The sequence below is a fragment of the Schistocerca nitens genome, chromosome 5 (genome assembly GCF_023898315.1).
Source record: "Schistocerca nitens isolate TAMUIC-IGC-003100 chromosome 5, iqSchNite1.1, whole genome shotgun sequence".
NCBI lineage: Eukaryota > Metazoa > Arthropoda > Insecta > Orthoptera > Acrididae > Schistocerca > Schistocerca nitens.
The window spans coordinates 28,456,930-28,601,108 of NC_064618.1; the positions used below are offsets into that span (position 1 = coordinate 28,456,930).

At 44.0% G+C, this 144,179-nt stretch overlaps 1 protein-coding gene across 1 annotated transcript; it reads right to left on the bottom strand.

Annotated features, from left to right (window-relative positions):
* Positions 1-318: 318 nt before the first annotated feature.
* LOC126260215 (uncharacterized) lies at positions 319-106,876 on the bottom strand. Its single transcript, XM_049957511.1, has 5 exons — positions 106,841-106,876; positions 80,095-80,250; positions 40,229-40,497; positions 35,050-35,232; positions 319-849 (listed from the first exon to the last, which is right to left on the bottom strand). The coding sequence occupies exons 1-5, from the start codon at positions 106,874-106,876 to the stop codon at positions 342-344; spliced, it is 1,152 nt and encodes a 383-aa protein (XP_049813468.1). The 3' UTR covers positions 319-341.
* Positions 106,877-144,179: the final 37,303 nt, after the last annotated feature.

Genomic DNA, 144,179 nt, shown 5'->3' on the forward strand with positions numbered 1-144,179 from the left:
AAAGCATGGTTCGACAGTCGGCATTGCTCTGTACTACGTATTTGTCGGTACAGGAAAGTTAGATGTCATATATTTTTCAGATAGCAATTTCAGTTGTGTTAGCTGCAGTTGAATTGCTATTGGCATACACATTGGTGAAGCAATTTATATTCATTGGCTGAAATGGGAATTGTGTAGAGCAAGATAAAATATACAAACAGTACAAACAGGTGCACTAAAGAGATGTGCTCGCTTCTGTTTTGGTCAAAAGAAATCGTAAAACATTTCTGATATCATTTGAAATGCCTAGGGGCAAAAATATCAAAGTTGAAACTCACATTGAGATTATAAAGTAAAAATTATTATTGCATCCAAAAAGAATAGCTGTATGGACAGTTACCATACTTACACTCCAAGTCCTCTCTGTTGAAGTAAAAACCATTATTGCATTGGACGTAAGTCCACACAAACATAACACTGCACTCATAGTAACTGTCGCACTTTTCAGGATCAGGAACTTTTTCCAGTGGTGTGGAACATGGACTTCCATCAGATGGAGGAGTTGTTGTTGAAGGTGTATTTGAGGGTGTTGGTGTTGCACTGGAAGGCAACGTTGGGTCAGTCGAGGGTTGTGGGGTTGCACTGGAAGGTGATGTTGGATCACTTGATGGTGCTGGTGTTGCGCTGGAAGGTGATATTGGATCACTTGATGGTGCTGGTGTTGCGCTGGAAGGCGATGTTGAGTCACTCGAGGGTTCTGGTGTTGGGTCAGCTGAGGAAGGTGGTGCTGTACTTGAAGGCGATTCTGTTGCACTTGGTGAAGTTGTAGTTGAATCGACACAGCCGCAAGTTTTCGTTGAATCGATGCAGCTGCAAAATAAAATAGAAACATAGAAATCTAACAGCGATTTAAGGCAGCAGTCTGAATTACATTGACTGATGCTGCTTAGGTAATATGTTATGTATGACTGTGTGCATAAACAGCTCGTTTTCTCACTTTAGTAGACACTCACAAGTGCGGAAATAACAGGTAAGATTGTACATATGTAAATTCTGATTGCAAGGACATGTATTGGTGCTGTTGTGTCGTTCTCTGTGTGTACTGTGTGTTGTACTGCTCTCTGATCCTGTAACTGCAAGTCCTGTGATGATGTGGGTATCTGGTTACAGTAGTCGTGCCTCCAGTGCCAGCCACATAACGTCATATATAATCTCTAACACATAGAGAAGATGCACCACGAAGGAATTATCTGAATGGGACGAAAATCAATAGATGTGATGTACATATACAGACAAACAAATGATCATAATTTCAGAAAAATTGGATGATTTATTCAAGAGAAAGAGCATCACAAATTATGGAAGTCAGTAACGTGTTGGTCCACTTCTGATACCTATCCAACCAGTTATTTGGCTTGGCATTGATTAATAGAGTCGTTGGATGTGGGATATCTTGCTAAATTCTGACCAGTTGATGCGTTAGATACTCAGAATCCCTAGATGATTGGAAGGCCCTGCCCATAATACTCCCAAATGTTCTCAGTCGTGCAGAGATCCGCCGACCTTACTGGGTAAGGACGAGTTTTGCAACCACGAAGACAAGCAGTAGAAGCTCTCGCCATTGCCGGATGGCATTATCTCGCTGAAATGCAAGCCCAGGATGGCTTGGCAGGAAGGGCAACAAAATAAAGAGCAGAATACCGTCGACATCCCAGTGTGCTGTAAGGGTGTCGCGGATGGTAACCAAAGGCGTCTTGCTATGAAGTGAAATGGCACCCCAGACCGTTGGACGTATGTCGAGCACCATCCACGCTCGTATCCCACCAATTTCTAGGGCGTCACCAGACACGTCTTCGACGATCATCAGGGCTCAGATCGAAGTGGGACTTATGAATGAGGACAATTTTACTCCAGTGATTGATTTTCCAAGTCAAATACGTGTCTGCAGAGGCCCTGGACAGTGGTTGGATGCCAACCTGACTGTAGGATCCTGGAGCACCCATTCTTGAGTACTGCTAGAGTGTTTGTGATTCGCAGCAAGTCTGACTGAACGAAGACAAGGAATAAATGCAGAGGCTAGCTGCTGCATTTGTTGTCAGTAGGTTCGAACAATACGCAAGTATTACGGAGATTCTTCAGAAACTCAAATGGGGATCCCTGGAGGGGAGGCGAGGCTCTTTTCGAGGAACACCACTGAAGAAATTTAGGGAACTGGAATTTGAAGCTGGCTGCAGAACGATTCTGCTGCCGCCAAATTACATTTTGCGTAAGGACCACGAAGAGACAGTAGGGCTTGTACAGAGGCATATAGATAATCATTTTTCCCTCACTATGTAAGTGGAACACGAAGGGAAATGACTAGTAGTGGTACAGGGTACCGTTCAACAGGCACTGCACGGTGGCTTTCGGATGTACATGTATATGTAGACTTCACATCAGTCAGTGCTTTTATTGGAGCCTGAGGCAGTTCTCTTTCCAAACATTGAACTTTATAAATTTTCTTGATGGACCTTGCGTTAGTCGGCATGCGCAACATTCGGTGAAGTAACGAAACCTAGTTTGTTATTATCAAGCGTCGGTTCTCACTTCCTTAACTTGGTGCAGCAACTCTTTCCTGATAGTGACCCTTACGAAGTACGATGTACAAAAGTAAAGGAGAAATTAATTAAACTACACTCCTGGAAATGGAAAAAAGAACACATTGACACCGGTGTGTCAGACCCACCATACTTGCTCCGGACACTGCGAGAGGGCTGTACAAGCAATGATCACACGCACGGCACAGCGGACACACCAGGAACCGCGGTGTTGGCCGTCGAATGGCGCTAGCTGCGCAGCATTTGTGCACCGCCGCCGTCAGTGTCAGCCAGTTTGCCGTGGCATACGGAGCTCCATCGCAGTCTTTAACACTGGTAGCATGCCGCGACAGCGTGGACGTGAACCGTATGTGCAGTTGACGGACTTTGTGCGAGGGCGTATAGTGGGCATGCGGGAGGCCGGGTGGACGTACCGCCGAATTGCTCAACACGTGGGGCGTGAGGTCTCCACAGTACATCGATGTTGTCGCCAGTGGTCGGCGGAAGGTGCACGTGCCCGTCGACCTGGGACCGGACCGCAGCGACGCACGGATGCACGCCAAGACCGTAGGATCCTACGCAGTGCCGTAGGGGACCCCACCGCCACTTCCCAGCAAATTAGGGATACTGTTGCCCCTGGGGTATCGGCGAGGACCATTCGCAACCGTCTCCATGAAGCTGGGCTACGGTCCCGCACACCGTTAGGCCGTCTTCCGCTCACGCCCCAACATCGTGCAGCCCGCCTCCAGTGGTGTCGCGACAGGCGTGAATGGAGGGACGAATGGAGACGTGTCGTCTTCAGCGATGAGAGTCGCTTCTGCCTTGGTGCCAATGATGGTCGTATGCGTGTTTGGCGCCGTGCAGGTGAGCGCCACAATCAGGACTGCATACGACCGAGGCACACAGGGCCAACACCCGGCATCATGGTGTGGGGAGCGATCTCCTACACTGGCCGTACACCACTGGTGATCGTCGAGGGGACACTGAATAGTGCACGGTACATCCAAACCGTCATCGAACCCATCGTTCTACCATTCCTAGACCGGCAAGGGAACTTGCTGTTCCAACAGGACAATGCACGTCCGCATGTATCCTGTGCCACCCAACGTGCTCTAGAAGGTGTAAGTCAACTACCCTGGCCAGCAAGATCTCCGGATCTGTCCCCCATTGAGCATGTTTGGGATTGGATGAAGCGTCGTCTCACGCGGTCTGCACGTCCAGCACGAACGCTGGTCCAACTGAGGCGCCAGGTGGAAATGGCATGGCAAGCCGTTCCACAGGACTACATCCAGCATCTCTGCGATCGTCTCCATGGGAGAATAGCAGCCTGCATTGCTGCGAAAGGTGGATATACACTGTACTAGTGCCGACATTGTGCATGCTCTGTTGCCTGTGTCTATGTGCCTGTGGTTCTGTCAGTGTGATCATGTGATGTATCTGATCCCAGGAATGTGTCAATAAAGTTTCCCCTTCCTGGGACAATGAATTCACGGTGTTCTTATTTCAATTTCCAGGAGTGTATTTTGAGATTAATACCCTAATGGTTGTGAACTCCATACATTTTGTATGACATATAACAACCCCAATCTTTATTTAAGAAAAGAGTTTCCGTGTTGAAAAGCATCACTCGGAAGTGTAAATTCAAGTGTGGAAGCCAGGACTGTAATCTTTCTAATGCTGATACAGTGATTAGGGATATGCTTATCATTCATGCTCCAGACGCAGACTGCGAAATTATATTCGCTTGAATAATCCCCTGTTTCAAAGTGTTTACGAATTATTCGAGCCTTTTAACTGGCAAATCAAATGGAGCAAGCTGCCGAACGCGGAGGAACCGAAGTTTTCCAGTCACAGTTTCATAGTGGCGACACATCTTTCAGTCGGAAAGGTTAACGGGACGGAAAATCCTACCGTAGGTTCAAAAAATGGCTCTGAGCACTATGGGACTCAACTGCTGAGGTCATTAGTCCCCTAGAACTTAGAACTAGTTAAACCTAACTAACCCAAGGACATCACAAACATCCATGCCCGAGGCAGGATTCGAACCTGCGACCGTAGCGGTCTTGCGGTTCCAGGCTGCAGCGCCTTTAACCGCACGGTCACTTCGGCCGGCCTACCGTAGGTCTAAGGACAATACTGTCTCTCAAAAACAGGAGCAAACAGCCATTGGACATCTGTCTCCTAAAGTTAAATCTTGTGCTCTAATAATAGACAGACAGGTTTTTACAAAAACATAAAGTGCGTATTGTAGCGAAAAAGACGAGGTCACAAAGCAAGTGTTTGCTTACAGCGGGCAACGCCGCACCATCAGGTGCTCCGCTTGTACCGGTGTCACCTTATGTGTGTTGCTTTAGTTTCAATGTGATAGTCACGATTTTGAAAATAATGTGTGCGATATTCTTTCTGAAGGTGATAAAGTAATATTATTAGATGTTGAACTAAATGGATTCAACGTCCGATTTCAAGTTGACGCTGGTTCTCGAAAGCTGTCATAAACAGTGCTATATATGTTGTCATTGCTGGTCAACAATTATCCAGTTTTCACGACAAGCAAACGAGTTACAGCAGTAAGACAATTCAAATCGATGGTCGGTGTAATGTGGGTGTAATGTGGGTGCTGGGTACACTCCGCATAATTACAAACAGCTGTGTATTAATGAGACTGGATCTTTTTCAACTGGTTGGCTTCACAGTCCACGGTTTGGCAAAGAACCTCCGGATAACAGGTGGGGAGGATGCGTGTGCACAACTCTGTGGCAAGTACAAAATGCTTCTTCCAGGTTCCCACGGGAGCGTCCAGGGCTAAAACGTACACCTATCTTGCACCTTGACATGATCCCCAAAAGTTGTAAACGTCTTCCCATTCCGTTTGTCTTGTGGCACAAAGTTAAAGAGGCGCTAGACAGGCAGGCGGTGGATGGCATCATCAAACCTGTCTATAAGAACTCGTGGGCCGCCCCACTGGTCGTTGTCGAATCTTCGTCGGTGTAGGTATTTCAAGAAAACTTTTGTGGTAGACACATACCCCATTTCTAAGGCAGAAAAAGTCATAACGACTTTGAATCACAGACGGTTCTTCTCCTGCATCGATGTAACTGGTGCTTGCTCTCTATCACACCTCGATGTGAAAGGCAGCAGCTGACGGTGGTCCACCTGCCCATTCGGCCCTACAGCTGCAAGAAACTCTTTTTTTGCCATCAGTTCTGCCCTGGTATTGTTTCAGAGGTATCTGGAGTTTCTGATTCGGAAGGTTCTGGGCTCTGAGAACCACCTCGACGATAGCCTTCGCCAGGACCGCCACCCACCATCACAGCTACAGCTTCGGCCGGTTGCTCTATACTATGGTCTGGTCAAGGCTCTCCATTAATTTGGATACATATTCCTATATCCAAAATGAGAGCAGGTACTAGGGACACGTTCTCTATCCCACAACCAAACAGCAGTCTTACTGATGTCCAGGTTTCCATATGATCCAAAGAAACCCTTGATCCTGGCTGCAGATGCATTAGACATGCGCGTCGGGGCAGTATTGGTACAGGAGGCAAGCATACTGCGTTTGTATCGAATACCATGAACACGGTACTGCATGGCTATCCTGAAATTGAACAGGCAACCCTGACCCTAGTTTTCTCATAAAGAAGTTTCACAGTAACGTGTATGGGTTTGAATTTCTGCCTCTGCCAAAAATTGCTGTTAACTCTATTTAATCCTGAGGCTTATATTCCCATTAGGACACAGCAACATGTACAACATAGGTGTCTCTTTCTGTTAGCATACAACTAGGAGATTTGGTTTTGGACATCCGCCACTCACAGTAACGTCGGCGATCTGTCACACAGCGGGCAGCAATACAATTTTTTAAGCTTCTTGAGAAGCATGTGTCAGAGTTGACGCCATCTCCAACAAGGCCTCTCGCTCGACGCCAGGGCCACTGCTGCTGCTGCCATGGGTAAAACGATCAAACACTTCACGCAATCGGAGTTGCCTTCAACAAAAAGTCGTTGATTCATCCTGAACCTGTACTTTATTGGCCTCGAAAAACTACCAGGGGTCATCCTCTTCCACACTGTGGAGTGCAAGGCGCAGATGGTCATCTGAATGGCGCTATGTTCAGACGTCTCGTAGCTTTTAACGTAGATGTCACTGGGCTCTACTACTCGCCGACATGTACGCTGTAAAGGGATGGAAACGGGTACTGAGTGCATGCATTGTACTTGTTTGCTTAGTTGAAGGTACCAAGCAGCACCTCCAAAATCCTATTTTTCTTGGCCTCTGGCAATGGAGCTCCATCTGCATTATGCCAACATTTTCTCGATATGAATCAGCTAATTCTTGTACACTCCTACACAAGTTACTCTTATCTAGTCAGGATGAGCACACAGCGACACTTCAAATCGTTCCTCTTCTGAAACAAATTTTCGCTGGAGAGGATCTCGCTGCAGCAATTATCACATATAATGGCGCCCTGTCCACTGGATTACAATTCGAAGTTTTCTGCATAACCCGTGGGATCCAGAAGCTGTGCAGCACACCATTTCATCTGGATGCTTCATTCAGACATTCAAGGCACAGAAGAATAAACTCACTCCTGACTATGCGTTAGAGAACTGTTTACTAATGCCTCTTCTCTCCATGTGGGCGCTTCTGCTGCAGAGATGTTGCACGGTTGAAAGATGAGAACCCTCTCACACCGCTCCACTAATGATGCAGCACTGTCCCCAGAGAATTCGCCAACAGCATATGGGATTTTGAGGGCTATAATGGTCCCATATGGTGTAGGATGATCTGTCATCACAGCAACACAGTGCACATGCATACTGATGGCAGACAGATGGACTTGACAGAAACATGTCAACTAGCTACCACCACATGTCAATACACTGGAGCTGACGAACATAGAGCCCATCAGAGTCTGTATGCAGCCTCAGATAGAGTTGCAACTCGTTCACCAAGCGACAGTAGCAGCCAAAGCCGCAGAAGAGGAAGAGGCCTCACCTCGCCCCCTGTGGGGGGGGGGGGGGGGAAGGATGTTAGATCCCACCACGTCACTGCCCAGCCAAGAGAAGTAGGGTAGTAGTTTGTGCTGCTTCAAAACTGTTGGATCAGTGAATTGGCAGCCATTCATTGCCATAGTTCATCAGGAGACCAATGGAGTTCATCATCGGTGGAACCAAAATTTCAGAGTCCTCAACGACCAGCAGTTTATCACTGACTGACAGAAGTCTGTCTTCGACAGTTCTCCATCAGAAGACATCAGCTACACATGTCAAAGATCATGGTGGTGACAGTTTGAAGATAGTAGCCACCAGTCAGGAATCTGCCACCAACCATCAAACAGCCTTCAATGATAAGGACCACTGAATCCTCGGTATCAACGAGATAAATAGCTTCGTCTCTGGACAGGTGTTCACTTCTGGAAGTGACTGTTATTTATGATACTTGGTTTTCAGTCCTGAACATGTTCGTATTAGTTAAGTCCAAACTGCAAGTACATTGTTTTAGTATTGCAATGAACAAATTTCCATTTACTTGCGGTAATTTTTTTGTGCAATGGTGTTGCACAACACTTACAACAAAAAGTCTGGTTTGATCATTGTACCACAGATATTGTGAGGCAAGTGGAGGATCAAACTGAATTTTTACATACCTAAATTGTCTATATTATGATTCTGCGAAACATATATTAACTAAAACAATATGCTTTTCAGGTGTAATAATATTATTACCATGTGTAAAACATATGTAAAAAATACAAAATGATATATAGAATACTGTTACAGCTTGAAGTACTTCCATATCTAAACTGTTTGTTCTATTTCTCAAAAATGCGTTAACACAAACGCACACACACACACACACACACACACACACACACACACACACACACAGTGATTATCTCAATGTTATCGACACGTTCAAGTTATTTGTACTATCGTGCTACACTGAAGATGCTGCCTAATATCGTGTAGGGCGTCCCCACACACGCAAAGGTGCCTCAGCACGACGTGGCATGGACTCGACTAATGTCTGAAGTAGTGCTGGAGGGAATTGACATCATGAATCCTGCAGGGCTGTCCATAAATCCGTAAGAGTACGAGGTGGTGAAGACCTCTCCTGAAGAGCACGTTGCAAGGCATCTCAGACATGCTCAATAATGATCATGTCTGGGGAGTTTGGTGGCCAGCGGAAGTGTTTAAACTCAGAAGAGTGTTCCTAGAGCGACTCTGTACCAATTCTGGACGTGTGGGTTGTCCCATTCTCCTGCTGAAACAGTTCAAACCCGTCGGAATGCACAGTGGACACGAATGGATGCAGGTGATCAGACAGGATGCTTAGTACGTGTCACCTGTCAGAGACGTATCTAGACGTACCAGGGGTCCCATATCACTCCAACTGCACACGCCCCACTCCATCACAGAGCCTCCGCCAGCTTGAACTGTCCCCTGATGACATGCAGGACCCATAGATTCGTGAGGTTGTCTCCAGACTAGTATACGTCCATCTGCTCGAGACAATTGGAAACGAGACTCGTCCGACCAGGTAACATGTTGGCCGTCATCAACAGTCCAATGCCGGTGTTGACGGGCCCAGGCGAGGCGTAAAGCTTTGTGTCGCGCAGCCATAAAGCCCATATCGATGATGTTTCGTTGAATGCTTCCCACGCTGACACTTGTTGTGGTACAGCATTGAAATCTGCAGCAATCTGCGGAGGAGTTGCACTTCTGTCACGTTGAACGATTCCGTACAGTCGTCGTTGATGCCGTTCTTGCAGAATCTTTTCCGGTCGCAGAGATGTCGGAGATTTGATGTTTTACCGGATCCCTAATATTCACGGTACACTTTTGAAACGGTCGTATGGGATGTTGGAGGATAAACACGCTAGTGGAACAGGTGGGTTCAAGATCTAAATACAGACTGGACAGTCAAATACGTTAATTGTATTTATCTTGATCAATTATTACCTTTTATCTCTAAACGGTGCTTGGTCAGTTCGTTTTGAAACATGTCCTCATTCAAGCCTGTCACTTCGACTCAATCCAAAAGAACATCATACTTGGCTGAGTTGACATAAATGCATGTATGCTTCTTCAGGTGTGTTGGAGATAGCTGATGTCTGCACATACTGTATATAGTCAAGGCATTATAATTTTGTTGGGGCTCGATTTTGGTAAATAAAACATATGTTTTTGGTTTCTTTACATTAGGTTTCTTCAAATCAGCTTTTAAATATCTAATTAGATTTTCAGCATCTGGTGTTGTTTTGCAGTTATGACATTCATTAGGTGACACTAATTGTCAGGTTTTGGCACATACACTGTCAGGATATCAGGAAATTTGTTACAATTTCGTGTAACATTTCGACATCTGAGGCGCTTTGTTACAATTTTGTGTAGAAGCGTAATCTATTGGGTAGTTTCTTACAGTGTTGTGTAACATAGCAACCAACGTATGATGCGATTCGTTATAATCTTGCGGTAACGTGTCGATGTATGAGGCACTTCGTTACAGTTCTGCTGTAACATAGCGAGGTATGGAGCATTTTATTACAATTTTACTGTAACACAGCGATGTATAGGGCATTTGTTATGATTTCACTGTAATATGATTATGTACAGGGCAGTTTACTACAATTTCGCTGTAACATTCCTTTGCTTGGGACAAATATTTACAATTTTAATGTCATATGGCGATGTTTGGGGCAGTATATTACAATTTTGCAGTAACATGGTGATGTATAGGGCAATTAGTTACAATTTCATTTCATTTTTGTCCGTAACCGAATATAAAATAAGGCAATTTTTTACGGTTTTGCTTTATAATGATGATGCATGGTGTGAAGTGTCATGTAGTCCCAATGGCGTCACAGCATTTGGTTAGCATCATCAGCAGATTATGACAAACGTTTTGTATGGCAAGAAAAGTTAATAGTCTACTACGGAATCACTATAATGTTTGGGTGACTCTGGAAAGTACGTGGAAGTTGTGGGCTGAAAGAATAGCAATCATTTCTTACACATGTGTGTCAGTATTACCGCCATTCAAAGTGCTATTTCAAATGTCATGTTTTTTCCATTGTGCGACTGCATATATCAGCTGTTGCGAAGTGCACGTTAACCTGTAAGATACATTACAAGTGCCAAGTATGTTTTCAAATGTTATAGAAAAAGTTTTTCCATATTTTTATAAATAATACAGACAGTTTTTGTTTCTTCTAATGTGTAGTACAAAGATAAAATAATTCTCATCGGCAACTTCAGCTTAATCTGTAAGTAATATTGGTTATATCAATATGCCAGCCTCGTATATTTCTTTACTGCTGTTATAGAACAATACAGCTACAAGAACAGCGCTATATACATTTTGTACTCAAAGTCTTTATGTATTTTAATAAATAATATTATTTTGTTTCAAAGACTGAATTTTTGAGTGAACTAACATTTCACTCTGGTTCACCATCGGCAGTGGAGGGTGACGCTTTGCAATGCCAGCCACTCGTGTTGGCGAAACGCCTGTAAAATCGTCGGCCGAAGAACCCGAGACAGAAGCCAATAGGCAGTTTGTCAGCAAGTGGACACGAAAGCCTTAACAATTTTATTGGTCTCTGGCTGTTCATTCTCATTATGTGCCCATACCACGGAAGCCCTTTTTTCTTTATGAGACTGGTGACAGGAACCTCAATACCAGGCACTTTTCTATTCACCTCATTCCTCATTTTGTCCTTTGTAGTTGTTTGGTTCATAGTTCTAATGAATCTCACTCGCCTGAATTCTGCTGAGGTTTTTGTTTAGTAGGGTACATGTTTCCAAACAGAATTGGTTCGAAATAGGTGTGGCACATGGTCGCTTTTGAATTTCATGGCATTTTATCATCCCAGAGAAGTTTTGATTTGACTGTAAAAACTGGTGCTTTCTGTTTCCTGTTCAGCATTTCCTGCTTAATGGTGTTGTCTTTCGAGATCATGCGTCCTAGGTACTTGAAATTGGAAACAGATTCTACTTTAACCCCTTCTAGAAATATATTTGAGGTTGTTCATTGTCTGTTGATTGTCATTTCTACTACCTTCGTTTTACTTATTTTTAGTCTGTCATTTCCGTATGTGTTGTTTTAAAGATTAAGTTCTTTAGCTTCTGTCGCTCCCCATACTATCAAATCACCAGCAAAACCAAGGCATTTGGTTTGCTGTCTATTTTCTTGGCAGATTTTATTTCGTACTACCATTGCATTATTATTATTATTACAAACAGAAGTGGTGATAGGTCACTTCCTTGTTGGACACCTCTCTTTGTTTCAACCATTCCGATCGTCCGTTGCCTATCTGGACACAGCTGAAACACTTTTGGTATAGCATCTTGACTTCATCAGTTAGGTACTTTGGCACCTTTAGGTCTTCCTTACATTCCCATAATTTCTTTCGAGGAACACTGTCAGTCACAAGATTTCTTCCATATTCTCAGTACTTTTCTGTCAGCATTCTTACTGCAAAAATAAGGTCCATAGTACCTCGGTCTTTCCTGAAGCCAAGCTGTTCTATCCCAAGCAAAGGTTCTACTATCTTTGTAAGTCTCACTTCTATGGTCTCTCCTGCCAGCCTCAGGCTGTGTGACAGCAGCGTGGCGCCCTTTATTGAACAGAGGGGTGATGACTCCTTTACCCCAATCTTCTGAGATTTTGTTTTGTTCCCAAACCACTGATAACGCACTACATAGCCACTTTAGCCGCTGAGTAACATTAATTACATTTCTCTTGACGCATTATCCTCTCCGCCGCTAAAATGTCGCTTGTTCATTTAGTTTTAGTTACACAGCCTGAATTAGGCCTATGATGAACTGTCAACTATTACTGCAGGTGTTACTTTCTCTGCAACTGTTTTGTACAGTAATACAAACAACTCAACATTGGAATAGCATTTTGCTTAATTTGAGAGTCAACAATCACGTTTTAGGCATCATTTGTATGTTAAATATTAACTACATTAATTGCAGTAGCTAACACATTGTTTCAACTGTGTTTCATAGATCAATAATGCAGACATTTTAGACATGGTAATAACATTGTGACACTTGAAAAACATATTTTCTCAGCTAACATAGATTTTAAGAACAGTAACGCCGACAATTTAGATGTGGAAACATTTAATTTGGAACTCCCTTCTGGTACCAGCGTGGTACAATGGTATAACGATGCTCATAGTCAAGTGGGAGGTATACAGAACAAAATGGAAATTAGCGGTTTCGTTTCAATGGCTGGTAAAATAATGGGAAGGAAATGACTGCTTACTTTTGAACATGGCACCATTTTACACAAAATTCATCTGTGTGGATAGTTTCAGCATAGCCAATATGTTGGCTCTGGAGCTTTCATACTGACTAGCTGTTGTTTCACTCTAACGCTGGTAAAATACTGGCCTGTGACTGTAGGGGTGGAGAGGGGAGAGTACGGAAGGAAGGTAGAGTGGACTGGAGGAGGAATGGTGTGATTACGTAACAAATTCAAGGTCACTGACGACATTTAGTGCTCACGCTTACGGTCATAGAAGGCCTCATGTACTTGCCCTTGCTCCTGATTTTTCGATGTGAGAATTAAAATTTTTTGACTAGGCTGTCCTGAATGCCCAATGCGTTCCTACAACCTTTCTTTCTTAATTAAATATTATTTCTCATGGAAATCATATAATATTCATTTTGTAGAATAGTAAAATTTTTGTATATCATCCTGCATGCAGTGAAAATGATGCTCTGGCCTGATCAAAGATGATCAGGATCATGTCTGACACTTAAGTTCACGGTCAGGATCAGGCTTTTGGCTTTTAATTTTCTGGATTCACATTATGAAAGATATTCGAAATAATTTGAAATTTAGTCCGGAGAAAAGTCCAGTACTGCATACACCTCCTGTGACACATAGCACACTTCCTTAAACAGGTACATGTGTACAGTAACTGTGATGATATACACACTATGATATACCAAATTATTACTATAGTCCCTGTTTATAAGAAACATCTGTACTTCCATCAAAATATCAGTAACACATAAAATTTTGTAGCTACTTTCTCCCCACCCCAACTAAATCGAAAACAATGTCAAGAAGCTATACAAAGTTTTTCAAAAAGTCAGGAAAGCAGAAGCTATACCAGAGGATTCGAAAGCATTATGAATTAACTCAGTTCACAGAAAAAGAAATAAAGCTGACCCGAAGAACTATAGAGGTGACTTACAAAATTATTTGAAAAAACAGGCTAGAAAGCTAACGATATCAGCAACTAGCAAACTAGCGAGAAATGTTTAGAAATGGGCGATCCTGCGTGGAACAAATTGTAAATCTGAAATCTGTGATTAGGTATAGAAGAATACGATCCAAAAACATTTATATAAGACTTGTAGACATCAAAAAATCAAGTGCTTCGCTTGAGGGAAACATTATTCAACAGTTTGTAGCTGACAACAAATCAATGGCACTCATAAAATGTGCACTAGCAAATACAAAATGCGAAACTGACTTTCTGGTGAAACCTTCAAGGTTGTTGTTGTTGTAGTCTTCAGTCCTGAGACTGGTTTGATGCAGCTCTCCATGCTACTCTATCCTGTGCAAGCTTCTTCATCTCCCAGTACCTACTGCAACCTACATCCTTCTGAATCTGCTTAGTGTATTGATCTCTTGGTCTCCCTCTACGATTTTTACCCTCCACGCTGCCCTCCAATGCTAAATTTGTGATCCCTTGATGCCTCAAAACATGTCCTACCAACCGATCCCTTCTTCTAGTCAAGTTGTGCCACAAACTTCTCTTCTCCCCAATCCTATTCAATACCTCCTCATTAGTTACGTGATCTACCCACCTTATCTTCAGCATTCTTCTGTGGCACCACATTTCAAAAGCTTCTATTCTCTTCTTGTCCAAACTGGTTATCGTCCATGTTTCACTTCCATACATGGCTACACTCCATACAAATACTTTCAGAAACGACTTCCTGACACTTAAATCTATACTCGATGTTAACAAATTTCTCTTCTTCAGAAACGCTTTCCTTGCCATTGCCAGTCTACATTTTATATCCTCTCTACTTCGACCATCATCAGTTATTTTACTCCCTAAATAGCAAAACTCCTTTACTACTTTAAGTGTCTCACTTCCTAATCTAATCCCCTCAGCGTCACCCGATTTAATTAGACTACATTCCATTATCCTCGTTTTGCTTTTGTTGATGTTCATCTTATATCCTCCTTTCAAGACACTGTCCATTCCGTTCAACTGCTCTTCCAAGTCCTTTGCTGTCTCTGACAGAATTACAATGTCATCGGCGAACCTCAAAGTTTTTACTTCTTCTCCATGAATTTTAATACCTACTCCGAATTTTTCTTTTGTTTCCTTTACTGCTTGCTCAATATACAGATTGAATAACATCGGGGAGAGGCTACAACCCTGTCTCACTCCTTTCCCAACCACAGCTTCCCTTTCATGCCCCTCGACTCTTATAACTGCCATCTGGTTTCTGTACAAATTGTAAATAGCCTTTCGCTCCCTGTATTTTACCCCTACCATCTTCAGAATTTGAAAGAGAGTATTCCAGTTAACGTTGTCAAAAGCTTTCTCTAAGTCTACAAATGCTAGAAACGTAGGTTTGCCTTTTCTTAATCTTTCTTCTAAGATAAGTCGTAAGGTTAGTATTGCCTCACGTGTTCCAACATTTCTACGGAATCCAAACTGATCTTCCCCGAGGTCCGCTTCTACCAGTTTTTCAATTCGTCTGTAAAGAATTCGCGTTAGTATTTTGCAGCTGTGACTTATTAAACTGATAGTTCGGTAATTTTCACATCTGTCAACACCTGCTTTCTTTGGTATTGGAATTATTATATTCTTCTTGAAGTCTGTGGGTATTTCCCCTGTCTCATACATCTTGCTCACCAGATGGTAGAGTTTTGTCATGACTGGCTCTCCCACGGCCATCAGTAGTTCTAATGGAATGTTGTCTATTCCCGGGGCCTTGTTTCGACTCAGGTCTTTCAGTGCTCTGTCAAACTCTTCACGCAGTATCTTATCTCCCATTTCATCTTCATCTACATCCTCTTCCATTTCCATAATATTGTCCTCAAGTATATCGCCCTTGTATAAACCCTCTATATACTCCTTCCACCTTTCTGCCTTCCCTTCTTTGCTTAGAACTGGGTTGCCATCTGAGCTCTTGATATTCATACAAGTGGTTCTCTTCTCTCCAAAGGTCTCTTTAATTTTCCTGTAGGCAGTATCTATCTTACCCCTAGTGAGACAAGCCTCTACATCCTTACATTTGTCCTCTAGCCATCCCTGCTTAGCCATTTTGCACTTTCTGTCGATCTCATTTTTGAGACGTTTGTATTCCTTTTTGCCTGCTTCATTTACTGCATTTTTATATTTTCTCCTTTCATCAATTAAATTCAATATTTCTTCTGTTACCCAAGGATTTCTATTAGGCCTCGTCTTTTTACCTACTTGATCGTCTGCTGCCTTCACTACTTCATCCCTCAGAGCTACCCATTCTTCTTCTACTGTATTTCTTTCCCCCATTCCTGTCAATTGTTCCCTTATGCTCTCCCTGAAACTCTCTACAACCTCTGGTTCTTTCAGTTTATCCAGGTCCCATCTCCTTAAATTCCCACCTTTTTGCAGTTTCTTTAGTTTCAATCTGCAGTTCATAACCAATAGATTGTGGTCAGAATCCACATCTGCCCCTGGAAATGTCTTACAATTTAAAACCTGGTTCCTAAATCTCTGTCTTACCATTATATAATCTATCTGATACCTATTAGTATCTCCAGGATTCTTCCAGGTATACAACCTTCTTTTATGATTCTTGAACCAAGTGTTAGCTATGATTAAGTTATGCTCTGTGCAAAATTCTACAAGGCGGCTTCCTCTTTCATTTCTTCCCCCCAATCCATATTCACCTACTATGTTTCCTTCTCTCCCTTTTCCTACTGACGCATTCCAGTCACCCATGACTATTAAATTTTCGTCTCCCTTCACTACCTGAATAATTTCTTTTATCTCGTCATACATTTCATCAATTTCTTCATCATCTGCAGAGCTAGTTGGCATATAAACTTGTACTACTGTAGTAGGCATGGGCTTTGTGTCTATCTTGGCCACAATAATGCGTTCACTATGCTGTTTGTAGTAGCTAACCCGCACTCCTATTTTTTTATTCATTATTAAACCTACTCCTGCATTACCCCTATTTGATTTTGTATTTATAACCCTGTAATCACCTGACCAAAAGTCTTGTTCCTCCTGCCACCGAACTTCACTAATTCCCACTATATCTAACTTTAACCTATCCATTTCCCTTTTTAAATTTTCTAACCTACCTGCCCGATTAAGGGATCTGACATTCCACGCTCCGATCCGTAGAATGCCAGTTTTCTTTCTCCTGATAACGACGTCCTCTTGAGTAGTCCCCGCCCGGAGATCCGAATGGGGGACTATTTTACCTCCGGAATATTTTACCCAAGAGGACGCCATCATCATTTAATCATACAGTAAAGCTGCATGTCCTCGGGAAATACCTTCAAGGTATCTCAAATCAAAACGAGTGTTCAGTTTTGTACTATAAAAGATAGAGAATGAAGGGAAAGAAGAGAAGAAAAAGGAATTTTAATAATCGTATCTGCGAGAAAATTGGATATACAGAGAACTAATTGCTTAGCTTTTGCAGATGATGTTGCCATCTAGAGATTCCACAAAGCAGGTAATTGTCTACATGAGACAGCTTGTGTACATACGAATATCTCTTTTAAAAAAAGCATAGTATACGACGCTTGCGAAGCAGGCACCAAAATGCAAGAAAACTGATTAAGGACGAATAAATAAGGTTATAAAATTTAATATCTAGGTGAAATAATACGGACAAATTCTTTGGCCACAGAAGCTATCTATGCAAGGGCAACAAAAATGAAAGTGACTTTCCAGTTAACAAAAAAAAAAAAAAAAAAAAAAAACTGTATAACAGGAAATCTTTATCCATAAATACGAGGCTCTGGCAGTTCAACAGTGGCATTAGACCAGAATGACTTTACGCTTCAGAATACCTTTCTTTATATACAGGCAAATAGTTAGGTGAAATAGGAGAGAAGGGAAGGAAAATAATCAGGAAAATACAGAGATCAATATATGGTCATGTCAAATGGAGATTAAGAACTAATAAAGAAGATATATGAAACAATAGAATGAATGTTAGACACAATCATGAAGGTGTGAGATTTATTCTATGGACTCCTAAAAGGGATGGATGAAAAAAGAATAATAGAACTTTTAACTTTTTTGAAACAATCCCGAAAGCATCAATAACATGGATCGAAGTTGTTAAAGCAGACCTGAACGAAATGGAAACAAAGGAGTAATGAATAAGAGAAAAGAGAATTTTTCAGAGTAAGAATAAAAAGTTTCAAGAGCTCCTATGAGAAAAAAATTAAAAAGCGGGATAATATGGACAGAAAAAGAAGAGAAAACCATGGAGAAATAACGAAAACCTAATGAAGGAAACAAAGGCTAAAAGAAAGAATACATGTCATTTCGTGTGGTTCTAAGAAGGCCAAATCAATAATAATAAAAAATGTCGCATGTGCCACCTGACTTCCTTTGACATTTTCATTGCCGTTGCTTACACACTGGGGCAGGCGCAGTGACGAAATTCAGGGACGTCATTTCTCACATCAGTGACGCCATCGTATCAGCGACATCAACATCCTTTTCAACGAAAAGTAACGCCTCTTTTCCCTCCCCCTTCCCCCCTCCCCTTTCTGCAACACCGAGTGCAGTACTCCTTATCTGCAGCCAATCAGTGTGCAATATCAAAAATGACAAATCCAAGACTGTAGAACTGACACAATTGTGCTAATGCGAAATTGAAAGTCCCTCTCCCCGTTCTGCCCTCCTCATCTCTAGCCATTCATACCGCAGTATTAAAAGTCCAAGATGATGGAACAGTTTAATGTTCTTTCTACCCCACGTCCCCTCCTCTCTGTTTCCAACCAATCATAGTATAGTATTAAAAATATGTGTAAAGAAAAGATGTCAATTCACACTATTTCTGATGTACACATTGAATTCGTTAACTCTCTTTTACAGAGAATTTCCAAGAACCTTGCACCATTTTACATCGTCGAACTCTTTTTCCAGGCCGACAAATCCACATCTCTTGACTTTTCTTCAGTTGCTTCCTTTATCAACCGCAACGTCAGAGTTGCCTCTCTTTCCTAAAGCCACACTGAGTGTCATCTAATAGGTCCTCAGTTTTCTTTTCCATCCTTCTGTGTATTGAACTTGTCAGCAACTTGAATGCATGGGCTGTTATGTTGATTGTATGATAATTTTCACACTTGTCAGCTCCTGCAGTTTTCGGCGTAGCGTGAATGATGTTTTTCCGGAGGTGTGATGGTATGCCAGACTCATACATTCTACACACCAACGTGAATAGTCATTTTATTGCTACTTCCTCCAATGATTTTAGTAACTCTGATGGAATGTTATCTATCCCTTATGCCTTATTTGATCTTAAGTCCTCCAAAGTTCTCTTAAATTCTGATTCTAATACTGGATCCCCTATCTCTTCTATATCGACTCCCGTTCTTCTTCTGTTACGTCATCAGACAATTCCTTCCCTCAGTGAACTCTTTCCGCCTATTTGCTCTCTCCTCTGCATTTAACAGTCGAGAATTCCACTTGCTCTTTTGATATTACTGCCTTTGCTTTTAATTTTACCAAAGGTTGTTTTGACTTTTTTGTATACTGAGTCAGCCCTAACGATAATCAATTCTTGTTTGATTTCTTCACGTTTTTTATGCAGACATTTCACCTTAGCCTGCCTACACTTCCTATTTCTTGCATTCCTACGTGACTTGTATTTCTGTATTCCTGATTTCACTCAATATGTTTATGCTTCTTTCTTTCGTCGATGCCACGCGTGATTAGCCGAACGGTCTAGGACGCTGCACTCATGGACTGTGCGGCTGTTACCGGCGAGGGTTCGAGTCCTCCCTCGGGCATAGTTTTGTGTGTTTGTCCTTGGGATAATTTAGGTTAAGTAGTGTGTAAGCTTAGGGACTGATGAGCTTAGCAGTTAAGTCCCATTAGATTTCACGCACGTTTGAACATTTTCTTTCGTCGATCAACTGAACTTGATGCCTCAGAACATGTCCTACCAACCGATCCTTTCTTCTAGTCAAGTTGTGCCACAAATTCCTCTTCTCCCCAATTCTATTCAATACCTCCTCATTAGATATGTGATCTACCCATCTAATCTTCAGCATTCTTCTGTAGCACCACACTTCGAAAGCTTCTATTCTCTTCTTGTACAAACTATTTATCGTCCATGTTTTCACATCCATATATGGCTACACTTCATACAAATATTTCAGAAAAGACTTCCTGACACTTAAATCTACACTACTGACCATTAAAATTGCTACACCACGAAGATGACGTGCTACAGACGCCAAAATTTAACCGACAGGAAGAAGATGCTGTGATATGCAAATGATTAGCTTTTCAGAGCATTCACACAAGGTTGGTGCCGGTGGCGACACCTACAACGTGCTGACATGAGAAAGTTTCCAGCCGATTTCTCATACACAATCTGCAGTTGACCGGAGTTGCCGGGTGAAACGTTGTTGGGATGCCTCGTGTAAGGAGGAGAAAAGTGTACCACCATGTTTCCGACTTTGATTAAGGTCGAATTGTAGCCTATCCCGATTACGGTTTATCGTATCGCGACATTGCTGCTCGCGTTGGTCGAGATCCAATGACTGTTAGCAGAATATGGAATCGGTGAGTTCAGGAGGGTAATACGGAACGTCGTGCTGGATCTCAACGGCCTCGTATCACTAGCAGTCGAGATGATAGGCATCTTATCCGCATGGCTGTAATGGATCGTGCAGCCACGTCTCGATCCCTGAGTCAACAGATGGGGACGTATGCAAGACAACAACCATCTGCACAAACAGTTCGACGACGTTTGCAGCAGCATGGACTATCAGCTCGGAGACCATGGCAGCGGTTACCCTTGATGCTGCATCACAGACAGGAGCGCCTGCGATGGTGTACTCAACGACGAACCTGGGTGCACGAATGGCAAAACGTCATTTTGTCGGATGAATCCATGTTCTGTTTATAGCATCACGGCGGTCGCATCCTTGTTTGGCGACATTGCGGTGAACGCACATTGGAAGCGGGTATTCGTCATCGCCATATTGTCGTATCACCCAGCGTGATGGTATGGGGTGCCATTGGTTACACGTCTCGGTCACCTCTTGTTCGCATTGACGGCACTTTGAACGGTGGACGTTACATTTCAGGTGTGTTCGACCCTTGGCTCTACCCTTCATTCGATCCCTGGGAAACCCTACGTTTCAACAGGATAACCCACGACCGCATGTTGCAGGTCCTGTACGGGCTTTTCTCGATACAGAAAATGTTCGACTACTGCCTGGCCAGCACATTCTCCAGATCTCTCACCAATTGAAAACGTCTGGTCAATGGTGGCTGAGGAACTGTCTCGCCACAATATGCCAGTCATTACTCTTGATGAACTGTGGTATCGTGTTGAAGCTGCATGTTGAGCTGTACCTGTACACGCCATCCAAGCTCTGTTTGACTCAATGCCCAGGCGTATCAAGGCCGTTATTACGGCCAGAGGTGGTTGTTCTGGGTGCTGATTTCTCAGGATCTATGAACCCAAATTGCGTGAAAATGTAATCACATGTCAGTTCTAGTATAATATATTTGTCCAATGAATACCCGTTTATCATCTGTATTTCTTCTTGGTGTAGCAATTTTAATGGCCAGTAGTGTATACTCCATGTTAACAAATTTCTCTTCTTCAGAAGCGCTTTCCTTGCCATTGCCAGGCAACATTTTATGTCCTCTCTACTTCGACCATCATCAGTTATTTTGCTCCCTATATAGTAAACCTCATTTACAACTTTCAGTGTCTCATTTCCTTATCTAATTCTCTCAGCATCACGCGATTTAATTCGGCTACATTCCATTTCCCTCGTTTTGCTTTTGTTGATGTTCATCTTATATCCTCCTTTTAAGACACTGTCCATTCCGTTCAACTGCTCTTCCAAGTCCTTTGTTGCCTCTGACAGAATTACAATGTCATCGGCGAACCTTAAAGCTTTTATTTCTTCTCCATGGATTTTAATACCTACACCGAATTTTATTTTATTTTATTTTATTTTATTTTATTTTTTTTTTGCCTTTTCTGCTCGCTCAATATACAGATTGAATAACGTCGGGGAGAGGCTACAAACCTGTCTCACTCCCTTCCCAACCACTGCTTCCCTTTCAAGTCCCTCAACTATTATAACTGCCATCTGGTTTCTGTACAAATTATAAATAGCCTTTCGCTCCCTGTATTTTACCCCTCCAGATTCAAAATTTTGAAGAGACTATTACAGTCAACATTGTCTAAAGCTTTCTCTAAGTCTACAAATGCTAGAAACGTAGTTTTGCCTTTCCTTAACCTATCTTATAAGATAAGTCTTAGGGTCAGTATTGCCTCACGCGTTCCAATATTTCTACGGAATCCAAACTGATCTTCCCCGAGGTCGGGTTCTACCAGTTTTTCCAATTGTCTGTAAAGAATTCGTGTTAGTATTTTGCAGCCGTGACTTATTAAACTGATAGTTCGGTAATTTTCACATCTGTCAACACCTGCTTTCTTTGGGATTGGAATTATTATATTCTTCTTGAAGTCTGAGGGTATTTCGTCTGTCTCATACATTTTGCTCACCAGATGGTAGAGTTTTGTCAGGACTGGCTCCCCCACGGCTGTCAGTAGTTCTAATGGAATGTTGTCTACTCCCGGGGCCTTGTTTCGACTTACGTCTTTTAGTGCCCTGTCAAACACTCTGTTATCCATGGTTTCTTCGCAGTTACCTTCCTTTTACTCAGATTTTTATTCAAAATGGTTCAAATGGCTCTAAGCACTATGGGACATAACATCTGAGATCATCAGTCCCCTAGACTTAGAACTACTTAAACCTAACTAACCTAAGGACATCACACACATCCATGCCAGAGGCAGGATTCAAACCTGCGACCGCAGCAGCCGAGTAGTTCCGGAGTGAAGCGCCTAGAACCGCTAGCTTTTCATTTCCAGACCCTGTTATTGCCTATTATGTGATTGTATGTCACACCTCAAGCTGACGGGTAAAGATTGATGCATAGTGCCTAGCGCCTAACGCCTAAGAGCTACGCGCTAATATGCAAAGTTACGTAGGAAGCGTACCTCTGTCGTAATGTTAAAAACGAATGCATGGTCAAAGACATTCATTATTGCTTTCCAATTGGATATACATTATTCGCCTCAAGTTAAAGAAATATTCTTGATATAAAACCCATCGTCCTCCATAGTTTGTGCTGATACGTTCAGTTGCAACAGAGACCACCGACTGCTGCGTTATTCTCTGCTAACGACGTAGGCGGGCGCCCGCCCTTTGCAGAGAATGAGTGGGAGGAAGGCCGTTTCGAAGCGGATTCCGGTCCTGTCCCGTGGAGCTGACTGCCTGTATATGAGCTACAATTTCTGTCTCTGTCTTATCGTGGTGATGCTAGAACGACTGTAAAATACGTGTAAAAAACTTATACCCAGTCGTCCTTCAAAACATCTAGAGGAAATCCCACCTTGACTGGTGTCAGATCGCAATCTTCTCAACAAAATAGTCCGACTTTAAGAAATTTAGGAGGACGGAGTCTAGTAATTTGGCAAGATATCGTACACGAAAAACGCGATCTGTGGTGGAATTATCATGTGCTGCTACACCAGGAGAATGTGTCGCAAGTACTGGAGAGCGTACATGCCTCAAATTCACCTCAGAGAGAATTATCGCAGGATTAGTATTATCCGTCGCATTATAGATTCTCTCAAGCTGGAAATCAAGGTAATAAAAACCTCCCAATACAAGAAACCAAATAGGGCCTGGGTCTTCGAGTAGTATCCGATCTAACGTGAGCTGACAATTATCAGTGTCCTCTCCTGCTGCGTGAAGAAACGGTAATACATTACAATTTTGTTCACACCACGGTGTTTCATTCACATCATGATGTTATTACCTGATTACGGTAAGCACTCCAGAGAGACAGGGTGTTATTCTGATTGGTCAGCGTCGCTGGCTTCGCTAAGGAAGGACTGCGGCTCGATTCTCGGTACCTCCTCAGATTTTTCAGAGGTAGAGAGCTCTAGAACGTGTAGTCGAAAAAGAGGAGTGGCTTGGAAATATCCAAAATTGCCATTCCCATGGTCGTCTGCTGATGCTTCGCTTTTGGTTTGTCTGCCAGGCTAGATTTCTGAGGAACTGCCATGGCTGGTGAAGGGCTGGCCTGTACACCGGGGTCTACCTGTTGAGGTGCTGGGAACGCCACAATGTCAGCAATTGCACTATATACCGACGTTCTGGATAGAGCTATAGGCTTTGGAATACCACCAATTGCACGTACAAATACAGGTATTAGTGTGAGCACTATTAATCTCTGTCTGTGTAGAGGCATCGGCTTTCTGAAAAGGGTTTTTGAGAGCTGAAGTAAACGAAGCAGTGAAATTGGGAGGCTTCATTCTTTTATAGACCTTCTTCGCCTGACGCTTCGTATTTTTTAGACCCTGTACCTTCTTTTCTACCAAGTAGACACTGCAGTCTCTACTCGAGACAGGGTGATCGCCAGAGCAATTAAGTCACATCGGAGGAGAGGAGAAAATGACTCTTTCGTGGGCGGCCTTACCACATCTGCCCCCCAGTGGCTTCTCCCTTAACCGCTAGAGTGGTGCGTCCAAAGCGATGACATTTAACACAGCAGATTGGGTTGGATATACAGAGTATACAATAATAAAGTCGAAAACCTGCAAGGACGCATTCCTGTTTGGAAATGGAGGAAAAAAAGGTCCTATGAAGATGTGTTTGGAAACCCATCGTTCCCACGGTAGACGGCGCTGACGAATGGAAGTTCCTCTGACCACGCGCTGTGTGATCCATGTGTGTTGCAGGCTGTGTGACTCACGGAGCGTACTGTGACCAGCACGGAAAAAAATTGTTGACTACTACGGGTTTCGAACCACCGCCCACCAGCCAGCGATTAACAAATAACAACGCTACGTACTACGTCACGATTACAATTAAAATTGCATCTTTTATGTTTAGTATATCGTGTTTTTCAACAAACGTCAAAGCTCATATTTTTTGTAACGTTGTCAAAAGCGTTAAGAACAACTTGTTTCTCGCCATTAATGTTGTTCCGCGTGCGTGCTTCACTACGAAAAGGAAGCAGTGTCATCCATTTTCGCCATACATATGAACAGCGAGACAATCAGAGCAAACACTGTGACTGTACACTATTCTTGAAATAAAAACGTGTAACGAAGGTACGATTAAGAAAAACGTTGATGGCTGTTAATACATCAGAATGTCTTAAAGTTTCATTTACAGTGGCATAGTAATAAAATGTCTTATATATAAGCTGGACCTACTTCCAAGAGAGGAGCAGCACCAGTATACGAGAGCTACGGCTGCTGACCAATCATCGCGTTTGTGCTTGTTTACTTCAGATTTATTCTTGTGATGAACAGAGTATAGAGTCGTGAATGAACTACCAGTACTGAATTGTCGGGAGCGAGGTACGTTCTTCTCTACGACTGCTACTGACGTATGATTTATTCCATTACTGGCATCATACCCAAGTTCCTTGCTCGTAGGTCGATGTATAAGAACAAAATATAGAGTGAGATTTTACCCGAGGTTAGCTCAACTTTTTCGCGCTTAAACATCACAGCACCGTACACATGTATTAATGGATAAATCAGTGTTTGCAGAAAGAACATTGCCTATTACAATGGCAGATTTAGGAAGAAATTATCTGCTGCTGTGAACAACACAAGCCGAAACTTTCCTCGATGCACTCGAAGTTTCGCCGGCTCACATGCCCGCTATATAAAAAATGGCTCTGAGCACTATGGGACTCAACATCTAGGTCATAAGTCCCCTAGAACTTAGAACTATTTAAACCTAACTAACCTAAGGACATCACACACACCCATGCCCGAAGCACGATTCGAACCTGCGACCGTAGCAGTCCCGCGGTTCCGGATTGCAGCGCCAGAACCGCTAGACCACCGCGGCCGGCGCCCGCTATATACCCTAGAAGTAATAACCTCAGCTTCCGAACACAGCATCTGTCACCACCTAAGTTGCGCAATATGTGTTCACCGCAGCGAAGTTCGGCACGCGCCTGCACTATCGAAATCTTTGATTTTGTCTTATCAGTGAATTTGGAGCAAGTAGACGAACTTCTACATCTGTGGTTTTCCTTGTTAGCGTGTTAAGTCAGTATAACATTTAGACAGGGCCTTAGTAAAAGAAGCAGCCTTTTCAAGTTCATTGGTGGGATAGACGCTAAATCATCATCAACTACTTTCCAAGCCTAGCAGTTTATAAGAGGTACAGTGTTTCTGTAGTGTGTTTCCTTAATTTGCAGTTTACATAGACATTTAATAACTCTAGCTATGTCCAAGAATTCTTTGATTACAGTTACACGCAACTCACGTAAGAATGCCACGTGAAATTGGAAAGAGCGTACTGGTAACTGAAGAGCCGAGCCCAAGATTGAGATCCTGACAGCTACAAATTGCGCTGATTTTTAATTATTTTTTAATATTTTTTACCAGTAAACGAGGTTTAAAACTGAGAATGCAACGCTCAGTATGGGAGTGTGCTGTATGTAGAGGATAGTGGACTAGGATCACATTAAGTTTTTTGGCCGGGACGTCAGTATAGAAACTGATTTTCGAAACATATGCAGGGATGCGCCCTTGAGATCCTTTTCTGCAGTGTTTGTTGTTGATAGAGACAAGGCTGTATTTTGTGTAGCATTTGTAAAGATTTCGCATTCTACACATTTGTTGCTGTTGTTGTGGTCTTCAGTCCAGAGACTGTTTTGATGCAGTTCTCCCTGCTGTTCTATTCTGTGCAAGCGTCTTCATCTACGAGTAACAACTTCAACCTACATCCTTTTGAATCTACTTACTGTATTCATTTCTTGGTCTCCCTCTACGATTTTTACCCTCCACACTTCCCTCTAATACTAAATTGCTGATCCTTCAATGCGTCAGAACGTGTCCTACCAACCGATCACTTCTTCTAGTCAAGTTGTACCACAAATTGAAACTTCCTGGAAGTTTAAAACTGTGTGCCCGACCGAGACTCGAACTCGGGACCTTTGCCTTTCGCGGGCAAGTGCTCTACCATCTGAACTACCGAAACACGACTCACGCCCTGTACTCACAGCTTTTACTTCTGCCAGTATCTCATCTCCTACCTTCCAAACTTTCATATCAGGGCACACTCCGCTGCAGAGTGAAAATCTCATTCTGGAAACATCCCCCAGGCTGTGGTTAAGCCATGTCTCCACAGTATCCTTTCTTTCAGGAGTGCTAGTTCTGCAAGGTTCGCAGGAGAGCTTCTGTAAAGTTTGGAAGGTAGGAGATGAGATACTGGCAGAAGTAAAGCTGTGAGTACAGGGCGTGAGTCGTGCTTCGGTAGCTCAGATCGTAGAGCACTTGCCAGCGAAAGGCAAAGGTCCCGAGTTCGAGTCTCAGTCGGGCACACAGTTTTAATCTGCCAGGAAGTTTCATATCAGCGCACACTCCACTGCAGAGTGAAAATCTCATTCTGTAGCACAAATTCCTCGTCTCCCGAGTTCCATTCAGTACCTCCTCGTTAGTTATATGATCTACCCATCTAATATTCAGCATTCTTCTGCAACCCCACATTTCGAAAGATTCTATTCTCTTCTTGTCTAAATTGTTTATCGTCCATGTTTCACTTCCATTCATGGCTACACTCCAAACAAATCCCTTCAGAACGGACTTCCTGTACGCACGGCTTCCCCCGTCGGAGGTTCGAGCCCTCCCTCGGGCATGGGCGTGTGTGTGTTGTTCTTAGCGCAAGTTAAAGTTCAAAAAAATGGTTCAAATGGCTCTGAGCACTATGGGACTTAACATCTGTGGTCATCAGTCCCCTAGAAATTAGAACTACTTAAACCTAACTAACTTAAGGACATCACACACATCCATGCCCGAGGCAGGATTTGAACTTGCGACAGTAGCGGTCACACGGTTCCACACTGAAGCGCCTAGAACCGCACGGCCACACCGGCCGTCAGTTAAAGTTAGATTAAGTAATGTGTAAGCCTATGGATCGATGACCTCAGCAGTTTGGTCCCATAGGTGAAAAAGAAAGGACTTCCTCATAGTGAAACTCATTTACTACTTTGAATGTCTCACTTCCTAATATAATTCACTCAGCATCACCTGCTTTAAGTCGGCTGCATTCCATAATCCTCGTTTGCTTTTGTTGATGTTCATCTTATATCCTCCTTTCAAGAAGCTGTCCATTGCGCTGAACTGCTCTTCCAGGTCGTTTGCTGTCTCTGACAGAATTACAATGTCGTCAGCAAATGTCAAAATTTTTATTTCTTCTCCATGGATTTTAATTCCTACTCCAAATTGTTCTTTTGTTTCCTTTACTGCTTGTTCAATATACAGATTGAATAACATCGGGGATGAGCTACAACCCTGTCTCACTCCTTTTCCAATCACTGCTTGTCTTTCGTGCCCCTCGACTCTTATAACTACCATCTGGTTTCTGTACAAATTGAAAATAGCCTTTCGCTCCCTGCATTTTACCCCTGCCACCTTAAGACTTTGAAGGAGAGTGTTCCAGTCAACATTGTCAAAAGCTTTCTCTAAGTCTACACATGCTAGAAACGTAGGTTTGCCTTTCCTCAATCTACAGTCCTTAAAATTGAAATAAGAACACCGTGAATTCATTGTCCCAGGAAGGGGAAACTTTATTGACACATTCCTGGGGTCAGATACATCACATGATCACACTGACAGAACCACAGGCACATAGACACAGGCAACAGAGCATGCACAATGTCGGCACTAGTACAGTGTATATCCACCTTTCGCAGCAATGCAGGCTGCTATTCTCCCATGGAGACGATCGTAGAGATGCTGCATGTAGTCCTGTGGAACGGCTTGCCATGCCATTTCCACCTGGCGCCTCAGTTGGACCAGCGTTCGTGCTGGACGTGCAGACCGCGTGAGACGACACTTCATCCAGTCCCAAACATGCTCAATGGGGGACAGATCCGGAGATCTTGCTGGCCAGGGTAGTTGACTTACACCTTCTAGAGCACGTTGGGTGGCACGGGATACTTGCGGACGTGCATTGTCCTGTTGGAAAAGCAAGTTCCCTTGCCGGTCTAGGAATGGTAGAACGATGGGTTCGATGACGGTTTGGATGTACCGTGCACTATTCAGTGTCCCCTCGACGATCACCAGTGGTGTACGGCCAGTGTAGGAGATCGCTCCCCACACCATGATGCCGGGTGTTGGCCCTGTGTGCCTCGGTCGTATGCAGTCCTGATTGTGGCGCTCACCTGCACGGCGCCAAACACGCATACGACCATCATTGGCACCAAGGCAGAAGCGACTCTCATCGCTGAAGACGACACGTCTCCATTCGTCCCTCCATTCACACCTGTCGCGACACCACTGGAGGCGGGCTGCACGATGTTGGGGCGTGAGCGGAAGACGGCCTAACGGTGTGCGGGACCGTAGCCCAGCTTCATGGAGACGGTTGCGAATGGTCCTCGCCGATACCCCAGGAGCAACAGTGTCCCTAATTTGCTGGGAAGTGGCGGTGCGGTCCCCTACTGCACTGCGTAGGATCCTACGGTCTTGGCGTGCATCCGTGCGTCGCTGCGGTCCGGTCCCAGGTCGACGGGCACGTGCACCTTCCGCCGACCACTGGCGACAACATCGATGTACTGTGGAGACCTCACGCCCCACGTGTTGAGCAATTCGGCGGTACGTCCACCCGGCCTCCCGCATGCCCACTATACGCCCTCGCTCAAAGTCCGTCAACTGCACATACGGTTCACGTCCACGCTGTCGCGGCATGCTACCAGTGTTAAAGACTGCGATGGAGCTCCGTATGCCACGGCAAACTGGCTGACACTGACGGCGGCGGTGCACAAATGCTGCGCAGCTAGCGCCATTCGACGGCCAACACCGCGGTTCCTGGTGTGTCCGCTGTGCCGTGCGTGTGATCATTGCTTGTACAGCCCTCTCGCAGTGTCCGGAGCAAGTATGGTGGGTCTGACACACCGGTGTCAATGTGTTCTTTTTTCCATTTCCAGGAGTGTATCTTCTAAGATAAGTCGTAGGTTACAACATTTCTACGGAACCCAAACTGATCTTCACCGAGGTCAGCTTCTACCAGTTTTTCCATTCGTCTGTAAAGAATTCATGTTAGTATTTTGCAGCCGTGACTTATTAAACTGATAGTTCGGTAATTTTCACATCTGTCAACATCTGATTTCTTTGGGTTTAGAATTATTATAATCTTCTTGATGTTTGAGGGTATTTCGCCTGTATTGCTGTACGATGTATTAAAGCTATTTGGAATACATTGTTACTTTTTCAGTTCTACATTTTGTGATGAACTAAATGCTATATACAATGCACAACAGTATTCGAGGATCACATTTTAGAAACACCGTGATTCGCAACCAGTGCGACACAATAATTGGGCGTTTGGTTCAAAGGTGCCTACAGCCTTCCCCTGTGAGGGCGTCGGCCTGCCGGGTAACCCTCGCGCTGGACGACGCTCCAAACAGCGCAGTCTCGACACGTGCGGAAGAGGCCGCAGCTCACAAGTCCGCGTGACGTGTAGCGTGGCTTGACGGAGTCGCGCTGGCACCAGACTTCACCACAGTTCTGTTCGACGGCGTCATGGACGCGTCACAGCCCGTCTCAGCCACATTTCGGCCCTTCTCTTGGCGCCACTGCGATGAAGCTCAGAACCGCGAAGGCCAGCACTGAAACAACGTGGTTTCCTTATGAGTGGCCGAAGGAGGCAGACAACTGCCGCTCAAAGTTGACGTGAAAAGGCGTCAGAGGGCGGTGTAGAGAGCCTCAGTGAAACGACTCCTTTCCTTGGGGCGTCGATTCCCACACATGCCGAAAGTGACATTTCGATGTGCCACCAGCGCTTTCTTGACAAACCGTGACACTGCAGAGCCCCAACCTTTCACCCTCCTCTAACGACACTGAGGGGCTGCATCCCCCTAAACGTGATCCCACCTCTTTGGAGTGCTGTGCGACTGTAATTTTTCCTCTCGTGCACAGGCAGGAACTATTAGGACCATTTTAAACCAGTCGACAAAATTTGAACGTGAACCAAAGTACTAAATGTTGCTTATACTTTTTCAGGTCACCTGTTTCGCATCCTCCTGTGGCGTGAATCCCAGTGGGGCGGGTGATATACGTGAGTGCAGATGGCCTCCCTAAACCCCAGTTCAACAACACTCTCAGTACCACCTGCCCATGTCTGTTGAGCACTTTACAAATTTAACTGTACAGAGGAATCGTATGACGAGATTCCTAGGCGCCCGTTGGCAGGCAACCCCATGACAGCCCTCCGAGTCCAGCTGCCTGCTTGCAGCCACCTAGGGCCACTCCACGGGTTGTCTCTGTACTAGATTATTTTTAAAATTCTCAATGAACAGGGGTGGGTGTCGCCGAGGGTTTTGTCGAACTATGGTCGGGGGTGGGGGGAGAGGGTCTGAGAGGGACCACTCGCTATTTTATTCACACAAATGTCAACATCGCATGCCACCATGATCACACCACATTGCCGGCCGAAGTGGCCGAGCGGTTCTAGGCGCTACAGTCTGAAACCGCGCGATCGCTACGGTCGCAGGTTCGAATCCTGCCTCACGCATGGATGTGTGTGATGTCTTAGGTTAGTTAGGTTTAAGTAGTTCTAAGTTCTAGGGGACTGATGACCTCAGAAGTTAAGTCCCGTAGTGCTCAGAGCCATTTGAACCATTTTCACACCGCAGGCTGAAGATGCGTAAGCTGAAAAATCGTAAACTGATGTTGTTCACATTCAAGTTTCGTCGAATGATTTGGAATGGTCCCTCGTCGTTTCAAACCTGTGCACAATAGGAAGAATCACAGTGTCGCTGCACTCTAAAGGGGTGAGGTCACGTACAGTGGGGATGTGGCCGCGCTGTGTCCTTAGGAATGGGTTCAGAAAACTGGGGATGTCAGCAGTGTCAGAGGCTATCAAGAATGTCGCCCTGTTGCTCACCACCCTGTGAACTGTCGTTTTCGACTGCAAAATGCTTGCGAATCAACGCCTCAAGGAAAAGGATGCTTTCACTGAGCCCTTTGCATCAAACCCTGAGGTCTTTTTGTGTCTCTTCTTAGCGACAGCTTGTCTGAAATGTTTTCCTCGGCCAGCCACAGGAAAAGGACGTTATTTCAACTGTAGGCGCTGCGATTTTGACCTTCACCACAGAGATGTCAGTCGCCCACCCCCCACCCCCGCTCTGGATCGGTTGCCGACCCGCCTGACTGTGTGTGGGCACTCTGTGGCTGTGTGGCGGACCCTACCTGCTCCCACTTCCGTGGCAGTTTTCGCCATGCCGAAACAGAAGGGAAAGGACAGAGTGTGGGGTGGCGGGTAGAGGTCGGGGCTAGCAGGGAGCCGAGCACGGGTGGGGCCGACACACCCAGAGGCCTGACCCTGGCACCGTAAAGTCTTAGTCTTACACCGCAAAGGGGAAGGTGTCGGGGGGCGGGGGAGAGGGGGGGTACGTCCTCCACATCTTGTGACACAATGTCCCACATTTGCGTGGGGAAGAACTGTGCTGAAGTTTTGTGCCAATGTGGCATCGTCAATCCACGTTACACGTAACATAAACTTCTCACCTCTGGCCTTTTTTTCGCAACTCAAGACACCTTACTGTTTCAATTGTCGCCAAACGCAAGTGTTACGTCACAAGGCGCTACGTTTTTGTGGTGTTATACAGAAAGGTTGTAGGCACATTCAGCCAAAGTACGAAATTCTGCAACTTTTTTCGAAAAAGTGATCCTTTATTTCTGCTGCACAGTGTATTTTAGAACTGTTTGTATACAGATAAAATGTGAATAGTTATAACTTGTCGCTCATGCACCACGGCACCTCGTATCTTGAAACATAAGGAGACCTGTTACCATGTCACATGCAGTACTTGTTAATTAGCTGAGTTTCTTTGATGTCTTAAGAACTTTACTTCTCTTGAAAATTTTTTGTGTCCCCCCTCCTACTATCAATATTATTTAATAGCTGTCTCTGCAGTCTATAAAATTTATCATTGAGTAATGACGTTGTTATCCATTAAAAATGAAGAGTGCTTCTTTTGTAATAAATCAAAATGACTGTGTTTTAACATTCTTATTTTCGTAATTAAGAAAATTCTTTTTGATCCTCCTCCTCCTATCATTACTAAATAATGGTTGCTGCTGAATACTATCACTTCTTCGTGTGTCATGATGGGCAATAATTTACTCTATCAATTTGGCTATGGAGTTATTTTGGTAAATTGGTAAAATAACGTTTAAATGGCGCAAACGTAATTCCACCAGTACATTGCCAGGTTCTTCTAAGTAATGTCAGATTGCATGAGAAAAGTATTTAAAAATTATTTTGTTCTGCAAAGAAGTGCCAAACTAAAAGTGATAAAGTGCAGTCACGTCGCTATTATTATGCACTGCACCAACAAAGTCAGCCACAAAATTAACAGTTTCTCAGAATTTTCCGCTAAAAAATTTCCTGTAATTTCCATAAAAGTACTCGCACTCATCACAAGTCATCCAGATGACAGATGGGAACTTAGACCGTGATAAATAATTCCAAATTGAAAGTCATGAAACACACTCTGCACCATTATATGATGCCAGTGCTGGCCTGTATAATTTGTGACGTTCTTATTGGCTGAAGTCTGCTGTGACATTTAGCTAACTTCTGCTTAAGCAGTTTCTGCTTACATTTTTAAGTGAGCTGTTTGCGTTTGACAAGTTAGTGTTTTTTGTAAGTTAAGGACACTGTACTTTTGAATCGCACAGAAAAATGGAATTTTTTATAATTTCATTAAATTCTATAGCTTGTCCTGATTTCAGTTACATAAACATTATTAGGTTTAAACTGAAAAACGACTACTCCATACTAAATTTCAGAGTTACGATCGTGCACGCTGTCACACTCCTTTATTTCAGTTGTAGGACCATTAGTATTTCGAAAAATAAACTATTAAATTTTTCTTCCAAGTGATTCTGTTTGGGCTATATTGTATGTGTTGGTATTTCCAGCATGTGTAAACTGACTGTTCGCTCCTGTTTAGTTTTTCTGAAGTGGTTTGTTTACAGTCTACTAAAAGTTTGTTGCCTAAGTGCTGCATATATTTGTGGACGTAGGTATTCCTTAGTGTGCAGTGACGTTTCTCAGTGATGGAGTGAAAGCTAGATTCGTAATGTTGTAACATTTGAGCATAAAATGTGACTCTTGATATGAAAGAGCAATATTGCTTGGCTTTGGCACACAACAGGTCTAGCAAGCTGAAATAATTTCTCTTGAAGTCACCTAAGAAGCAAGAAATATTAAAAGGAATGCCAAGAGTAAGCCTTGAGATGAAGAAATGTAGCGTAATGAAGATTATGTTTCAGAAATGTTCTGAGGCACAATTTACTATGTCTCATATCCTCATTTGCAGTTTCCCGCAAGTTAAGTGCACATATCTTCTTGCATATATAAAGCGTAGCACAAATTTTTTCTGTAACTTGCAATTTTCTATACCTCTTTGGCAGATATCTACCATATTACAGCTGCAACAAAATTACAGAGAACTAAAAATTTTAATTAGGAAAATATTTTAAAAATTAAAATTTATAATATAGTAATATTTTTTCTCATCAAGTCGCACATACCAGGAAAAATTTGGTCTTCTTCAGATGTCGATTATGGGATTAAACGAAACCTAAGTTTGAGGAAGCGTTTTACAAAATTACAAAGTTCTGTGTTATTATCTTTTATAAATTTCAGTATGTCCAAAATTGTTAAAATACATGTTAATAGTTTAAAAAGTATTCTGCATTAACTCTGATGAACAACAAAACTGTAAAAGATATGCAAAATTAATAATTCATGAAAGAAACAAGTGCTGATTTTCACATTATCTATCACTTCTTGCGATATGTGTCTGAGGATAACCTAATTCATTCACATCAAATAATTACATAATATTTTGGCTCCATGTTATCCTATGTGACGAAATGTTTTTTGTTCTTTTTGAGTAGGAGTGTAGGCTGGTATATATGCAAAGTAGTATGGGTTTTGAGTGAGATAGTTAAGTTTCATTTTTTGTAACATGCGGGATTACATCAATTCTAACATATTCAGTTTGCTCACTGCCACTTGTATTCATAGTCAATTCTATTATTAAAATTGGGCGACCATCCCCCTTATATATATATATATATATATATATATATATATATATATATATATATATATATATATATATATATATATAGGCGCCACAGCGTTTCAGCAGCAGCGGTTAGCTCTACCTTACCTGAAAGTGGCCGGATCGTAATTTTCCCCATGCTCGCATTTGTACAAATTTGGAACGAGCTTTCCATTCTTGTCCTGAACACAGATGTAGTATATGCTGGGGTTCGCTGGAACTACGTTACTCTCTCTGAGTTCAGTACACTTGAGTGGGAGGTCAGTGCACACGCTATCCGTCGGCTTTAGCCTGGAACAGAATGAATGCACCAGTCAAATAAGGCATTGCTGAGTTGTGAAAGTCATATTTCGGTAAACGTAGTCCAAAACATAAAAATTACCATTAAGCTGGTATACAGCCTCGTCTCCTAATGTCAAGAAGAAATTTAGTTTCACAGTGGTAAAGATGATGTGTTCCTATTTCTAAGAAATCCTCTAAATGTATGGATCAGTAATAGTACTAATGAAAAACGATGTCGGAGATCGTTATTTGGTATCTCTGAGTTCAACTGACGTTACCGTGTACGTTTCATGAACTGCGGTCGTTGTTTGTGGGAAAGGGCAAAATCTGCGACATCGTGTACAACAAAGAACAAACTGTGACTGTTTGATGAGGAATTACGAATACAGAATGGACATATCACTGGTTAAATTTCACGTGTGCTACCAGACAATTCTTCAGATTTGCGATGCTGACACGAAACGGAATGGGAAACAAAGTTACTTAACGCGAAAGTTGTAAATGACACTGTGCTTAAATACATGAAGAAAATTTTGTGTGTGAAAAGTGGAGTAGCATTTTCATTTGTTTAACGACTTACAAAGCCGAACTGTATATTTGATAGCAAATTATGTGTTATAAAATGATGAATTATCCTTACATACACAGCCTTTTCAATAACCTCATCAAACACTGATGGCAGAGAAATAGCCAACATTAATACGGCGGTGTGTCGATCCCTCACCTTTACGATCGCTTGCTCTGTTCTGGAGATACTTTGAGTGGGGCGTGTGAATGTCTGTGGAAAAATGGCAGCCCATTCTTCCTCGGGACCCAAAACCAGAATAAGAGGTAGGTGTTAGACGCTCGGGTCTGGACCGATCGACCATCGAATCCATCCGAGATCCGAGACGAGTCCCACCTGATTCGGGTCGGTCCTCTGGACAGGCCAGTCCATTTAAAGAATGTTTCTGGCTACAGACCATTGGCTTACAGACTCTGCTTTATGGCAGGGAGCAGTCACATACTGATAAAAATGATCATCGTGTGGAAACTGCTCTTCCACAGCTCGCAGTACGCAATGCTTTAAAATTTGATTAATCTTTCCACATTCAGAATTTGCTTACGCGCAATAAAGGGACCACACCGTAACCAGCGAACGCACCCCCACACTGCGACACCACCCCCTCTTGACCTCGCTGTTGGCGCTAGACACGTTGCCAGCTAAAGTTCTGCAGGCGTTCGCCAAAACCAAATGCTTCCATCGAATTGCTATAGGGTATAGCGAGATTCAAGATTCCAAATTCATTTGTGTATACAATCGACCATGCTCCAATGGCGTCGCTTTATACACGACCTCAGGCGCCACTTTGCACTGACAAGACGTGTGAGGAGGAGTCAGCAGCTGTCGTGTCTCACTGCGTCTGACTGCCCCGGCACAGGCGCCGGACTGCCGGCGCTGCTGCCGGCGCTGCGGAACTCACGAGGGATTCCTCCCGGTGTCCTCATGCGGTACGTAACAATAACTTTACAGAATTCTCGACAGTCGCTACTCCTCTATACGTGGGGTCTGCCTGGCCTTCCTTTGCATTTCCACTCCAACATCAAATCACAAACGGCACACCTGGACCATTTTAGAAGGGTCGGAATGTGTCTGATGGGGCTGTCACTCGCGTGACGCCCACGTTCCAAGCCACTGGCCGCTCCACCCCACCCCGCTGTCACAGCTTCCTCCACTTCGGCGACTTGCGCGTCGATGGGGATGAAATGATGATTATTAGGACAACACAACACCCAGTCCCTGAGCGGAGAAAAATCTCCGACCCAACCGGGAATCGAACCAGGTCCCTTAGGATTGACAGTCTGTCGCGCTGACCACTCAGCTGCCGGGGGCGGACACTGACGCCACCATACGCCCCACCTCCCTTTGTACAGGCTGGTCCGCCAACCGAGACATCTAGTGGTCAGTTGCACAATACGTTAGGCTGTCCGGACACTTTTCATCAAATGTATGCCTAAACTTAACTCGACCAACAGGGTACAAAACGTAGGTGTACTAAGAAGAATAAGTTTAGATAGAACTCTTACCAGAAACAGGATTAGGTTATTGGGACACATGCTACGACACCAGTGACTACTTTGGGCTCAACGGAGCAATACTTTGCAGGGGTAGAAAATGGATCAGTTAGTAAAAGAGGTGAAATGATTAACGGTGTTAGACACGTAGCGATGACAGGAAGAGCATATAACCTTTGAAACACTAAAGACAAAGGTATTAATACTACGTATGGTCTCACTAAAAATCTGTTTTCTCTGATGAAGATAGACGTACAGTAAAATACTCAGTTACTTAAATTAACATTTTTGTCTGTTTTTCTTATGTATCTGGTACTACAGTCGTTCATAAGTTAGTAGTTGATTGCAGAAGTTTCAGTATTACACTTAGTATCTAAGTTAGATTACGTATATAACATAACACCTTCACTTGAAAGAAATTTCCGACTTTTGCTGTTCTGGGGCAATGAAGTAATTCAATGGCTTAAGCGCTCTGGGTATCCGAGCACGCCTCCCGTCCGACGCAAACCTCCATATGGCACACAGTATACAGGGTGGTCCATTCATAGTGACCGGGCCAAATGTCTCACGAAATAAGCATCAAACGAAAAAACTAGAAAGAACGAAACTCGTCTAGCTTGAAGGGGGAAACCAGATGGCGCTATGGTTGGCCCGCTAGATGGCGCTGCCATAGGTCAAACGTATATCAACTGCATTTTTTTAAAAATAGGAACCCCCATATTTATTACATATTCGTGTAGTACGTAAAGAAATATGAATGTTTTAGTTGGACCACTTTTTTCGCTTTGTAATAGATGACTCTGAAATAGTCACAAACGTAAAGTACGTGGTACCACATAACATTCCGCCAGTGCGGACGGTATTTGCTTCGTGATACATTACCCGCGTTAAAATGGACCGTTTACCAATTGCGGTAAAGGTCGATATCGTGTCCATGTATGGCTATTGTGATCAAAATGCCCAACGGTATCCTGGACGACATCATCCAAGTGTCCGGACCGTTCGCCGGATAGTTTCGTTATTTAAGGAAACAGGAAGTGTTCAGCCACATGTGAAACGTCAACCACGACCTGCAACAAATGATGATGCCCAAGTAGGTGTTTTATTGCTGTCTCGGCTAATCCGCACATCAGTAGTAGACAAATTGCGCGAGAATCGGGAATCTCAAAAACTTCGGTGTTAGGAATGCTACATCAACATCGATTGCACCCGTACCATATTTCTATGCACCAGGAATTGCATGGCGACGACTTTCAACATCGTGTACAGTTCTGCCACTGGGCACAAGAGAAATTACGAGGCAATGACATTTTTTGCACGAGTTCTATTTAGCGACGAGGCGTCATTCACCAACAGCGGTAACGTAAACTGGAACAATATACACTGTTGGGCAACGGAAAATCCAAGATGGCTGCGACAAGTGGAACATCAGCGGTCTTGGCGGGTTAATGTATGGTGCGGCATTATGGGAGGAAGGATAATTGGTCCCCATTTTATCGATGGCAATCTAAATGGTGCAATGTATGCTGATTTCCTACGTTATATTCTACCGATGTTACTACAAGATATTTCACTGCATTACGGAATGGCGATGTACTTCCAACATGATGGATGTCCGGCACATAGCTCGCGTGCTGTTGAAGCGGTATTGAATAGCATATTTCATGGCAGGTGCATTGGTCGTCGAAGCACCATACCATGGCCCGCACGTTCACCGGATCTGACGTCCCCGGATTTCTTTCTGTGGGGGAAGTTGAAGGATATTTGCTATCGTGATCCACCGACAAGGCCCGACAACATGCGTCAGCGCATTGTCAATGCATGTGCGAACATTAAGAAAGGCGAACTACTCGCCGTTGAGAGGAATGTCGTAACACGTATTGCCAAATTCATTGAGGTTGACGGACATCATTTTGAGCCTTTATTGCATTTATGTGGTATTTACAGGTAATCATGCTGTAACAGCATGCCTTCTCAGAAATGATAAGTTCACAAAGGTACATGTATCACATTGCAACAACCGAAATAAAATGCTGAAACGTACATATGTTCTGTATTTAATGTAAAAAACCTACCTGTTACCAACTGTTCGTCTAAAATTGTGAGCCATATGTTTGTGACTATTACAGCGCCATCCCTCACAAAGCGAAAATGTAATAAAAATTGAGGTTCCTATTTAAAAAAAAATCGCAGTTGATATCCGTTTGACCTATGGCAGCGCCATCTAGCGGGCCAGGCATAGCACCATCTGGTTTCCCCCTTCAAGCTAGACGATTTTCGTTCTTTGTAGTTTTTTCGTTTGACGCTTACTTCGTGAGATATTTGGCCCGGTAACGATCAATGGACCACCCTGTATGGAGTAGGGTCCCAGTCCATTATTCCTCTTCGCTCGCAGCCCTACCGTTTCGCTCGGGAGGCTGGAGATATTCGTGCGTCTACACTGAAAGATCTGGTTGCCGACAGGCGCGTATATTACACAGGTACGGTGTCTGTTCTTTCTGAAATGCATGTCCGAAACAACAGACACCTTACCTATACAATAACTGCTTCAGTTACGCGGCAATGAATCCGTATTCACTGCGTCAAATCGCTAAGCACACGCCCTCGAAAATCCACGGGAAGCTTATCGGAACATATCATAGAGCGGACACCAAATGGGCTGAGGCGTGAATGGAAACTTAGATTCACGGGGGAGGCGTGCTGGAGTCGTCCGTGCAACTCTGCAGAGCCGCTGTGGCGGGGTGGCGTAGTGGGCAGCACGCCTGCCTGACGAGCAGCGGACCCACGTTTGAATCCTGGCCTCGGTACAAACTGTCAGTCATAGCTTCAGTCTGCACATATGTACATTATAGACACTGAAGGAGCTCCCTTGGCAGCTTCAAGTGAAAACTTTCTTGAGACAGATATTCAACCTAGATTTAGTAGCAAGTACCGCATGTAGGCGCCCCACCTGCACGTGGCAGTGAGTGGATCGTAGGCCCAGCCGTTGTCGCACTCCACTCGTGTCGAGTTGTCGCCCGTTTTGATGCACATGTGGTATACGGTACAGTCGTTGGGATCCGGGAAAACGCCCACAGCGTTGCACGTGATGTTCGTGTCGGGCGGGCTGCACGTCGTCGTGTTGGTGGAGCACCGCCTCTCCTCAGCGCTGCACACCGACGGCGGCGCACACGTCTCCAGCACGGTGGGCGCGATGGAGCCGCCCATGCACAGCAGCACCTGACCGACAGAGACCGCTCGCGTAACGCTCTCTGTCCATCACAGACGAGTTTTACGCTGTAATAGTTTCTCTTAGTCAAGATCTTTTAGTCCTCTGCGAAAACAGAGGTCACGTGCCACGCATTTACAAGCCCCTACAAAAAAAGGGCCAAATTATGTCAAGTTTGCAGGACGTCTCTAGCTAACCAACCTAGTTCGACGAAATTTCTACATGCTATTCGTATATTTGTAGATTTATTTACACATGGAAAAATTATATGAGGTACAATACAGCGATTTCTCGTAAATCGTCTCAGTGATACCGATGCTGACGGAAAATATCGTTATTTGCAATACATCTGCTTTTCGGTAGACAAAAAAAGGCTCTTCCTGATTGGAAACAGGCTTTTAGATTTGAGACAGGAAGCCGTTATAATTTAAATTTATTGGATGAGATATCTGTAGAAATTTTCTCAAGAATTTTGTTTAGCTATCAGTGGACAAATTTTAAGGTCGTAGTTTATTTAAATAAAAAATATTTCTAGGCCTGTTTAATTACATAACACCTTTATTACTACAGATTGAAACGTCCCCTTAGAAAAATTTATGAATCACTGTGCTGATAAACCTCTTACATTATTTGATTTTCAAACAGCTGAGCAAAACTGAACGTACTCAGACATTTCTCTCTTTACTTATTCTGATCAACACTAAACTGACAAACATTATTTTTAGCGCAACGCAATGTGACTTTCAATAATCCGTACGAAAGAATGGCCCTGACTACCAATAACCTATACCTCTCATGAATCACTTACCTCACAAAAATCTTCGTTACTCGAACTACTGCAATACAGCGAGCGCCAATACTGCCAGGCAAGTAAAAGACTCTAACTACTGAAGGCACTAACTGCTGATAGGCATACTTAGCAAATGAAAGATTTTGATAGAGAACAAACAAAAGTCATTATATATATATATATATATATATATATATATATATATATATATATATATATATATATATATATATAATCAGTTCATCCAATTGCCCAACACTACCATAGCAAAAATTCCAACAATGCCAACCAGCCACAGACTGCACACAGCACAGTCAGTGATTTCCATACAGAGCGCTACGTGGCGTCACCAACATAAAAACCTAAACAGCCTACTTACAAGATGTCCGGCAGAAAAGAGGTTTTATAAATTACAAATAGCACATGCAAATCAGCAAGATTAAAATTTTAAACTTATTGTTGATTTAACTAAATAAATATCAGTTCTAGGACCTTGGTTCAAAACATCGGTAGAGAAATTACATTTGTTTGCCTCTTTCCTTCAACCATTTGTCTAATTCCATCACAAGAATAGCTTTTAAACTGCTGGTCAACCTTAATTTTGGAGGGCATGAATTTACTGACTGGAGGAAACAATTTCGTTGTGATTCTGACTCTGACATATGTTTCTCCTTGAAATTCTCTTGACACGCGCTCTAAATATCACAAGTTACCAGTACTTTCCACCTCCATAGCAGCCAGCAAGGACGGAAACTAAGACATAGAAACAAGAACACTGCTGATAATATTTAACAAAGCAAAAATTGTTCCGTCATGTTGAAAAGTGGTCATTGGCCCGTTTCATGAAGGCTCCCTGAATACAGCACCTGTGCGTCACGCTTGTGGTGGACTATGGAATCTGCCGCGCTAAATTCGTCTCCTGACAAGACTGCCGCGATTGAATCGTTCATCATGATAACGAAACCAGCAGATAGAAAGGTGACATGTAGAAGAATGCGGAAGGAACGAGTCAGTCCTCACATTAATTTTACTGTTTATACCCTTTTGCCTTGGAAACGAGATCAGGTTAAAAAGGAACAGGTTGCAGGCGACTGTTCTTTAATGTTTTCCTGCCGGGATCCATGTTAGATCAAACAGTTAAGTTTCACTTTGTTGTTTTTGTTGTGTTCTTCAGTCCAGAGACTGGTTTGATGTAACTCTCCATGCTACCCTATCCGGTGCAAGCTTCTTCATCTCCCAGGACCTACATCCTTCTGAATCTGCTTAGTGTATTCATCTCTTGGTCTCCCTCTGCTAATTTTAGAGTACTAAATTGATGATCACTTCATCCCTCAGAACATGTCCTACCAGACGATCCCTTGTGCTAATCAAGTAGTGCCACAAATTCTCTTCTCCCCAAGTCTATTCAGTACCTCGTCATTAGTTACGTTATGTTTCACTTAGCCTATCCTAAGTGAACTGAATTTAAACACACTAGATTATTCATGTGCATGCTTTCAGTTAGCTAACTCAACCGAGAGACATTTTAGATGACTAACAGGCTACTTTCAGTTGACGACATTCCTGTAAGGATTTTACCTTCACGCATTTTAGGCAACGGACCAACACTATACTTTCACTTAGTTCATCCTACCAGGACGCGTATTAAATACGTAACACTGCACTTTCAGTTGGAGACTTCTCTGCTCAGGACAGCAATTTCGCAGGAGGCTTTTGTAAAGGAGAAATATTTTTAAGACGTTCAAAAAATTCTATGACCGGAACAAGAAGTTTGATGATCATGTTAAAACGTTAATTTAGGGACAAGGAGCACTAAGGAAAGAGCAACGTGAGAAACTGGGACGCAGACTCAACAGTTGCAAAAAGCCGAGCTATCCGTCAATCGGCGTCAGGGACGTCGGAAGTCGTGTACTGCGATATACAGTAGGAGCAAGGAATGTGTGGACGAACGCGGCAAGGAATACGCGGAACCTTACAGTCAGTGCGGAAACGTGTCTCGAAATTCATGTTATAACCCCTCTTTTAATTAAGAACAATATTATCAGGCTTATTCTCATATAGGGGAGACGTGATCGATTACATCGGAATAAATTAATAACATTGAACAAGTTTTAATTAAAACTATGGATATTTAACCTCTCATCAGAATAACGCCCCCAACAAAGTAGCGCTTCAGGGAAATCGAAGAGGGTTTAACGTGGCGACTTTTCCTTCTAAATTCTGCTCTGTAAACCATTCGCGGGTATTGTCAAAAAATGGTTCAAATGGCTCTGAGGACTATGTGACTTAACATCTATGGTCATCAGCCCCTAGAACTTATCATCAGTCCCCTAGAACTTAGAACTACTTAAACCTAACTAACCTAAGGACATCACACAACACCCAGTCATCACGGAGCAGAGGGGTATTGTCAGTTGTCGTGTCTTGTTTTCTGCGCTCTGAATAAGTCTACGTAGCTGCGGCGTGCGATATACCGGGGGGCATTTCCTTGCGATATGCTGCGGAAGGGATCAGGGCACTTCTGTTAAACTGCAAGAAAATTAACTATAGTTAGTTTTTACGGGACAGAGTTTTGCACTAAGGTGACGGACTAAGAATATCTGAGGAATTGTATGCGCAAGGAAAAGTAGCGCTCAGTATTAAATTCTATTACATGCCGAATAACTGATAATAGTATTTGTGGACTATACGAAGGGACGTTCAGTTGAATATAAGAACGGAACTGGACACTTAGCTTTGTGAAATTGAAAGCATACGAAATTTGAATGACTGTATCGACGTATAGTTATGGACCATAGTGCTTTGGGTGACGAACTACAAAAATTACGGAGGTTGTAGTCGCCGTAATAGCTGATGGTAACTGGAGGATCAACCCTCCTGCAAAACGCAATCATTCATGATCATTTAATTATTGTTGAATGTTGTTAATAAAAAACTAAAGTGATTTCCGTAACTGCGTGTGTATTAGTAATAACTAACACACAAAGGCGTTACTAACTATCTTGTCTTCGGTAAAGCAGCAACAAATGAAGGCTGATCGACTGAGCAAAAAGTTAACATTAATTATGACGAAAACACAAAATTTAACCGCGCGGGATTAGCCGTGCGGTCTGAGGCGCCTTCCCACGGTTCGCGCGGCTCACCCCGTCGGATGTTCGAGTCCTCCCTAGGGCATGGGTGTGTGTGCGTGTTGTCTTAGCGTAAGTTAGTTTGACTTAGAGTAAGTAGTGTGTAAGCCTAGGGACCGATGACCTCAACAGTTTGGTCCCATAGGAATTTACCACAAATTTCAGAAATTTCAAAAATTTCGGAAATTTAGTCGCCGTTACAACGAACAGTCGGGCATATACGGTACGTAACAACATCGGTATCGTACGTCAGAGAAGTCGACGGCAGCAGATCGCCGGAGGGCGGCTACAGTGTGCACGCTAGCAGAAGGCCGCTGCACCGCAGAACCTCATGAAGGGGGCGGCATAACTGAGAACACTCAACCCACAAGCGTCCAGAGTGTGGAGGAGTCTGGCGTTGCCGAAAGCTGCAGCTCGATAGATATCCATGACGAGAATAACTCAAGCGAAATAGCGATTTGTGCAACAGGCGTAATGATAGTAGAAGATAAAGTGTGAGAAGCACTATCGCAAGGAGATGCATGCATGCCAGCAGCCGTGAACAAAGACGGAGAAGCTGTACCGTGTATGATGAAAGAGAAGATTACTTTGTAGCACTGCAAGAGGCAGAGACTCTTTAAAAGTCAAACGGTTCCACAGACGTTCAGAATGAGGTTAACACAGGCGAGATAGCCGTTCATGTAACAAACAAAACGGGACCTGGAAGATAAAGTGCGGAAAGAACCACTGCGGAAAGATGCATGCATTCTGTTATTAGTGAGGCTGAAAGGCAGAGTTTAGAGTGAATAAACCATCAAAGTTGTCACGACACTGCAGAAACCACAGGCGCTGACAGTTTTATTGAGGGTTTCGGTGTTTTGAGTCCGCCCACAGTCAGCCGCAACAAAATGTGTAACGTGGCACCTTGTCATCGAGCACACCACATAATCGAGAGTGGGCTCCCTGCACGTTTAAAATCGAAAAATTCAACGAGGTCCTTCTTGCAGCTTTTACGCTGATCCGTAATGTGCAGGAAGGGGTGACAGACGAAGGGGCATACAAATGTAAGGCACAGAGCTCGCGAAAGCGACGTGAGAGCTGCTTCCGCAAGGACGGCCGTCGCCGTCAAAACACGGCGTCTGGTCGAAGGTGTCAGTTCTCCGGAGAGACGAGAAGCAAGTTTGACGCCAAGTCAGATGCTGGCTCCGTCACTAAGACTTGTGTGCAGAACTGACTACTTGGGGATAACACTTTAGTGGGAAAAGGGGACTGATATGTAGTTTTGTAAATTTTTTCCTCTTCCTGTAGAGAGGTGCAAAGAGGTATGTATTTAAGAGCCCTGATGTACGTGCATAAAGGTTAGGAATGTATACTGGTAGAGGCATGTTCGTGAATGACAGACAGTAAGTGTAGGTCGCATTGCAGTTAAGGGTTCATTGCCGGTACTATGTTTCCTGTGATAGAGGTAGAGGCATACAATTCCGGGAAGAGTATAAGAAAAAATAGCTCTGAGCACTATGGGACTTAACTTCGGAGGTCATCAGTCCCCTAGAACTTAGAACAACTTAAACCTAACTAACCTAAGGACATCACACACATCCATGCCCGAGGCAGGATTCGAACCTGCGACCGTAGCGAGAGTATAAGAGCCTTACTCGTCACTGATAGCACGCTTGTTGTAAGAGTGTGTTAGGGAAGTTGGCATTGGAAAGAGGGAGAGCGAATATCCGTGTGAAGTTAACGAAATTAAATAATTCGACTCATCAGTTCTGAGAGGGAAAGGAATAATTAAAAATTGGACATAATGTGTACGCTGTCACAAGAATGAATAACTAATTTACAAAATGGTTTCTTCAATATGCTGCAGTGTTGTAAGCTTGTTTGTGGCGAAAGACGAAACTCTGTTTGCGGCTGAATTAAGTAGTATATAATGGGATCTGACGAACTCCCTACAATGCTGAAGAAGCCCTCTGTGATTTGGATTACCTTGAAGGCATAGTAAGAGTTATAATGACGATCAGTGTTTTCCTCACAAATGTGAATTGTTACGGAAAGATGTCGATTCTGGTAATTCTTGATTACAGTGGACATTTGTCTGGAAGATTGTTCTGTACTCTGACTTGTCCTAGAAAGTTGATGTTGAAGTATTTCATTGATACCGACGGCACTATAGAATATGTTCTAGAGATTTTTGAGATGGTTTTGTGGAAGAATTTTGCTACTGCTGGGGGAATTACAGTCTACGTTGTAAAAGCTTTTTAGCGGATTTTCTTTCTTTTTCTGGAAGTATTTGGCTGGTGGTGAATTCATTACAGCCCATTTGAGATGTTGTAGACTTACTCCATCCAGTTGGCAGAGGATGTTTTGATTGATTTTTGATGGGATTCAGGAGAGCACAGTAATTTGTTAAGGGCGAAGCACCTCACTTGTCATTCAGACTATATTATGATTGGAAATTTGAAATAGTGTCAATGTGAATCTGCTTGGAAGGACGGGCCACACTATGTTATTGATGTTTTTGTTAAATGCAACAGAGTTCCCACAGGAATAATTATGAGAACTCTTTGGAAAACAGTTGATGATTCAGGAATGAGATGGATCGAGGAATAAGTTTTTTTGGACTATGGCGAGGTAATGGTAACTGTTGTGAAAGTTTCGGTGTGTACTGCCTAGGCGAAGGATACTTCGGTGCTCATTTCTATTTTCATTTCAGAATGGGGCATTTATTTTTCAGCTTCATTGGTTCACGGGCCTCAAGTCGGATAATATTGTGGAAGTTGCACAATATTTCAAGGAGACAGCTTCATTAAGCTCCGGAAGATGACGAGCATCTATCTCCTCTAAATATTCTGCAACTTCCACAACTTTATCCGATGCGACGCCCGCGAAGCAATGAAGCAGCTACTATGCCGGGAAAGTCTCAAACAGCACATTTATTTTTCTGTTTCAAGACGTTATGTGATGGATGCAGTGGTGAGAGATTTTGAACGTACTGTGTCTTGCTCTTTTCTCAGAGAAGAGCGTTTCTGATGTATACATTGGTTGATGGACCAGTGTTTTCGTGTTTGTGTACGAGGATTCGCTGTTTAGCGGTGTGATGAATGTCTCTGTAGATTTGAGATAATATTCTAGTTTGTGTATTGTTGGTTATACTTGCCTCTCTTTGTTCAGATTTTGATGTTTCATGAGTGGAGTCACTTCGGAGAAAATTGTGTACTTATCTGGGACTGATACGTGTTTGTCTTATATTTGTCATGGCCTTGACTCCACTCTTTATCTTTCTCAAATGTTCCGGAGCCCCTTTCTCTTTTGCTTGATTAAGCGCTAAAACTGTGATTAGGAAGCACTTATCCTGCGTGTATGTGGTAACTGTGGGTACGGAGCCCGTGTCTGTGGACATCAGGCTGATGTCTGTTGCGTCGCTGTTAGGCGATATTCTCGTGCTGCCACCAGCACAAAGGCGGAAGGGTACGCCAGTTTTTGGGTCACATACTTTCTTAGTGAGTATGTTGGGCCTTTTCAGTGTAAAGCGTGGTGTGCACCCAAACGCCACGATCATTGAACCACTACACACCAATCGGTCACAAATTTACGCCCTGAGACGAACCTAAAATTGTTCAAGGTGTAAAAAGACATGTGTGATATTCTCCCACCGTTTAATGTTATGTCATCTTTGTGCTCCTGTTGATATCTTAACGTGTTTTTAAACGTATTTATAAATTAACGTGGTGGCTCGGACAATATTTAATGTTGTTGTTGTTGTGGTCTTCAGGCCTGAGACTGGTTTGATGCAGCTCTCCATGCTACTCTATCCTGTGCAAGCTTCTTCATCTCCCAGTACCTACTGCAACCTACATCCTTCTGAATCTGCTTAGTGTATTCATCTCTTGGCCTCCCTCTACGATTTTTACCCTCCACGCTGCCCTCCAATGCTAAATTTGTGATCCCTTGATGCCTCAAAACATGTCCTACCAACCGATCCCTTCTTCTAGTCAAGTTGTGACACACACTTCTCTTCTCCCTAATCCTATTCAATACCTCCTCATTAGTTACGTGATCTACCCACCTTATCTTCAGCATTCTTCTGTAGCACCACATTTCGAAAGCTTCTATTCTCTTCTTGTCCAAACTATTTATCGTCCATGTTTCACTTCCATACATGGCTACACTCCATACAAATACTTTCAGAAACGACTTCCTGACACTTAAATCTATACTCGGTGTTAACAAATTTCTCTTCTTCAGAAACGATTTCCTTGCCATTGCCAGTCTACATTTTATATCCTCTCTACTTCGACCATCATCAGTTATTTTACTCCGTAAATAGCAAAACTCCTTTACTACTTTGTCTCATTTCCTAATCTAATTCCCTCAGCATCACCCGATTTAATTTGACTACATTCCATTATCCTCGTTTTGCTTTTGTTGATGTTCATCTTATATCCTCCTTTCAAGACACTGTCCATTCCGTTCAACTGCTCTTCCAAGTCATTTGCTGTCTCTGACAGAATTACAATGTCATCGGCGAATCTCAAAGTTTTTACTTTTTCTGCATGGATTTTAATACCTACTCCGAATTTTTCTTTTGTTTCCTTTACTGCTTGCTCAATATACAGATTGAATAACATCGGGAAGAGGCTACAACCCTGTCTCACTCCTTTCCCAACCACTGCTTCCCTTTCATGCCCCTCGACTCTTATAACTGCCATCTGGTTTCTGTACAAATTTTAAATAGCCTTTCGCTCCCTGTATTTTACCCCCGCCACCTTCAGAATTTGAAAGAGAGTATTCCAGTTAACATTGTCAAAAGCTTTCTCTAAGTCTACAAATGCTAGAAACGTAGGTTTGCCTTTTCTTAATCTTTCTTCTAAGATAACTCGTGAGGTTAGTATTGCCTCACGTGTTCCAACATTGCTACGGAATCCAAACTGATCTTCCCCGAGGTCCGCTTCTACCAGTTTTTCCATTCGTCTGTAAAGAATTCGCATTAGTATTTTGCAGCTGCGACTTATTAAACTGATAGTTCGGTAATTTTCACATCCGTCAACACCTGCTTTCTTTGGGATTGGAATTATTATATTCTTCTTGAAGTCTGTGGGTATTTCGCCTGTCTCATACATCTTGCTCACCAGATGGTAGAGTTTTGTCATGAATGGCTCTCCCAAGGCCATCAGTAGTTCTAATGGAATGTTGTCTACTCCCGGGGCCTTGTTTTGACTCAGGTCTTTCAGTGCTCTGTCAAACTCTTCACGCAGTATCTTATCTCCCATTTCGTCTTCATCTACATTCTCTTCCATTTCCATAATATTGTCGTCAAGAACATGGCCCTTGTATAAACCCACTATATACTCCTTCCACCTTTCTGCCTTCCCTTCTTTGCTTAGAACTGGGTTGCCATCTGAGCTCTTGATATTCATACAAGTGGTTCTCTTCTCTCCAAAGGTCTCTTTAATTTTCCTGTAGGCAGTATCTATCTTACCCCTAGTGAGACAAGCCTCTACATCCTTACGTTTGTCCTCTAGCCATCCCTGCTTAGCCGTTTTGCACTTCCTGTCGATCTCATTTTTGAGACGTTTGTATTCCTTTTTGCCTGCTTCATTTACTGCATTTGTATATTTTCTCCTTTCATCAATTAAATTCAATATTTCTTCTGTTACCCAAGGATATCTATTAGCCCTCGTCTTTTTACCTACTTGATCGTCTGCTGCCTTCACTACTTCATCCCTCAGAGCTACCCATTCTTCTTCTACTGTATTTCTTTCCCCCATTCCTGTCAATTCTTCCCTTATGCTCTCTATGAAACTCTCTACAACCTCTGGTTCTTTCAGTTTATCCAGGTCCCATCTCCTTAAATTCCCACCTTTTTGCAGTTTCTTCAGTTTCAATCTGCAGTTCATAACCAATAGATTGTGGTCAGAATCCACATCTGCCCCTGGAAATGTTTTACAATTTAAAACCTGGTTCCTAAATCTCTGTATTACCATTATATAATCTATCTGATACCTTTTAGTATCTCCAGGATTCTTCCAGGTATACAACCTTCTTTTATGATTCTTGAACCAAGTGTTAGCTATGATTAAGTTATGCTCTGTGCAAAATTCTGCAAGGCGGCTTCCTCTTTCATTTCTTCCCCCCAATCCATATTCACCTACTATGTTTCCTTCTCTCCCTTTTCCTACTGACGAATTCCAGTCACCCATGACTATTAAATTTTCGTCTCCCTTCACTACCTGAATAATTTCTTTTATCTCGTCATACATTTCATCAATTTCTTCATCATCTGCAGAGCTAGTTGGCATATAAACTTGTACTACTGTAGTAGGCATGGGCTTTGTGTCTATCTTGGCTACAATAATGCGTTCACTATGCTGTTTGTAGTAGCTAACCCGCACTCCTATTTTTTTATTCATTATTAAACCTACTCCTGCAGTACCCCGATTTGATTTTGTATTTATAACCCTGTAATCACCTGACCAAAAGTCTTGTTCCTCCTGCCACCGAACTTTACTAATTCCCACTATATCTAACTTTAACCTATCCATTTCCCTTTTTAAATTTTCTAACCTACCTTCCCGATTAAGGGATCTGACATTCCACGCTCCGGTCCGTAGAACGCCAGTTTTCTTTCTCATGATAACGACGTCCTCTTGAGTAGTCCCCGCCTGTAGATCCGAATGGGGGACTATTTTACCTGCCGGCCGGAGTGGCCGAGCGGTTAAAGGCGCTACAGTCTGGAACCGCACGACCGCTACGGTCGCAGGTTCGAATCCTGCCTCGGGCATGGATGTGTGTGGTGTCCTTAGGTTAGTTCGATTTAAGTAGTTCTGAGTTCTAGGGGACTTATGACCATAGCAGTTGAGTCCCATAGTGCTCAGAGCCAACCTATTTTACCTCCGGAATATTTTACCCAAGAGGACGCCATCATCATTTAATCATACAGTAAAGCTGTATGTCCTCGGGAAAAATTACGGCTGTAGTTTCCCCTTGCTTTCAGCCGCTCGCAGTACCAGCACAGCAAGGCCGTTTTGGTTAATGTTACAAGGCCAGATCAGTCTATCATCCAGACTGTTGCCCCTGCAACTACTGAAAAGGCTGCTGCCCCTCTTCAGGAACCACATGTTTGTCTGGCCTCTCAACAGATACCCCCCCCCCCCCCCCTCGTTGTGGTTACACCTACGGTACGGCCATCTGTATCGCTGAGGCACGCAAGCCTCCCCACCAACGGCAAGGTCCATGGTTCATGGGGGGGAATATTTAATGTAAGGACAGATATTTTGGTAATACGTGTGGACGTGCAAGATATTCGACAATCGCGAGTCCGCTGATTTATGAACAGGTTTGCAGTGGCTAACCCCACAATAAGTATATTGTGGATTTTCGCAGTTTTCCGTCATTACGGTACCATCCTCAAAGATTTTTACGCTGTGGGAGGGCCGTGGTTTTCCGGATGCAAACGGGCACCGAGAATTTGTAATGTAATGTGCCAGACAACGCTTTCGGCTCGAGTGGTCGATGGGAATTGCGGATTAGGTACCCCAAACGGAGGATTACTGTGTAATTTATGTTTCAAGGAAGCTGAGAATAACCATGCAGAAACGAGTTTTTTGAAAGGGGAAGCCGTCATAGGAAACAGGAACAACTGACGAGTCAACTGGAGCAATGAACTAGCCGACACAGGTAAAAGTTTGACGCGACTCGGTGATTTTGTGTCTTGGGCACAGTATGTTACCGTGGTTCTTTCATAAAACTTTTCAGTGCCATGTGGAGGGTGGACGTTTCCGCTAAACTGTCTGTCCTTACCCAGTTGACCTAGACCGTTATAGTTCGAATGACACTGTGAGTGGAGAATCCTGCTGAGACTGAAGTACCGAAAGGAGACGAATAGCGCTCCGAAACGGCGGGATGTAGGATTACATCGTTCTCATAGATCGTGAGGAAATTCGTATTACCAGACAAAACGTGGTAACAAGACTGTAAGAAGTGCAAGACCTGTATGTGCAGAGTGACGTTGTGAACCAGGGGGACATAGGTGAAGGGTTAGTCTAACGTCATGGACTGTGCGGCTGGTCCCGGAGGAGGTTCGAGGCCTCCCTCGGGCATGGATGTGTGTGTTTGTCCTTAGGATGATTTAGGTTAAGTAGTGTGTAAGCTTAGGGACTGATGACCTTAGCAGTTAAGTCCCATAAGGTTTCACACACATTTGAACATTTTTGTTAGTCTAACAGACTGCCTAGTGTAAACAGTTGCGTTTTTCCTCATGTAGAAAACTGGGTTAGGAATGAGGTGTAATGACTGTCTAGTTCGTAGTACCACTTGAAATGAGTACGTAGTTTGTGGTAATGCATGACGATGAGGATAAGTAAGTAAGAGACTTTTCCTCAGAACACCTTTTTCCACCTCCCACTCTTATCCAGCTGGGAATACGTGAGCATTTGTGATGCAGCAGATTAATTGTATTAAGCAGCAACCTAAAAGCTTCGTAAAAACTGAAACGAGGTTTCTTGCCACTAGTACAGAATCGCCCAAATTGTGTACAGAATAAACGGGAAGATGAAACAGAAGGAAATTGTTGTAATAATCTGATAGGAATGCTTACAAGTAACAGGGGACATGCCAAGACACTCAGTATACATATACGTTCCTCAAGAAGTGAGTGACATCTCAATGTAAATATGTAGTTTTGATAATGTTAGTAATTTTGAACAAACGCTAGTTGTGTAATCACACATTTATTCGAGCATCATTCACTTATTTTTTCTTATGCACTTCATCTCATGTTCTGATATCACATTTTCTGTCTACATCATTTCCTCTATGCAACTCTTCTTTTTTATTGTTGTTTGCAAGTATTTTACATTGTAGTCGTGTCTCCTCAGTTTCAATGATCTTTTCTAGATTCATGTCACGTTACATGTCAATGTAGAAAGGCAGCTTTAGTAAGGTTAGTAACATTTTTAAAAAGTTAATTCTCTGGTCTTAGATTTTTTTGAGAATCACACATTTATTTTTCGTATGCACGAAGTTCGTGTGTTGTTCTTGTCCCACACTTATAGCCAAAAACATAACCATTCAATAAATTTTCTTTCCTTTTATAGTTTTGTAGGTATTTTACAATGTAGTCGCGTCTCCCAAACTTGAGGAATATTTTCTAGTTCAAAATGGTTCAATGGTTCAAATGGCTCTGAGCACTATGGGACAACATCTGAGGTCATCAGTCTCCTAGAACTTAGAGCTACTTAAACCTAACTAACCTAAAGACATCACACACATCCATGCCCGAGGTAGGATTCGAACCTGCGACCATAGCGGTCGCACGGTTCCAGACTGAAGCGTCTAGAACCCCTAGGCCACACCGGCCGGCTTTATAGTTCCATTTCAAATTAGCATTGGTTATCTTATATGTACTTGAGAATATGTTGATGAGCAGTATATAGCTTCCCCTCCTTACTAACTACGAAGGAAATGTCTGATAATGACTTTCTATCAAAAGACAATCGTGATCCATTCTCTTTCCAGAAGAGACATGCAGTGAAACGTGACCATTGGTCCATTTCATATACACCGCCGGAAAAAAATTAGTAGACCTTATAAGAAGACGTCGATTTTGATCCGATGACGGTATATGCAACCTGGGGGATAGTCGATGTACTGATAATGGTTTAGCAGGCAATCGTGCCGCGGAGACGCAATCGTGCTGTCTACAGCCAACTGTGCGAGTCTGGAATGGGTCAAATTGTGGCCTTCCGAGTGTCGGGACGGTCCTTTCGGAGGACTGCCACCCAAGTAGGACGTTCTGCGTCAGTTGTGCAACGATCCTGGTATCTTGAAAGTCTCTTCGGGTTTGCTACCGGATCCTAAAATCAACTTCACTCCATATTTCGGCGATCCAACCGGTCGCCATCTTCAGAAAATGCTGCTTCCGCTGATGAGTCCCGCTGAGAACTGACGCCAGGCTGCAAATCGACGTCCTATATAGGCCACCGTTCAGTACACGGCGGATGCGCCGCCCATCACGGTTGCTGCCCTCCAACACAGGGAAGTGGGGCAGCCCTTAGTAGAACACTGCTGGCAACGACATATCGCACTCAGGGCCGCACCGAAGAACGTTCAGTTTTGATGCGAGATAATACAGGATTCCACGTCTTGCTAAGGGGAAACCCATTGTCTCTGTCGATGAAATTATCAGCGAACCTAATTTCGATCGCATCTTTATAGACACTGTTCCAAAAACCGGAAATGTTGGCAACTACCACAGTTTCATCAAATTTAATACTGTGTCCCTCATTTAAGCAGTGTTCTGCTACTACCGATTTTTCCGGCTGTTGTAGCCCGTGAGGACTTCAGCTTTGCAACCAACGTGCTTTTGGAAGTATGTGGATGATACCTCCTTCGTGTGGCCGCATGGACGTGATGCTCTTAACAGATTTTTGGACCACTTCAGCTGTCTTCATCCCCGTATCAAATTTACTATGGAGGTTGAAAATGATAGGATGCTTCCATTTTTAGACGTTATGGTGTAAAAAAAAAAAAACCAGATGGTACTTTGGGACACAGTGTTCACTGAAAGCCGACACACACAGATTGGTATCTGCATCCTAAGAGTTGTCATCCACCACACCAACGCAGTGGCGTCCTTAGGACTTTGGTACGGAGAGCATATGACATTTCCGAGGCGGACAGCTTAAGCCAAGAACTTGAGCACTTGATGGCTGTTTTTAAGGAAAATGGATACTCCGAGAAGCAGATTCGTCGGGCTATGGAGTTTGGACCATCTCCCGAGGTGTATGAAGAGGAACATAGATCGGTGGCCTTTCTTCCTTATGCTGGAGGCTTATCGTTTAAGATTGGATGAATTTTAAGGAATTTTATCATTAACAGTGTGTTCCGTCCACCTTCTAAGATTAGGGCTCTGCTCGGCTCTGTGAAGGATGATTTGGGGCTTAGGAAACCCGGGGTGCACCAAATTCCGTGTCAATGTGGGAAAGCTTACATTGGCCGTTCGATTCGCACAGTGCATGACAGGTGTGTGGAACATCGCCGTCATACGAGGCTACAACAGCCGGAAAAATCGGCAGTAGGAGAACACTGCTTAAATGAGGGAGACAGTATGAAATTTGATTAAACTGTGGTAGTTGCCGACATTTCCGGTTTTTGGAACAAAGAGGCGATCGAAATTAGGTTGGCTGATATCGAGTGAAGTTGATTTTAGGATCCGGCAGCAAACCCGAAGAGAGACTTTCAAGACTTACTACGCCGGGAAAGCCTGCGTAATCCCACCCTGGTATCAGTGGGCACGCGAACGCTCTCACACCCGTAGGCGACGTTCTGGACGTCCAGGGCGCACAGACGCCTGCCACGACCGTCGTGTTGTAGGGGCAGCAGTGGTAGGCCGTACAACGGCCACAGCACACACAGGAGGGCTTCCGAGCCCAGGCGCTTCGTTACTAGCTGTGGGGCTACGGGCACGCAGACCTCAAGTCAGTCTTCCACGCACGCCACAGCATCGACGCGCACGACTCGACTGGTGCCGTCAGAGGATCACTTGGAATGTCGCGTCGTGGTCTTCGGTGATGAAAGCGTATTCTGCCTGCAATCAAGTGACGCTCGTAAGACGTAGACCTGACGGTCGCCGTTTCGTACAGTGCACTCGTCCGAGGCACACTGGCGCCACCCCAGGCGATGCGATAAACTTCAACTCTGGTTCAGCTTTGGTGTTTCTGGAGGGGGCGCTAACCAGCGCTCTTGCAACAGGAAGGTGACGTGTGTTGTTACACAGGGCGCTGCTCGCCCACACACTGCCCGTGAAAGCCGACGTGCTTTGCGAGACGTGCACCAACTTGTCTGGCCAGTACGATTTTCGGGCTTGTCTCCAGCCAGCTACGTGTGGGGTATAATGATACGGGAACTGACTCGTACGACTCATCAAGCATCAACTCCTACAGAAGTACGTGAGCAGGTGGAGCAAGCGTGGCGTAACGTACTCCAGGACAGTGTTCGCCACCTGTGAAGTCGACGTGGTGCCAGACTCGGCGCCTGTGGAGGCTGCACCACGTACTAGCATGGCTGTTTCAGCACGAGTCGCTACCTGGTACCTCAGAACCGCATGTTCTATTGGTCTGTTAATGTAATCTTTTCATGTACTCCATATGCACAGTTACAACAATAAATCTCGAGTGAATTATAAACCTTTCAAAGGGTGTGCTGATTTCTTTCCGACTACGATATAGCGGCTCCGGTCACGAAAAGTGACAACGGCCGGCAGAGCGGTATGCTGACCACTTGCCCCTCCATATCCGCATCCAGTGACGCCTACAGACTCATGATGACACGGCGGTCGGTCAGTACCGTGAGGATCTTCCGAGACCTGTTCGGACGGAGATTTGTGTTTTAGTGTAGTTTCACTAAATGGGTCACCTTCGTGTCATGCTTGTGGTGCAGCATAGAGTCTTACCCGGACAAGACTCCACTAAATTCTCTCGAAGGGAGATGGGACAAGTTAGATGCTTCTGTTTCATTTAACTCCGTTATTCGTTGTCCCGTGTGTGATTGTACTAGGGTGACTGTATGGATAGAACAGAATTAGTGCACCACGGTGGCAGAGGAAAGGAACCGGCCAGAACGGGAGGCACTATCGGTTTCGTTTTTGCATATTTGAATGAAAACTCCTCCTCACCTCTCCAAAGAGGACACCACTACCGACGTGACAAAGAGGTGCGTTGTGTAAGGGATACGAGAAAACGCCGAACCTTAAACGAGAGAATCAATGGCGTGTTTAAAACTCCTTCTCATCACTCAATAGAGAGATCCCACTTGGACGTGAGACGACTTGGACGACGGAAATGAGACGACAAAATGCGTAGCCTAAAACGGATCGTCTTTGTTTCTTTCAGATCCGACGGATCTTCCCTACTTCTGCCTGAGACCGAGAACCATTATGATGGCAACGAAGATGGCCAGTGGATGAGCAAGACAGAGGAATGGAGAGTCTCATACGAGTGAACGGCTGGCAGCTTTTCAAATCTAACGGGTTTTACCTGTTCCCGCTGGACACACAGTCGCACTCGCCAGAGAGCAGGAGTGAAAACGGTAAAATAAGGGACAGTTTCACAAGAGCCTGGAAAAATTTCTACACAAGGGAGAGAGTGTGAACGGTCATTTCCAAATTTAACGCATTTTGATTTCCCCCGACGCTAAGAACCGCGGAACGACCTCGCTTGCACGAGTGCCTCAGCAGCAGTCCGGCCGTGGCGACTTGGTCGCGCCTGGTTGCCGATGCGACCTCAGGCGAACTTTAGCTGCTCTTGGCAGGTTGGAGTGAACTGATGTTAGGTCGCGATTCTTCTGCCCTCGGTTACGGTTATGTGACACACTTAAGTCAGGGGGCGTCCGGTGTCGTTCTTACGGCTCACCATGACTTTGGATTGAAGTGTCGCATGTTTTCAGTTGAAAACTAAGTCATGCTTCTTCCTCACTCTGTCACTAGTGCTAATTGTAGACAGAAGTTAGCGGAGAAGCATGTTTCGCAGATGTGTCCGCAGGGGAGGGGAGAGAATAACATTTGTTATTCACTAGTAATCATTTCCTTAGTTTTCTCTCCAGTTGAGTACATTCCGACGTCCGATGTCTTTACAGAGTCGTTCTGTTAGGGGAGCTATTCCGCACTGTGTAATTTTTTTGGTAATCATTCGCTGTTGCTGAACTTTGTCCTCTAGATGTCGTTTCTTTTGCGCGACAGTAGATTATCGCTGTATTAGGCCGTGATTTACACATTCATCGTAAATAGCAAACCAGCACGTTATCAAGTAATGGTATAGTCACCAATATCTCCGGAAAATGTTTCGATACTAAACAGTATCAATTTACGAATATTTTGAAAAGAATACATTTACCCACCAGGGTAGCTATGAGCGCTAATGCGCTGCTTCCTGGATTGGGGTAGGCGCGCCGGCCCCAAATCGAATTGGCGACGAGGGCCGGTGTGCCGGCCAGCCTGGATGTGGTTTTTAGGCGGTTGTCCACATCCTGCTAGGTGAATACTAGGGATTGTCGCGGGAATAAGGCCCCAAGGAAAAGATCATAATGAATTAAAAGGATACATTGCTACTCGCCGTAGAGATGACAGGTTCAGCAGCAGACAGGCACAGCGAAAAGACTGTTACATGTTAAAAGCCTCATTCAGCTACGGCCAAAGATAGCTGTCACGTGTGCATGAAGTGTGCCTTCTCGTGTGAATGTGTGTGTATGTTTTCTTTTCTGAAGAAGGCCTTCAGCGTGTAACAGCCTTTGAGAGTGCCTGTTACACAACGTATTGTCTTTACGGCGTGTAACAATCTATCCTTTACATAACGTTGTTTCCATTCCAACCTGGACTTTTCTTTGTTTTAGTGTGCGAATACAGATATTTCCGATATATTGACATATCGCTACCATCTCTGTGGTGTCACCGCCAGACACAACACTTGCTAGGTGGTAGCCTTTAAATCGGCCGCGGTCCGTTAGTATACGTCGGACCCGCGTGTCGCCACTATCAGTGATTGCAGACCAAGCGCCGTCACACGGCAGGTCTAGAGAGACTTCCTAGCACTCGTCCCAGTTGTACAACCGACTTTGCTAGCGATGGTTCACTGACAAAATACGCTCTCATTTGCCGAGACGATAGTTAGCATAGCCTTCAGCTACGTCATTTGCTACGACCTAGCAAGGCGCCATTATCAGTTGCTATTGATATTGTGAAGAATGTACAGACAAGAGCTACGTTCAACATTGATGGATTAAAGTTAAGTATTCCACCAAGTACCACCTTTTTTCCGAAGTCTGAATTCCTTATCCTGTTCCAGACATCCCGCCAGCCTGCGTGAGCTTAAACGCGTGCCTTTCAGCTTCCTCCAAACGCTGCGGGTTGCCTCCTGCCAATCCACAACATTTTGGCGACGAGGTTTTCCACGTTCTTATCGATACTGCCCTGATTTACTTGTGTAATGGCTTCGCCACCATCTCCAGATGTACTGTACGAATTTTATCGCTTACAGAATCAGCAGACGCAGGCCTTACTGGATGCCCTTGGACAGCTCGTCCAGGGTCAACGTGCAATGCAAAACGATGCGGCAGCCTCCGCTCCACCGCTACCACAGCCACAACACGCTGTTGCACCAACTTTCGTCCTTTTGATGCTGCACTGGAAAGCTGGACGGAGTGGTCACGCCAATTTGGATTCCATCTCGCCGCCTACAGAATTCAAGGTAATGAGCGGCAGCCTTTTCTCCTTTCCTCCGTAGGCGTCCAAACGTACCGTGTGATAGTGAAATTATTTCCCTGACGCGACGTAGCAACTCTGTCCTACGACGAAATTTTGTCTGCATTAGATGCATATTTCAAAGAATCAGTCAATGTAGTTGCCAAACGGTATACCTTCTTTCGTACAAAACGTACGGCAGGTCAGACTAATAGGGAGTCGGTTGCAACTTTGCAAGGCCTTACTAGGGATTGTGCTTTTGAGTGTCATTGTGGACTCCCTTATTCAGATACTATGGTACGTGATGCAATTGCACAGAACGTTTCTCATGTTTGTATAACTAGTCAATCCCTCCCTTCAACAAGTGATGGACATATTGGATCGGTAGGACACACTTGACTTTGCTCAGGAATTATTTGAAATTTCACCAGCCGTGTGTCACATTAACCGGCCCGCCGGGCGCGCTGCACAGAACAGTAAACAGCCCTCGCGCCTGTCCGCACATCTGCCGCCAGGCTCTCAGCCACGTATGCCGCGTAGGCATGCAGTGCTAAAATCATGCCCGCGGTGTGCTACTAAACATTCGCGTGAGAATTGCCCGTCACACCAGGCTATTTGCTTTTTCTGTAATAAAAAAGGACATGTTCAGAGTGTTTGCCAGAAAAAGCTCAGAATGGACACTCACAACCATTCCAGGCCCTTTGCTTCGCGCCGGAATCGGAATCGAACCAAGGATACTCCGGCTCGTGAACCTTCGCCCATGGAAATTCATGTAGTTCATTCCACTCCGCCCAGTGCCACTTTCTCTAACAGTGACTGTGTTCGTCCCACAAATAGTGTGCGTCGACATCGCCAGAAATCCCGTCATGTCGCAAGTGATTTTGTACCAGTGTCAGTTCACGTTGCACGAGACAGTCGCTCTTGTCGTCAGCAGGACAATAAACTTTTTGTAGACTTGGACATTAACGGCAAAGTGATACCATTCCAGCTTGATACCGGAGCTCCAGTTTCACTGATCAATCACGACACGTACAAACAGCTGGGCACACCTCCGTTGCGTGCCGCAAATGTTAAGCTCAGTAGCTATTCCGGACTGCACATCCCTGTGCTAGGACAGTGCAGCCTTCTTGCAACATACAAGGGACAAACAAAACTTGTGTCATTGTACATCCTTCGTTCTTCTTCTGCAGTGAACTTGTTTGGTTTCGATTTATTTCAGTTGTTTAACTTGTCTATAGTAAATCAGGTCCTATCAGTGAACCAGACTGTGCCTTCAGACAGTGTTTCTCGTCTGTGTGAAGAATTTGCAGACATTTTTGCACCGGGCCTTGGTTGCGCTAAGAACTATAAAGCACATCTGGAACTGAAAGTAAATGCGCAACCGAAATTTTTCAGATCGCGCAATGTTCCCCACGCATTGCGTGATGAGGTCGCAAAAACATTACACGATTTGGAATCACAAGGTGTAATTGAACGTGTGCAGGCTTCTCTCTGGGCATCACCGTTAGTAATTTTGCCAAAACCCTTCCGGAAAATTGAGACTTTGTGTGGACTTTAAGGCGACAGTGAATCCACAACTAGTGACTGCAACTTTTCCTTTACCCCGCCCGGAAGATCTTTTTGACAAACTGTGCCCGGGTAAATATTTTTCGAAGTTGGACCTAGCAGATGCGTACTTGCAAATACCGCTGGACGAAAAATCCCAGCGCGTTTTGGTGGTTAACACGCATCTTGGTTTGTATCGATTCAAACGACTGCCATTCGGGTGTGCATCCGCCCCTGCATTGTTTCAGCAATATCTGCAAACTGTTTGTGCGTCGGTCCCTACTGCAGCAAACTATCTGGACGATATTGTGATCTCCGGACAGACGGAAGAAGAACATTTAGCCAATCTCAGAACATTATTTCAGGTCTTGCGACAAAATGGTCTTCTCTTGCGGAAGGACAAATGTGTGTTTTTTGCTCGGGACTTGCCCTACCTGGGACATGTACTCAATGCCCAAGGCATGCATCCCAGTCCAGAGCACCTCCGTGCCATACAAGACTTGCCTTCGCCGCAGAATTTGAAGCAGCTACAGAGTGTGCTGGGAAAAATTAATTATTACCACAGATATGTACCGCATGCCTCTTCCATTTCAGCTCCGCTTCATCGCTTACGCCGTAAAGGTGTTCCGTTCGTCTGGACGACGGAATGCGAACGCGCCTTTCGCCAGTTGAAATCGGCGTTGCTTTCCAATACTTGCCATACGCCATTCGATCCCCAGAAACCCCTTTTGTTGATGGTGGATGCATCGGATTTCGGGATCGGTGCTGTGCTTGCGCACAAAGATGGATCGCACGATCGGCCTATTGCCTTTGCGTCCAAATTGCTCTCGTCTGCGCAACGAAATTATTCACAGATCGAGAAAGAAGCATTGGCTCTCGTATTTTGTGTTACTAAGTTTCATGATTTTTCGTATGGTCGTCACTTTACCATAATCACAGACCACAAACCATTGACATCGCTTTTTCATACGAACAATCCTGTACCTCCACGTACAGCGCAGAAATTCATTCGCTGGTCTATTTTCCTCTCGCAGTACCGATAAGATATCTTGTATCGGTCCACTGCTAAGCACGGAAACGCCGATGCGTTGTCCCGTTTGCCTGTTGCTGAGGATAGAGCATTCGATTCTTCCGAACTTGCTTGCATGTTCATTGATGTGGAAACCGATGACGTGGTCGAATCGTTTCCGATTGATTTTCGTCGTGTAGCTACAGCCACAGCTGCTGACCTTGTCCTTGCTACCGTTCTGCGTTTTGTTGCTACGCAATGGCCCTTGTCAAAGTCACAGATCGGGGATCCGTTGGTTCGCCGCTTTTTTGCTCACAAGGAGAGACTTTTTGTTCGACGTGGTGTTTTGCTGTTGCGTTCTGATAATGATCAGTCCAGGGTCGTGGTCCCACGTTCGTTACAGTCCTCTGTCTTAGGGCTTCTCCACCAAGGACATTGGGGTATAGTGCGAACGAAACAACTTGCTCCTCAGCACTGTACTTAGTTCGGAATCGATGCCGCGATTACGAATATGTGCTCTTCTTGCATGGCGTGTGCCGAACATCAATCCGCACCACCGCGGAAGTTCTTTGCATGGCCAAAAACCACTTCCCCTTGGCAACGCTTACACATCGATTTTGCTGGTCCATTCTGGAATGCTCGATGGTTGGTTGTTGTCGATTCCTTCAGTAATTTTCCTTTTGTTGTCTGGATGTCTTCCACGACGTCTTCTGCCACCATCCAAGCGTTATCCGCTATCTTTTGCATTGAAGGTCTTCCACAGACTATTGTTTCTGACAATGGCTCACAATTCATGTCCGCAGAATTTCAGTCATTCTGCAAGGCCAATGGTATTCAACATCTGACGTCCGCGCCGTTTTCGCCACAGTCAAACGGTGCCGCTGAACGATTGGTCCGGACTTTCAAGTCACAGATGTTGAAGTTAAAAGAGTCGCATTCTCGGGAGGACGCGTTATTGCTCTTTTTGTCCTCGTATCGCTCTCAGCCCCGAGATGGTCGCTCGCCGGCTGAGTAGCTCCACGGTCGTCCTCATCGAACCTTGATGTCTTTGCTACATCCGCCGCATCAGGTTCCTGTGCAGCGGCAGACTCCTGCTTTTGCCCCAGGCGACGTTGTCTACTATCGTAACTATCGAGGCTCACGGCGTTGGCTCGAAGGGCGCATTCTTCGCTGCCTCGGCCGCGCTCTGTATCTGGTTTTTGGGGCCTGTGGTGAGGTGCGTCGGCATCTCAATCAACTGCGCCTCTGTCGTCGCACGGGTTCTGACGCTCCCCGTCTGCTTTCAGCGACGGTGCCGTCCGGTCAGCGCCCTGGGGACCCATCTACTGGCTCGCTCCAGCCCCAGGTGTTACCGACGCTGCCTTCCATTTTGCCCCATGGCGACGCGCCGCCGCCGCCGCCTGTTCTCCCGCCGGCGACGCCTGCAGCGGACGCGTCGCTGCAACCGCCGGGCGACTCCCTGGGTCACGCGCCGCCGTTCGCTTCCCGTGACCAGTTGTCCTCCGACATGGACCTCTTGCCCGCTCCGGACCATATGGCGTCATCGCCCGTCGGGTGCCCCGGCCCGATGGAGGTCGACCCTTCGGCCCCTCCTGTCTCTCTGCGGGCGCATACAACGCATGTTGGCGTGCACCCTGGAGCAGGTTTTCAGGCGTTTCCTAGCTCCCCTCGGACCGAATGGCAGGGTGCGGGTGGCACAGCCTCGCCTGTTGTTAGGCTCCCCACCTCGTCGCATACGTCAACATGGGGTCCTCCCCACGGCGGGCGGAAGCCTTATACCACAACCGTACGCCGATTTGCGGGGGAGGAATGTGGCGTCACCGCCAGACACCACACTTGCTAGGTGGTAGCCTTTAAATCGGCCGCGGTCCGTTAGTATACGTCGGACCCGCGTGTCGCCACTATCAGTGATTGCAGACCAAGCGCCGTCACACGGCAGGTCTAGAGAGCCTCCCTAGCACTCGTCCCAGTTGTACAACCGACTTTGCTAGCGATGGTTCACTGACAAAATACGCTCTCATTTGCCAAGACGATAGTTAGCATAGCCTTCAGCTACGTCATTTGCTACGACCTAGCAAGGCGCCATTATCAGTTGCTATTGATATTGTGAAGAATGTACAGACAAGAGCTACGTTCAACATTGATGGATTAAAGTTAAGTATTCCACCAAGTACCACCTTTTTTCTGAAGTCAGAATTCCTTGTCCTGTTCCAGACCTCCCGCCAGCCTGCGTGAGCTTAAACGCGTGCCATTCAGCTTCCTCCAAACTCCGTGGATTGGCTCCTGCCAATCCACAACAATCTCCACGTTAGCAGGGGTAAAAGACAACGACTGAGTGTTTATCTACAAATTGAACAAAAAAATGGCTGTAAGCACTATGGGACTTAACATCTGAGGTCATCAGTCCCCTATAACTTAGAACTACTTAAACCTAACTAACCTAAGGACATCACACACATCCATGCCCTCGGCAGGATTCGAAGCTGCCACCGTAGTGGTCACGCGGTTCCAGACTGTAGCGCCTAGAACCGCTCGGCCTGTCTGGCTTGCGACTACGAGGTCATCGGTCTCATAGCATTAGGGAAGAAATTCGGCCGGGATTTGGCTGGAGCGATTTAGGGAAATCACGGAAAACCTGAATCAGGATGGCCGGATGCGAGATTGAACCGTCGTCCTCCCGAATGCGAGTCCAGTGTGCTAACCACTTCGCCACCTCGCTCGGTGACGCAATATGGAGTATTCAGATTGATTATGGAGAGGATAGTGAGAATAACTGCAGAGCAGACGAAAATTTGAATACAATAGTCAGTTTCAGCTGGCTGCGAGGGACAAGGTGTACCCCCATACAGCTGTATCGAACTATTGTTCAGTCTAAAGGCCCCAACTGTCATCGGCTAGCTGAGAATTAATGATACGATAGTGGGAAATGAGATATAGAAACCTCTAATCACATGAAACTTCCTGGCAGATTAAAACTGCGTGCCAGGTCGTGACTCGCACCTCGAACCTTTACGTTGCTGCATGGGATAACTTTGTTGTTGCTTAAAACGACTAGGCTGTGGGTAGCTCCGACATTCTGGACTATAGTGGACTTCGGTCCGGCACAGTCTTTTCAGTGTGTTGGATAAATTAATTGATCACAAGGTTGCTAATGCGGCCAGCACGAATAGTTCTTCTTCCCCAACGTCTTTATCTCACAGTAGCACTCCCACCCTGCATGGATGTGTTCCAGTCTCTGTCTGCCTCTACAGTTTCTCTCCCTTTGTGGCTCTCATCTGTCCACTCATGTTTCACCACATGTCCTCCCATCCCGTCCCTCCTCGTCAGTGGCTTTCGTATTATGTTCTTTCCTTGCCGATTCTACGCACAACCTCCTAATGCCTGACCTTATAAATCCACGTAATTTTCAGTACTCTTGTACAGCACCACATCTCAAACGCTTAGATTCTCTTCTTTCCGGTTTTCCCAAGTGACTCGCTATCGTACAACGCTGTGCTCCAGCCACGCATCCTCGGAAGCTGCCTCAGCTGGCGCAGTGGGCCGCCCCGCAGGCGTCAGGAAGGAGAGTGGGGGCGGTTTAGGCGTATTATAACACGGATGTTGTGCCGCACCGTCTCTCCCTATCGGCTGCCGACCCTGCACGAGCGCAAAATATTTTTGTCTTACAAGCCTTTGAAGCGCTGGTTTTTCAAACCGACGACAAATGTATTTTCTTCGACACTTTGGAGGCGTTGCGTGAGGAATTTTCTTCTCTCTTTGGAACCGGCATGAGTCACGGCGTTGCCCGGCTTCCAGCGCGCTCACTAAGTCATGTCGCTGTCCGCTCGAGCGGCAATAAATTTTTACGCCAATATCGTCGAGATAATGCCCTACGCTGCTATTCGTAATAAACAAAAACTTAACGGCAAACTCCACTTCGCGGCGATTTCAGATCCTGTACACTCACTCTGTGGTGGATTCGCACGCAATTATTTGTGCATCAGGGCTTCTGACGACCAAACTCGCAACAGATCACTACCTTCCCGGCTGTTGACGCACTATTTGGTTTGTGTCGCTACAGTCGCATTCCTTTGGGCGTTGACAGCGCACCTGCGATTTTCCAGTGCAAACTTTAACAAATTATAAGCGATATCCCCAGTTGTAGCAGCTGTTTAGATGACACAGTTTTATTGAGCTGTACGGAACACTTTGCCACTCTCTGCCTGTTCGTCTCGAAACTTCAGCAGAATCGCCCAAAGTGGAATTTAGATAAATGTGAATTCTTCCAATCTCAAGTGAAATACCTACTTGTGTGCCACATCGTTAGCAAACAGTGGCTTAGAACCGACGCCGAAATACACTACATGCCTAAAGTATCCGGACACTCCCAAAAACGTACTTTTTTCATGTTACGTGCATTGTGCTGCCACCTACTGACAGGTACTCCATATCAGCGACCTCAGTAGTCATCACACATCGTGAGAGAGCAGAATAGGGCGTTCCGCGGAACTCACGAACTTCGAACGTCGTCAGGTGACTGGGTGTCACTTGTGTCATACGTCTGTACGCGAGATTTACACACTCATAAATATCCGTAGGTCCACCGTTTCCGACGCGATAGTGAAGTGGAAACGTGAAGGGACACGGACAGCATAAAAGCGTACAGGCCGACCTCGTCTGTTGACTCACAGAGACCGCCGACAGTTGAAGAGGGTCGTAATGGGCCGGCCTCGTGACCGAGCGGTTCTACGCATTTCAGTCCGGAAACGCGCTGGTGCTACGGTCGCAGGTTCGAATCCTGCCTCGGGCATGGATGTGTGTGATGTCCTTAGGTTAGTTAGGTTTAAGTAGTTCTAAGTTCTAGGGCACCGATGATCTCAGATGTTAAGTCCCATAGTGCTTAGAGCTAAGGAAAGAATCGTAATGTGTAATAGGCAGACATCCATCCAGACCATTACACAGGAATTCCAAACTACACCAGGATCCACTGCAAGTACTATGAGAGTTAGGCGGAAGGAGAGCAAAATTCGATTTTTCGTCGAGCGGCTGCTCATAAGACACACATCACCGTGATAAATGCCAAACGACGCCTCGCTTGGTGTAAGGAGCGTAAACATTGGATAGTTGAACAGTGGAAGAATGTAGTGTGGCGTGACGAGCACTATAGACGATGGGGCGATCGGATGGCAGGGTGTGGGTAAGGTGAATGCCCGGGCGAATGACGTCTGCCAGCGTGTGTAGCGACAACACTAAAATTCGGAGGCCGTGGCGTTATGTCGTGGTCGTGTTTTTCATAGAAGGAGTTTGCCCCTCTTGTTGCTTTGTGTGACACTTTCACAGCACTGACCTACATTGATGTTTTAAGCACCTTCTTGCTTCCCACTGTTGAACAGCAATGCGAGGATGGCGATTGCATCTTTCAACACGATCGAGCACCTGTTCATAATGCACGGCCTGTGGCTGAGTGGTTACACGACAATAACATCCCTGTAATGGACTGACCTGAATCCTGTAGAACACCTTTGGGATGTTTTGGAACGCCAACTTCGTGCTAACCGTCACCGACCGACATCCAAACCTCTCCTCAGTGCAGCACTCCGTGAAGAATGGGCTGCCATTCCCCAAGAAACCTTCAGAACCTGATTGAACGTATGCCTGCGCGAGTGGAAGCTGTCATCAAGGCTAAAGGTGGGCCTACACCATATTGAATTTCAGCATTACCGATGGAGGGCGCCACGAACTTGTAAGTCATTTTCAGCCACGTGTCCGGATACTTTTCATCACATAGTGTATGTGGAAGCCAGTACTCACTGACCTACACCAACAAACCCAGAGAATCTATTAAGTCTTCTTTGGAAAAATAAAGTACCATTCCAACTGCATAACCCAGGTACCTGAGACAGCTAAACATTTAAATAATTTACACAAAAATGAGCATCATTCGCTTCCTTTCGACATCTGCCTGTCAGGCAGCATTAGAAGACTAAAAACAGCGTTTCGAAAGGTTCCACTCCTAGCTAATCTAGATCCCGCCAGACCTTTCATCCTGTCCACTGAAGAATCACAAAAAGACATTGAAGTAGTTCTCTCCTATGAGATTTATCTGTTGTTACGCACAAAACCTCCCACGCCACGCATTCATGCGCACGATGTCTGTCTGATAGGGCAGTGGATTACTTGATGGAAAATGAAAGTTTTGTCTTGACAGGTCGTACAAGCTTTATTGCGAGCCAGCCAATGGCGAAGGTGGATGGCAGAATTCGTTTCGATGATGGGTCGTGCCTGACACACAGGGACAAACCCTGCTGCCTTGATGACTAGCAGTACAGTCCCTTCGTCTTGTGATAGCGAAACGGGCACATCCATCAGACTTCGTCATAGACCGTGGTCAGATTTTTGCTGGCTTTGCATACGTGCACTGTGTTTTCGTGGTTGTTCATTACCTAGCTTCCACTTTATGGAGCACTAAATTTATTTCTGTGACATATTTTGGAGTGGAGTTTAGGAAACGTTAGATCTCTCTTTGCACGTTCAACTTATTTGGAAAACATAGATATCTATACCCAACTTCCAGTAAGTCATCAAAGATTTCGAGAGTTTACCTCATCGCTCTTCCAGTCGTAGAGTGATGTTTCTGGGATTAACTCTAATTTGTGACGATTTTTAAAAAACGACTCATTGCTGACTGAACTGTATGTGCAAAAGAAGAAATTTATCCTGTAACGAAACACTGATCACCACAGGGTTTTTACGGATTATTGTCACTCCCGCTGGTCTTTGTTAACCTCTCACGTGTTCCACACCTCCACATGCTCTCACTGAAGAACCACATTCTTGTGATGTGTCACGTTCATTTTAATTGCATTCAAGGCTGTGAGGAAATATCCTACCTTGATCAGATTTGCAGCTTTATCAAACAAAATTTTCAGACATGCTGGTAAGTTTGTGTTGCCGTTGAAGCTTGAGACACGAGCTTTCAGAGACGGGACATCGAGGCAGTTCCTGCTACCACACGAGCTCAGGGTTTTCAGATTATTACCAGATGATGTAGTGCGCAGATTGCAGAAACGTTTGCACTGCGTGACGTGCAATTCCTTTAGATACATAGTTAGTAACTACATGAAAGCTAGAGTCACGACTGTGAGGTGTGAATAACACATTACTTATGCCTCTAAAGCTCGCCGTTATTTTTGGAATACAAAAACACCACATCTTCTAATATGGAACCAAATTTCACTTCATCGAAGACCAGAATCCACTCCTTGCACGTTTTGGACGTAAATCAAACGAAATTTTCAGACATACTGGTAAGTTTGTGCTGAGACATGTATGTGAGGGAATCGTCTTTCTCGTTTTCTTTTCGACTTGTAATAGTAAACAGTTTCATCATTGGAACTGTAATAATGGAAGAAAATATGACGTCCCTTCTCTTCATCTTCTTTTCGTAACGCATCTGTCAACTGCGAGCAACATAAAGACAAGGAGAAGACCAATATTCATCAGAAAAAACAAACCTTCGTACCCAATGAAGGGTCGGCCTGAGTAGCCGAGCGGTTCTAGGTGCTACAGTCTGGAACCGCGCGACTGCTACGGTCGCAAGTTCGAATCCTGCCTCGGGCATGGATGTGTGTGATGTCCTTAGGTTAGTCAGGTTTAAGTAGTTCTAAGTTTTAGGGGACTGATGACCTCAGAAGTAAAGTCCCATAGTGCTCAGAGCCATTTGAACGATACCAAATGAAGGAAAATAAACTAGGATTGCAGCACCGAATGAAATATATAAGTCTAAAAGTTTAGACACAAATATGAACAAAAGGCATAAACAGAAGTTCTCTGCACACATTGGTTTTAAAGCAAAACCACTAAATCAGTTTAAAAGTGTTTTATCAATAAATATGTGCAGAAATTTGTGTTTTTCCAGCAAGTAGTGTGAAAAAGACAATAAATAACATTACTGAGCTTATGTATTGTTGACGGGAAAAAATTGCATAAAACCGCCCGAACATAAGGCACATTAACGCGGCTGACACAAATAAGCAACATCTCGCGGATTACGTGGCCAACAGTGAGCCTGTTGGTCCCCAAGGGTTGAAACCTTCAGCACCAAACAGATGTGGGACTTTCATATACCTGTGAACTCGGAGATAAATTTATATGCGGTACACGTATGCCCCACCGGTCACGAGAGGGTTAACATTGTTTCCTCTGTACAGGAGTTATTTTGGACCAGGTTAATTTTAGGGCAGCGCCTTGGAAACTATATTTTTTTGTGAAGATTGCGGAGGCCGTCACAGAGGCTTCTATGTTGAAGAAGGACGCCGGGAGCGTACAGACACATTCCTGAAATGTAGTTGGCGCTGTGGGAGCAGACAGGTAACGGCAGCGTGGCCGGTTTGGAGGTATGCGCTCAGAAGTCCCTGAAAAGACACCGCTTCCTTTAACGACGGCCGTTAAGGGTCGCAACGGAACACAGTGCCTCCCTCTCTCTCATCTCCGCTTTATAGGTATTTCATTGTTTGCATTTTTCTAAGCTGCTTCCAAATGATGCTCGATAACCATTAATTTGATACTGAATACTCCTTCTCGATACTAAACACACTTTCCTACCAAGTTCAGGGATTGACATTCTGTTTGTGTTACCTTTTTAAGTCCGGAATGCTGAATAAATCGCAGACATTTAGTCGAATTTGGATTGCGGAACTACCCTTTGTATTCCTCTAAAATCCCACGGTTGTTTTCGAGGAACGAAAATTCAAAGTGGCTGTTTTATTCACGCCTTTAGGTAGGACCGAGTCATGGCACACGGTATCCATTGCCTGTTACCGGAAGCGGCGGGCAGCCGAGCTGTAACAGCACAAAGTCTGTCGCTACTCTCACTTCTGATGGGCCACATTACACTCGCCTTTTTTCGGCTTACTCTCAATCCATATTCTGTGTTCTTTAGACTGTTCATCCCATTCAACAAGTTCTGCAATTCTTCCTCATTTTCACTGACGATAGCAATGTCGTCAGCGAATATCATCACTGACATTCTTTCACTCTGGATTTTAGTCTCCCTTATGAGACTTGCTCTTATGCCCATTACTGCCTCTTCGATATAAAGATTAAACAGTAGAGGAGAAAGATTGTATCTCTGTATTACGCCCTACATGGGTGGTTCTCGATCACAAGGCCACGGGCTCTCTGAGCCGTACAACTCTTTGTTTTCCGCTATTTTGTCGAAAGTCGACATGTTAAGAAACGTGGCTGTTGTACTTAAGGTTTATAGTTTATATAAAAAACAGCTACCAGCCACATGTATGGTTTAAAAAGGTTTATTATCTTCAGACCATGACCGGTTTCGGATTTTTCATTACAAATCCATCTTCAGATGGCAGGTTACAAGCATTCTTAGTTGGACCTAGTTTTACTTATGTTATTCGCTTGCTGCACTGGGAAAGAAAAGAAATATTTTTGTTGTCATATCGGTAATGGTATTTTTACGAAAGATTTACTTCTTTTACAAAATCTAATTGCTCATGAGACCTAGTTTTGTTTATGTTATTCGCTTGCTGCACTGGGAAATAAACCATCTCATGAGCAATTAGATTTTGTAAAAGAAGTAAATCTTTCGTAAAAATACCATTACCGATATGACAACAAAAATATTTCTTTTCTTTCCCAGTGCAGCAAGCGAATAACATAAACAAAACTAGGTCCAACTAAGAAGGCTTGTAACCTGCCATCTGAAGATGGATTTGTAATGAAAAATCCGAAACCGGTCATGGTCTGAAGATAATAAACCCTTTTAAACCATACATGTGGCTGGTAGCTGTTTTTTATATAAATTATAAATCTTTGTTTTCCTTTTTAGGAGTATCCAGAATTTATAAAAAAAAATAGTTGTTTGTGTAACGGGAGCTTAACTCCCACAACAGTGTCGTCTAGACATTGTTATGGGAGTTAAGCTCCCGTTACACAAACAACTATTTTTTTATTTTTTTATAAATTCGCAAAGAAATTTCAGTTGCTTAGTGCCGTCATTAGTGTGTGTGTGTGTGTGTGTGTGTGTGTGTGTGAGTGTGTGTGTGTGTGTGCGCACGCGTGCGCGCGCGCCCGCGTTTGTTTATGTTCGTGTCGACTTTTCTTTAGAGTTTGTTATACAATTTCATAGTCGATGACCGATTACTGAAACGAAGTCGATAGCGACACCAAGCATCGGACCCTCTGACTCCAGCCAATATTGTTGTTGTTGTCTTCAGTCCTGAGACTGGTTTGATGCAGCTCTCCATGCTACTCTATCCCGTGCAAGCTGCTTCATCTTCCAGTACGTACCGCAACCTACATCCTTGTGAATCTGTTAAGCGCATTCATCTCTTGGTCTCCCTCTACGATTTTTACCGTCCACGCTGCCCTACAGTACTAAATTGGTGATCCCTTGATGCCTCAGAACATGTCCTACCAACCGATCCCTTCTTCTAGTCAAGTTGTGCCACAAATTCCTCTTCTCCTCAATTCTATTCAGCACCTCCTCATTAGTTACTTGATCTACCCATCTAATCTTCGACATTCTTCTATAGCACCATATTTCGAAAGCTTCTATTCTCTTCTTGTCTAAACTATTTATCATCCGCGTTTCATATCCATACATGGCTATACTCCATACAAATACTTTAAGAAACGACTTCCTGACACTTAAATCTATACACGATGTTAACAAATTTCTCTTCTTCCAGAACACTTTCCTTGCCATAGCCGGTCTACATTTTGTATCCTCTCTACTTCGACCATCATCAGTTATTTTGCTCCCCAAATAGCAGAACTTATCTACTACTGCAATTGTCTCATTTCCTAACCTAATTCCCTCCGCATCACCTGATTTAATTTGACTACGTTCCATTATCTTCGTTTCGCTTTTATTGATGTTCATCTTATATCCTCCTTTCAAGACACTGTCCATTCCGTTCAACTGCTCTTCCAAGTCCTTTGCTGTCTCTGACAGAATTACAATGTCGTCAGAAAATGTCATAGTTTTTATTTCCTCTCCATGGATTTTAATTCCTACTCCAAATTGTTCTTTTGTTTACTTTACTGCTTGTTCAATATACAGATTGAATAACATCGGGGATAGGCTGCAACCCTGTCTCACTCCCTTTCCAAACACTGCTTGCCTTTCGTGCCCCTCGACTCTTCTAACTGCCATCTGGTTTCTGCACAAATTGTAAATAGCCTTTCGCTCCCTGTATTTTACCCCTGCCACCTTCAGAATTTGAAAGAGAGTATTCCAGTCAACATTGTCAGAAGCTTTCTCTAAGTCTACAAATGCTAGAAACGTAGGTTTGCCTTTCCTTTCCTTAATCTATTCTCTAAGATAAATCGTAGGTTCCAACATTTCTACAGAACCCAGATCTTCATCGAGGTCAGCTTCTACCAGTTTTTCCATTCGTCTGTAAAGAATTCATGTTAGTATTTTGCAGCCGTGACTTATTAAACTGATAGTCCAGTAATTTTCACACCTGTCAACACCTGCTTTGTTTGGGGTTGGAAATATTACATTCTTTTTGAAGTGTGAGGGCATTTCGCCTGTCTCATACATCTAGCTCACCAGATAATAGAGTTTTGTAACGGCGGGATCTCCCAAGGCTATCTGTAGTTCTAATGGAATGTAGCCTACTGCTGGGGCCCCAACCAAAATTAATATTACATAAATTCTTATTAACATTAAAAACGAAAATACTTCCTGCTATTCTACAAAATTATATTTATTTGGACACGAACCGGCTTTCGGCTTTTTGGGCTATCTTCAATTGACAACTGAATGTCGCAAACACAGATGAGCATGATGTGCGACTTAACAGGTTTTGTTTGTGTAGATGATACGAAAATGACAGAGCATTTACATAGCAAAACATCACATACGAATAAGTACACTAATAGAAAAGGGAGATTCAAAGTTTTTATGTCGAGAAATAATTAACAACAGACGCTAAATAAGATGAATTTACAGCCTGAATCTAGTATTTGTAACGAAAACTTAATTGAACGGAGGGGAAAATGGAAGCCGAGTCTCATAATTGAATACTTTGCTGGCATTCTGTGCCATGTGTTTCCTGATTTCGAATATTTCCAGAAGGTTCATCTTTTTGCTTTTCTTAACAGGATGTATAACGTCACATTCTACGTCAGATGTATCGTTTTCTGCTAAGGAATCATCAGCAAAGGTTGAATCATACAATGTAGGCTTTCACTACCGGATGGTACTGTTGTTGATAATTCTTCCGGGTTATATGGCCGTGGTCCATGGAATACTTCTATTCCTAACGTTTCGTCCAATTCTACGGTGGACATCCTCAGAGGTATGGCTGGTCCTGTTGAGTCCTGCCAACAACAAAGGTTGAATCTTTCTCTCTTAATCTCCAGCTTGTTTCAGTTTCACGTAGCCTAATAATTGCCACATCCCTGCCTGACTGACCAATGTACACTTTTTCACGCTGCTTGCCAGTGACTTTATGCACACCACTCTGTCCAGAGGGTTGCAGGTTGTCTTCGCTACTCAATAAAAATTTTGGTATCTTACTGGTATTATAAAGTGCAGGTCTTTAGTTGCGAGACTTTAACTAACTACGAAAAAAGAAAAATCGTAAAATTACACCATTTCTGTACGCTGGCCAACAGTGTTCGTTCAGTAACTGCAAACCCTGTAGCAAAATCCCATGTATTGGCCACATTTCAGATAACCTTGCAAAAAAGTTAGTCCTTCAACTAATATTAGAGGACAAAAGATAATGTTTTACACATGCAACCGCAACTCAAAGGCTTCAGGTGAATTAATACGTTTAACATACTACTCATAGCATTAAATTCTACATAACTTCGGAAGTATGACAGACTCGCAAAATCTAAGACCAGGCTCGGAATCTGCAGCGCGCCGAGGCGCAATAGTCAGCACACTGGCTGGAGTCACATGTGGGAGGACGGCGGTTCGAATCCTCGTCTCGTCATCCAGATTTAGGTTTCCCGTGATTTCCCTAAATTGCTTCGCATAAATGTCGGGATGATTCCCTCGGAACGTCATGGACGATTTCCTGTACCATATCCTATCGTAATCCGAGCTCATGCTCCGTCTCTACTGACCTTGTTGTAGATGGCACGTTAAACACTAATCTTACTTCCTTTTTTGGCAATGAGCATAAAAATTCCTTTAAGATGAGTTATTGTACATTTCACAAACGTTTAAAGTTTCTTAAAAATTACATTTATTTTATTTTTCTAAGATGCCAGATCGAGTTGTGGAAACAGTAGTCGACTTAAATACAATTGTTCCACAGTTATATATATATTACGATCAATTTAATGCGCAGAGGAAAACGTCTTTTGAGGTCAAACTGATACAAATCAAAGTAGTTTTGACCATCAGGCAGCTTAACCCTACTTTTAGGTACATATCATTACTGTAACCTCACATACCTTAAACTGATAGGCTACCAAGAAAGTAGATTACCTTTTTGGTACAATGTATGGGAAAAAATGTTTCATTCATGTGACAGTGACACTTAAAGACTGCTTTTCAACATAGTCTACACACAACTTAAGCATTTGTCATAGCGGCGAACACTTTGAAATGTCATTGTAACAAAATTTTGTAGCACGACTCTTCAACCACTTAGTCACCACCTCCCGCAACTGTTTCGATAGGCTACCTTCCGTGCAACTATTTGAGGCAACAACCTTCCTGGAATTTGTGGAAAACGAAACGAAAACTCCGGTTTTGTGAATGGACGGTTTCCTTGAGTCTGGTCATCGACTTTTGCGACTAGTTCATTTGTCACAATTAGAGCTGCTCTCTACTAAAACTACGGTTCGGTAGTTTTGATACAGTATGTAAATGAGGCAGGAAATGTATGATTACCGGTAGAAATGGTAGCATTGGTAGACAAAGACATATAAATGGATGTGTGTGAGAGTAACCAGGAGCCGACGACTTCTTTTTGTTTTTTTGTTTTTCGCATAATTAGAATCTTACATCGTTCGGTGTTAGACTACTGTGTATTTTTTATCCTTGAAAAGTAAAAACTGCATTTTCAAAGCAATTACTTTTGATCCAAGTACAGTTTACATGCACAAACAGGAAAAACTCTGTATACTTGTTTCGTTGTTTTGTTCTCAACAGAACGTTATTCATCATGATCAAAGGCAAAAGTTGCTTGTTATTATCAATAAGTGCGAAAGTTGTTTAGCAATAACAGAAATATGTTTTACGTAAGCTCGACAAAGTATTGAAGCGATGTTTGAGATGTTTTCGTTTCGAATTTCTTTTTAAGTTTACCTACTTTGAGGACATTGCGTTTTGTAATGCCATTTGATAAGTCTGTATTTTGGTGGGAAGAAGGTCAGTTGTGCTACCTCCAGTAACCTAACCCCCAATCGCCTAGAAAATGGCAGGAAGTTCAAATTCCAACAGGATAACGTGTCACTCCTAAGAAAATAGGCGTCACTCCTAAGAAAATCGCTGGAAGATAAGTCACTTGATGTTTCGCTGCTAATCTAAGAAAATCGTGGGAAGAATGTCAATTGGGCTACCTCCACTAACCTAAGTCACCCGACCTCCACTTCCTCCTACCAACTTGCACCAACTTTTAATTTTTTGGTGCATACTTGTATAGGGGAACGTGTTGTTTTATTAGTTTATGTTGTATGGCAAGTTGTTGATGTATTATTTTTGCTACATTGTCATGTCTTCTGAGGTATTCTGTATTTGCTAGTATTGTACATCCGCTTGTGATGTGATCTACTGTTTCTATTTGTTGTTTGCAAAATCTGCATTTATCTGTTGTGGTATTGGGACCTTTAATAATATGCTTGCTGTAATATCTGGTGTTTATTGTTTTATCCTGTATTGCAATCATGAATCCTTCCATCCCACTGTATATATTGCCTTTTCTTAGCCATGTGTTGGATGCGTCTTGATCTATGTGTGGCTGTGTTAGATGATACGGGTGCTTTCCAGGTAGTGGTTTCTTTTTCCAATTTACTTTCTTCGTATCTGTTGATGTTATGTGATCTAAAGGGTTGTAGAGGTGGTTATGAAATTGTAGTGGTGTAGCCGATGTATTTATATGAGTGATTGCTTTGTGTATTTTGCTAGTTTCGGCTCATCTATAAAGAATTTTCTTAAATTGTCTACCTGTCCAAAATGTAGGTTTTTATGTTTATTATTATTATTATTATTATTATTAATTAAGAGATGTTTGGCTATCTTGATGTAAATGTATTGCATTATTTGGGTGTGGTTCGCATGTCTGTAGGCTGTGCAATGCATTATTTTTGATGGTTTAAAATTAGCAAGCATGTGTGTAGAGCTTTATACATGACTTATGTAGGAGTAGATTGCAGGTCTGTATCCTGTGGGACATGTCAGAGCGTGTGTTCTGTGATGCATATACTCCACCCCTAAATAAAATACTCGAAAATAAATAAAGTACACTCATTCCTCTCTCCATCAGCCTAGTGCAGGCTGAGTCCTTTTACCACCTGCCCCTAGGAAGAGGCGGCAGCCTGGTGACTTAGGTTAGAGCTTCATTTGCAGCAATTTTCTGACATTGGTAGCGAAAGCAGAAGTGACCTTTCTTTACTGCCAGAATTCAAACTTGCCGCCAGTTCCTAGGAGGAGGTGGTGGTCAGGTGGATGAGGCTAGTGCAAGTATCCTTTCTTTGCCACAATTTTCTTTGGTTGGTAGTGAAAGCACAAGTGACGTATCTTCCCGCGATTTTCTTAGGTGTGACAAATTATCATGTTGGAATTGGAACTTCGCGCGATTTTTATTGGAAATGGAGTTAGGTTAGTGGAGATAGGCCAAGTTTACAATCTTACACCATGTGGTGGATACACCGGGTGCAGCCATCTTGAATAACGGTACATGCATCATGTTCTGACATGAAGGTTGTGCTCTCTGGTGTCATCGATGTGAAGTCGACTCTGGATCTCGTGGTGGTGGACACACTGGGTGCATCCATCTTGAATAACGGTACTTGCGTCATGATCTGACGTCATGGTGGCGTCCTCTAGTGCTGGCGCTGTGTACTAAGTCAGTTGGAGTCCAGACCTAGTGGTGAATACACTGGGTGTCGCCATCTTGGATTATATCACAAATGAAAGCGCCCTCGGGTGGTGGCAATGTGTACTAAGTCAGTTGAAGTCCTGGCCCTGTGGTGAACTCACCTGCATGGAATTGTTTAAGTAAAGTGTTATGTCCAAGTCCTTTTCCCACGAATACTTAGGAGGTGGTGGCAGTCTAAGGTTAGTGCAAGCGTGTTTTCTTTCATGTAATTTTGTTAGCTTAGTAGAGATATGGGAAATGAATTTTGTTTACCGCGAAAATTAAAAGTTGGTGCCAGTTGGTAGGAGGAAGTGACGGTCGGGTGACATAGGTTAGTGGAGGTAGCCCAATTGACATTCTTCCACGATTTTCTTAGATTAGCAGCGAAACATCAAGTGACTTATCTTCCAGAGATTTTCTTAGGAGTGATGCGTTATCCTGTTGGAATTTGAACTTCCCGCCATTTTCTATGGGGTTTGGGGTAGGTTAGTGGAGGTAGCCCAATTGACCTATCTTCCCACCAAAATTCAAACTTCCCGCCCAAATCCACCATCTTGAATGTCGTTATGCGCTGTTGCCAAGTCTACACGATGCCATCTTGGATGACGTCATCGCCGCCATGTTGGATACATCTGGCAACAATGGAATGTGGGGTGGCACCCCTGTAGTCCCACTACTTGTGTCTATTTTACTTGGGTGATGGTTGAGGCCTATAAAGTGGTCAGCGAATGATCTGTGTGAGGTATTACTTTTTAGGACTTGCAGTTGAAAAGCTATCAACAATTTTCAGAAGATGATGCCTCATAGTTCATAAATAATGATTTACCGCCAAGAGCCTGTCAGTAAAAATTTCTTTATTGAACAGCCAGTTTCGGTCACAGATCATTCTCGGGTTCATAAAAATATTTGCACCACCACACTAGACGATAAAATCTATGCTGTCAAATAATAAAATCCGTGAATTCGTCACTGGTGTGTAATAGCAAAATATTACGTCAGCAGTCATGAAATGTGACAGAGAGCGCACTCATTCATGTTATATTAACAGTCAGGTTTAAATACGAACGGAGGCATTCTAAATACTCAGAATGCTTCAGAATTTTCGTGCATGGTACAACTATCTATAATGACATACAGTCTGAAAGAAAACTAGAAAAATATTCAGTCTGACCTTGATAAGATTTCAAAGTGGTGCAATGCTTGCTTTAAACTGTAAAATATTGCAGTTCACAAAATGGAAAAATACATAGTATGCTATGACTACGAACAGAGGCATTCCATTGGCAATGTTAATGCCAACTGTAAATACTCGTATAACAGGACTGAGTACACTGCCTCGCATGATATAGTATTTTACTGTCTGACTCCAGTGACAAATTCAGGGATTTTGTTATCTGGCGCTATTGATTTCACGAGTTTATCGCCTAGTATGATGTTATAAATGCTTTTATGGGCGTTATGGTCCGCGCATCGAAACTGGTTGTTCAATTTAAAAAAAATTATCCGAAGATCTGGGCGGTAAATTGTGACGTTTTTCAAAGGCAGGCTGTCGGTATACAATAATGTAAAGAGGGTCCTGCGCAACCCAAGAGCCGCATGAAACTATTCTAGGCCAAATGTCGTTAGAGTAATTAGTAATTAAAATATGTTAGCAGAACTGAATAAAAATACCCATTGACAACGGCATAAGGATATTGAAACATGTTTGGGCAATTGTAAAAAACAGTTGTTTGTGCAATAGGTTGACACGAATGCTGAGAATTTAGTCTGCAAACGCGGTTGCTGCTAGTGCTCCGAAACAAAACGACGATTACATACAGCCACTTGACAGTCAGTGAGCTTAGCGCAGCACGCAGCTGCCCGCACCCCTCACCGTCTGACAGTTGTCGGCGCAAGCCACCTGCCCAGCTGCCACTCCGTCGCACTCTGTGTAGTCGGCCCGCGGCTGCCGCAGCGTGGGGACCGCAGCCACAGCCAGCGGTGACGTCACCGGCTCCCCCAGGGCGCCAGCGGCCGCACACGCCGACACCTGCGGACACAGAGAGATGTGCTGACGTCAGACTATGGCGTGCCTCAGCCTCCGCCCAATTTCCATCTTACGCAGGACGCAACTGATTCATTTCAGTGTGGCCGCTATGTGACTCACTTTATGTGATGTCTACGATGGTTTCCTTTTTATCAGCCTGCTTAACTTTTTTTATGTCATGACAACATCAACATTTTATGTCGTGCCAATGTCTTGAAATGGTTCATATAAATTCGGCTTAAAACTATGTCTGTACAGGGCGGTGCAGCGAAAACAGTCCACCGCCAATTCAATGGGTGGAGGAGCAACGACAGACGTTCAAGTGACTTCGAGAGTACCCTATGGAAGCGCGTCCGGCTAGCCGCGCGGTCTATCGCGCTGCTTCCCGAGCGGGAAGACGCGCCGGCGGATTAGTGTCGAGGTCCTGTGTGCCGGCCAGCCTGTGGGCTGCTTATAAGGTGGTTTTCCATCTGCCTCGGCGAATGCTGGCTGGTTCCCCTTATTCCACCTCAGTTACACTGTGTCGGCGATTGCTGTGCAAACACTGTCTGCACGTACGCGTACACCATAATTACTCTACGACGCAAACATCTGCTTCGTCGTTTCTAGGTCCCCAGTTCAATACACACATACACACACACCCCACGGATATGCTATTGCTATTCTACCTGTATGTTAATGACCTTGCAGACCATGTTAATACTGACGTCAGACTTTTCACAGGCGATACGGCTGTCTCTAATGAAGTACTGTCTGAAAGACACTGCACAAATATTCAGTTGGAACCTGATAAGATTTCAGAATGGTGCAGTGTTCAGAAAAGTAAAATTTTTTACTTCACTGAGTCACAGTTGGAATCGATAAACGTATACAAGTGCGTGGGTCTAGACTTTGTAGGAACATGAAATGGAACCATCACTTAAACTCAGTGGCAGGTAAATCAGGTGACAGACTTCGCTTTATAGGCAGAATCCACCTGAAATTCGATCAGCCTACAAAGTGGACTGCTTAAAAATCACTCGTGCCATCCATTCTACAAAGGGCGTTCAAAACGTTTTCCACAGTCGTCTCTATTTTTTTTATTTTTTGCAGCAGCACTAACAAATTTTTTGTAAACATACTTGGAACATTTAGCTATAAGTTAGTCTATAAAAGTATTTTCTTTTATTTACAGGTGAGCCATAATGGACCGTGAAGTAGATGTCAGGTTGCGACAATGGTCAGTGATGGAGTTCCTCTTCAAGAACGGCAATGACTCTGCCACATCGATTCACAGGAAGTTTCTCCCTATTTATGGGGAGGACACAGTGGTTGAAATGGTTCAAATGGCTCTAAGCACTATGGGACTTAACATCTGTGGTCAACAGTCGCCTAGACTTAGAACTACTTAAACCTAACTAACCTAAAGACATCACACACATCCATGACTGAGGCAGGATTCGATCCTGCGACCGTACCAGCAGCGAGGTTACGGACTGAAGCGCTTAGAACCGCTCGGCCACAGCAGCCGGCGGACACAGTGGATCGCAGCAGTATCTAGCGGTGGTTGTATAGGTTTAAAGAAGGTGATTTCTCTCTACACGACAATCCACGATGCAGTAATCGATGGCAGTGAGTGGTGTGAATAAGGAGACCATTGATCAAATCATCCAAAATAGATCTGTGACGACACGACAGCTTGCTGAAATGACTCGTCTGTCATTGGTTAGTGTGGTATCATTGGTACAGTCACTAGGGTACAGAAAAATCTGTGCACGTTGGTTGCCTGGATTATTGACAAGAGAAATGACAGCGATGAGGAAGTATGTGTCTGGGGGTCTCATGAAGACCTTTACTGAAGAGTGGAAACAGTGTGTTTTGACGGCGTCTTTACTCAAGATGAAACACGGTTGTTTTTAGAATTATATTGATACCTTCAGCTGCTGACAGGCGTTGGGGACAGATGAAATTGTGTGCCCTGGCGGGATTCGAACCCGGGATCTGCTCCTTACATGGCAGACGCTCTATCCATCTGACCATCGAGGGCACAGAAGATTGTGCGACTGCAGGGACTATCTCACGCAAGCTTCCCGCGAGACCCACATTCTCACCTTGTATGTCCACACACTACATACGTAGTGTCCCACCCCAACACTCATTACTCATGGAAGACATTCTTACCAAGTCCCGTAAGAGTTCGGGGAATATATGTGCATCCACACAGAAGAAGAAGGTCATGGCCGGTATTGCCAGAACTATAAATTTATATGGATATGGTTGTTTTTGTCCGAACCTGAGAGCAAAACCCAATCCATGGAGTGGCGTCGTTCAGGTTCCCGTCGGAAGAAGAAGCCAAGACTTCACGAACACCAGGCCGAAAGGTGATGGCTTCCCTCTACTGGGATCAGCGTGGTGTCATTTTCATTGACTTTTTGGAACCTGGCTGCACGATTAACCGGGACCATTACCGGTTGTCATTGCACAAGCTGCGACGTGCCATCAAGACCCCCGGACCACAGCTTCAGGGTCAGCTCATCAGACTACACCATGACAATGCCAAACCCCATACAACCCTTATGAGACAGGAGAAAATCAGGAAAATGGTTTGCAGAATTGTTCCTCATACTCCCTACAGTCCGGACTTGGCTCCATCTGAATTTTTCCTCTTTGGTCGTCTGTCTGGTACCTCGCGCCACGGAATTTGAATCCCTGCCAGACGTCATGGACGTCGAAGACCCATAGAGGTCTCTGTACCATCACGCTGTAAGCTGTGGCGGCGCGCGCCTCCTGGCCTGCATTTAGAGTGAGGGCGCCACAGTGGAACACGTGGTTGCAGTGGCCAATAGTGGCGTCCACGATCGAATACTTAAGCGCCTGCCTGTCGCTCAGCCTGCCAGTCTAACCTCGCATTTGACAGCGTATTGACTTTCGTATTGCTTTAAGAGTGGACGTGGTTGTCTTGTTTGGTTCGTTAGTCTGTTGTCTGTTCTTGTTATGTCGTAAGGTCCTTCGTTGGTCGTGTCCGTCTTCTCTCGTTGTATTGTTGTTCGTGGGCCTCTCCGCGTGTCCCACCGCGTTTTCGTCACTACAACCCCGCGACCGTTTCTGTCGCCGTTACAACGTTTTGGCGACGAGGTAAACGGTGGTCGGCATGGAGGCGAAGTTGGTCCGTCTGCTGAAGCGACAGCAGCAGCTCATATAGCAGCAGCAGCTCTAGTTAGACATCCTACAAAAGTCGCTGCAGCTGCTAACGGACAAAGTCGGTGCTCGGGACGCGTTATCGCAACAGCTTCAGAGTCCTCGGGTGACCGATGCTTTCCCGCGTCCGCCATCGTTTCCACCCTTTAATGACGCTAAAGAGGACTGGGAAATCTACTTACATCGGCTGAAACAACAGTTCACGATTTTTCAGCTCCCGGACGACTCCTTGCAGTTGTCGTTTTTGTCTTGGGCCTCTCCGGACACGTTCTTTCTTCTCCGCAAGTTGGCATCGTTGTCCGATCCTGTGGCTCTCTCTTTCCTGGAGATCTGCCTTTTGCTGACAAACTATAATTCCCAAGGCTACCATGTGGTCGCCTCTCAGCTGGAGTTCCACCAGTACCATAAACAGCCTGGTCAATCGTATCGTTCCTGGGTCACGGACTTGCAGGGTCTCAGCCGTCGATGCGATTTTACGTGCACCAACCAACAGTATAAGGCTTCGTATGCGGACCTCCTGATCTGGGATGTGGTGGTTCAGCTGCCTCCCGATCCTGAGGTCCGTATTTCGGCGTTGAAACTAGACAACCCCTCCTCGGAAGACATTCTCCGCATTGCCCACTCCTTTGAAATTGCTCAAGCGACTAGCGAGCGTCTTATGGCGCGACCGCAGGTGGCGGCGACCGCGGCGACACGACGGGTTCCGCCCTCCCGACGTAGACGTGGCCCGGCCGACAGAGGCCAGCGCCGTCCAGACTCCTCGTCGTCCTACGTCTCTGTGGCGTCGGCGCCTTCGGTCGCCCTTCGTCGCCGGTCGCGCGACCCACTTCCGTCTTGCCCACAGTGCTTTACTGCACATTCGCGGGCTGATTGTCCCCACCGCTGGGAAACGTGCACACTGTGTAGCACGGAGGGCCACATCCGATCGGTTTGTCGTAGTCTCCAGTCCTGCCCCTCCTGGGCCTCAAGATACAGTCAATACTCTGCAATCGGTCGTCCCACAGGACCACCTGTCAGCGCGGAAGCTTTTCCTCATGCTCCGCATTTTCATGGAGGATGTCAGTTTTCAGGTCGACACTGGGGCCACCTTCTTCCTGATTAATATGGTGGCATATACCCGGCTGGGCTCTGCTGCGTTGATGCCTCCCTCTCGATGTTTGGTCGCTTACAGAGACGGTTCCATTCCCCATCGTGGGCAGTTCGTCTTCCAGGAGACGTACAAGCGTGTTCCCCGGTTCCTTACCCTCTTTGTCGTCGACCGTCCGTCAGCTTCGAATTTATTTGGCCTGGATGCATTTCAACTGATTGGCTTTTCAATTTCCGACAAAGTTAAGGTTGTTTCCACGGCTGTTCCCTTTCAGGACTTGGACGATCTCTGCTCCGTTTTTGCGTCGTTGTTTCCACCAGATCTCGGATGTGCTTCCAGCTTTCAGGCGCACATCACCCTACGGCTGGATGCACAGCCTCGCTTTTTCTGGGCCTGGCCACTTCCGGTGGTCTTACGGCCCGCGGTCAAGCAGGAACTCCAGGCCATTGGCATGCTGGAGCCTGTCACTTACAGTGCTTGGGCGACACCACTGGTGGTCATACGGAAACCCAATGGGTCCCTTCGGCTGTGTGGGGACTTCGGCGCTACAGTCAATGCTCAGTCCCTTGTTGACACTTATCCGATTCCCCGACAGGAAGACCTTTTTGCCAAGCTTGCTGGGGGAGACCTAGCTGAGGCATACCACCAGTTGCCCTTGGATGCCGAATCTCAGAACATCATGTTTGTCAACACGCCTTTCGGATTGTATAAGTACAAGCGCCTTTCCTTTGGTGTCTCTTCGGCGCCGGCCATTTTCCAGCGATTTCTGGAGCAGCTTACACAGCCTATCCCTGCCTGTGTGAATTATCTGGATAACATCTTGGTCACCGGGAGCTTCCCCCAGGAACATTTGCAAAACCTCAGCGCCTTATTTCACACTCTGCAGTCTGCTGGTTTACGCTGTCGGCCCTTCCTCGTCCCAAACACTTATCTGAACTTCAGGTGTTTTTGGACAACATCACTTATTACTTAAAGTTCTTGCCCCAGGCTGCCTCCGTTGCTCAACCCCTCCATCACTTGTGTCGCAAAGATGTACCTTTTCAGTGGACCCCTGCCTGTGACCAGGCTTTTCTCTGTTTAAAGGTGATGCTGAAGTCCGCCCCTTTTCTTCGGACTGCCCCTTGGTTGTGGCGGCTGATGGATCGGCGTACGGCATTGGGGCTGTCCTTGCGCACCGGGATGCCAACAGCTCCGAACAGCCCATCGCTTATGCCTCTAAGACGTTGACCCCAACACAACAGAACTACTCACAGACTGAAAAGGAGGCTCTGGCGATCGCGTTCGCTGTCCAGAAATTTCACATCTATCTCTTTGGGGCAAAGTTCACCCTCCTGATGGACCATAAACCCTTGGTTACACTTTTCGGACCCCCATCCTCACCTGCCGGAGCAGACAGCTCAATGTCTCCAACGCTGGGCGTTGTTTTTACGTAATTACGCTTACACCATCCGGTATAAGCCTACCACCCACCATGCTAATGCGGATGCTTTGTCACGTCTCCCAGTGGGCCCCGATACTGCCTTTGACCAACAGGAGATCCTCAGCTTTCTCATTGATTCTGTCTGCCGGAATGCGCTGGACAGTCTGCCTCTTATGGCTGCTCACGTTGCTGCATCTATCCGCAGCGACCCTGTCTTGTGGCAGGTTCTCAACTATGTGGTCCATGGGTGGCCATCCTAACACACTCGTCGGATGCAGTCCGATTTCAGCCCCTGGCGCCACATGTCCCGCAGGCTCTCCATGGTCGATGGTCCTTCTGTTGGCCACGGAGTCAGATGCCCATCGGGTGGTCATCCCTCTGGCATTGCGGCTTCAGATTCTCAGTTTGTTACACCGCGGGCACTGGGGTATGTCCCATATGAAAGTTTTGGCTCGCCGGCATGTGTATTGGCCATTTCTTTGAGTCTACTGACTGGTCTGATGCTGACGTGGCCCACCACGAATTCCTCTCCTGTGCCAACCTCTTCATCTCAGAGTAGCACTTGCAACCTACGTCCTCAACTATTTGCTGCATGTATTCCAATCTCTCTCTTTCCCTACAGTTTTTACCCTCTACAGATCCCCTAGTACCAAAGAAGTTATTCTCTGATGTCTTAACAGGTGTCCTACCATCCTGTCCCTTCTGCTTGTCAGTGTTTTCTGTATATTCCTCGCAGATTCTGTGGAGAACCTCCTCATTCCTTACCTGGTCAACCCATCTAATTTTTAGCATTCTTCTGTAACACACATCTGAAATGCCTCGATACTCTTCTTTTCTGGTTTTCCCACAGTTAATGTTACACTACCATACAATTCTGTGTTCCAAACGCATATTCCCAAAACTTTTTCCTCAAATTATGGCCAGTGTTTGTTACTAGTAGACTTCTCGTGACCAGGAACGCCTCTCTTGCCATTGGTAGCCAGTTTCTTATGTGCTCCTTGCTCCGAACATCATGGGTTATTTTGCTGCCTAGGTAGCAGAATTGTTAAACTTCGTCTACTTCGCCGGCCAAAGTGGCCGTGCGGTTAAAGGTGCTGCAGTCTGGAACCGCAAGACCGCTACGGTCGCAGGTTCGAATCCTGCCTCGGGCATGGATGTTTGTGATGTCCTTAGGTTAGTTAGGTTTAAGTAGTTCTAAGTTCTAGGGGACTAATGACCTCAGCAGTTGAGTCCCATAGTGCTCAGAGCCATTTGAACCAGCCTTCGTCTACTTCCAGATCACCAATCCAGGTATTAATTTTCTTGCTGTTCACGTTTATGATACTTCTCATTACTTTCGTCTTTCTTCTGTTTCCTCTCAATCCATATTCTGTACTCATTAGACTGTTCATCCCATTCAGGAGATCCTGTAATTCATCTTAATTTTCTCTGAGAATAGCAATGTGAACAGCGATTCTTATCATTGATATCCTTGATTTTAGTCCCGCTCTTGAACTTTTATTTCCGTCATTGCTTCTTCGCTGTACAAAGTGAACAGTAGGGCCTAGTGAACAGTAGTAGACTACACCCCTGTCTTACACCCTTTTTAATCCGAGCACTTCGTTCTTCGTGTCTCACTTATTATTCCCTTTTAGCTCTTGTGCATATTTTATATCATCCATCTCTCTCTATAGCTTACCCATATTTTTCTCAAAATTTCGAACATCTTACAGCACCTTACATTGTCGATCGCTCTCTCCAGGTCGACAAATCCTATGAAAGTGTTTTGATTTGTCTTTAGTCTTGCTTCCATTATCAAGCGTAATGTGAGAACTGCCTGTTTGATGCCTTTACCTTCCCTAAAGCTAAACTGATCGTCATCTAACACATCCTCAATTTTCTCTTCCAGTCTTTTGTATATTATTCTTATGGCTTACTTGGATGTATGAGTTGTTAAACTGATTGTGCAGTAATTCTCGCACTTGTCAGCTTTTGCAGTCTTCAAAATTGTGAGGGTGATGTTTTTCCGAAAGTCAGATGGTATATCGCCAGACTCATACATTCCACACAACAACGTGAATAGTCGTTTTGTTGCCACTTCCCCCAATGATTTTAGAAATTCTGATGGAATGTTATCTATCCCTTCTGCATAATTTGATCTTAAGTCCTCCAAAGCTCTCTTAAATTCTGATTCTAATACTGGATCCCTTAGCTCTTCTATATCGACTCCTGTTTCTTGTTCTATTACATCAGACAAATCTTCCCCCTCATAGAGACCTTCACTGTATTCTTCCCGCCTTCCCGCTCTTTCCTCAGCATTTAACAGTGGAGTTTCTGTTGCATCCTTAATGTTAGCGCCCGTGCTTTTAATTTCACCAAAGGTTGTTTTGGCTGTTCTCTATGCAGAATCAGTCCTTCCGACAATCATTTCTTTTTCGATTTCTTCGCATTTTTCATGCAGCCATTTCGTTTTAACTTCCCTACAGTTAATGTTTATTTCATTCCTCAGCGTCTTGTATTCCTTTATTCCTGAATTTCTCAGAACCCTTTGTACTTCCTTCTTTGATAGATCAACTAAAGTATTTCTTCTGTTACTCGTGGTTTCTTCGCAGTTACCTCCTTCGTACCACTGCTTTTCTTTCCAATTTCTGTAATTGCCCTTTTTAGAGATGTCCATTCCTCTTCAACCATACTGACAACTGAGCTATTCCTCATTTCTGCGTCGACAGCATTAGAGAACTTTATCGTATCCCACTTGTTTGTGTGTTAATTTTTTCTGACTTGTCTTTTAAGCTTCAGCCTACTCTCCATCACTACTAGATTCTGACCTGAGTCTATATCTGTTCCTTCTTTACTACAGTCCACTCCCCAACTCGTAGAACGTCGTCCATCCATTGGTTGTTCACTCTTTTTCTCATGGTGACCTCCCACTTGGCAGTCCCCTTCCAGCGATCCGAATAGGAGACTAGTACAGTATATTATTCTAGTGGAGAGTTCATCGTGACACGTTTTGAATTGCAAATCATATGTGTTGTGAATACACATTATGGTTTCTGTTGCCTTCTGCATCCTAATGAAACTGATCGTTGCTGATTCTCTCGCCTTTAGGAGCACTTTCCCACCTCTGTCCGATCCTCTGCCCTCTCTGGTAAGTCCGTTGGCAGAATGAGAGTGACTTCTTATCGCGGAAGTCTTCGGCCGCCATTGCTGACGATTTTTATTTAAAATCTAAACGTTAGCGGGGTTCGAACTTGGGAGCCAGGAAGTTCTGATTACTAATTAAATACGCTAACCACGAACCAGGAGCTTAATTACAGCACCCAATGAGGTATCTAAACAATCATTCTTCCCGTGCCCCATACGTGAATGGAATGGGAAAAAACTGGTATAGTAGGACGTACCCTCTGCAACACACTTCACAGTGGTTTGCAGAATACAGACGTATATGTAGGTGCAGATGTAAATATATCCATAACGAGAAAATACATCTAGCTGCAGCTCTCGCCAAGTTACTGCCAGCCGGCCGGAGTGGCCGTGCGGTTCTAGGCGCTACAGTCTGGAACCGAGCGACCGCTATGGTCGCAGGTTCGAATCCTGCTTCGGGCATGGATGTGTGTGATGTCCTTAGGTTAGTTAGATTTAATTAGTTCTAGGCGAGTGATGACCTCAGATGTTAAGTCCCATAGTGCTCAGAGCCATTTGAACCAAGTTACTGCCAACACTGATACGAAACTGGAGATGTACGCAACCGCGCTTTTTTTAGTTTTTTTCCGTTTAGAGCTACCAAATTATGACTCCAGCTTAGTTTTCGTTTTTTAAAGGAATTATACACTTTTCTTCCTGTGAAACTGTAGATATTCTTTGAAGGAAAGGACTCAACATGTCCAGAACAAAATGACAGCGCCGAAAACTGCTGTCCCGCCATGAACGGAAGAGAAGCGCGAGCCGGCAGAGAGAGGAACTTCAACAAAGGGAAAGCCAAGATGCAGCGAGAATGGACTTCGTGACAGTATAATTACATAAATAAGGACCAGTGTTAATGAATCGGAGTGTTTGCAATCACCAAAATCCACAATGACACACAAAAAGTATGTTCAACACAAACAAATAAATTATATAGCAATACACAACATAAACTCAGTACTTAATATCGGAAAACTCAAGAAGTTTACACGGTGTTGTGGGGTTGGGGGTCGAACCCAAGACTCCAGTTGTCAGAGCTCAAGCCAGGACCCACCGGTCCACATTCCGTCAGGAGGCCGAGCAAGTTCAAGAGAGTCAAGGGGCAGTGCAGAGCGATACAGAGCGATACAGCGGTATTCGGTGGCATTTCTTTGCGGGTGCAGCGTAGTGTCGGCGTGCCTGCTGCAGCGTTGTCCTGCGAGTCCCGCCAGCTCACCAACTCCTGGTATGCCGACGCTGCTGCTGCTGTCATGTGTCATGAAGGCCACTCTGCTGGAAGTCGGCTGCGCTCTCCCAGGTCGCCGCCCGTTGATGCGTCGCGTCATGCGCTGCGTAGCTGTCCGTGATTCAGGAGACTGATACAGTCGCTGGTTCTCGCCGCCCTCCGCCCCATTTGGCCTGCTCTGTCTGACCGTGGGACGAAGGTGGATGTAGTGGTGACCTGTGGCCCTCGGGCCGCCGCTGCTCCCAGGACAGGACCGCTCGAACCCGCGCCCTCCTGGACGCTGTGCCGCAACGTGCTGCTAGTGGTGCTTGCCGGATTGCAACACCCACCACCGTCTCTGGCGCTGTCTGGTGCTGCTGCACCTCCTGCAGCGTATGCCTTGCCCAGACCCCTTTATGCCAGGTGGGAAGCGAACGTGGCCTGTAGACTGGAGGGGAACCGAGCCCCTCCTGGACCCGCTGCAGACCACTGGCACTGCCCTCTTTCGAGCAGACCGTGCGATCTACAAGTTCCAGGCTGCCGTTCCGTCCTGCCCCGGTGTTTTGTCCACTGAGGCGGAATATGGCCCGAACAAGTACATAGAAATAAAGTACATGTTTATGCAGAATACTTATAACATTGCTGCCAGCCTGGCCCCTATATGTGTAGACCAGCACAGGTCTGTCCTGATGCTCGACTGACGTGGCACTCTCTGTCCCAAGCTAAAACTGGCCGTCTATCTATATTGGTTTCTCCCTTGCTTCTGACGAAGTGTCCGAGACAGACAGAAACTATGGCAGGGATAAATTTCCACACGTCAGCCATTTACAAATCGCCACTCCTGGTTCTGTCCTAGCGCCCCGCCTCATACACTGCAATAACTTAAAGCAACGCTGCAACTTCCTGCCTCGTTGTTGCTGCACTCAAAACAAATCGTGCGTGCAATACCGCCGTTGCAGCTCCGTGCCCGCAAGTCCCATGTTTACCTTGCCTGGCCTGCTGGCTGTCGCCTGCTACCACACTCTGCCACCGGCCCCACATTTCATCGCCCAACTGCGCCTTCATTGAACTTTGATAAACTTTGCCTTTCCCTCGACTAGGATTGACACTAGCGCAGCAACAGTTTAATCGAATAAAAAAATTAATAGTGGGACTCCAACAATGGAAAACAAGATACTGGACCTGTTTGAATCACAAGCATACATCATTTATAATGGGAAACCAGGATAGAGGTTTATGAAGCAATGTCCCCAATTTGTAACACGATTTATAGTGAAAGTGGAAGTAGTACATTCAGTAACTCATTTTCAAGCAATATCACCAAGAATAGCAACTCTGACTTTTAAATCAAAGAATAAAACCTACACATTTATAAATGCTCATGGTCACACAAATTAAAAAAATTTCGAACACAAACAAAGAAAGAGGTATCAAATTTTGGGACCTTCTAGAACAAACTGTGAATAGAATAAATAAAAGGAACGTAAAAATCTTATTGAGATTCTTCAACATGCAGCTGGGAAAAGAACGGAAATATAAACATATAACTGGAAAGTTAACCCACATAACTTTAAAAACAAGAATAGTCAAAGACTTGTAGAACTCTGCAGAGAACACAGCCTTATACCTAAATCAACATACTTCAAGAGGAAGTCAACTAAACTTAAAACACGGAAACGACTGGAAGAAGGGATACTGGCAGCTAGACCATATCTGTATAGACAAAAATTTTCATAAGGAAATCTACAGTGTTAAAGTATTGAGAGGGGTAGACACACGCTAAAACTACCACTTAAAATGAAAATCAGTTTCACTCTATTAAAGAAAAATAATGGAAAAACTAATAAATAAGTAGGAGGTATGACCCACACCAGCAAATTAAAAATGACAAATACCAGCAAATCACAGAAACCATTAAGCTAGCAGATTATGTAGAAGAACTGGTAGCAAGTCTCAAGAAACGAGCGGAGAATCTAGTTCCCCTGAACCTACGATGGCCAGCCGAAGTGGCCGTGCGGTTCTAGGCGCTGCAGTCTGGAACCGCAAGACCGCTACGGTCGCAGATTCGAATCCTGCCTCGGGCATGGATGTGTGTGATGTCCTTGGGTTAGGTAGGTTTAACTAGTTGTAAGTTCTAAGGGACTAATGACGTCAGAAGTTGAGTCCCATAGTGCTCAGACCCATTTGAACCATTTTTTGAACCCAAGATGAAAACTTGTATGGTGTACGCCAAGCGTGATTAAACTTTCAACCACATAAAACGAAAGAAAATTTCATCAGCCACAGAAATGAAAGAAAAACGTTACACAAAACATTAGGAGAATTAAGAGAGGATTCCGTAAAGACATAATACACTCTATAGAAGAGAATTACAACAACACCAATTCCAGGAATTACTACAAAATATTTAGGTCACAACTACAACAGTATGAGCCCCCTACGCTAATACTGAAAGATGGAGCTGGAAGAAGACAGTAATGAAATAATTTCTGAAATCATGGCAAAAGCATTTAATAAATCTTTGAACAACCCAAAGAACCATTCGACTTAAACATCCCAATAAAAAGGAACCTAAAAAATCAGTCCCCAACTTTCCAAGAAGTAGCAAGAGTCCTCAACGAAAAAAAAAAAATTTGAGGCATATGGAGAAGATCAGGTTTTTGTCGAAATGTGGAAATATTCAAATGACACTGTCAAGACTCCTGTACTCAATGCTCTAACAAAAATTTGGAAAACAGAATAATTCCCTTAACATTAAACCATTGCCTTCATCCATCCACTACACAGGATGGAAGACAAGAGCAATCTGGACAACTACAGAAGAATTTGTATCCTAGGCTGCACATACAAGATTTCATCCAAGATCCTATGTGGAAGAATCAAGGAACAACTAGAACAGCAGTCAGGGGAATACCAGGAAGGTTTTCTGACCATGAAGCAGCTGTGCAGGGCAGATCATTAGTTGAAAAATGATGATGGCATACTACAGGAAACGGAACGAACCTCTGGCAATAATATTTGTAGATTTTAAGAAGGCATAACAATGTTCAAGAAACCAGACAATAAGTTAAATCAATACAAGAAATAGCACAGAAATTTGACCTCTTTGGTTTGAAACAACAGAGATTATGCTAACTGACCCACTACTTGCAACCAAAATTACAATAGGACGACAATAAATCAAATTTTTTGATAAATTTAAGTATTTAGGTGAAATCGTAACTTAACCATGAGAAAGCATCATGAGAAAATAGAATCAAAAGAACAGAAGAAAACAAATTACATTACTAAAACACATACAACAAAAAAACCTATTAATAGATGCAAAACTAAAATATTATAAAACAGTTACACAACCAGAAATAACTTACGCAGCTGAAACCATCTTCAAAAGAACTAACACAGCAGAAATTGACAAAATAATAGAGACAGAAGAATAATTAGCATGCATAAATAAACAATATCAAGTAAATGGGCGTTGGTGAATAGGTCAAGTGACACAGTATACAAGATAATGGAACCAGTAACAATCTTCATCAGGAAGAATGTCTTTGGACATTTCATGAGAACACCACAGAACAGAATTAGTAAGGGATTTGTAGAAAAACTGTGGACTAGTAAGAGCAACATTAAATGGATCCAAAAATTAAGGTAGATGTAGGAGAACTCCAGATTATTGTGGATGACCTAAAAAACAAAACATAGAAATTCGGAATGCTGCAAGACACACAAACCAGACTACAAACGAAGATCAATAAAAGGGCTACAGGAAGAGAGATATCAGACGAAGAAAGAAAGAAAATATCTGAAAGAATGAAGAAGTATCACACAGCAGAAGAGCAAAACACCTCTCATATAATAATTAATTATTGTAATCTTTGTATAAACACTATACTATTGAACTGTCTTAATGAATTATTATTGAACTGTATTGTATTATTGAATAAGAACAAACTTTTGTATAACTGACTAGAGTGGTCCATTGGTCATAACACAGAAATTAAATTAGTATCACGTTTTTAAAACTAACTAAAACGTATAAAAATAATTTCTCCTAATCACATACAGATTCCTAACCTTATACACATAATATTGAAATTTCAATAGCTATGAAAATACTTGCAAGATTTAAAAGGGAAAAGCGTGGGGCTCATGCAATAGTTAATAATAATTAGGTGTCACATTCATGCATCATTTATGTATTGTCTGCGCCCCACTCTTTTTCGTTTTAAATCTTACACGTATTTTCGCAGCTTTTAAAACTTCACGAACAGAAAGTTTCAGGACTATCTGTATCATCTTAGGAATCTGTAAACGGGTAGAACACATTATTTTACACTTTATACTCCGTAGTGTGTTAAAAATCGATTTTTAATTCAGGTAGTTAATTTTTTTCTTATTCGTCTTGTGTATGTGTGAAATTTCTCAACTGATCTCAAAGATTTTAATGAGATTACAGAAGTAAGTTGTGGGTAAATTTCAGGTTTGTTTCACTTTGTCTTTGCCTGAACCAACCAGTGTATTGCTTTCCCCTGTGTGTACCTCGCGAAAAGACCGTGAATGATTCCAATTCGCATGGATGCAGACCAGCGACCGTTCTTCTCGAGAGCCATCCGCAACTGGAAAAGTTAGAGGCGCAAGTGATATTGGTACAGAAAGTACCCTCCACCACATACCAGACAGGAAAGCGAGTTAATATTGGACTGTCATCCAGTTATGGGCAATGTTTAATGCTTCAAGTCTCCAGCTCATAGGGGAGCTGGTTTAAAATCAACTGCAAATACATACCGAACAGAGCGCAAACAGGTCAGAAACAGACCTAATAAAAACGTTTTAAAAATTTCTACACAGGCTTTCTTACGGGATTTTTAATTAGTAAGAATTTTAAGCTCATGAGATGTATCCAAATGGCACGCTTTAGAAACAAAGCGACGGATCAAGTTGTCGATTTATGTTTTACTTTATTTCCACATTTTTAAAATAAGAACCAAACATTGGTTTACCATCGCCTACTTTACAAAATCAGAGAACATAAAAAAGTCAGACCTACCTAACATGCTGAAACATTGTGCGCACCTCTCCATGACTTGTCAGTTGTCCAGATACTGTGCAGCGTGTTCAAGAGAGTGTAGTTATGTACAGAAGGTAGCTTGAATTGTAATAATTTGTTTGCTAGTATTTCACTATTCCCTCTGTTTCTTCGACGTTGTACAGATCATCTGGTAATGGCTTGGTAATAAGTCGGCACCGGTAATAACACTTTCTGTGAAGGACGATGCTAGCATACATAAATTACAAAAGTATACAAGGTTGCCACCGCTTTTTCCTATTGCAGAACCCCTAGCCTGCGTCAGTGCAAATGTGTCGTTAATATACAGCGAAGCGCCAAAGAAACTGGTACAGGAATGGGTATTCCAATACAGAGATATGTAAACAGGCAGAATACGGCGCTGCGGTCGGCAACGCCTGCATAAGACAACAAGTGTCTGGCGCAGTCGTTAGGTCGGTTACTGCTGCTGCAATGACAGGTTGTCAAGGTTTGAGTGAGCTTGAACGTGATGTTATAGTCGGCGATGGGACACAGGATTTGCGAGATAGTGATGAAGTGGGGATTCTCCAGGGCGACCATTTCAAGAGTGAGTCGTGAATGTCAGTTTTGTGACGGCCTTCGTAGCGACAACACTTCGCTGTAGAAACGGCCTACGAAGTCACCACCACACTTTTAATAGCGGGCCGACCGGTCCGCTGGAACAGTGAACAGAAAGATGAAAACCCAAACACTCGGATTAAATGAAAGTCGGTACTTATCTTTATTAACGACGATACAGAACACAGTGGTGAACATGGTCTACAGAAATCTGTCTAGTTAGAGTCGGAGCGGCTTGGTCAGCGTCGGCTGACGACAAACAACAACTCTGCTGCGATGAACACACAACTGACTAGCAGGTACACAATTCGGTGGCGAGTATACAACTGAGCGGCGAATCCAGAACTGTCCTAGCGCTCGCGACTCCAGCGCTTAAGAAGCCAGAAGCCAGCGGTGGCGCGCGCAGACTTGCGGCGATTTCCTGTATCGCTGGCGCTGCTTATGCGGACGGCGTCCGGACTTTGATGCTGCCAACCTTTTTGGCAGCGGGCTCGGTTGGCATTACTGGGTAGGATATAACAGTCAGGAATCCGGAATACATCAAATTTCCGAGGCTGGAAAAAGATCCTGGAAGATTGTGACCAACGACGACTGAAGAGAATCGTTGAACGTAACAAAAGTGCAACCCTTCCGGAAATTGCTGCAGATTTCAGTACTGGGCTATCAACAAGTGTCAGCATGCGAACCATTGACCGAAATGTCATCGATATGGGCTTTCGGAGCCGAAGGCCCACTCGTGTAGCCTTGGTGACTGCGCGACACAAAACTTTACGCCTCGCCTGGGCCCGTCAGCACCGAGATCACCGACATTGGACTGCTCATGACTGGAAACGTGTTGCTGGTTGGACGAGTCGCGTTTCAAATTGTATCGAGCGGATGGACGTGTCCGGGTATGGAGACAACCTCATTAATCCATGGACCCTGCATGTCAGCAGGGAACTGTCCAAACTGTTGGAGGCTCTGTAATGGTATGGGGCGCGTGCAGTTGGAATGGTATGGGACCCAAGATATGTCTAGATACGACTCTGAGAGGTGACACTGTACGTAAACATCCTGTCTGATCACCTGCATCGATTCATGTCCGTTGTCTATTCCTACGGACTTAGGCAATTTCAGCATGACAATGTGACAGCCCACAAGTCCAGAATTTCTACAGAGTGATTCTAGGAACACTCTTCTGAGTTTAAACACTTCTGCTGGCCACCAAACTCCCCAGACATGAACATTATTGGGCATATGTGGGATGCCTTGCAACGTCCTGTTCAAAAGAGGTCGTCACTCCCTCGTACTCTTACGGACTTATGGACAGCCCTCCAGGATCCATCGTGTTAGTTTCCTCCAGCACTACTTCAGACATCAGTCGAATCCATGCCACGTCATGTTGCCGTAATTTCGCGTGCTCGCGGGGGTCCTACACGATATTGGGCAGATGTACCAGTTTCTTTGGCTCTGCAGTGTATGTAAGTACGCATATGAAGCAAAAGGCTGTGACACGTTATTCAGTAGAGAAATGGAACTTTAATGTTATTTATGCTGTACTGACAACACTAAATCGGAAAATAACACACATTTATACACTCATGTTCAGATAGTAACACAACACCTTAGAGATAGGAAGTTTCACATTCACAGGACATGTGCATTAATATGTTCTGCAGAGAGGAGTAGCATCTGAACCATGTCGGCCCTCAGCTTCAAGGTCAACATCAATAACGCGGCGCAACACCACCTACCGGTAAAATGTGCCTGCGGCTCTCTTTGTCGCTATGCGACCAAACCGAAGGTAATGGATGGATCAGTGCGACTTGAGCGGACGTGCAGGATGCCTCGCAGGCGTATCCCCGAACCGTACCGTCAGATCGGTGAGTTTCAAAAAGGACGCATTGTTATGGGAGAATGTGATGCATCCATTCGGGAAATTGTTGCTCGTGTGAGACGAGCTGTTTTAGCAGTGCAACGGCTGTGTGCGGAATGGTTCACGGAAGGTCGTAGAACAGGACGGGATGGGTCACGTCGCACCACCCACACCACGTCCGTAGAAGATTGACACCTCATCCGAATGGCGTTGCATGACAGATCTGCGTCGTCTTCCGCTCTGACACAACAATGGAACAGTGTAACACATGAGACGCTATCGGCGTGACAGACCATCGCCGTTTATTAAGTCATGGGTTACGTGCGCGTCGTCCACTTCTCTGCCTACCTTTGACGAATGTGCAGAACCATGCTGGACGGCAATGGTGTATGGAACGACGTCACTGGGGACAGGCATGGCATCAGGTAGCGTTTTCTGAGAAATTCAGTTTTGTTTTTTTATGATGGCTGCATTTTGGTTCGCTGCAACAGGGGGAGCGGCGTCACATTGACTTCATTCGTAGAAGACACACAGCACTCATGGTGTCGAGTGCTACTGGGTACAACCACAAGACACAGTTGGTTCGTGTCCAAGGCACTGTGGCCAGTCTGACCTATTTGAATGACATCCGTAGCCATACTCCTTCTACACAATGCCCCAGACGCCATTTTTCAGCAAGACAATGCACGACCAAATACTGCTGTACGAACACGTGCCTTCTTGGTGTCACAGGATATCAGCCTTTTGCCCTAGTCCGCCAGATCACGAGACTTGTCGCTAGTTTAAAATGTGTGGGCTACGGTGAAACGACACGTGCAGCATTGTGACCCAATGCCAACTACCGACTCTGGAACAAGGTGAATGCAGCATGGATGGCTATACCACAGGGCGCCATTTGCGCCTTATTCACACCGATGCCATCACACATAGCGTAAGTTAACAGGACCCATGGTGGATCCTGTACCTACTAGGCAACAGGACACATGCTGAACTGAGGTGACTGAAATGCTAATAATTTCTGCAGAACTTACTGGTGTACATGTCCTGTGAATATTAAAGTCCTATCTCTAGTCGTTCAACGTGTTCTGGTTTTTTTTTCCTAACATGTAACATGACTGTCCTATTCACTGTATTTACCTCTCTTGATGCTCTCATCCATGTGTCGTGTGTAACATGCACACATCAAAAAATGTTTTGCATCACCTCGGTTGCGAGAGTTCCGGAACCTGTACAGAAAATTGGAATAGAGATCAACATAAACATCATTTCCGACCTTTTTATTGCTCATTAAAACCACACATTGCATGTTGTACCACCGTACAGCGAGACCTTTAGAGGTGGTGGTCCAGATTACTGTACACACCCGTACCTCTAATATCTAGTAGCACGTCCTCTTGCATTGATCCATGCCTGTATTCGTCGTGGCATACTATCCAAAAGTTCATCAAGGCACTGTTGGTCCAGATTGTCCCACTCCTCAATGGCTATTCGGCATAGATCCCTCAGAGTGGTTGGTGGTTCACGTCGTCCATAAACAGCCAGGCATGTTCGATAGGATTCATGTCCGGAAAACATGCTGGCTACTCTAGTCGAGCGGTGTCTTTGTCTTGAAAAGAGTCATTCACAAGATCTGCACGATGGGGGCGCGAATTGTCGTCCGTGAAGATGAATGCCTCGCCAATATGCTGCTGATATGGTTGCACTGTCGGTCTGAGGATGGCATTCACGTACCGTACAGCCGTTACGGCGCCTTCCATGACCACCACAAGCGTATGTCGGCCCCACATAATGCCACCCCAAAACATCAGGGAACCTCCACCTTGCTGCACTCGTATGGACAGTGTGTCTAAGGCGTTCAGCCTAACCGGGTTGGCTCCAAACACGTCTCCGACGATTGTCTGATTGAAGGCATATGCGACACTCATCGGTGGAGAGAACGTGATGCCAATCCTGAGCGGTCCATTCGGCATGTTGGTGAGCCAAACTGTACCGCGCTGCATGGTATCGTGGTTGCAAAGATGGACCTCGCCGTGGACGTCAGGAGTGAAGATGCGCATCATGCAGCCTACTGCGCACAGTTTGAATCCTAACACGACGTCCTGTGGCTGCACGAAAAGCATTATTCAACTTGGTGGCGTCGTTGCCAGGGTTCCTCCGAGCCATAATCCATACGTAGGGATCATCCACTGCAGTAGTAGCCCTTGATCGGCCTGAGCGAGGCACCTCATCGACATTTCCTGTCTCTCTGTATCTCCTCCATCTCCGAACTACATCGCTTTGGTTCACTCCGAGACGCCTGGACACTTCCCTTGTAGAGAGCCCTTCCTGCCACAAAGTATTGACAGTCTAGGCATGGTTGAACTACAGACATCACGATCCGTGTAGCTTCTTCGTGGTGGAATGACTGGAACTGATCGGCTGTCGGACCCCCTCCGTCTAATAGGCGCTGCTCATGCATGGTTGTTTACATCGTTGGGTGGGTTTAGTGACGTCTCTGAAGAGTCAAAGGGACTGTGTCCGTGGTACAATATCCATAGCCAACGTCTATCTTCAGGAGTTATGTGAACCGGGGTGATGGAAAAATTTCTTTGATGTGTGTATTTTATATAGCTTGCATATTCAAACAGCAATTTTTTTTCTATTGTCCTGCTTGGGGTTCATTTCAGATTGCAAACAGCTACGTTATGGGATGTGAAGTTCCGCCTTATGCAAGACACCATTTATCTTTTGTTTCACCCACACATGTTTCAGCACTTTTGTGCTATCATCAGTGGATTCTATTTTTATTTTTAACTTACATTATATTATTGTCCTCTTGTTTTGGTAGCTGTTATGCTACACAATGTACAACATGTCATAGTTTTGAAGTCGTGGTACGTTTTCCTGTTTTGTTGGCGAAGTAGATGGGCTTACTTCTTTGCCTGTGTTCATGTGGTAATGCAGTTTTTCGATTACTCAAAACATAGGCGGAGTTTTCGCTGCCATTACGTGCCATACAACAACACGTAATGGCAGCGAAAACTCCGCCTATGTTTTGAGTAATCGAAAAACTGCATTACCACATGAACACAGGCAAAGAAGTAAGCCCATCTACTTCGCCAACAAAACAGGAAAACGTACCACGACTTCAAAACTAAATAATATAATGTAAGTTAAAAATAAAAATAGAACCCACTGATGATAGCACAAAAGTTCTGAAACATGTATGGGTGAAACAAAAGAAAAAAGGTGTCTTGTATAAGGCGGAACTTCTCATCCCATTTTCTTAGCAAGCACGGAGACAACAAGAAGAACTGCACCACAAGATGATTATGATTACAGCTACGTTATATCAATTCGAAATGTTAGCCATGTGTAAAACGCAAAAAATTATTCTTTCAGCCATTGTTTTAACGGGACAAGCGTTACTAAAAACCAAGGACGTCACTTATAAGAATCATTACGCACGCTGAGAGGATTTGAAAATGGAGAATATCACAACCTACGATGAAAATTTAAAATTTCTCTTATTTTAATTATTTACATGAAAGTCACACAGATTATGACAAGGGATGACTGGCGTGAGAATATCTGGAACTACCATCACAACGAGTTTCCACAGTAGCAGGTAAAAATTTATGTTTAGTATGTCGCTTTCTGTGTTTTGGGTTGCGATACATTTTGCGTGGCTACAGACGAACCCTTTCTGACGTTGCCAGTGATTTCTCTGTCTGTGTCCAACATTGCTCGCTCCATCTTCCATTTGTCGTAGCAGCTGGCAACGTTGGAATATGCTCTATCATTCATTCACACAGACTGGCGTGTTCCGTGAATCCCATTTTGGGATATGGAGCGACTGGAGGTATACGTTGATGGGAAAACTGCAAAAGTAGGCTGCTCTGGCTCTCAGCACTATGGGACTTAACATATGACTCATCAGTCCCCTAGAACTTAGAACTACTTAAACCTAACTAACCTAAGGACATCACACACATCCATGCCCGAGGTAGGATTCGAACCTGCGACCGTAGCGGTCGCGCTGTTCCAGACTGAAGCGCCTAGAACCGCTCGACCACAGCTGCTGGCTAAATAGTCTGCTTCTGCTAAGTATACGAACAACACATTATAACTAACGTTAGTATTCTCGCACTGATATTCGTGGGTTCCTTTGTCGATTTCGTTCATTGAAATAAGAATTGCTACTTTAACAAAAGCCCCCAGTCCTCTTGTTAGCTGAGTGAAAATCTCATTCTGGAAACATCCCCCAGGCTGTGGCTAAGCCATGCCTACGCAATATCCTTTTTTCCAGGGGTGCTAGTCCTGCAAGGTTCGTAGGAGAGCTTCTGTAAAGTTTGGAAGGTAGGAGACGAGGTACTGGCGGAAGTAAAGCTGTGAGGACGGGGCATGAGTCGTGCTTGGGTAGCTCAGTTGGTAGAGCACTTGTCCGCGGAATGCAAAGGTCCCGAGTTCGAGTCTCGGTCGGGCACACAGTTTTAATCTGCCAGGAAGTTTCTCTTGTTAGCTACTATCCCCGTCTGGTATCGCAGAGGTCTTTCGTCACTTTACACAGGCTACTGCCAGCCACGTGTGTACTGGGGATGTCAAGAAGCGTTTAAAATAAACGTGTTTTGTGGAATTTACATCCCTTGCCCCAGATTGTAGTAGGAGAGGTTGAGGATGTATTCTTTCACTTTGGTTTTTAATAGATGGAGTTTTGAATTTATTGCCCGATGTCTGCGGTGAACTGTCATATACTTTTTTATCCACGGACAGGGAATTATAGCCTATATGTAAAACTGGTCTTACTTCTGTTATTGTGCTCATGAATTACGCAGTTGATCCTAGCCACTCTTGTTGTTACAAAAGGTTCCATTACGGAAAGTGACGAGTAGTTTCAGTCAGAGCGCAGTAATGGGGCATCGTTAAGTCTCTGACAGCATGGAGCGACCCGCCGACACCGGCAAAATGTGGTTTCGGCCGCTGTGGCCAGTCAACGGGTAAGGGGGTACCGGCAACTAGGCGAACGCACGCCAGTGCTCCAGAACAACAATTGAACTGAGATTTTGTTGTGGCGCATCGCCAATGGCCAGAGCTTCATGTCTTACGTTGCAAGCTCGGATTGTTTCGAGGAGTCAACAGTTAACAAGTAGTGTCAATCGGTCTGTAGCAGTGAAGTCTGTTATAGCCCCAGTGATATATCACCAAACTTATACACTTTCCAGTCACATTAACGCGTCCACCTGCCAAAAGCCTGAATAACCACTTTTTGTAGCGCAGACGTGCAGGAAGAGAGTGGGTGAGATTGAAGGACGTGAAGCCAAGTCGACTCCAGCGCCGTGGCCAGCAGCTAGGTTTGTAGGTTGAAGATCCACGGAGCACACAGGCCGGTGGGGGTGGTCGCACATTGGGTTTTAGTGCGGAAAGTTTGGTGGCCAGGGGTGTACGGTAAACTCACCCTGGTGCTCTTCGGACCACGGGCATACACTGCGAGCTTTACGTCACGATGCATTGTCCTGCTGGTAGATGCCACCGTGTCGAGCAAAAATAAGCTGCACGTAGGGCTGGACGTGGCCCTATACCTGTGCTGATCCAGTGTGCCTTTCAGAATGACGAACCCACTAAGGGAATGACACGACAACATTCCCCAGAGGATAAAGCTCCTCCTCCAGCCTAGACCATTCCAACGATTGTTGCAAGGTGTTTACTGTCAGACGTTTAACGTGGCACACGTCAATGGCCATCCGTCCGACAGAGCATAAAAAGTGATCTGGCTGAGAAGGCCTCCTGTGGCCGTTCAGTGGACTTGCAGTTGCGCTACTGTCACGCAAATTCCAGCCTCGTCGCCGACGAACGGCAGTCAGCCTGGGTGCGCGAAGCGGGCGCCTGCTGCGGAGGCCGTGGAGGAGACGCTGTCGGCAGCCCCTCGGTTCGCCTGGGCCGTCAGTTGCCCAGCAGCGGCACCTCTGTCCACCCCTGCAGCCTCCGTCCACCCCCGTCACCTGTGGCCCGACGTGTACCACAGTTGCCTCGGCGCCGGTTTCCGATAGCGCCATTTTTGCCACGTCCGCGGCAGCACGCGAACAGTTTACAAACTGAGCCGTTTTTGAAGTGATCCCACCCTTGGCTCGGATGCCAATGATCGTGCGCTTTTGGCCCTCGGAAAAACGCTTCGCTTCCACATTAACGTAAGATAACGACTGCACGGTTCACCGCCTGACCCCGGACACGCCGTACACACCCTTCACTGCTGGTGCTGCCACCTGTTTATGTGAGTGGTTATTGGACGTTGACGTCCAACATAGGCGGTGGTCACATCAGCGTATCTGGACGGGGTATTAACTGAGTGGTTTTGTTTTCACGACATTAATACCTGTCTCTGCTCACCTTCGATGAACATCTAGTTAGTTCTACTTACTTCCGTAAGGTGTTCGATACAGTTCCGCACTGTCGGCTGATAAACAAAGTAAGAGCCTACGGAATATCAGACCAGCTGTGTGCCTGGATTGAAGAGCTGTTAGCAAACAGAACACAGCATGTTGTTCTCAATGGAGAGACGTCTACAGACGTTAAAGTAACCTCTGGCGTGCCACAGGGGAGTGTTATGGGACCATTGCTTTTCACAATATATGTAAATGACCTCGTAGATAGTGTCGGATGTTCCATGCGTCTTTTCGCGGATGATGCTGTAGTATACAGAGAATTTGCAGCATTATAAAATTGCAGCGAAATGCGGGAAGGTCTGCAGCGGATAGGCACTTGGTGCAGGCATTGGCAACTGACCCTTAACATAGACAAATGTAATGTATTGCGAATACATAGAAAGAATGATCCTTTATTGTATGATTATATGATAGTGGAACAAACACTGGTAGCAGTTACTTCTCTAAAATATCTGGGAGTATGCGTACAGAACGATTTGAAGTGGAATCATCATATAAAATTAATTGTTGGTAAGGCGGGTGCCAGGTTGAGATTCATTGGGAGTGTCCATAGAAAATGTAGTCCATCAACAAAGGAGGTGGCTTACAAAACACTCGTTCGACCTATACTTGAGTATTGCTAATCAGTGTGGGATCCGTACCAGGTCGGATTGACCGAGGAGATAGAGAAGATCCAAAGAAGAGCGGCGCGTTTCGTCACAGGGTTATTTGGTAAACGTGATAGCGTTACGGAGATGTTTAGCAAACTCAAGTGGCAGACTCTGCGGTGTAGATAGCTGTGCAGGTTTCGAGAGGGTGCGTTTCTGGATGAGATATCGAATACATTGCTTCCCCCTACTTATACCTCCCGAGGAGATCACGAATGTAAAATTAGAGAGATTCGAGTGCTCACGGAGGCTTTCCGGCAGTCGTTCTTCCCACGAACCATACGCGACTGGAACAGGAAAGGGAGGTAATGACAGTGGCACGTAAAGTGCCCTCCGCGACACACCGTTGGTGGCTTGCGGAGTATAAATGTAGATGTAGATGTAGGTGTACTTTATCTAGTTCATGGTGAGACAAACTGAAAAATAAATAAGTGAAACATGAAGCGTAAATTAGTTCTGCCTATCTTCTCTAAAGGACCCGCAGAGAAATTGTTTTGCTTGTCTGGGACAATATTTTGGCAAAAAGTCGGTTCCCTGTTTCAAAAACAACTTTCCTTCGTTTTCATGTAAGATAGAACCGACTAAAAATCGTGTTCACCACTCTCATTGACTGTATTTCATACCTACTATATCTTATCGGAAATTTTTAGAAAACTATTGGTCAAAAACCTAAATAGGAATTCTGTGAAGCGTTCGATATCTGAGTACAGGAAGTTCACGAGAGCCTCCAGATTTTCGCAGTGCACGAAATGGAGTGGTGACTGAGACGCGGGCCTCGTCTGCAGAAGCAGTCGAGTACGGAGCTATCTCCGTCCACGCTCATTTCGAGGTTCTACGGCCGCACTGCACTACCACTGCGAACGTGAACGACTGCTCCCTCCATTGCCGCCGCGGCCGACTTCGTCGCTCTCTTTTTGACCTCCTGCGGTTGGGCTGCCTCTCTGACTGACGTGTCGGCTGAGAAGCCTTGGGAGATGAATAAGCAGTGAGAGAATGTTTAGTTCACAGTGTGATCGTAACCTAAATGATTTCGCGCCAGTAGTGAAACCGGAAAATAATACTAAAGGATAATAACGTATTCTTACTGCCTAGATTTTTAGAAATGAGCGTTGACAGATTACGTTATCTGTTAACGGATTATATTAGTTGACTTATTGCAACATATTTTGTGTTCCGTATTAAATTACGGAGATTTTACGCACTGAGGAATGCAATGCATAATTGCTGTCCTAAGCTTTGTACTCAGAAAGCATTAACGTATGTCTTTAAATATTTTTCTCCAATTCAATTAAATAATTAAAAAATAGTCACGTCCACGACTGGATTTGTCATACTCAGCGTAACCCTATCTTTTGATAAGCCTTTTAAGTTTCCACACAATCGACAAAAAACATTGTCCATAATCTGTCGTGTATAGCTTAATTTTTGTTTGCTCCTACAATTTTCCCAATCTCGAGCTATTGTTTGTAGCAGTTCTTCATTTCTAACTACATCTGTTAACTCTAGTTTTAACATCCCTTATTGTATAGCAAGAAAAACATTTGAGACTTCCTCTTGGATATTTTTAAACCGACGCCTGTGTAATATTGCAGGCAACACAGTATACCTCTGTGAGGTTTCACCTCCAGACTAGACATAGGCACAACTATGTATATATTAAAAGCAGCACAGTACTAAAATTTAAATATAAACATAATGATATGAAACATAGTTCAACAAAATTCTTCTTCGTGTAGATCATTCTACGAAACACCCCAACACTCAAACTCTTATTGCAGTTGGCATTCATCGTGATGTTGATAAAACTGTAATAAATGCTGCCTGCAAAAGTAGCTGAAATGTTGGAGTATGCCACGCCACAACACATGAAACCCGAAGCATTTTAATGAAATTGTTCCCAGTCGCGAAAGTGTATACACATATACAAGAGGAAATATTCCTTCATTCGACTTCAGAGTAACACTATGTGGCTTACCAGGAAAAGTGTAAAGACGATTATCAAGTGAGACATTCTATCTGCGGTCTATTCAAACATCGGCCGGTGCAACTTATATACACGGGCCGTATCAGGAAACGCCCATGTGATTAAGATATCAGCATGCTTCACGTAAACAGAGCCGCTGTACGTCGGTTATTGGTGACCGAAACGACATGAGTTTATGGAATCTCCTTTGGAGAAATTAATGAAAATCTGTCAGTAAGCATAAGCCCTTTTTTATGTCATCGGTTACGTCTTTTTATTTACTTAAATGTCGTGGAGTTTTAAGTACTGTGCCTCATATTTCAATTAAAATTGGGTTGTATTGTTCTACTGTTCGGAACATGTGTTGCACAATTTGTTACTGAACTAAATTGTTGAAGTTCAAAAGTTTGTTGCAACGGTGAAATGAGTATATGTAATTATTCCGCTTGACTTTTTTGTAACTATTGATTGGTATTACTAATATCATACTAACATTATTAATATATTACAGTAATTTAAAGAACAGTGAATTAATTTTAGTTTCATACGTCTAACGCAGTAATTATGAGCCAATTTTCTTCATGAAAGCCTCAGAATGCAAATAATGAAAATTTGTGTCACTCCGGAACAACCAACAAACTTTAAGAGGAACATAACCACTGTCATCATTATAAAAGAATACACGAGACCAGGGCTTTCACGAATTGCTGTTTCAGTCCCTCCTATTCACTTCTCAGATCTCTCTCCCCTTCACTGACAAATACATTCTGAAACATCACTGGTTTACGCTTCATTTAACTGACTGATTAATTTCGACATGTTTAATAATTCATTTTACGCCGAGAGCGCCCTTTCAATGTTTCGTCTAGCTAATTAACCTCAAGAGGACGTTGTTCTCAGGTGAAAGAAAACTGGCGTTCTACGGATCGGAGCGTGCAATGTCAGATCCCTTAATCGAGCAGGTAGGTTAGAAAATTTAAAAAGGGAAATGCATAGGTTAAAGTTAGATATAGTGGGAATTAGTGAAGTTCGGTGGCAGAAGGAACGAGACTTTTGGTCAGGTGAATAAAGGGTTATAAATACAAAATCAAATAGAGGTAATGCAGGAGTAGGTTTAATAATGAATAAAAAAATAGGCGTGCGGGTAAGCTATTACAAACAACATAGTGAACGCATTATTGTGGCCAAGATAGACACGAAGCCCACGCCTACTACAGTAGCACAAGTTTATATGCCAACTAGCTCTGCAGATGATGAAGAAATTGATGAAATGTATGATGAGATAAAAGAAATTATTCAGTTGGTGAAAGGAGACGAAAATTTAAGTGTCATGGGTGACTGGAATTCGAGTGTAGGAAAAGGGAGAGAAGGAAACATTGTAGGTGAATATGGATTGGGTCTAAGAAATCAAAGAGAAAGCCGTCTGGTAGAATTTTGCACAGAGCATAATTTAATCATAGCTAACACTTGGTTCAAGAATCATAAAAGAACGTTGTATACATGTAAGAATCCCGGAGATACTAAAAGGTGTCAGATAGATTATATAATGGTAAGACAGAGATTTACAAACCAGGTTTTAAATTGCAAGACATTTCCAGGTGCAGATGTGGACCCTGACCACAATCTATTGGTTATGAACTGCAGATTAAAATTGAAGAAACTGCAAAAAGGTGGGAATTTAAGGAGATGGACCCTGGATAAACTGACTAAACCAGATGTTGTACAGAGTTTAAGGGAGAGCTTAAGGGAACAATTGACAGCAGTGGGGGAAAGAAGAAGAATGGGTAGCTCTGAGGGATGAAGTAGTGAAGGCAGCAGAGGATCAAGTAGGTAAAAAGACGAGGGCTAGTAGAAATCCTTGGGTAACAGAAGAAATATTGAATTTAATTAATGAAAGGAGAAAATATAAAAATGCAGTCAATGAAGCAAGCAAAAAGGAATACAAACGTCTCAAAAATGAGATCGACTGGAAGTGCAAAATGGCTAAGCAGGGATGACTAGAGGACAAAGGATGTAGAGGCTTATCTCAATAGGGGTAAGATAGATACCGCTTACAGGAAAATTAAAGAGACCTTTGGAGAAAAGAGAGCCACTTGTATGAATATCAAGAGCTCAGATGGATACCCAGTTCTAACCAAAGAAGGGAAAGCAGAAAGATGGAAGGAGTATATAGAGGGTCTATAGAAGGGCGATGTACTTGAGGACAATATTATAGAAATGGAAGAGAATGTAGAGGAAGATGAAATGGGAGATACGATACTGCGTGAAGAGTTTGACAGAGCACTGAAAGACCTGAGTCGAATCAAGGCCCCGGGAGTAGACAACATTCCATTAGAACTACTGACAGCCTCTGGAGAGCCAGTCCTGACAAAACTCTACCATCTGGTGAGGAAGATGTATGAGACAGGCGAACTACCCTCAGACTTCAAGAAGAATATAATAATTCCAGTCCCAAAGAAAGCAGGTGTTGACAGATGTGAAAATTACCGAACTATCAGTTTAATAAGTCACAGCTGCAAAATACTAACACGAATTCTTTACAGACGAATGGAAAAACTGGTAGAAGTCGACATCGGGGAAGATCAGTTTGTTTTCCGTAGAAATATTGGAACACGTGAAGCAATGCTTACCTTAAGATTTATCTTAGAAGAAAGATTAAGGAAAGGCAAACCTACGTTTCTAGCATTTGTAGACTTAGAGAAAGCTTATGACAATGTTGACTGGAATACTCTCTTCCAAATTCTAATGGTGGTAGGGATAAAATACAGGTAGCGAAAGGCTATTTACAATTTGTACAGAAACCAGATGGCAGTTATAAGAGTCGAGGGGCATGAAAGGGAAGCAGCGGTTGGGAAGGGAGTGAGACAGGGTTGTAGCCTCTCCCCAATGTTATTCAATCTGTATATAGAGCAAGCAGTAAAGGAAACAAATGAAAATTCGGAGTAGGTATTAAAATCCATGGAGAAGAAATAAAAACTTTGAGGTTCACCGATGACGTTGTAATTCTGTCAGAGACAGCAAAGAACTTGGAAGAGCAGTTGAATGGAATGAACAGTGTCTTGAATGGAGGATATAAGATGAACATCAACAAAAGCAAAACGAGGAAAAATGGAATGTAGTCGAATTAAGTCGGGTGATGCTGAGGGAAGTAGATTAGGAAATGAGACACTTAAAGTAGTAAAGGAGTTTTGCTATTTGGGGAGCAAAATAACTGATGATGGTTGAAGTAGAGAAGATATAAAATGTAGACTGGCAATGGCAAGGAAAGCATTTCTGAAGAAGAGAAATTTGTTAACATCGAGTATAGATTTAAGTGTCAGTAAGTCGTTTCTGAAAGTATTTGTATGGAGTGTAGCCATGTATGGAAGTGAAACGTGTATGATAAATAGAAGCTTTCGAAATGTGGTGCTACAGAAGAATGCTGAAGATTAGATGGGTAGATGACATAACTAATGAGGAGGTATTGAATAGAATTGGGGAGAAGAGGAGTTTGTGCCACAACTTGACTAGAAGAAGGGACCGGTTGGTAGGACATGTTCTGAGGCATCAAGGGATCACAAATTTAGCATTGGAGTGCAGCGCGGAGGGTAAAAATCGTAGAGGGAGACCAAGAGATGAATACATTAAGCAGATTCAGAAGGATGTAGGTTGCAGTAGGTACTGGGAGGTGAAGAAACTAGCACAGGATAGGGTAGCATGGAGAGCTGCATCAAACCAGTCTCAGGACTGAAGACCACAACAACAACAACAATTAACCTCTGGATTCAAGAATGCTTCCGTGTATATTTTTTTCTTCTGTTGGTGTCACACCTCCTCTCTCATCCTTTGACCCCGTGATGTATGTGGATGGATAAACGTAATTATGCATGGAATATACACTCCTGGAAATTGAAATAAGAACACCGTGAATTCATTGTCCCAGGAAGGGGAAACTTTATTGACACATTCCTGGGGTCAGATACATCACATGATCACACTGACAGAACCACAGGCACATAGACACAGGCAACAGAGCATGCACAATGTCGGCACTAGTACAGTGTATATCCACCTTTCGCAGCAATGCAGGCTGCTATTCTCCCATGGAGACGATCGTAGAGATGCTGGATGTAGTCCTGTGGAACGGCTTGCCTTGCCATTTCCACCTGGCGCCTCAGTTGGACCAGCGTTCGTGCTGGACGTGCAGACCACGTGAGACGACGCTTCATCCAGTCCCAAACATGCTCAATGGGGGACAGATCCGGAGATCTTGCTGGCCAGGGTAGTTGACTTACACCTTCTAGAGCACGTTGGGTGGCACGGGATACATGCGGACGTGCATTGTCCTGTTGGAACAGCAAGTTCCTTTGCCGGTCTAGGAATGGTAGAACGATGGGTTCGATGACGGTTTGGATGTACCGTGCACTATTCAGTGTCCCCTCGACGATCACCAATGGTGTACGGCCAGTGTAGGAGATCGCTCCCCACACCATGATGCCGGGTGTTGGCCCTGTGTGCCTCGGTCGTATGCAGTCCTGATTGTGGCGCTCACCTGCACGGCGCCAAACACGCATACGACCATCACTGGCACCAAGGCAGAAGCGACTCTCATCGCTGAAGACGACACGTCTCCATTCGTCCCTCCATTCACGCCTGTCGCGACACCACTGGAGGCGGGCTGCACGATGTTGGGACGTGAGCGGAAGACGGCCTAACGGTGTGCGGGACCGTAGCCCAGCTTCATGGAGACGTTGCGAATGGTCCTCGCCGATACCCCAGGAGCAACAGTGTCCCTAATTTGCTGGGAAGTAGCGGTGCGGTCCCCTACGGCACTGCGTAGGATCCTACGGTCTTGGCGTGCATCCGTGCGTCGCTGCGGTCCGGTCCCAGGTCGACGGGCACGTGGACCTTCCGCCGACCTCTGGTGACAACATCGATGTACTGTGGAGACCTCACGCCCCACGCGTTGAGCAATTCGGCGGTACGTCCACCCGGCCTCCCGCATGCCCACTATACGCCCTCGCTCAAAGTCCGTCAACTGCACATACGGTTCACGTCCACGTTGTCGCGGCATGCTACCAGTGTTAAAGACTGCGATGGAGCTCCGTATGCCACGGCAAACTGGCTGACACTGACGGCGGCGGTGCACAAATGCTGCGCAGCTAGCGCCATTCGACGGCCAACACCGCGGTTCCTGGTGTGTCCACTGTGCCGTGCGTGTGATCATTGCTTGTACAGCCCTCTCGCAGTGTCCGGAGCAAGTATGGTGGGTCTGACACACCGGTGTCAATGTGTTCTTTTTTCCATTTCCAGGAGTGTATAATAAACTGGGTTAGTCAAAGATAGTAGCAGAAGGGTAGTTTAGCACCAACATAACAACCCGAGCAGAATAGTCAGAGAGTTCGTGATTCCAAAGATAGTGAGGATGAGCAGGGCAGAGTTTGTGAGGTTGGTTCTCACTGAGGTCCTACTCCCACCATCAGTTTTTTTGGACGGTTGGTGTTTGGTCCTGGATCGCGCAATGTTAGGACACTCTGGGGCCGGCGATTGAACGAGACAGACGCAGGGGTGCGGTGCTCGTCATTCATGGTGAGAAAAGTTATTCATTATGTAGGTTTTTTGGGGTAACATTGATTATGAAGCATGTTCGGGTGTGAATTAATACCAGGAAACGTTCAGCGATATTTTATTTGTAGAAATTTTTCAGATTAATTTGTTTGAACTAGCGGACTTAGGAGCGAGGTGATTGTGGGCATGAACCAACGGTTCTTGTTCTTAGGTCAATAGCGGATAGGTTCATTAATGTTTCTCTTGTTGCATAGTTTCGTTCTGGATACAAGCAACATAAATTTTTCATGATTCAACGGTTTATTTTACTCGTTTCTTTGTTGTCGAACTTGGCCACATGTTGCCAGTATTCATAGTCACTGGATTTGCCATTCGTTGATCATAGTATGAATAATGTGGAGTCCTGAAGCCTGGGCTGGTTTGCTCACGTTGCATTGCGGTTGCATAATACGCGGTTTCAACATGAACTCATCCGCATGGTACTGCATGTGTAGTAACTCAAGTAATGTTTGAGAGAGTGAAAGGTAATATCCTTCCCTTTTCCGCACGTTAAATAGGTGTGACAATAACTAAATTTTTACCCATTTTAATCATTTGTAGATGTAACTGGCGACGAAGTGTTGTCTTTGTTTTCGGTATGACGAGATGCAAAAGATAGTGAGTGCTTCACGTCGGTTTTGTCACTGAGAATGGTAGTTTTCTTAAATATAATAGATTTCATGTATGTTTTGTCACAAGGAGTAATAGTTTCCTTAAATTTTTTGTCACAGAGAGTAATAGTTTTCTTAAATATTGTCGAAATAAATCAGAATGATAATTGAAATTCTCTCTTAGCGTTATTTAGTATCATTCATCCATACCACTGAGATAATGACTATATTCTATGAATTTTCAATCCAGGCATATCGATTGTATGCATTATGCACTTCATGCGACTAACTGAATTCACAGTATCAGAAAAAGAAAGTCTTACCGTCCCTAATGTGCACGTATTGTTCCATGGCCATTCACTGGTGTTGCGTTATCCGTTGCTTCATTTTGAAATTAGAATACTATCTTTTCTAGCGAGTTTGATTACCCATATCTAAATTTATCGGGCCTAATTGAAATAATTAGACACATAGCGGTAGAAATGGGAACCATGGAGCACTGCGTCCGCTTATATTAAAGGGATATACTTCTTACATGAAAATTAATCAGGTTAACAAACAAGGGGTCGACTTTCAATTCTATCTCATCTACTGTACCTTTTCTGTCTAAAGGTTGTGCCTACTTGAGAATAAAACTCACCTGGTTGCTCTCTAGCCTTCTAGCACAGCGCATAGAGAGGTCAGGGGCTCGCCACGCAACTAAACACAGGTGACGAAAGTCGTGGGATTGCGATACACACTCAGGCGATTCGTGTGGAGAGGTTTCCCACGTGATTATGTCCGCACGACGGCAATTAGCAGTCTTTGGACGAGGAATGGTAGTTGGAGCTAGAGGCATGGGAAATTCCATTTCGGAAATCGTTAGGGAATTCAGTATCCGAGACCCACAGTGTCAAGAGTGTGCCGAGAATACCAAATTTCGGGCATTACCCCTCACCACCGACGACACAGTGGCTGACGGCCTTCACTTAACGACCCAGAGCAGTGGCGAGTGCGTAGACAGTGCTAATAGACAAGCAACACTGAGTCAAGTAATCGCGGAAATCAATGTGGGGCGTACGACGAGCGTATCCGTTAGCACAGTGCGGCGAAATTGCGAACGACGCGAGTGCCTTTGGTGACAAAAAATGGCTCTGAGCACTATGGGACTTAACATCTGAGGACATCAGTCCCCTAGAACTTAGAACTACTTAAAACTAACTAACCTAAGGACATCACACACATCCATGCCCGAGACAGGATTCGAACCTGCGACAGTAGCAGTCGCGCGTTTCCAGACTGTAGCGCCTAGAACCGCTCGGCCACTATCGCGGGCGCCTTTGCTGACATCACGACATCGTCTGCAGCGCCTCTCCTGGGCTCGTGACCGCATTGGCTGGACCCTAAGGAAGTGGAAAACCGTGGCGTCGCCAGACGAGTCCCGATTTTAGTTGGTAAGGGTGTGGGCTGTGTTCGCATTGGATGGAGTGGGTCCTCTGCACCAACTGAATCGATCATTGGCTGGAAACGGTTATCTCGGCTACATGGAGGACCTTTGCAGCCATTCGTTTATTTCATTTTTCCGAACAACGATGGAATTTTGAGGGTGGCAATACACTGCGCCATCAGGCCACAATCGTTCGCGACTGGTACATTGTGGACAGTTCGGGCGAATGATTTGACCACCCAGACCGCCCGGCGTGAGTCCCATCGAACATTTACGGGACACAATCCAGACTTCATTTCGTGCACAATATCTTGCACCAGCGAGACTTTCGCTATTGTGGATCGCTATAGCGGCATCAACACTCAACATTTCTGCAGGCGTCTTCCAGCGACTTGCCGAGTCCATGCAACGTCGAGCTGCTGCACTGCGCCAGGAGAAAGGAGGCCCGACACGATTCTAGGAGCCGCCCCGCACCTCTGTGGTAGTCACGTCAGTGTGAAACAGCGGACAGCCGCTAGCCAAAAGCGAGCAGTGTTTGTGTTGCGAAAGTCGCTCTCTGAAATACCGGGTGATCAAAAAGTCAGTATAAATTTGAAAACTTAATAAACCACGGAATAACGTAGATAGAGAAGTACAAATTGACACATGCTTGGAATGACATGGGGTTTTATTAGATGGCGCTGGACAGCAGAACGTCAGTGACTGCGCATGACAATCGTGTTACAGAATCGCATCATCCCCAGCCTGGCTCATAAACACCTGCTGGAACGTACGATGTTTATGCAGGATGGCGCTCCACCCCATATTGCTAGACGCGTGAAAGATCTCTTGCGCGCGTCGTTTGGTGATGATCGTGTGTGCAGCAGCCACTTTCGTCATGCTTGGCGTCCCAGGTCCCCAGACCTCAGTCCGTGCGACTATTGGCTTTGGGGTTACCTGAAGTCGCAAGTGCGTCGTGATCGACCGACATCTCTAGGGATGCTGAAAGACAACATCCGACGCCAATGCCTCACCATAACTCCGGACGTGCTTTACAGTGCTCTTCATAACATTACTCCTCGACTACAGCTGTTGTTAAGGAATGATGGTGGACATATTGAGCATTTCCTGTAAAGAATATCATCTTTGCTCTGTCTTACTTTGTTATGCTAATTATTGCTATTCTGATCAGATAAAGCGCCATCTGTCGCACATTTTTTGAACGTTTGTATTTTTTTGGTTCTAATAAAACCCCATGTCATTCCAACCATGTGTGTCAATTTGTACCTCTCTATCCACATTATTCCGTCATTTATTCAGTTTTCAAATTTATACTGACTTTTTGATCACCCGGTATGTGCCTCGAGAAGCTGAAACTAGGATCGACAGAAGAAACTGAGCTTGTAGCAATTTACGAAGTTATTGAAAGCTTGGACCGTACAAAACTTGCTGAATATCGTGCCTTGAGGAAGAAATAAGCTTTCGGAGGAAATGAAAAGGGGTTCAGAGGCAACCCGTCTCGAAATCTGCTGCCACCTTAAGACTTCTGCTTTGACGGGACTTCAATAAAATCGCTATAAAATGAAATAAGTTGCCGGCCGGGGTGGCCGAGCGGCTTTAGGCGCTACAGTCTGGAACCGCGCGACAGCTACGGTCGCAGGCTCGAATTCTGCCTCGGGCATGGATGTGTGTGATGTCCTCAGGTTAGTTAGGTTTAAGTAGTTATAAGTTCTAGGGGACTGATGACCTCACAAGTTAAGTCCCATAGTGCTCAGAGCCATTTGAGCCATTTTGAAATAAGGGCATGGCATTGTTGGCCGGAAAACCCCACCCTGGGAAGTTCGGCGGCCAAGTCTTATTTCAGTCGACGGCACACTGTGCGACTTGCGTGCCTGGGACGATGAGGACAACACAACACCCAGTCCACGGGCGGAGAAAAATCTCCAGCACGGCCGGGAAACGAACCCGTGCCCGCTGCACGTGATGCAAGCGTGTTACCACCCAGCTAAGCAGGAAGACAATGAAATATGTATTTTTTCATGAAAAGGAGCTCTCTATAAATTACACCGACGGAAAAAAATCGCAACAAGTATAAGTAGTTGTGCGACGTAAACGAAAGTTGGTAGGTGTATTTCAATATCTGATAGGAGGTTCCTATTCAGATTTTGCGCCGGTAGCATAAGAGTGGTGCTAGTAGCGTCACTATGAGGATGCAAATCAGGTTTGCTTTAAATACACGCTGTAATGGTAGTAAGCGTTTGTCAGATTCGACGTGGTGAGATGGCGTTAGTCAAGAAAGCCTGAAAGGGGTCAAAGACACCATTATCAACACCTCACGGTGGACGTCTTGTAATAGGGCTACGAGAAGTTGGATGTTGCTTCAGCGATACTGCAGAAAGGCTTTGCAGCAATGTGGCCGCTGTACGTGACTGCTGGCAGCAGTGGTCACAACAATGTAGCGGGCTGCGCACCACCGACAGCGGAGGCCGCTGTGTTTGGCGTGCGGCTCTGGCGCAGCGGAAGTCTGAGCAGCAGCTGGCACCACGGTGACACAGCGGACTGTTACATATCGGTTACGTCGACCGCAGCTCTGGGCCAGAAGCTATGTAGCGTACGTTCCACTGACTCCAAACCACCTCCATCTGCGACTTCAGTTGTGTCTAGCGACAGCTCGTTAGAGGGCCGAGTGGAGGTGTGTCGTGTTTTCCTCGTGAAAGCTCTTTCTGCCCCGACGTCAGTGATGGCCGTGTGCCGGTTACTCGAGGTCCCGCATCCAGCCTGTCTTCGTCCTGGCCACACCGGACCCACACCTGGAGTTACGGCCTGTGTGACACCAGGAGCGCTCTCGTGGTTATCACGCGCACGCTGACTGCAGAGCTGTGCGTCACTCTGGTGATTCCACCTGTCGTGAACAACTTACCAGGGGGTGTTTTCCAACAGGATAACGCACGCCACATACCGCTGTTGTAGCCCAACCTTCTCTGCTGAGTGTCGACCTGTCGCCTTGGCCAGCTCGATCACCAGTTCTGCCTCCAATCGAGCACATGTGTGACATGCGTCGTCGTCAGCCAGCATTAACCGGTCCTGTATTAACCGACCAAGCGCAACAGGCACGGAATTCCATCCCAAAAACTGACAGCCGGCACCTGTATAAGGCAATGCATATACCTCTGCATGCTTGTATTCAACATTTAGGCGTTATACCCTCAGTAATGTACCAGCATTTCATATTTGCAATAGCTTATCTCGCACTTACGTTAACCTGCTATCTTGCAATGTTAATAAGTCAAATATGTTACCTAGACAAATGTATTCCCGAATCTTCATTATTCTTCATTAATTATTTTTTGTCGTTGCGATCTTTTTCCGTCAGTGTATTTAGTTTCGAGGAAATTTAACTCGTTAGGTTAACACTATATTCAGCTGAAAATTTTTACACCAATTACATCACATTCCCCAAGACATCTAATGGTATGTGGCGAAGAATACTTCTGAAACCACTAACTGATCTCCCCCCTTTGCTTGTTCCATCCGCGAATGGCGCGCGGGAAGAATGGTTTTCGCTAAGCCTCTGTATTTGCATAAGTTCTCGAATTTTGTCGACGTGGCCATAACGTGTGATGTATTGTGGTAGGAAGTAGAGTAGAACTTGGCTAATTGAACTGAGGGACTATATGAATGAATGTAAGATGGTACGCCATTATGTGAATGGATAAACGTGAATGGATAGAATGCCAGAAGTGTCCCACCTGGTGTCACGGACACTGTGCCGGTGCCAGGGGTCGTAAGCAGTTGTTCTGTGGACCTTGCAACTGATTTACGAGAACAGAGGCACTTCTCAAAAGCTGCTTTCCACTAATGTGATATTAGTATTTTAATTATTATTGTATTAATAGAGGTAATAAGTATTAAATAGTAATTAGGGTATTTTCATCTAACATTCCTCGTAATGCAATTGTGTATGAGCCCGTAATTTTCCGTTTTCAAATAACGCGGACCACTATCGGCATAGCCCCACTGAAACGCACTTCTGTCCGATCAGAAGGGTAAATCGAATAACATCATAACATAAATGTATAAATGTTTGACAAGCACCTGTCATCAGTTGGGTAGGTATACGCGTAGAAGTAAATATACGTGCCTAAGGCGAAAACTTAGTTAATAATTTTCCGGAAATAATTGATGTAAGTTGAAATTATTCTTATAGCCCCGTTGGTATCTCAATATGTTGTCCGATTCTTCCGGAAAGTGCTGAACGTCTTTCTTCTAAAGTCCGCCAATGGAGTTTGTTGAGAACCTCGGTAACGCTCTCGCGCCGTCTAAACGATTCCGTGACGAAACGTGTCGCTCTTCTCTATCTCTTCTATGAGTCCCACCTGGTAAAGATCCTATATTGATGAACAATCCTCAAGGATCTGTCGACCAAGCGCGTTATAAGCCACTTCCTTTGTGTACGAGTTATATTTCCTTAAGATTCTTCCTAAGAATCCCAGGCTGGCATCTGCTTCTCCTAAACTAAAGGTCGCTCTGGATATATTACTGTACATACTGTGCCCAGCAGTTTCCGATCAAGAGTGTAGTTGTACAGTAGTGGCTCTTCCCCCTGTGTATGCGCAGTATGTCACACACAGGGTCAGCTACGGGAGGCCGCACCATCCATCAGCCTTCTGTAGTTCGATGCAGTCTCCTGGCGTCGCCGCTTCGCTACAGGCAGCCGCATCTTGTGCGAACAGTATTAAAAAGCATCCGACGCTTTCTACTAGATCATTTATATATCTTGTCCAAAATAACGCCCCTATCACATTTCCTTGGAGTGTCCTGTACATTACCTTTATATCTGCCGACTTTGTTCCATTAAGAGCGACAAGTTAAATTCTATCTGCAAGGAAGTTTTGAATCCATTTTCAGATCTTTTTCGATACTCGATAAGCACGCATTTTTTCTCTAAGTGGAAATGTAGAACGTTGTCAGATGCCTGTCGGAAGTCAAGGAACACGGCACCAACCTGGACGCCGCTGTCTAAAGCGCTGTGGAACAGAGCAGAAATGTTCAAATGTGTGCGAAATCTTACGGGACTTAACTGCTATGGCCACCAGTCCCTAAGCTTACACACTACGTAACCTAAATTATTCTAAGGACAAACACACACACCCATGCCCGAGGGAGGACTCGAACCTCCGCCGGGACCAGCCGCACAGTCCATGACTGGTGTGCCCAGACCGCTCGGCTAACCCCGCGCAGCTGGAACACACCAAATTTCGTTGCTCTGTAAGACTGCTTGTAACAATAATGCACATCTATAAACCCCAGCAAGGTGACTGGTTTTGTGTCGATTCCCAAAAGAGGTCGAATGACCACGAAACGGCTTTCTATTGAAGTCTGCGTGCAATGTTCTCACGGATCAAATTTTTTTATAAATATGACGCGACATTTATTTTGTGATTATTACACAAAGTAGACTACTTTCGTAGTTCCTTACGTTCCTACCTGTAAATATTGTGCTTGTACAATGTTATTAAATCGCCGGTGCTAATGGTTTAATTACCCTGCCAGTTCTGCATACAGGTACACGAAACATGTTGCTGTATGAGTCACCTGAAAAAATAACAATAGGCAGGGAGGCAGTTCACGTTAAATGTCTGTCTTTTCGGAAGTTAGGAAAGAACACTGCTGAGTAGGACGAAGGTGACCTTTACGCGATGTGCCGTTGCCAAATAACGTAGCCCTATGGAACTTGCGCGGTACATAGAAAGAGCTGCTATAGTATAGTACAGAAGGAAGCTGAAAGGAATACGCAATGAAACGAACAGAAATTAAAATGTTATTCAAAGACAGTGTTGACACTGAAGTCAGCGCGATTTATGATGGTGACCTGGACATTACAAAACTTGGAACAAGGTTGTTTACAGGGTGTGTGATACGTACGGACGGCAACGCAACGTGCTCCCAGGTTCGCCACGGGGTTGGTAAAGAGCTCCTGCGGTAGGGTGTTCCATTCTGCCACTACCACGGTTGACATTTGCTGGGCGGTCCCCGGTGAATGTAGCCGCTGCGCAGCAAGTCCGCACAACGCATCCCACACACGTGCTCGATGGGACTTCAGTCGGTGGAACGAGCAGGCAGGTCCATTCGCCGGGTACCCTCTCGCTCCAAAAGCTTATCCACCTGCCTGAAATGTGGCGCACGGCAGAGGACTACAGAGTCACAATAACTCTCACCGCTAAGTGTACCGTGTCCAGAAGTCTGATGCTAAGTACGCATACCTCCCTAGGCCGTAATACCTGGACAGCCAGCCCGGTCGTGTCCGACAACACTGGACGTACCTTAATATCGCGATTGGCTGAGAACACGTCGCGCACTCAGGAACGTTGCCGAAAATCTCCAGAATGAAATTTTCACTCTGCAGTGGAGTGTGCGCTGATAAAGAAAACTTCCTGGTAGGTTAAATCTGTGTGCCGGACCTACACTCGAACTCGCAGGAGACTTCTGTGAAGTTTGGAAGGTAGGAGACGAGGTACTGGCGGAAGTAAGCTGTGAGGAGGGGTCGTGAGTCGTGCTTGGGTAGCTCAGTAGGTAGAGTGCTTGCAGGGGTCCCGAGTTCGAGTCTAGGTCCGGCACACAGTTTCAATCTGCCAGGAAGTTTCATTGCCGAAAACGATCAAAAAAAAAAAAAAAAGTTCAAATGTGTGTGAAATCGTACGGGACTTAACTGCTAAGGTCTACGCACTACTTAAACTAAAGTATCCTGAGGACAAACACACACACCCATGCCCGAGGGATGACTCGAACCTCCACCGGGACCAGCCACACAGTCCACGAGTGCAGCGCCTTAGACCGCTCGGCCGAAAACGATCGTTTGGTGGTCCAGGTGTTATGGTGTGAACACGCACACTCACTTCCAAATGTCTGGACACGCTGCACTGACAGGTCAACGTTATTGTGACGCTGTACTCCTCCCCAGCTGCGTCTTTTCATGGGTGCTTTCGGGCCCGACTTCATTTGTCTGGATGACAATGCGCGACCATCCGACCACACATGGAGGAGCTCTTGGAACGAGAGGAGACTTCCTTGACAACGATGTGACCAGCATCCGAGCACGTTGCAGAGCACCCGCTGCCGCTTGTGCTGAGCACACAGCCTGCTCACAACCGTGTCACGTCTTTTGTAGTGTCTGGAGATGACCCGGGCAACGTCGGATACCAACCTGACTCTGCCGGCCGAAGTGGCCGTGCGGTTAAAGGCGCTGCAGTCTGGAACCGCAAGACCGCTACGCTCGCAGGTTCGAATCCTGCCTCGGGCATGGATGTTTGTGATGTCCTTAGGTTAGTTAGGTTTAACTAGTTCTAAGTTCTAGGGGACTAATGACCTCAGCAGTTGAGTCCCATAGTGCTCAGAGCCAACCTGACTCTCGCTGCCCGTACGGCCCCATAGCCACGAGAGAGTTGGTCTGGGGTACCATTTGTTTTCAAAGCAGGTCCCCTTTAGTTGTTACCCGCAGCATACTTACAGCATAGCGGTACGTCGACGATATTTTACGCCCCTTCGTGACAATCCATCTTAGCTTTACATTTTAGCACACAGCGAGAGTTTCTGCTGCGTGCTTGCCAATTCCTAATTTGGCCAGGATATTCGGCGGACCTTTCCGCAACTGTGAACGTTTGGAGTATTTTGGACAGGGCGCTCAAACTAGGTCGGGATTGTGACGGATTAAAGCGCCGTGCGGGTGTAATGTGGCGCGATATCCTCAGGAGGAAAAGCAACAACTCTACCATTCAGTGCCCCTTGCACGAGGGCCAGATGTGGACCAATGCGTCGTAGACTTGTTCAGTTTGCAAAGCTCTTTCTCTTGACTAAGTCTTCTTTCTGAAACTGTAATCACTTTTTTTCCTGTACATGTAAATCACATCCACCAATTTCAGTCCCATTCGGTTAATTCCATAGTGGTGCGTTTTTTCCTTCCTGCGGTATATTACTCTCAGATCCACACAGACTGAGTCTGTAGAGTTACTCTTGCGAATTATTTCGCGTTGGCTCCAAGCTTATTAAATGTCTGTCCGAATACCTTCACTGTATTGTATTCGTCTTCGGTGAAATTGTCTCGCGCCATTATCTCTTGTGCAACAATATCTGAACTGAACCTAGCGTCTCCCCACGCTGAATCTCTTAGCTAGCTTACGCTCGACACAACCGCGTAAGGAAGTTGTTAACTTAGGTTCCACTATTTCTCCATTTCTGCAGTTTAGCATTAATTTTTGTCACACTTTTCTTTTGTCGACTGTAATATTTGGTCAGTGGCTGTCTTTCCGCATACAGAAATGCGGGAGTAAAAGTGCAAATCTTAACTGAAGAAGACAGTAATCGTCGCTGAATGTAGACTACAGGTGTCAACTTACTTTGTTATGTCTATAAGTCTTCTTATTTACACAATTAAGTTCGGGTTAAAAGGCCGCGTCTGACATCTTGCTCCCAGTGAAAACTCGATAGTGGCTTTTAATGATATTCTCTTAAAATTGAATCGAGCTTCACGCTGGGTGCCATTTGAACGATATTCTCTTAAAATTGAATCGAGCTTCACGCTGGGTGCCATTTTAACGAAATTACTGGAATGAATGATTTGAAATTTCGTAGAAATAAAAAAGGAAATAATAATTTTATTTCTTGCTTAAAAGTTAATTTGCCTTAGTGCGAACTTTGTTGTAGAACCACTCTCTTCATTACGTGTGGTAATAAAAAAACAAATTTTACTTTCTTAAGGATTACGTACATTTAAAGGAAATTATTACGTGCACTCATATTAATTGGATAGTACTATCTGGATAAGAACTGAGTCTCTTAAATCATTCGGCCTTGGCATACACTTTCCAGAATGCAGTGGGTTTTTCTTTTTGTGAAATATTTTTACTGACTTTTATCCCGGCACTAGCCATAGAACACAAGAATATTTTAATTAACAGAAAATGTCTTAATTATTGCCAAGCCGACATTTATCACTGATCAAACCTACTACATTACGCATGTGATTTATAGATGACGTGGGCATGCTCATTTACATAAATAATTCACACTTTTAATGAATACTAATATATTTAGTGTTGTGTCGATTCCCTAAGGTCTCGACACAATGAGTGGATAGGTGCACGCGAAACTAACGCAGACGGGCGTAATTTCTGAAACAGGAGACTGGATGAAAACTATAAAGAAAAGAAGAGAGATTTTAATATACTTAACTTTAATGTAGTCTTGTTCTTGTTGAAATACATCTCTTGCATAGTAGTAAGCAATTAGCAATGATACACATGGCGCCTTGCTAGGTAGTAGCGATGGACTAGCTGAAGGCTATTTAATCTGTCTCTCGGCAAATGAGAGGAATACTTGGTAGGTCTAGTCGCAAGCTATGTCGTCCGTACAACTGGGGCGAGGTGAAGTCCGTGTCTTGTGACCTGCCATGTGGTGGCGCTAGGATTGCGAGTACACAGTGGCGACACGCGGGTCCGACATGTACTACAGGACCGCGGCCGATTTAAGTTACCACCTAGCAAGTGTGGTGTCTAGCGGTGACACCACATTTAGCCCAAACAACAAGTCAACTCACATTAATTCGTACGCTTTGATTAAAGGCGGCAAAGTCCCGACAGATACAAAAGAAGTACATCTTAACTCTGCTGGATAACCACGATGCATACACAACCTTTAGTGCCCACAATGCGGGTTAATGAATCAGGCGCGTCTAATGGGCGCGAGCGTAGCTGCACATCGCGTCTGCTAGAGCGATCAAGGATTAACACTTCCTCACTTCTTCCTCACACTAGCTGCTCTGTCCACAACTGACTCTTCCTCACTCTAGCGGCTCTGTCCACACAACTAGCTGCTCTGTCCACAACTGACCCTTCCTCACTCTAGCGGCTCTGTCCACACAACTAGCTGCTCTTCCACACACTAGCTGCTCTGTCCACAACTGACCCTTCCTCACTCTAGCGGCTCTGCCCACACAACTAGCTGCTCTGTCCATACACTGACTCTTCCACATGCCAAAGATAAACAACGGCACGACTATTACGATTATTAACATTTCTTTGTAAATCGATTTCCAGCAAATATCGCTGATACCGCAAATACTGACACTTTTACATTCACATAATAAATATAGAAATTTCCTATCCTAATACAGAGAAATGTTACAAAAAAATATAATAAAAATAACAAACATATTTCATACCACATTCAGTAATATTAAGATATATATATATATAACTTGCCCAGATCGGCGTATATGTTACAAATAAATTGTGAAAATGCCAGGGAACGTTACATTGCCCCCTGGCAGCATTTGGCAAAGAGGTTTTACACTTTGACACAATGGTGCCAGTAACGTTCTTTACACCTCTGTATGTTTTATGGAATGGCTCTTGTAATTAGCCCCAGGATTATATAAGTACATGGCTCCCCCATTTGGGCGTAGGCAATCAGGAAACCTGGGCAAAACTGTGCCGGAGCCCAGCCATCCCAGTTGGTTTATAGTCCATATTAACAGTTTTTCATTTGAAGTATTTTTGCAGTTTGTCACAAACGGGTTTACACAATTACACAATATCACTATTTTTCTTGTGATACACTACAAGGTCACTTGTCCTAGGATATATCAATTACGGACGTACATAGTACATGTTCAATGTTTATCAAAATGAAGTCATTAATATGTTATTCAGTTTATGTAAACATTTCAAAAGCCAATAATGTATTTGATGAGCGGTGGGGTGCGGCGCTCGGCGCGGCGCGCTGACTTCGTGTAGGTCACCGCCCCATCGTTGACAGCTACGGCGCGTACGGGCGTGGCTGTCTGGTCTGCTACGGGCTGGTGTGGCCGCTGCATAGCTGCTATAGCCGAACGCGTTGGATACCAGCTCGCCCGTGCGACGTCTTCTTGCGGTGCTCCAGGAAACATGCAACAAGTTCACAAACAGTATACTATCCGTATTTCCTGCTGTGGGAAAGAACGCACACAATTAGTGGTAGTTATTACTCAGTAGGCCTTCACTAGTCTGGTTCGCACAAGGTTTCATTGTCACAGTACACTTTTATGGGCACACAATATTTTCCACCGTCATGACTTGTCATTAGTCACACGCTCTTTCCTAGCGTCCCTTTACATACAAAAGTTAAAATTTGACACTAGGTTTATCCACCGTCCGTTATCGGTTCACTGTTCGTGTTGTGCTAGTTCTTTATCCGTGACTGTCACTGTCTGTTTCTGCCGCACAATACTACACTTTTGTTACAGTTTATTTATTTCTATTTACAATGTCCGCTGCTGAATTTGTTTGCAACAGCACATTCGTAACCTTTTACCAGAGTGTAAGATTTACGTACATACAATCAACGTCCTACGTAACCACAGTGAAGTCTCTGTAGGCGAAAATTTACTTGGACCGTATCTGGCTAGCTCTTTCTTATTGATTGAATCTGCACATGCTTCAATTGAAGCTTCTTTGTGAGTTTCTTTACGCTACATAAATTTACAACAAGGTTGCCTCCCGTGGTGCTCTCGGGTCACTACTGGGTGCATTATTTTGTGATAACACTAGTGAGATAATAAAGTTCTCAGGGCCTTATATTACTAATATTGTTCCGGGTTCAGATCTGTCAATCTGACAGCTACACATAGATACACATAATATAAAGGATTGTGCCAAGAATTATCTCAAATTAAACACAAATTAAAAGAGTACATAACACAAATATCCACACACATGAAAAAAGTCAATCATATTCTTATAACTATACACTCCTACACTAGTACACCTTATTAATGTTCATTGTTTACAAAGGAACGGTGTCCGCATAGGACTATTAGTCTTTTACTGTAGGAATGCTTTTACATCCTTACGCGGATACAGTCCCCGTACTCTCCCTGAGTGGGGATCTGCTAAGAGATAGCTACACTCATGTGGCACACTTACTACTCTAAAAGGTCCATTATACACCAATTGCCACTTGCTATTCTGTTTCAAAGATGCCGAGGACTTAGGATGATTGCGTAAGAGCACCAAGTCCCCAACATTAAATGTTTGGTTATTCGTTACATGTCGATTATATTTTTCCGTCCTTTTCTGGGCGCACCTAGTAAGGTTGCATCCCGCTTTTCTTATCTTCTCTTCCTTAGGCTCAGGAATGACTGGGACCTTAGGCAAGGGTGCCAGCCACTCGTTCAGAGCTCGATTATTATTCATTAATATCTCATTTGGTGGATACCCCGTAGAAGCATGCGGGGTTGCGTTGTGAATTTCGACAAACTTATGTATCATATCTGGCCACCTTGTGTGCTTATATGCAATGTATAACCTGCAAAATTTATTTAACTCTCCAAATACTCTCTCTACTAAACTTGCTTGTGGGTGAAAGCGGGAAATTAGTATACGCTTTATATCTTGTTCATATAAATAGTTTTTCCAGGTATGGCCTGTAAAATATGAAGCATTATCCGATATTATCGCTTCAGGCTTACCTACTTGTATAAAATATTCTTTGCCTAACCCTTTCACTATTCCACGAGCAGTGGCTGATTTAAGGCAGTATATTTTTAAATATTTGAAAAGAGGTCATACACCGCTAAAATGTACTTCAATCCACCCCTGGCTCGTGGGTAGGGTCCTGCTATGTCTGTAGATACTAATTGAAGTGGTCGATGAGGCACAATAGGATGCAGTTCAAACCTTGTGGACTTATTTTGAAACTTAGCCTTTTGGCACAGAGGACAAGTCCTGATAATGGTGCGAGTCTGCTGGCTTATCCCTTTAAAATAACAGAATTTGGATAAAATCCTTATTGTTTTGCCTATCCCAGCGTGACCCCATGCTAAATGCGTGTGCCACACTACAGCTGGGATAGCCTGTTGTGGTATACACACGACTCCGTGGTCATTTGACACACTTGTTTTATAATACAGAATATTATCTACTATTTTGAAATTCTGAACACTTTTAAGATTGGTTCCTTCTTTAATTTTGCTAATTATATCTCCCCAGATCGGATCAGTTTCCTGCAATATAGACATATTCTTACACATGTGTAAAAAGTCCCTCCTATGTACTTTATCTTGTACCAAGAGTATTCGATATTCCTCCGATTGTTCTAAAATATTTGACATTGAGGATTGCCCTAGTGGAAGCCTCGACAAAGCGTCTGCCACAACATTATCTTGTCCCTTTAGGTACATGATTTTAATTTTATATTCCTGTAATGCTAACCTCCATCTTAGCAAGCGGGTATGGTATAATTTGCAAGTCATTAAATAGCTCAGAGCCTGGTGGTCACTGAATACTTTGACTTCCTTACCATAGATATAGTAGTTAAATTTCTTTACCGCCCAGACCACTGCAAGAGCCTCTAATTCGGTAGCAGAATATGCTCTCTCGCAGCTGCTTAGTGTGCGGCTGGCAAACTCGATTATTTTTACTGTTGTGGGGTCGTTGCTCCTTTCCCACTGAAATAAACAAGCACCCAGACCGTATGAACACGAATCTGTCGCTATACAAAAATCTTTTGTCATGTCTGGGTGTCGCAATATGTTTGCATTCACCAAGGCGTTTTTGATAGCGTCAAATGCGCGTTGACATTCGTCTGTCCACACCCAGTGCGCATTTTTACGCAACAGGCTCAATAACGACTCGTTATTCATTAATTGGTTCGGGACAAATCGTCTAAAAAAGGATGCTAGACCTATAAATGCCTTGAGCTGTTTCTTAGTTCTAGGACTAGGAAACCCACGAATTGCATCAAGTTTTTTGTTATCAGGTTTGATGCCTTGTGGTGTTATTATGTGACCTAGGAATTGAATCTGATTACGTCCAAACTTGGATTTATCAAGATTCGCCGTTACCCCTGCTTGCTTAAACCTTTCTAAGACTTTACTCAGTAGTTCTACGTGCTCCTCCCAGGTGGCAGTGGCAATCACTAGATCGTCTACGTATACTGTCACCCTTTGCAGCAACTCCGGACCCAAAACCGCGTCAAGGGCTGTTATGAAAACTCCTGCACTTACATTTAGGCCGAAAGGTAGTACCCTAAATTGGTAGCTTCTTCCCCCAAATATAAATGCAGTATATTGTCTCGACTCGGGTGTAAGTAGAATTTGCCAGAAAGAACTCATATCAATAGATGTCAAATATTGCACTCCATGGAATTTTCGAAGTTGCTCATCAAGGTTTTCCGGATGAGTCCTGACAGGTACAATGATTTCATTTATGTCTCTTGCATCCAGTACTAACCGTACCTGTCCGTCAGCTTTTGCTACCGCCACCAATGGACTACTATAAGGGGACAAAGACGGTTCTATTATTCCCCACTCGATCAGTTTTCTTATTTCCTTAGCTACTATTTCCTTCTTGGACCAAGGAATGGAGTATGAGGCTCGACAGTAAGTTTTGTGAGGCTTTACCTCGATCTTGTATTGATATCCCTTAACAACTCCTGGTCGTTCAGAAAATACATCTGCATAATTAGATAATAACTGTACTATTTCCTCCTGTTGAATTGAATTTAAATTTTCGGACTGTGATACTTTGTTCACTAATATATCCATATTCGCCTTTGATTGATCACCTTGTACGTCAGGATAATAGAGATTCTGCCCTGGACAATAATTGTCTAATTGTAGTATCGATTGATTCCTACATTTTATATTTATGGCGTTACAATTAGGTACAGGTACCTCTTCAGATCTAAGCATGGAAAATTCTATTCTCCTACCAGCATTCATCAAACTTAATTTTCCCCGAGAAAGGTCTATTATTGCGTCCCTCTCTCTCAAAAAATCTACCCCCAAAATGTAGGCTACCTTTAAACCCTTTACTACCAGGAATGAGCTCGTTATGGCTTCTTCCCCTATATACATCTCTACCCGCACTTGGAGCTTAATTATTTGTCGCTGTGCACTTATGGCTCCAGTGACTCTACAATTATTCACGGGAAAAGTCAGCATACGCCTTTCCTTCCCCAGTACCTTGAATAAGTCCATACTCATAACACTAACAGTAGCACCTGTATCTATGACCACTTGCACATCAATATTGTTAATTTTAACTTCTATTGTCACTTGTACATTGTCCTTGTGTTCCTTTATGCACGTGGATGGTTCGGTTATTAATTCATCTCCCATCTGTACCCCGTCATTATACCTAAGGATACAGATTGTTTTCGGTGTTTTGTTTTGTGTCGGGCTGCTCTCACTCCAAACCGTAGCCGACGATGGAGAGCGTATCTCGGCCGCATCTAGTTTGTTGAATTATTGCTAGTGGATGGGCGTGGCTGCTCTGTGTCATTGACCTCCACTATGTGCACGTTGTGTTGCGTCGGCCGCCACGGCTGCGCAATTGGCGCATTTTGTGGTGGCGGTCGGTTATTGTCATATCTATCACTGTTTTGCCGGTCCGGACTGGGCCTCTGGTTCTGTGGCCAAGTTCGGTTTGCATCATTATAAGTATTAGTGTTGTACGGCCCCCTGGCATTTTTCCATCTATGACTGCTTGGTGGGCCTGTTTCATACCGGTCATCGAACCTCCTTTTCCTATCATTATTCCCCGGTGGTCTATTTCCGTTCCGGTCTCTATCTCTATTTCCGTTTTGTGTATACCCTTGTCTCCTATTATTACCTCCGCCGTTTCTATTACTGGTTAGAGGCGTGTTATTTCTACCATTTCTATAACTATTTCCGTTACTTCTAATCTGTTCAGAGGCCGCCTTAATGTCCTCCTGAATCAGGTCAATTGCGTCCAGAATAGACAAGAAATGTTCCATATCATTTTCGGGCACGTGTATAAGCTTTTCCTTTACATCTATCGGCAAGTGTGATTTCAAAAGTCTGATCAAATCCCGAGATGAAATCTGTTCGTCCCAGTAACGGGTCTTATTAATGTACTTCTCAAAATATTTTCGCAAATTGCCTAATCGTGGAGAATACGGCTCTGGATTATATACTTCCTTCCGTAATCTCTCCTGAATACATGTTGACCAATATTTGGCCAAGAATGCCTTTTCGAATTGCTCATATGTATCGCAACTGTCAGCTGCTTCGGTTGCCCATAACGCAGCATCTCCCTGTATGTAAGACATAACAAACTGTATTTTCTGGGTATGACTCCAAACGCTAGGCAAAATGTTTCTAAATCCCTTGATAAACACTACAGGGTGAACAGATTTCTTCTCCGTTGTAAAGATCTGAAACTGTCGGTTCCTAATCAGACTTTCTTCAATCACTACTTTGGAATGACATTTATTTGTTCCGCTTACATCGGTTGCCTGTCCTGTCTTGCAGTCACAATTGTGTACTGCTGTATTTATATGCCTATCATTGTTGGACTTGGCTGGCGTGACATACGCCAGCGCATCGTCTTGCCGCAAACTTAGCTCCATTTCGGCAAGACGGCGGTCCACACTCCGCTGCCACAGCGGAATGCCCTTTTGCACTATCTTTTTAAGATCTTGCACATCCGCAGTAGAATCCATCTCTCTGGCCTCAATTGCGGCGTGCACTTTCTCATCTAATTCCTTTATGAAGTTACGTTCTACTTTGTGCACATGTTCGATCACTTTGTTCTCAATTACGTGGGTTGTGTTAAGTTCTAGTTGTTCGACCCTATTAGTCAGGACACTGACTTCCTCTACGATATTGGCATTAGCCATTTGAATACTATTTAGTCCTTCGCTTAATGCTTGCACCGTTTTGGGCATGGTTTCATATTTTTGTTTCAAGTTAACAATGTCACTTTGCATAACTTCTAAAGCTTGCATCAACTGCAAGTCCCTCTCATGCATGCGTCGGTCACGCTCTGCTTGTTTGGCATCACGTTCTTTATCACGCTCTGCTTGTTTACATGCAAATTCAGCTACCAATCTCTGGTCACGCTTTGCTTGTTCGGCATCACGTTCTTTATCACGCTCTGCTTGCATTTGTACAAATTCAGCTTGGAAAGTGATCATGCGCTCAAACATATCTTTTAATGATTGCACTTCTGACATCACACCACTCTCTGGTCCGTGCCCAGTGCTTGCGGATGGCTCACTATTTACGCTATCAACTGAATCACTGGGTGGCAGTGGCAACATTTCTTGCCCTTCTGCCCCCAGATTCTCACATTGTACTTCCTGAGCTACGTCACTAACATTACTTTGTGTCCCATTTTCTAACTCGGTATCACTATTAACTAACTGTTGCTCATTATCCATGTTGATATCTTTCTGACTACGCAATCTAACCATAGTAAACAAAAGAAATAAAATCTGAACTAAGTATCCTAACACTTCAGGTTTCACTCACATAAGCACACAAGAAATGGACATTACCCAATACATACGTACTATATACTACAATGACTAACTACTTAAATGTCCTGTTATTTTAAAACAAAGTACTAACAACAAGCACACCACTAATGATCCGAGGACACTGCACGGAGGCTACTTTACTACCTACAGGACAACTACACTGTAGCTTTACCTTTTGGTGATCTATCTTGGGTGCTGCTGCCCCCTGATATTGTGGAAGGTTATTAATTTTTCAAAATAATGAGCTCTCTGCTTCAGCTCCGGATACATAGTGTTCTCATGCAAAAAATCATACACAGGTATTACCACACAATATTGGTTAAGCAATACATACAGTACATGACAAAATTATTAAATGTCCTGCAACAAAGTTCGACTATATTAATTCTCTAGGTATCTCAAGGGTATTTCGTGGCCACTGCATATTCGAGCCCCACGCTGGGCGCCATTTTAACGATATTCTCTTAAAATTGAATCGAGCTTCACGCTGGGCGCCATTTTAATGATATTCTCTTAAAATTGAATCGAGCTTCACGCTGGGTGCCATTTTAATGAAATTCCTGGAATGAATGATTTGAAATTTCGTAGAAATAAAAAAAGGAAATAATAATTTTATTTCTTGCTTAAAAGTTAATTTGCCTTAGTGCGAACTTTGTTGTAGAACCACTCTCTTCATTACGTGTGGTAATAAAAAAACAAATTTTACTTTCTTAAGGATTACGTACATTTAAAGGAAATTATTACGTGCACTCATATTAATTGGATAGTACTATCTGGATAAGAACTGAGTCTCTTAAATCATTCAGCCTTGGCATACACTTTCCAGAATGCAGTGGGTTTTTCTTTTTGTGAAATATTTTTACTGACTTTTATCCCGGCACTAGCCATAGAACACAAGAATATTTTAATTAACAGAAAATGTCTTAATTATTGCTAAGCCGACATTTATCACTGATCAAACCTACTACATTACGCATGTGATTTATAGATGACGTGGGCATGCTCATTTACATAAATAATTCACACTTTTAATGAATACTAATATATTTAGCCCAAACAACAAGTCAACTCACATTAATTCGTACGCTTTGATTAAAGGCGGCAAAGTCCCGACAGATACAAAAGAAGTACATCTTAACTCTGCTGGATAACCACGATGCATACACAACCTTTAGTGCCCACAATGCGGGTTAATGAATCAGGCGCGTCTAATGGGCGCGAGCGTAGCTGCACATCGCGTCTGCTAGAGCGATCAAGGATTAACACTTCCTCACTTCTTCCTCACTTCAGCTGCTCTGTCCACAACTGACCCTTCCTCACTCTAGCGGCTCTGTCCACACAACTAGCTGCTCTGTCCACAACTGACCCTTCCTCACTCTAGCGGCTCTGTCCACACAACTGACTCTTCCACACACTAGCTGCTCTGTCCACAACGACAGAGAGTCTCCACATGCCAAAGATAAACAACGGCACGACTATTACGATTATTAACATTTCTTTGTAAATCGATTTCTAGCAAATATCGCTGATACCGCAAATACTGACACTTTTACATTCACATAATAAATATAGAAATTTCCTATCCTAATACAGAGAAATGTTACAAAAAAATATAATAAAAATAACAAACATATTTCATACCACATTCAGTAATATTAAGATATATATATATATATATATATATATATATATATATATATATATATATATATATATATATATAACTTGCCCAGATCGGCGTATATGTTACAAATAAATTGTGAAAATGCCAGGGAACGTTAGGGGTCGTGACCAATATTTGGCCAAGAATGCCTTTTCGAATTGCTCATATGTATCGCAACTGTCAGCTGCTTCGGCTGCCCATAACGCAGCATCTCCCTGTATGTAAGACATAACAAACTGTATTTTCTGGGTATGACTCCAAACGCTAGGCAAAATGTTTCTAAATCCCTTGACAAACACTACAGGGTGAACAGATTTCTTCTCCGTTGTAAAGATCTGAAACTGTCGGTTCCTAATCAGACTTTCTTCAATCACTACTTTGGAATGACATTTATTTGTTCCGCTTACATCGGTTGCCTGTCCTGTCTTGCAGTCACAATTGTGTACTGCTGTATTTATATGCCTATCATTGTTGGACTTGGCTGGCGTGACATACGCCAGCGCATCGTCTTGCCGCAAACTTAGCTCCATTTCGGCAAGACGGCGGTCCACACTCCGCTGCCACAGCGGAATGTCCTTTTGCACTATCTTTTTAAGATCTTGCACATCCGCAGTAGAATCCATCTCTCTGGCCTCAATTGCGGCGTGCACTTTCTCATCTAATTCCTTTATGAAGTTACGTTCTACTTTGTGCACATGTTCGATCACTTTGTTCTCAATTACGTGGGTTGTGTTAAGTTCTAGTTGTTCGACCCTATTAGTCAGGACACTGACTTCCTCTACGATATTGGCATTAGCCATTTGAATACTATTTAGTCCTTCGCTTAATGCTTGCACCGTTTTGGGCATGGTTTCATATTTTTGTTTCAAGTTAACAATGTCACTTTGCATAACTTCTAAAGCTTGCATCAACTGCAAGTCCCTCTCATGCATGCGTCGGTCACGCTCTGCTTGTTTGGCATCACGTTCTTTATCACGCTCTGCTTGTTTACATGCAAATTCAGCTATCAATCTCTGGTCACGTTTTGCTTGTTCGGCATCACGTTCTTAAACCAAGACTAGTCGTCTAAGGACAACTCTAGTTATACGTTACGGCGTAAGTTGAAAATTGTCGCCGTCATCCAACAAATCTAAGGTTCTTGTGTGCAGTATGAAGAAGAAGCAATCGATATAGTCATCACCTCGCGATGTAGTTTCTGATAACCATCGTTGAGAAAATTTCCTTAGTTAAGAGAGTGAAAATAACGGTTTGAGTGATGTATGCGAGTGACGAAGCAATCGCGGAATACTACGTTACGAATGCATCGGAGTAGCCCGTTATCTTGGCCTGCTTCACCCACACCGTCGTTACCATCTACCAGGGCCATTGTTGTTATAAACAGCGACAGGCAGTGTAGCTGGTGAACGTTTGTTTACCCAAATGTTAATCAGTAGTTAGGAGTAGAACTTTTTAGTACAGTAATACTATGAGAAGCGGGTTTCGTTTACTTAGAAAGTGTAAGCAGCCCACATTGTGTGCTATTTAGAATAGTAGATTCCCTGGAAACCATTCAGTAAGTCCACACGTTTGGTAGACTATACTGGTGGGAGCAGACGTACTTGCAACGGAAGACTTGGCCGCGCTAAGCAACACTATGAGCACGCGCCGGCCACCGCCTTGATGGTTAACAGCCATAAAATACAAGATCCTTTAAATTCATGTGGTGGCTCTACTTTTCAATCGAGTTTGAGTCCTCGCTACTATTTGCTCATTATTTTTGTTAATATTAAATTTTCTTACGTACTTTTACCACTAGATTGATCTAACTTCTACAATGTGTATCTTTCAACGAGATTTGTAAATTACAACCCGTTTAGATTAGAGTCAACGGGTTTAGCAAATAAAGCAATACATAAATAAATAAAATAACTCAAGGTACATACATATGTTTTGAACGGGGTCCGCCTTTAGCAAAACACGATTTTGTTTTTTATCCCAAACATGTCTCACTGCAGTTGCAGCATCATCAGCGAGCTTTTATTTTATGGCTTAAACATAAAGAATGTTCTGTGCCGTTTGTATAGATGTAAATGTTAATTTTTAAATTACAGATGTTTGAAGAACACATAAAATTAATATTCATACCTTTATACCACATGGTGTGGTTTTCCTGACGTATTATGTCTTTATAGTGTCTGTTGTCTTTCACAGTTTGTCATCTGCAACCATATACGAATTAATGCAGACAAATTATAAGTTGTATATGGTTGCAGATGACAAACTGTGAAAGAAAACAGGCGCTATAAAAACATAATACATCAGGAGAACCACACCATGTGGTAAGAATGTATGAAAACATACCTTTATGTGTACTTCAAAAACCTGTAATTACGAATTTAAAAACTAAGATTTACATGTATACAAACAATAAAGAATGTTCTTTATGTTTAACAGCCATAAAATAAAAGACCACTGCTGATACTACAACTGCAGTGAAACGTGTTTCGGATAAAAAACAAAATTGTGTTTTGCTGAACATATGTATTGTTAAATCAAACAGGGACAGAAGAGCTTCAACCTCAAGATGATTATTAAGACACATACTTGAGATTGTGTGTGCCTGTTGACTTTCAAAAAACACCAGAAAATATCGATCACTAATGTCATATTTCTTTCTTATTTTCTTTTCTGTTCTTGACGTTTAGCGTCATAAATCTTTTATTGTTTTCTTCATCCTCGAGTCACACAAATACTATCACAAACTTTTTCGTTTCGTCAATAAGTCATTTTGAGACGATCTGTTTAAATCGGAAGGAACAAAGCGGAGTAGCAAAATGCTGAGAAAATAAATTATATCTCAGGAAAGTTCTACACCGAGCTACACACTGGTGCATGTCGCATACTAACTCGTCAAAAGTACAAGAGACAGGACCTGCAGAGGCATCGACGGCGTAAATATTACTTGACAAAGTACCGTAAACGTATGTGTCCTCTGCGCGGCAGAGCTGCAGGCTTCACCTCTGTTGTGCACAACCATCCGTGTTAAGATCCTCATCCTTTCTTGCAGTGATACTACACGTTTCTACATTAAATATTGCTTCGATGTAAATGTTTCAGTTTCGAGGAATTTTTGTCGGTATATTTTATTGAGGTGCAGACACGTGGCAGTTTAGCATTCCTATTATCCATTCTGCATTTCGGTGACAACTGGCTTTACTCAACAAGGATACATAACGCTGTTATTTCCGAAATTCATTTGCGTGAATGGTTCGCTGTGTGCTCGCTACTGTTCTCTAATGATAACCTACATTTTCCTGGCGCCTCACGTTAATTGTTCAGGAGATTTCACAAGATATTACACATTTATTTTCATCCCTTCTAAAGAGCCATCTCCATTGGAAGTATTCTCCGAAGTGATTACCGGACGTGCTATCTCCCGCCTATGTATCTCTTACGTCTGTGATTCACATCTCTCTCTCTCTCTCTCTCTCTCTCTCTCTCACACACACACACACACACACACACAAATACAGGTCGACCAATATACACAAAAGCGTAACACTTACGAACACACAGAAACACACACACACACAGTCATATCATATGACATGAGCGGCACCAGACTCCTTACACATCTTTAAAATTCCACTTGTGGAACTGCAGATTTCCACTTATTTAATAACTACGTAATTTACTTCTTTGAAAGCCACAGATAATCATCGTAAAAACCAGTTTTCCTCTTACCACTTGACTGTCAGGCCCAATCGCTTTCGCATCAGAAGCGATAAGCCGTCGATGTCTGTTGCATCATTAATAAAGGAAATACACGTGCTGTTTACAATTCGTTATTTGCTGTTACGGCCAAAGTGCTCGCGTAACAGATTCTAGAAATCTAGATTCGAAATCAAGGGTAAACACGGCGAGATAAACCGAATGTCGTATCTGTTAAATCGTTTACTGTGCCCCGTTAATCGACATCCGATAAATCACGCACCATTTACAAATCCCTTGTTTACCGGCTACGACTGATTAGATGAGAATCTCATCATTTATTTCATATGCACTATTCTGTTGGCTTACGCTGTACGCAATTCTCAAAAACTTTAAGGCAGTGAAGGAAGAAACACAAGCATGCCTGTATTTCATGTCTGCAGGAGCAATGGAAATGTTCAGACCATTCTTTGATCTCTGTCAATAGATTTATTCGTCTAGAGAGCATCCGCACAACTGGAAAAATTAAGTTGCATCTGACTGATGGATATTTCACGTCACATTTTCCGCCATTATTCACAAATACTGAGTAATCGATATTTATGTTGGAACACTGCTACATTTAATTCAGCCTACACATCTTCCTACTGCGTATCAGCACTTCTCGTATTATACAAAACTGATAATTCACTTAGAGGTACACAACTTCGACTCCCGCACTGGGTATTGCATACATGTGTAAGAAAACTGTCCTGACTTTCCTGAAGAAGTGTTAATTAATCCCTACTTGTTGTTGTTGTTGTTGTTGTTGTGGACTTCAGTCCAGAGACTGGTTTCATGCAGCTCTCCATGCTACTCTATCCTGTGCAAGCTTCTTCATCTCCCAGTACCTACTGCAACCTACATCCTTCTGAATCTGCTTAGTGTTTTCATCTCTTGGTCTCCCTCTACGATTTTTACCCTCCACGCTGCCCACCAATACTAAATTTGTGATACCTTGATGCCTCAGAATATGTCATACCAAGCACTCCCTTCTTCTACTCAAGTTGTACCACAAATTTCTCTTCTCTCCAATTCTGTTCAGTACCTCCTCATTAGTCATGTGACCTACCCGTCTAATCTTCAGCATTCTTCTGTAGCACCACATTTCGAAAACTTCTATTCTCTTCTTTTCTAAACTATTTATCGTCCATGTTTTACTTCCATACATGGCTACAATCCATACAAATACTTTCAGGAACGACTTCCTGACACTTAAATTATACTCGATATTAGAAAATTTCTCTTTTTCAGAAACGCATTCCTTGCCATTGCCAGTATACATTTTATATCCACTCTACTTCGAATATCATCAGCTATTTTGCTCCCCAAATAGCACAACTCATTTACTACTTTAAGTGTCTCATTTCCTAATCTAATTCCCTCAGCATCACCCGATTTAATTTGACTACATTCCATTATCCTCGTTTTGATTTTGTTGATGTTCATCTTATATCCTCCTTTCAAGACACTGTCCATTCCGTTCAACTGCTCTTCCAGGTCCTTTGCTGTCTCTCACAGAAGTAGAATGTCATCGGCGAACTTCAACGTTTTTATTTCTTCTCCGTGGATTCTAATTCCTACTCCGAATTTTTCTTTTGTCTCCTTTACTGCTTTTTCATATAAGAATTCAATAACATCGGATAGGCTAGAACCCTGTCTCACTCCCTTCCCAACCATTGCTTCCCTTTCATGTCCCTCGGCTCTTATAACTGCCATCTGGTTTCTGTACAAAATGTAAATAGCCCTTCGCTCCCTGTATTTTACCCCTGCCACCTTCAGAATTTAAAAGAGAGAATTCCAGTCAACACTGTCAAAAGCTTTCTCTAAGTCTACAAATGCCAGAAACGTAGGTTTGCCTTTCCTTAATCTATTTTCTAAGATAAGTCGTAGGGTCAATATTGCCTCACGTGTTCCAACGTTTCTACGGAATCCAAACTGATATTCCCCGAGGTCGGCTTCTACCAGTTTTTCCATTCGTCTGTAAAGAACTCGTGCAACCGTGGCTTATTAAACTGATAGTTCGACAATTTTCATATCTGTCCACACCAGCTTTCTTTGGGATTGGGTATTTCGCCTATCTCATACATCTTGCTCACCAAATGGTAGAGTTTCGTCAGGACTGGCTCTCCCAAGGCTGTCAGTAGTTCCAATGGAATGTTGTCTACTCTCGGGGCCTTGTTTCGACTTAGGTCTTTCAGTGCTCTGTCAAACTCTTCATGCAGTATTATATCTCCCATTTCTTCTTCATCTACCTTCCCTTGCTCAAGAACATCGCCCTTGTATAGATCTTTTATATACTCCTTCCACCTTTCTGCTTTCCCTTCTTTGCTTAGAACTGGGTTTCCATCTGAGCTCTTGATATTCATGCAAGTGGTTGTCTTTTCTCCAAAGGTCTCTTTAATTTTCCTGTAGGCAGTATCTATCTTATCCCTAGTGATATGCTCCTCTACATTCTTACATTTGTCCTCTAGCCATCCCTTCATAGCCATTTTGCACTTCCTGTCGATCTCATTTTTTGAGACTTTTGTATTTCTTTTTGCCTGCTTCATTTACTGCATTTTTCTATTTTTTCCATTCATCAATTAAATTCAATATCTCTTCTGTTACCCAAGGATTTCAATTAGCTCTCGTCTTTTTACCTACTTGATCCTCTGCCGCTTTCACTATTTCATCTCTGAAAGCTACCCTTCTTCTTCTACTGTATTTCTTTCCCCCATTCTTGTCAATCGATCCCTAATGCTCTCCGTGAAACTCTCTAAAACCTCTGGTTCTTTCAATTTATCCATGTCCTATCTCCTCAAATTCCCACCTTTTTGCAGTTTTTTCAGTTTCAATCTACAGTTGATAAGTAATTGATTGTGATCAGAGTCCACATCTGCACCTGGAAATTTCTTGCAATTTAAAACCTGTTTCCTGAATCTCTGTCTTACCATTATATAATCTATCTGATACCTTTTAGTATCTCCAGGCTTCTTCCGTGTATACAACCTTCTTTCATGATTCTTGGGCTAAGTGTTAGATGTAAGTTATGCTCTGTGCAAAATTCTACCATTCAGCTTCCTCTTACATTCGTTACCCCCGTTCCATATTCACCTACTACGTTTCCTTCTCTTCCTTTTCATACTATAGAGTTCCAGTCACCCATGACTATTAAAGTTTCGTCTCCCTTCACTGTCTGAATAATTTCTGTTATTTCATCGTACATTTCATCAATCTCTTCGTCATCTGCGCAGTTAATTGGCATATAAACTTGTACTACTGTGATACGCGTGGGGTTCGTATCTATCTTGGCCACAAGAATGTGTTCACTATGCTGTTTGTAGTAGGTTACCCGCATTCCTATTTTTTTATTCATTATTAAACCTACTCTAGCATTACTCCTATTTGATCTTGTATTTATAACCCTGTATATACCTGACCCGAAGTCCTGTTCCTCCTGCCATCGAACTTCACTAATTCCCACTATATCTAACTTTAACCTATCCATTTCCATTTTTAAATTTTCTAACCTACCTGCCCGATTAAGGGATCTAACATTCCACGCTCCGACCCGTAGAACGCCAGTTTTCTTTCTCCTGATAACAAAGTCCTCCTGAGTAGTCCCCGCCCGGAGATCCGAATGGGGGACAAGTTTACCTCCGGGATATTTTACCCGAGAGGATGCCATCATCATTTAACCATACAATAAAGCTGCATGCACTCGGGAAAAATTACGGGTGTAGTTTCCCATTGCTATGAGCAATTCGCGGTACCAGCACAGCAAGGCCGTTTTGGTTAGTGTTACAATGCCAGATCAGTCAATCATCGAGACAGTTGCCCCTGCAACTACTGAAAAGGCTGCTGCCCCTCTTCGGGAACCACGCGTTTGTCTGGCCTCTCAACAGATACCCCTCGGTTGTAGTTGCACCTACAGTACGGCTATTTGTATCGCTGAGGCACGCAAGCCTCCCCACCAACGGCAAGGTGCTTGGTTCACGGACTCGTTAAAAACTTTAATAGTGCACTCCTAAAAATCCAAAAGTCTTAACCAACAAACCAGTGTTTTTTCCATGAATATTTTTCCTCCATGAACACACACAACGACTGTCCAACATTCAGGTTCTCGGGCTTCTCAGCGGTATTGCCGGCCGGAAAACCCTTAACCCCCTATCCGAATTCCACTTCCGGTCATCCTGACAATCATAATACGACTCAGATGACGGGAGCTCGCTTGGCCAGGGGTGCATAAATCAAGCGCAGGTCGTTGTAGGCCTCACACCCTTGTGATTACCGCTTTTCGGCTCATATCCTAGGTGTCATTTGTTTTAACTTTTCTAACGCGATAGGGACCTATATTCTGGGCCTTCAGTTTTAATGCTAATCCAGTTTTTGCTCGTTTTGTTGCCACTAGGTCATCAACTTGCACTTGGAAGCTTCCTTCCGACGTCAGTTTTGCAGTGGTGTTTTTCGGATACTTCCGTGGCGTATTGAGTTCGCGGTTCGTTGACTTTATGGCGCCATGTTGTACAGTTCATTAGAGTACCAGTACTAAGCTTAGCGGTGATTTTAGCCGAGGCAGAATTGAACCTCTCGATGTGGACATTGACCCTAGCGAGCCCCATCATTATTGAAATGTGTTCCTTTCCTTCTGCAATGCAGTACACCTTGAATTCTTGGGAAGTAAAGCAATGCCTCTGTCGGTAATTACTTGGACTGAATTCCTAAAATTAGTTTTCTGTAATTCCATCTTACTAACTGCTTTTGTTGATTTTGTATCCTTTACAGGATATAGCGAGGGAGACTTGGTAAATGCTTCAATACTTAGAAATTGGCTGTACTCTTGTGCATTGACTGAATCGATACAATGTGATCCATGTGATAAGTATATAATGACTCACTTTCTTTGAATAAGTGAAAAAGGAAATTTTCTTTCTTTCCTGATTTCTCGGACATGATTAAACCTTTATTATATAACCACAGATCACTCATTTCACATTCTCAGTCAAAACTGGTACATAATTTCTCTTCAGTTCACTTGGTCACAAAATGACCTTTTTCATGCACGTGCTTGATGATTTCACATTGCACAGTGCTTGAAACCACTAAAGATTCTCTTCTGACATGAAACTTTAAAAGAATTACATCTCGTATTAAAAAGTTTTCATAATGCTGTTCTCTGAGACCGCTCTTGATTGCTTCTAAACCATAATCATTCTCTTGAGGCTTTCTGTTTCTAGCTATTAAACTATCTGTAAAACCAAATTGTACATGCATCCCCTTAGAACCAGATCAGTGTCTGATGGTGTAGGAATACTCTTCCAAGAATAAAGCCCATCTTGCTACTCTCAGTGACAAGTTCTCCTTATCCGTAGTCGTTTCGAATGCAGTGCAGTCAGATACATTTTAAAATGTATTTCTGGTAAATACATCCGCAATTTCCTTAAGCAGTTAACAATGTCTAAAACCGATAACTACTATATTTTTCCCCCTGAAGTTTTGTTTGTTTACTTAGATACGTGACTGGATGGAACGTGTTATCACCTGGAGATTTTCGTAACTTTACGGCTCCAAAACATTCTTTGCTTGCGTCTGTGTGTAGTTCAGTTTCGTGTTCTGGTTATAGGTTTTTAAAATTGGATCCGATGAAAAAATATCTTTCAACTTCTTGAAAGCTTGCCTTTCCTCCTCTTCAAACTTATATTATCGATTATTCTTTAGAAAATCGCCCACAGGTTTGGCAGTTGAAGAGTAATTTGAGATCTACTTCTTAAAGTATTCTGTTACACCTAGCAAACTTTGTATTGCTGCAAAAGATTTCGGTACTGGAAAGTTTTGAGCCGCTGTTGTCTTCTCAGAAGTAGGAAGATTTGTACACGTTGTGTAATATACCCAAGAATCTGAACAGTTCTCTTCAAGAACTGGAATTTTGCAAAATTAATTTCAAAGCCATATTCTGGTGTAATTTTTAACACTAAACTACGAGTAAGACGTTGAAGTTCTCGTCGTCACCCTTGTTATGGAGATGCTTCGGGTACAGAAATGAGAATCCTCGGAGGGAAAGCGACGTTCGTTTTGAGAAACACTGGTGAGAAAATTTGGCGATCCGGCATCAGAAGCTGACTGCTGAACGATTCTACTGCCGACAACCTAAATTGCGCCCGAAGACCACGAAGATATGATAGGAGAAATTAGGGCTCATACGGAGGCAGGCAGTCGTTTTCCCCTCGCTCTGTTTGTGAGCTGAACAGGAAAGGAAGTGACAAGTAGTGGTACAGGGTACCCTCCGCCAAGCACCGTACGGTGGCTTGCGGAGTATCTACGTAGATGCAGGTTGTTAACAATTTCTTTCTGTCCTAGCGACTATCTTCTGGCTTTACTACAAACTATACATCAATTGCTCTTCTTTCAAAATAATGTTCATTCTGACATCAGTGGACCTTATTGGGTGCAATTAGACAGTAATTGTGCAATGTTTTCCTTTGTTTCATCACTAACAGAGCTTTCAGTATCTAACTCTGTTATGTCTACTGTATGAATACACGTAAAATAAGTTTCCCCTTCTGGCTTCCTTACAGTAACTCCCTTGCTTCACATAAATATCTGTTTCAATTTTCGCATCATAATGACAACACTGCTTCTAAAAATACTTATGGAGAGAAGAAGTTTTTCCCAAATCCCTTCAAGAATACATCGGTTTCTTGCAGATTTGGAGCATCCATAATCTCATAAACATCCTGTTGTAATGCATTAATTTGACTGCCACAGTCAATTAGCGACGTCACTTCTCGGTTACTTATTCGTACATTTTTAAGTTTACGGATCTTAATACTTCTCTTAACAGCGCTTGCATTCATTGTCACCTTTTGATTCTTCTTCTCCTTCGTGCATTTAGGTGAGATTAAACCAAACTCGTTGCACCTGAAGCAATCGCGAAGAAAGCTTTAGCTATTGTATATGGAGTAACTAAGTTTCATGATTTTTTTTGTACGGTCGCAAGTTGTATTTGGTCACCGACCATAAGCCTTTGACGTCGTTGTTCCACCCGTCGAAGCCAAT

Coding starts and splice junctions, on each gene's coding strand:
- LOC126260215 (XM_049957511.1), bottom strand. CDS start 106,876: ATGTCTCACTTGATAATCGTCTTTACACTTTTCCTG. Junction 80,251..106,840: donor TCGTCTTTACACTTTTCCTG/GTAAGCCACATA, acceptor CTGTGTCCGCAG/GTGTCGGCGTGTGCGGCCGC. Junction 40,498..80,094: donor GCGCCGACAACTGTCAGACG/GTGAGGGGTGCG, acceptor TCTGTCGGTCAG/GTGCTGCTGTGCATGGGCGG.